The sequence below is a fragment of the Thermothelomyces thermophilus genome, chromosome 2 (assembly GCF_000226095.1).
Source record: "Thermothelomyces thermophilus ATCC 42464 chromosome 2, complete sequence".
Taxonomy (NCBI): Eukaryota; Fungi; Ascomycota; class Sordariomycetes; order Sordariales; family Chaetomiaceae; genus Thermothelomyces; species Thermothelomyces thermophilus.
Genome location: NC_016473.1, coordinates 2897356 through 3019251, shown reverse-complemented (window position 1 = coordinate 3019251; position 121896 = coordinate 2897356). Strand labels below are relative to the sequence as shown.

The window sequence follows — 121896 nt, the reverse complement described above, 5'->3', positions numbered from 1 at the left end:
TTATATAGGTAGTCTTCCGATCTTACGACCGTTTCGAAGAAGAGCTTTAGAAGGTTTTTAGCAATAAAGACAAGAAGATTTATATGTAAGAAAGACTTGCTAATCTCCGATAGACTAAGTTAATAGCCTCCTATACTATATAGTTTAGACAGGACATGCTCAAGTCTTAGCTTAATGACAAGGTATTAATATAACTATTTTATAATAGCTTAAAGGAAAAGGTTAAAGACAAGCTATATAAGTATAATCGGCCTAAGACCCTAGATAAATATATTATATAAGCCATTAGAATCGATGATCGACTCTATATACAAGAGTAGTAGAAACGGGGTCAAATGAACAGAACTATAGTTAAGGCTAACGATAAGAAAAAGCAAGCGTACGTTAGTACCTCGTATAGGACGTATCCTAGAGCTATAGATATAGACGTAGTGTAGAAGTAGGACTAGAAGAAGACGACTAAAGACAAGTCTAATGTTACCTACTATAACTATAGGAAGAAAGGGCACTATAAGCGAGAATGTTATAGCCCGAAGAAAGAGTAGAAAATAGTCCCTAGAAAGGAAATTACGGCTATCGACGAAACCACTAAGGACATTATCGAAGTAGTAGCTACAAGCTACGAAGATAGGGGCAGTGATATAGATAGTCTTAGATATGACGACAATGGTAAAGACGAACAAGTACCGTACTCTAAACTGGTCACTATAGACCTAGAGACAGGTCTTGCTAAATAGGATATAGTAGGAGAGTATATACCGCCAGTTTCGATTCTCCTAGCCTTAAGGTAGTAAGGTTTTATGGTCACGTAGAGGCAGGATAGATCGTAGACAACCGACACCTAAGGAATCGAAAGACCTAGACCTAATGTTCTATTCCTCTAGGAATAGATCGAATGGTATTGTAACGAAGTTTTTTGGCTTAATATAGAACTACACGAATGGGATGGACGCTTGATTTGACTTGCCTACTAGAGCGATAGAATGAGGGACGAAATAAGGGAACTCCGACGTATCGTAGAAACCATTAAAGGAGAACAGCCTGTGATATACGATAGGCCTGATAGCTACGCCAAGTATCTTGACAGCCAGTAACTTAGTAACGATATATAGAACCTAGAATACTAGTTTATATACGCAAACCACGGAAAAGACGAGCGTATATAGGAAAGCTACTAGAAGAAACACTCCTATGTTAGCACTAGAGTATCTACGGTCCATGTATAATGGGAAGGATTTGGGAAAGAATTCTAATACCTCCTAGGCGACACCACGCGACTATACCCTCGACATAAGGCATATACGTAAGTACCTTGGTTCTAGTGTATAGTATACGAATGCTAATACTACTTCTATAACAAATTCGAAAACAATCACTAGCCGACCTGACAAGGAAATGAGGACAGAAGCTTACGCCCTATAAAATGGGTCTACAATATAGGAAACAGAGCGGCCGAATTGCTCTAGAAGATCGAAGCCTACGATCTAGAAGGCATTACGATAGTTCTAAGACGAGCCTAGCCTAGGTACTGCGGAACCGGACAAGACACGTAGGACTCGTGCTGGAGCAACGATTGCCTCTATTACGTAGATGAAAAGAAATTGTAAATTTGGGAGCTTTAGACGAAGTTATAGCACGTACGATGGAAAGCAGAATGGACCTAATGGTAGGAAGCTGTAAGCACTCAATGGCTTACGGAAATGAGCATGATCGACAAAGCTGCTATTAGCTAAATAACCGAAGAGGTTAGCACTAACCTGGGAAACGGGTCAGGGCCCTTCAAGGGGCCCGGAAACCATTAATGCCTATGTAGTGGCGGGTAGTAGTGTAGTATAGGAAGGACTGGCGTAAGAGACTACTATGTCGAGACCTCCCGGCAGAAATATAGGAAATCGCTATAATCTTTAGACGATGGTAGCAAGATAAATGATTATAGATAATAGCATGATAGAAACAGCACGAAATGCTCGTACTAATGGACAGTAGAGCAGAGATGAACCTGATTTCGCCGGCACTTGTAAATTAGCTACAGATACCCTAGAGAATGAAGCGGAAGCATAGTATAGTTAAAGGGCCATTTCCGACGTAATAGGTACGTAGGGAGACCAAACTAATCGATATCACTATAGTAGGAAAGACTATAGTAGTTATATTTAGTATTATAGATATAGGTAATAATAAAGACATAATATTAGGGTTACTATAATATAAAGATTATAACCTAGACATTAGCTAGAAGAATAGTAGCTACCTGTAACCCCAAATAGAGTTGTATTTAACTAGCAAGATAAGGAGTATACAAGGATCGCGAGCAGACGATGCTTAAGGAAAGGCATATCCTACAGATCTACCATAAGAGATAGATAGTAGTAGGCAGACCACTATAGACTCTAGAAGAAGCAGCACAACGACATCGATATCACGATAGGAGGAACAAGCTAAACCGCCGATAGCTGTTCTCTCCGTTAACGAATATAGAGCACTGTAATTAGAGTAGTAGGATGAGATAGGAGAAATCGCTAGCATCGCTATAGACGGAACCAAGTTCGTATACTATTAGAAAACCGAGAGACGAGACGAGACTAGGGAAGTACCGAAGGAATACGAAGGACACCTAGCATTCGAACCGAAACATCTGGAAGGACTACTAGAACACGGCCTATAGGATTACGAGATTAAGCTTAAGGAAGGAGCACGATTAAAGTTCTTTAAGATTTACTATATGAGCTAGATATAGAATGAAGAACTTAAGCGATATTTGGAGGAGAACCTTTGAAGAGGATATATCTGCCTGTTGACATCGCTAGTAGGCTACCTAATCCTGTTTGTACCTAAGAAAGATAGAAAGCTATAGTTATATATTAACTATTGGTAACTTAACGAACAGACTGTAAAAAACCGATACCTGTTGCTGCTAATCTTATAGCTCTGAGATTAGTTAGCAGGAGCCTAATATTTTACGTGTCTTGACTTGCTATCGGCCTATAACTATATATAGATTAAAGAAGGCGACGAGTGGAAAACGGCCTTTAGGACACCCTATAGCCACTATAAGTACCTCGTCATGCTATTTAGACTTATAAACGTGCCGGCAACATTCTAAGCCTTAATTAATTAAGCTATCCGACCCTTTCTTAACAAATTTATAATATATTATCTCGACGATATACTTATCTTCTCTAAGACGATAGATAAACACCGGAAGTACGTAAAAGTAGTACTAGATGTGCTATATATATATAAGCTATTAGTTAACAAGGAAAAGAGCGAATTCTATATTAGGAAGATAGTCTTTTTAGGATATAAGATATCCCTAGGACAAATTCGGATAGAACCTTTAAAGGTTAAAGCTATTAAGAATTAGCTACGACCGACGTCAGTTACGGAAGTACAAAGCTTCATCGGATTTACAAACTTCTACCAGATGTTCATTAGGAACTTTAGAGCGATCGTACGACCTTTGTATGAACTTACTAAGAAGAATACTAAATTCCAATAGGAAGAATAATATAAGCAAGCATTTATATAGATTTGCGACGCCATTACCGAAGATCTAGTACTAGTACTACTAGACCCTAAGAAGCTATTCGAGGTAGAAACGGACGCCTTAGACTACGCTATCAGAGGACAATTAGGATAACGAGATAGATAAGGAAAGCTATATCCTATAGCCTTCTTTTTAAAGAAGCTCGATAGACTACATCTTAATTATCCGATTTATAACAAGGAACTACTTGCGATTGTTAAAGCCTTTAAGGAATAGCGACTATACCTTAGCGGTATAATTAAACTAGTATAAGTATATACAGATTATAAGAATTTGTGATACTTTATAGTGATAAAGGAGCTTAACGGACGACAAATACGATAGGTAGAATTCTTCACGGAATTTAACTTTGAGATCCGCTATAAGAAGGGCAAAGAGAACGTATAAGCGGACATCTTAAGTCGACGAACGGATTATATAGAAGGACGAACAGGAACGATACCACCGTTATTCAAGGAACAGATAGACGGAACGCTGTATCACGAAACGTAGACACCCGTGGAAGATGATCTACTTGACTTGTTCCTAGAATGTTATACAATCTTTCGAGAAGAAAGGATTAACGAGATATAGTATCAAGTAGTACCTAGACCACTGGTACCTAACAGAGTAGAAGAAAGAGACAGGAAACTCTAGTACTAAGGCAAAGCGTACATCTATAACAAAGATCAATAGCTGTAGATGATTCGAGAACTCTACAAGTCGAAACTTAGAGGATATAAAGGAGTTACAAAGACTGTTATATAAGTCAAGAAATACTATGACTTTCTATAGTTGACGGCACGAGTTAAGGAAGTTATACGGAACTACGATATCTATAATCGAAGCAAAACGGCACGATATAAGCCGTATAGGCTACTTTAGCTACTATTAATAGCTAACAAACCATAGAGTTTAGTTATGATAGACTTTATTACGAAGCTGCTAGAATCTAAGGATATAGCTATAGGAGTGACCTATAATAGTATTCTTACTATAGTAGATCACCTGACTAAGTAGGTATACTTCTTTCCCTATAAGGAGTCCTAGACAGCGGAACAGTTAGTAGACGTGATCTATTAGCAAGTTATATTAGTATATGCTTAGCCGTAAGAATGGATCACCGACAGAGACACGAAGTTCGCGTCAAAGTTCTAGCAAGCATTAATACAACGATTAGGCGTTAATAGTAAGCTATTAACGGCATATTACCTACAGACTGACGGACAAATAGAGCGACTAAACCAAGTTGTTAAGCAGTACCTCTGCTCTTACGTTAACTACTAGCAAAACGACTAGGTCATGCTGTTGCCAATAGTACAACTTGCTTATAATACGATACTAACGGAAACGACCAAAGCTATACCGTTCTTCGCGAACTACGGATACGAAGTAGACCTTAGGTAAGGACCAGAGGTTATAGTGCCGAGAGCAGCAGTCAAAGTAGAACAAATGCACGTACTATATGAAAAGCTTATAAAGGAACTCGAGTTTGTCAAGACTAGAATGAAGAACTACTACGACAAACATAGGCTCGAGGGACCTTGCCTAGAGAGGGGAGACAAAGTCTACCTAATCATACGAAACTTATAAACCAAACGACTAAGCACGAAGCTAGACTTTAAGAAGGTTAGACCCTTTATTATCAAAGAACGAATTTTAACATCTAACTACCGACTATTATTACCATTATCTATATAACTATAGATAAATATTTTTCATATTTCACTTCTTAAACTAGTACTAAAGAATGCTAAGGTTGCTATATACATCGAAGCAAAGGATAAAGAGGAAGAATAGGACGTCGAAGAAATTCTAGATTTATATATTATTAACGAGGAACTATAGTACCTAGTTAAATGGCTTGATTTCAGACTAGAAGATAACTTATAGGAACCTGTTAAGAATTTAAACTACCCTAAGAAACTAGAACAGTTCTATCGGCAGAACCCGGATCGGCCAAAGGCAAATCTAAGACAGAACCGAAAATAACGCCCTAGTTAATAACGTCGACGCCACCGTTAAGCTATATAACGGCCCCCGATTCCTACTATTCTACCGCCTCTAATTCGTCTAGATTCGACAAACCCCGTGTAATTATATCTGCCCCCTTCTCTACTAGGAACTCTCGTTATTTACGGACCTGAGTCAGACGGGCTAACGCCTCGGAAGCTTTACGTTAATATTCTCGTAATAAGGCTTTAGCCTCTTTCTCTTTAGCTTTTAAACGACGTTACTCGTGTATGATACGATTTACTATATTATAATTAGAGATATACTCTTACAAGGAAACGGGAACTTATAAGAAGAAATTGGAACACCGGAACTATCGTAAGCATAACCCTGACGCACGTAAGCCTCGTAGCGACGAGATTTTTCAATCATCTTATACACTTGGTTATACTCTGCGCAATGAGAATATGCCATTACTATAAACCTATAATTGGAAATAAACTAAGCTAAACGCTTACAACGAATAGATGCTAGAGATCTACGTACGTTAGATAGTATAATTGATAGTATAAAGGGTAATAAGAGGCTAAGGAGAAAAACATATACAAGGAACGTAAGGGATATTAGCGCTATTTGAGACGGCCTAAAGAGGGCTTTTAGGTCGAAAGCCTTAGAGGGAGGGCATCGTGTCATAGAAATATATATATAGATGCTGCCTAAGCCACTGGTACGAATAGGCTAATTAAGTCAAAGGAACGAAAGGACTAATTATAGCATGGGAAGCATAGTGATCACTACGCTCACCAGTGATCAGGGTGATCACTACCATACGATCACTCACGATCACCGTGATCAGGAATGATTACTAGGATTATATATACATGTAGATAGTCACTCGTTATAGTAGACTCTGGGAGTTTACCAGTAGTAACAATTACAATCACAGTACTTATACCAAGCATTGCTGATTACTGTAAGAGACAACTCTAAGTGTTATTATAAACCCTTTGGCTTCACCGAATCCCTTAGACGACCTGCCTGCTCGTCCCGCTTCACCTACCTCCGTCTGGACCCTTTCAGAAGAAGTCTGAGTTGGGTTCGTCACAAGTACTTATACCAAGCGTTGCTAATTACTGTGAGAGATAACTCTAAGTGTTGTTGTGAACCCTTTAGCTTTACTGAATCCTTTAGACGACCTGCTTGCTTGTCTTGCTTTACCTACCTTCGTCTGAACCCTTTTAGAAGAAGTCTGAGTTGGGTTTGTTACAATAAGGTAGGGTTAGAGCCGGTAACAGGCTAGATAATGTTACTATAGTAGGTAGGGATATTAGGGGCGGTAGTAATAGCGACTAGGGCAAAGTTATTATTAGAATGACAAAAAGAACTTACGGCCTGGATAAGGGCAAAGGTAGCCTATCTAGGCAAGTGGTTAGACTAGGCAGCCTCGAAGAGTATAGAGAACAAACGTATTAATATAGAGAACTTAAGCATTAAGATAGTATAATAAGCGCCTTAGTTAGTAGTCTTATAATAGGTAGGGGAGGCAAAGGTAATACTAGTATTATAATAACCTACGATTTTCTTAATACCTATATATAGGTAAGGGTTATTAGCCTAGAGCTATAGATTCTAAATATAGCTTTTATAGCTCTTATAGTATATTATATAGGAAGCACCCTAACCTTAGATATACTTGACCTTATTACCTCTTAGAAGTCAATTAATATATAATAAGTAGTACTACTACTTTTTAAGCTATAGTTTAAATTCCTTATTAGAAGAGTTATCTTTAATAATATATTTACTAAGGGAGAGGTTAGCATTCTTATACTATAAAATTAAAAGTTAGTCTATACCTTATATATATATATAATAGCTAAAAATCAATATAAAAAGAGGAAAACTTATATAGTAATCTTTATTCTTATTACTACTAAGGTAGTAACTACTACTACTACTACTACTAAGTAAACTAGTAACTATTAATATACTAGACAGATATTAATTAAAAAAAAAACTTAAAGGTACGATAAGGGTATAGGTAACAAGTATAATTATAGGAGGTAGGGGCGGTTAGAGAGTATAGAGGAGAAGGAAAGTTAGTTATAGGAGAGAGAATTAGGAGAGGAAGGGAAGTAGAGGGGGTATTTATAGGCATTAGAAGAAGGTAATAGGGGAGCACGCCAAACCTAGGCAAATTCCTTATTATATATATAACTTACTATTACGTATACAAGTCGTATTATTCTAATAACAAAGGGAAGGAGGTATAGGTTTTATCTAAACTTAAATAGCTACCTATTTATATATAATATACTATTATATATATAAGTTATATTATTATAATAATAAAAAGAGGAAGGTATAAAACCTACTTATATACCTATTATATATAATATATTATAAGGCAGGTCAGCCTAGTAACCATGAAAAAAAGAAAGGGAGGTATATTATAAGCCTAGGCTATACCTAGGCTAGACAATGCCTAGGCTTTACCTAGGTACAGAACGGACCTACCCTGCCCTACCTACCCTGCCCTACAAGTCCGTAGAGCGTTCGTTACTCGTTTATAACTCGTCCAATGGACATGCGGCCAAGGCCCGGTTAGCGCCCGACCTAGAGCCTAACCAGGCCTTACCTAGGTTATATATATATACATTAGTTAAAAGGCACTCCTTTGTATAACTCTTGTATTTTTCCTCTTTTTCCTCCCTAAGGTAGTCGAATAAAACATTGTACGCTTATCTACAGTTGCTATAAGGCTAGCACATTACAGGGTGTTCCGAATCTAGGGGGTCCGACTTATGTCGACAACTCTGAGGGCGAGAGCGAGACAGAGCGGAGGAGCAGTTATAGGCTTCCCTATAGTATGGAAGTTTAATCTATGGCAGAACCATGGTATCGGCCACTATGAAAGATTATACTGCGGATTCTGTTACATTGGTTAAGTCTTTAAAACTGCCGGTGGTAGAAATGGAATCAATTAATATAGCGAAACAGTCGCGATCGTCTTGGCACACTACTTATAGGCTGGGAGTAATTAAAGCACCTCATTTACATGGACATATATTACGCCTATTATAGGAAGCAGAATGTACATTAATTATATATATAAGTGCCCTAACTCCTTGCTCTTCGAAATTTCCGTTTCAGCGCTTCCAGTCATTCTTCTTCAGTGGCACCATCGTCAGAATCCGAAAAATCGCCACCATGTTGTTGTCCGGCGTTACTCTCTCGTCCGCACTTCTCCTGGCTGGCATTGTGTCGGCGCAGACGCCAGTTGGCTTTGAGCTCGAGGTCAAGGAGTGACTGGAGATCATATTCGGATCCAAAGTCGTGGAAACACCGGGGGCCGACTTTGCCGTCACGCGGGAGCAGGTCGGCCAGACGTTAGGGTTCGATCTGGCCGCATTTATCGAGAAGGTCGGCCTGGAGGCGCCCCCGGTGCGGGCGGGCTATTTCAACGTCACCGGGAGAGCGAGCGAAAGAGGGACACAGAAAGGAAGAAAAAGGGGGTGGCTTGTTGAGAGAACACGGCTAGCCTACAGATCGCTCTCCCTTCCGATCTAAGCAACAGAGAGACAGACCTAAGGTATTCATTGTTTACCTTGGTCCTAGTATGGTAGCATTTCCTTGGCTGCCGAGTTTGATGTAAACCTATAATTATACGACAGACTTAAGCCTGCCAAGTACTCGACTACACGTGGAGCTCTCTAGGTTAACAATACCAGTCGAGTGCCGCTGGTGAGATCGGATTGGCCGTCCGTGACTTCTCGCCATCCTCGTACCTTGCTCTCTGGACCCGGACAAGGCCACTTTTTTAGGTTCAGGTGTTGGAATGAATGTCTGTGGGACATGTTTCGATTGCTATGCTGAGACTAAGAAGCAGCAAACCAGGCCAGGTGCAGAGTCAGGCTGTCCGCCCTTTCTTCCTGCATAAGGGGAAAAAAATCTCTCCGCAATGCCCATGAAGCCACTGTATTCTTGAGAAGATGAATGTAAAGCCCGAATCTCGTGCTCGTTGTCCATCGTGGCACAGGCAGGTAAATGAAACCAATCAACTCGCGAAACCAGGGCCCAAAATGCGAGTGGATTGTGCACTCCACCCGAGCATAAACAGTTGTCGTCGGCTCCTCTAATACTCGTCGTCTGAGTCGGGGAACTGCGTCAACTGGTGGACTTTACGCCATAAGCGATTGGCATTATAGGTGTGATCGTACAGTGCCATGCAATGACAGCCCGGCTTCGGGCCGTCCCAAGGCCCGTGAAACTCGTAGTTCGTGCACATCTGCTCGAGCCACTCCCGAACGGAATCGCGCAAGATGGCGTATGACATGATCTTCTTGCGCTTGTAGGCGAGCCGTTCTTTGTCGGTGGCATCTGGCGCCGGGGCTGCGACGGTGTCGACGACAAAAGAGCGTAGATCGTACCAGTCAAGGTGAAGGAACAAGGTGAACTTCCACTCGGCATAGTTCTGATAGCCGCCATAGATGGAAACTCCGGGAGGTGTGTACTGGTCCTGGAATTTGGCCATTGTAACTTGCGTTCGCTTGTTGCGATGGTATCCGAGTTCGCTCCGCCGTTGGTTTTGTTTTGGCTGTTGCTTCTGTGGCTAGCTGTTTCACTTCCTGCGGCGGCTTCATCGACAGGGCACCCCGAAAAAGTCAGCAACAGTTTGGTCACAGTACTTTTGGCCACCAAGTCAAAGGAACTAAACGAAGAAAAAAAAGAAAGGAAGATACCTTACCTTTACGCTGACTGCAAAGCACCGTGCTCGATTCGGGTTGTGACTCTTTGGACTTAACGGCGCTCCGATTGTGTCGCCCAAGGTTGGGGGAAATATTGTTTCTACGAGTTCGAGAGTTGAAAGCTGAGCTGCGAAGAATGTCGGGTCATTCTTCGGCGGGTGGAAGCTAATTACACGTCAAGCGAGTCACCAATAGTTAACTGCCTGGTCTTTCTCAATCAGAATCATACCTATGATGGGATCAAAGCACCCGTGCCATGGGGAACTTCCCTCTTATTCTCTCATATTTTTGGAAAAAAGATCAAGCAAGTTCGTTCTAAACATCGATTTGTCCACATAACCTAGGTCAACGCCAGGCAGAATGCAGAGCCGCGACTCACCGAGGCATACCGAGGCTAATAAGCGCGCGCTGAAGATTCTCCCTTGAATGATTAATTTAGGTATATTATCTTGTCATAAGATGTATAGCGACAGTTGTTGGCCAGCAACCGGTGATTATCTCATCAGAAAGAATACAGTATCCCGAACGTCATAATCTCCAAATCACATCCCAAGAAATCTGATCACCTTCCTGCCGCTGTCGCCTCCCCGCGCGAAGGCTCTTCGGTCTTTTCGCCGACCGTCGCCATGGCGCCGTCGAGACGGTAGGCAAGCCGATCATCCAGGCCCGGAGGGCGGCGGCCGCGGGCCCGCTCCAGCTCGCCGCTCCAGGCCTCGGACTCGCCGGTCGTGGTCGCGCTCCCTCTGGGGTCGGAGGCGAACACCCGAGGACAGAAGCGGGCGAGCATGGGTTTGATGGTGGTGATGCAGGCGCAGACGACGGCCGTGTTGACCTCGAGCATGTTCAGGATGGCCACGATGACGGCGTTCCTGGTCATGTCGGCCAGGGTGTTGATGAAGCGGATGTTGAAGAGCTCGATTAACCGGACGATAGAGATGATGCACACGCTATTCGAACGTTGTCGATAATACGTCAGTGGTCCGACCCGAGACAGATTCCCGTACAAGAACACACACACACACACACACAATACACAAAGAAAAATAAAGAAGAGGATAAGAACATGGGGAGGCGAGGAAGAAAAAGAAGGGAAAAGAGGAAAAAAAAAAAGAAACATACCAAAAGGCGAGCAGAAAGACGCAGTAGAGGGCAATCTTCTGCCTTGGTGGGGCATGGATCCGGTGCAGGACGGCCAAGGGCAGCATGAAGATGAGAAAGTCGGTGGAAATGTTGATGCCGGAGTGGCTGTAGTAGACGCTCCCGGGATGACAGTACCGGTTCTCGTACTTGGTCTTGTCCCACAGAGCGGCCAGGGGGATGCAGCCGGTGAAGAGGGAGGCGATGATCCAGGCGTGCGTGACGGAGACGACGACGAGCAGCACCTGCGCCGCCCGGCGGACGCTGTCGTAGGTGAGGACCCGGATGTACAGGCATAGGATCGAGACCTTGACGAAGAGCAAACTCAGCGTGTAGATGACGTTGGTTGCGAACCCCGTCTGTTCGAGCCAGAACGTAATAATTAACGGCGGCGTCAGCCTCAGACTTTTGGGAGCTTGCTTCTTGGTGACTGTCCACCAACGCACCTTTAGGTTGTTGATCCGGGTCTCTTGGTCCAGAGCAGCATACTGCCGTCCGAGGCCATATTTGAGCGCTATTAGATCCATCGAAGCGGGGTACACAAGTTGGTACCGCCAGAGTCAGTCAGCCTGGTCCTTTCCCACGGTTCTGCGGTAACTAAACCCCGGCCAAGAAGAAACTGGATGAACAGCCTAACTTACCGACGGCAGAGCAGAGAGAGGTGGCGACCGCAAACAGCTGTGATAGTTAACAAGCAACAACCAACCAAAGTCAGCAAGCGGAGCCCGTTGATAAGGCGAGTTGCCCCGAAAATGGGATGCTGCGCATTGGGGGGTGTTGTTCTGGGGCCCGGGGGGGGGGGGGAGGGGGGGGGGAAGCAGGAAACCAACCCAAGCCAGGAAGATGAAGGCGTCCTCGAGAGCGACGGTGCGCAGTATCACCGCTCTCGACCAAAACCTCAGGCCGACGGACAGGGTTGACAAGGCGATCGTTAAGACGATGACGGGGACGATCGGCTGGCCGAAGTAGACGTCGGGATCCGGAGCCTGACCCGACCCGCTGGTTCGGTTCATGGCGTCGAGGACGCGGGACGGACGGGGCGGGAAGCGGGAACCTGGGACCCTATGCCGCGCCGCCCATGCTTAATTAGGTAGGTAGCGGGGCCGGCGCTAGGAGATTGGCTACGATAATTAAGTTGTCGTGAGCGAGCGGGCGCGAGAGTCGCGAGTAATAATTCGTTGTTAAGTTTGTGTCAACTCGAGAAGGGCGCTTGTCTGAATGTAACCTCGCTCACGATTTTACAGAGTAAGCTGAAACAGCCGTACCCAATTCCAATTTGCCAGTTCCGGAACTTGAGGTTTACCTCCAAACGGAGCCCACGCCGAAGCGTATGAACTTCTGAGGCACTAGCCACGAGCCAGCCACGCGCTGAGGCACGCTCGTTAAATGCTTTGACGATTTCCTCTGTCTATATATAGCGCTCGTTTTTCTTCTTTCTTAGGTAATAGTCGTAATAGTCTACAAGGCACTTTGTTGAACCTTCGATGCCACCGCTACACAGCCTTCTTCTGTTGTTCGAGTCTTCCAACTGCATTTGACACATGGCCTACGGAGTTGAAGGACACGACTGGAGTGCCAAGTCGCGATGAGTGTGCGGCTGAATGTGGTGCTGGGCCCGGAAACACATCAAAAAAGTGAACGAGATGAAAAGAATCAATTGAAAAGAAGGGAAGGGAAATGACCGTGACCCACAGCCACCCGACATGTATGTAATTAATTACTCACATCAGCATTCGACGAATATCGGTATTAATCATTGCAAATGTCGATCAAAGAACTGGTAAGAACGTATTGGGCACTTAGAGCGTCGGTTATCAGAGACGCGAGAATCAGCCATAATTATTAATTAAATGATTATTACAGAGTTAGACGGTCGGGGTCGGCAGGGCTAGGCGTGCTCCTCAACCTCCCATTATTACTGACTGGTCTTGGGAGCAATAGAGACGCAGCAAGCAGTACCATCAGATTTCGCGATCAAGCATGCCTACTAATGCTACGAAGTTATTATTTAGGCCCTTTAATACTTACCACTCGCAAATGCCCCCGTCGTAGACATGCCAAGCGCCTGGCCTCGGCTTCTCAACCCTTTCGACGTAATTAGACCATGGGCAGCTTGCCATTGTACACTTGCCCCTCCTTGAAGATGATGTCCAAGGACGCCTTGGCCCCCTGCTCGGGCATCAGGTCCGCCTGGTCACCGCCTCCTAGGTCGGTCTTGGTCCACTGATAATTATCCCCCCAGACAACACACGTCAGCATCTGATGAAGACTCGTTGGTAGGGGATGATGATGTAATAAAATAAAGAAATCACTTCAGAAAAGGGGAGGGGAGGGGGACATATACCGGGGCAGAGCGCAATGAAGGAAAAGCCCTCCCTCTCGTGGAAGTAGGTATTCTGACGGAATCCGAGTTGATTTTCTCTCCTTTCTCTTGCTCCTCTTTTTCGAATGAACTGTTTCAAGGACTGTAGTTCTTGGACACTCTATGTTCCCTTCTGCCAGGTCCTTCTGAAGCCATTTACCCAACCTTATAATTATACCCAATTTTAACGCCGCCAGCGCCGCCGGTGGGATCTGAATTTGTCAACCTGGCGAAATTATCGCCGCCGCCATTCCGAAGCCGACATAGTTGCCCTAGTCGAGGTACAATCGATGGAGAGAGCATCGCCTTTCTGCCTGTGTCTACACCCGACTTTAAATTTCGCCCGCCAGTGCCGATTGGCCGCGTAGCGAGGCCGGTGCCCGAAGCGGAGCCTTGGAGGATCAAGTCTTTGTCAGCAGGTGAAGGAACTCCGGTAGCTCGTCACCCTGTCTGAACCGAATGTTTCTGTTCAGGCTAACACCACCAGACAGGATTGGAATTAGGAGGATTTCCTAATCCTCCACCTTTTTTTTTTGGATCCTTTGCAGGCCAACAGCAGAGTGAGGGCCAGGTCCCGGGCGAGACCGACCGGGCCGCCGGGCGCCGGGGCGGAGTGTAAAACCGTGAGCCCCACAATTCGCGGCCGCCAAGCCGGTCGCCGAGGATCCCTCCAACCCAAAAAAATCCATCCTAAACCGGAATTCCCGATTTGGACGGAAGCGTGTGTTTTTCATTTAATTAATAATTTATTCGATTCTCTTTCCTCTAAAAAGAGAAATGGAGATGCCATAGGAACATATATCACGAGCTCTCTCCTCTAAGCTGCTCTACTCGGCGGCCTATTGGTCCCTCTTGGACGTCGCCACTCTCTTTCCGCAGTTTGTCTAAGACCTGCCGTCAGTCATCAAGCTGTTCGATCGAGCCGGTAGGGGTCGTTTGCCTGGGCCCTTCTTTCCACCTCATCTGTATCTGCCAGCTCGATCATGAGCTCACGCCGCGATAATGGCCACCAGGCAGCTGCGAAGGGGAAACAACCAGTCCGTACACCGCAACACCGGCCGGTGCAGCAGTCGCAAACCACTACCCAAGCCAAAACCAGTAGCACAGTTGTAACAGGGTTTGACGGCGAGCCGGCGCAAGTAATTGGTCCGGCTCCGGCGCTCCTCCCGAGTCTACATGCCGCATCCGCTAACAAAGCGTACCAGAGACGGAAGAGCATGTGACCAAGAAGACCGTATGGACTCGGATCCTGACCGGGGCGACGAATGCAGCGAAGCCGGCGTTGAAGCAGACGGGCAAGGCGCTCAAGTCGGCGGTCCCGCAACCCCGGATGACGGGCAAGGACGACCTGGGCTCCAACTTGAGTTACTACCGCAAGACCTTCTTCCTCCTCGACCAGCAGACCCGGTTCGATCTCTACATGGCCGGCCTCGCACCTAGAATGACCAAATCGGAGGCCCGGAGGTTCGACTCCCAAATTCCCACCCGTCGCGTCTGCCGCAGATTCAAGAAGGTTCCGGTCATGTACGCCACGCAGGAGCCGCCCAACGAACAGGCCGCCTCTCCCAGGAATCTCGCCAAAGGGGCCAAGGATGCTAAGGCTCACGCGGCCGTCGCCAGCAGCAGCAGCAGCAACACCAAGAACAGCAACAAGAACCACAAGACAAGGGTGGATAGGAAGGGGAAGGGGAAGACGGTGGGCGCCTCCTCAGACGATCCAGACGCCCTGCCTGCCCATCCGACGCCGGCAGCCTTTAATCGGATATCATACAGGGTGCAGATCAGGTCGAGGCCGGCCTCCAGCAGCGCCGGGATGCAGCAGCAGCAGCAGCACCAGCAGCAGCAACGGCCTGAGCAACACCACCGACAACAACAACATCGACCACAACCACGACCACAACAACAACCATACCTCCTCTATCCGCAAGCTCGTGTCTTCCAGGCCACCGGCCACTGCGGAAGCGTCCAGCCCCACGACCAGGGACAAGGGCCACCGGCGACAGTGAGGGCGCAGGCGCCGGAAAGGAGATCGTTCGGGCGGAGGATGGCCGGGCAGACCGTTGCTAGTATTTCGAGGGGCTAATGTTTTTTTTCTTCCTCTCTCTCCCTTTCTTTCTTTTCCTTTCCGAGTAGCTGGATAGTTGGCGGTGGGAGTAGGGGTGAAGGCTTGCTATTACCCCCTATCAGCACGTACAGAAGCCACAGCCAACATGTTCAGCGCGTAACTCAGAGGTGAGGATTGGGGTACCATGGCTGGATCAACCCTTGACTGTTCTGCTTGGTTTTCTTCTTCTCCAAGAGCCTTGCGCCAATCAACACTCCCTGGCTGCAGCACATCTCGAACCCATAGATCAGTGATTTCCCTTCTTGGTTGTTTTTGACACCTCCTCCCTTCCCTCCTCTCCCCCACGTCACTTCGCAGCTGGTAGTTCGACTGGCTGTTGATGATGCTTTGCCAGCACGTCGACTACCGTCTCCGCCGACAACTCCGGATACACATAGGTCCTGGGCGGGCCAACCATTGTCGTCGTCGTCACCGCCGCCGCTTGCGAATAATAGTCGTGGTACCCGTACGGGGGAAGTTGGGGCGCGTCCTGCGGTGCGTGGGGATGGCCGCCGCCGCCGCCGCCTCCGCCGCCTTGCTGCCTCAATTTGAGCAGCCTTCGGAGGAAGAGGTATCCCAAGACCAACAAGGCCACGAACCCCAGCGTCCCGCCGACGGCAGCACCCGCGATCAGCCCCGGTCCCGCCGTCGGCGCCAGCCCTGACGTCCCTTGGCTTTGCGAGTTTGTACCTGATGGGGGCGGCGTCGGCAGGGCGGTCCCGGCCGCGTGACCAGCGGTGTGCGAGGTGGAAGCTGCCTGCGCGATGGAGCTCGTCGCCGCGGCCGTTGATGGATTCGCGCTATTACGGATCGTACTGCTTTTAATCGCGGCTATGCTGGAGATTGACGAGGATGGGGAGGCAGAGGAGGAGGAGGACGACTGGTCGTCAAGGCCAGCCGCAGCCTTCTGGAGATCGCCGTACTGTATGTTGCAGCGCACAACTTCCTTGCTCGCGGGCGTGTCTATTACGCAGCTCGTCAGGCGCGGACAGCATGCCTCGGTGGTGCCTTCAGCGAGATACGTGCAGGGGACCGAGTTCTTCTCTTCGCAGACGGAGGGCTGGTCGACGTAGCAGTCGTCGGTTGGGTTGCTGTTTTGCGGGGAACGGTTTAATTAAGTGTTAGTTTCGGTAATTATTCAGTAGATAGGTATGTACCTAGGGTAGGTATGTATGTAGGTAATGCCGTCACGGGCTTAACAACAAGCGAACAGAAAATGTTGAGCTGGGGAAGTCAAAATCCACACTTTCCGATGCAGCACCAACCCTTGCCTAGGGATTGGTGACAGGCAGGATATTCTTGACCTCGTCGAACGCCTGGAGAGTGGGTTAGCGCGAGAGGCTTGGAACGCAACGGGGGCGCACTCTTGATTTCCTTACAGCAGAGGGTTCGGCTCGGACTGCAGATCTCATTACTTGCATCCGAACCAAAAACATCGGAGCACTGGTCTCTTCCGAACAGAAGGGAGAGCGAAGTATTCGCGTATTGCAAGCTGGAGCTTGGCGGCATCTCTCTTCGTGGTTCGCGGCAATAGAAAAGATGCTTGTTCGGGGAAGAAGGATGAAGATGAAAACACAACTTTGTTCTTGTGCAACAGCGTTTCTGTTGGTATTCCACAATAGATTATTGTCCTTGTAGCAATAGAGGAGGAAGAGATCTCAGCACCAGTGAGAGCAAAAACGGTGATGGCGACCAAAGAAATATCTTGAGGCCGCACCGCATGTTGAGCGTTGTGCCAGCACCCAGCACCGGAAACAGACAGGTCAAAGACGCAAAAATTACCAATTACAAACTGGCACTGTACAAAACGCGTGCTGTTGTTAAATGGATAATAATTAATGGAGACGAAGCCCGCTGAGCGGTTCCGGGCCTATGGTTCGGCGCGTACATACATACAGTCGAGTACTATGAAACCCCCCAACGCCAAGCCACTCGCCGGCTCAACCAATGATACCCGGAGGCTTGCCGCGCGCTCATAGAACTGCTATCCAGCAAATTCTGAGCGCGGGAGCTGTTACTTCAGCGCCGCGGCTTGTTGGTAGCAGGTCGGCATTGGCTTGCATAATATACTGTCAGGTTCCGCTCAGGAATGTGCGGGTGGTCGCGCAACACTCGTTTGGCTTCTTCCCAGGCTTCTTTGTTGTTTGCTGTGTGCCTCAGCCCTTCATCCCAATATTCTTTCCTCCTTCTATTCCCTAACTTCCTCATGCCTGGGGCTAAACATTAAATCAAACAATTGCTCCTTCCTCTCCCTCTCTCTTCTCCAGTCTTTACAACTGCACCCCTCACATGATGATGATGAGAGCCGAAATCAATTCAGAACCCCACGCCCCATTGTTTGCAATGAAGATACCGACATTGAACCACTTTCCTCGCCTCCCTCGATTTCGAGTCGGTGCCGATGCCGCCACATCGAAGAAGCACTATTATTACTCAGGGAAACGGATCCCGCTGATTCTAGTCCCGCTGGTTGTCCTGCTCACTCTCGCTTTTCAATTACACTGGCAATGGGGAGGCTGGTCCTCCTCTGTCAGGCAGCTGATCAAGAGACCCCCAGAAGTCGGGATTGTTATCGCAAGCCTCCGGAGCGAGGACACGTCTTGGGTGCATCGACATCTTCCCGACTGGTCGCGCAGCGTCTACGTGGTGGATGAGCCCACTGCAAAGCTCACGGTGCCCAAGAACAAAGGCCGCGAGGCCATGGTGTATCTGAGGTTCGTGCAGAATAATTAATTACCTGATGTTCTTATGAGACGAAGCACAGTTGAGAGTCCTGTCTGACCACCCAAAAATCGCGGCTGAAAATCCAGTCATATTATCGACAACTACGACAATCTCACGCCAGTCACGGTATTCATGCACGCCTCCCGCTTTGCCTGGCACAACGACGACCCGGATTACGATGCCCTCCCGACCCTCCGGAACCTCAACCTCAGCTACGTCCGCTCCTCGGGCTATGCCAACCTACGCTGCATCTGGATCCTGGGCTGTCCCGTCGAGATCGCGCCGCACGCCGACGCAGCCCCCGCCGGCCCGGGCGGCGGCGACAGCGACGGTGGCCGCAAGCTCACCACCAAGGAGATCTTCAAGCAGGCGTTCGAGGAGCTGATGCCCGGCGTTCAGGTCCCCGAGAAGGTCGGCGTCAGTTGCTGCTCGCAGTTTGCCGTCTCGCGCGAGGCCGTCCGTGCTCGGCCGAGGGAAGACTATGTCCGCTGGAGGGATTGGCTGCTGCAGACGCCGCTGGCCGATGACTTGTCGGGAAGGGTGTTTGAATACATGTGGCATAGTGAGTGCTCTGTATCGTTCCTGTTCTGGTTTCTCTTGCTCATCGACACATGGCACTATTAGTCATATTTGGCAAAGACGCTGTCTTTTGCCCGTCAGCCGCAGAGTGCTATTGCAACCTCTACGGGCTGTGCAACTTGAAGTGCCAGGAGAGCACGTGCGAGGGCCGATATGTCTTGCCCGAGTTTGCGACACTGCCCGACGGCTGGCCAAGAGTCGGCTGGTCTGGGGAGGAGAGAAACTTTACCGGTTCGGACTGAGCAATCATTATTACATCGTGATGCTGCTGTCTTATTACGCCCCAAGGGCTCGTTGCTGGCCGGTCTTGAGTTGACGCCTTTTCGATGCGCTTTCTTCGAGAGAAAGGAGCAGTCTGGAGATTAATTAATTAGTAGGAGCGCCCGGACAATCACCCCACAGCTCTGGCTGGACTTCAGAACTGACCATCTTCCGACAGGATAATAGGACTGCAGCGCACGGAGGCCTGACTGATTACGCGGTGCCGATTACTGGCGCCGCTATTATCCGGCCAATCTGCCCCAGACTAATTATCATTCCCACGAGGCATATGATGTGTGTACACGCGCGTTTTCCCGACGCTGGGCCCAAATGGCGGCCTCTCTTCGCCTCACTTGCGATGGCCCATATGTACGCCCCCTCCCCGGCACTGCCCTCGACGATGCCACCATCATGGCGTACGGCGAGGATTCAGGCTCCAGCGCCGGGGTTTGAGAACGGTGATTAGGTCAGGTCCAACTTTTCGGCGGTGGGCGGAACCCAGCGGGCAGCTTGGATGGGTCAATGGTGAGACCGGCCAGGTCAGTGCCGCACACGTCCCTGAACGCCGATAGTGATGCGGCGAGGGCATATAGTTGGCTTTCGACCTCTCGGAACTCGGCCGGGGCTGACTTTTGGCCCTGGGTGAAGGCGTTGGCGATGCGCAACGCGATCTTAGCCATCGCGACGGCATCGCCAAACGACACGGGCGAGACCATGTTCAACAAAAAAAAAGCAAGCAATGGCAGCTGCAATTGTTACAGGTCGAAGCGGGCTGGCAGTCAGGCTGTCGAGCTCACCCCCAAGGTCAAGGACAGAGGTAGATCAGCCGGGTGTGATAAAGAACGGATAGTAGGAGAGTGGAGGGACGACGAGGACGTGGCGGTGACGCGGGCTGCTCAGAATCTTCAACAGCTCAGCCTTGTCACCTTCCTCCTATGACCAGTGTCTCTCGACAGAAGATTGTTGACGTTGCAGCAAGGCGGTCTGATCTAATGAGTTGCCTGCATACCCCCTAACCCAAAACCTTCCTCTCATACCTTCCCCTCCCCAGTGGCGCAGCGATTGGTTGGTTGGTCACTGTGCGCTCCAGTGTCCGGCGGTGCAGCTGCAGTTCCTCTGGCGAGGCCTCGTTGGAACATTGCATCTCCTGATTACTTGCTAATAACGATACATACATGTGCCCAAGCCCAGGTTGGAGGCTCCCTCACTCCCCCTCCCTACCTAACCTTGGCGCACTTAACTTAGATTTAAGTAAACATCCCCAAATCCGCGTAGAAGCCTTCCATTCTCCTCTTCAACATAGATCAAGCTGCGACGTAGATCCTGTGCTCCTTCTACCAGAGAACCGGCATCCTCGAATCCGGGCTCAGGAAGGGACCACAAGAAGAAGAAGAAGGAAAAGAAGAAGTCTAGGAAGAACCGTCAGGCGCAAAGGGAGGAGGAGAGCTCGGAGGCGAATGTCAGGTCGACGGTAAGGTCCGGGACGAAGGACCACTCTCCTGTCAAGAGTCCTCGGTGGCTTCCATGGCAGTCGGATCACAAGTCAAAGAAGCGGACATGACCCGCAACGAAGGGCAATACGGGAGTTGTTTTAGAGCTGCTAGTACTGCTGACGGCGCCGGGTAGATAATAATAGTCAATGAATGACTGAGACTGCCCTTCAGCTGGAGTGGCGATAACGTTGGTGTTTGGCGGCGTTGTACGATAGCCGATTCATATTGATGATACTCCAAGTCCAGAGACGTAATTACCCGTCGACAAGCCTCTTGACATGCCGGCCCTCGTCTCTTCGGGTTGGACAAGCCTGCCGACTCACCCACTCACACAGCCACTCCCATCCCGTGCTCAGGCATGAATAGCCTGTTGCACATGCGGATAGACCTGCACCATCCGGTAGTACAGGTCCGGATGGTCGCGGATCATGACTTCCGGGTCCCAGGCGGCGGCGACAAAGATGGTGTCAATACCGCTGCTGATCGGGGTGGTGAAGACGTTGCAGATCTGCAGGCCGATCAGGAAGGCGAAGGCGACGACGACGGGCGTGAAGCCACCGCCCGCGTTGTAGGCCGGGTGCGTGAACACTATGTAGACGTACGCCAGCAGGGCGCAGGCGTAGCCGACAAAGGTCGCGCCCATGCCCAGGACGGGCCCGATCAGGCACTCGTTGATGAGCGCGTCGATGCCGCGGTCCTTGATCATTCTATTGGTGGGGGGGGGGGGGGAGGGAAAAGGGGTTAGCGTCAGTACATCAATTAGTCGACGGAAACCGAAAATGAAGATGAAAAAAAAAGGAAATACAACACACTGGCACTGGATAATTAGAGGGGATGAATACTTGCCTCCAGGTATCCTTGGCCGCGGGGATGTACGCCTTGCCGTACAGGGCGATATGGGCAAAGGCGTAACGGTTGAGAAACTGGACGGCCCAGTCGAGGATGGTGATCAGGCAGCCGAGGACGCACCAGAGGATGGTGGCCAGGATGTCGCCTTGCGAGGCAGCCTGTGACTGCGCGACCGAGGCCAGCTGCCGCAGGAAGTTGATGATGGCCACCGCCAGGCTGCCCAGGCTGATGCTGCCGAAGCTGTACGTCAACGAGCGCCGCAGCGCGCCGCGCGTGACCTTGGACGGGTAGTTGCGCGAATTGAAGTACCAGGACCCGTACGCGCCCGCGATGGTCGTGTGGATCGTATTCTTGAGCCACTCGGAGATCCAGTAGGCCGCGAAGGTGATGAAGACGATCAGGCCGACGACCTTGCCCGAGCCGCAGCCGCCGGCGCCCTGGCGGCAGGCAGGGTTGTTGGGACTCGGCTCGTACTTGACGTAGACGGCGACCAGGGTGACCGCGTACCACGCGGCGTAGGCAGCACCCAGCAGGCCGCCGACCGCGCTGACCAGGTAGACGTGGCCGTGGCGCTTGGCCACGTCCATGGCGGTCTGCAGCATGAGCACGCTGAAGGGGATGCGCTTGCGCCAGCTGAGAAAGGCAATAACCATGAAGATGGAGAAGAGCAGGAAGACGATGCCGCCCGAGTAGTAGCGCCGGCTGAGCATGTAGATGGCCGTCACGAAGCCGAAGACGATGTTGAGGATGCCCGTCAGCCAAACAAACTGCTTTGTGAACTTGCGGGCAAGCCACATGTAGCCATAGCTGAGCACGATAGCCGTGATCAGGACCCAGAGAAAGAGGTAGATGGTGTGAGTGGTGAGGCCGAACGTATTGAGCTGGCCATTGAGCCCACCAGAGTTCTCACGACGGGTCGCAGCTGGCGAAACGGTTGGTCAGTTAATTAATCACGGCTGGATGAAGCGAGCTAACTAATTAGCTAGCCCTCGCGAGAGAACGATAGATTCTTCACAAAACTCACCATAGCCCTGGATAGAAATGCCCGACACGACCACGAATCCAGCGCAGGTGGCGAGAAAGAGAAGACCAGCCCACACGTCGTTCCATTTGGGTTTTGGGATGGCAAACACCTCGTCGTATGACGGCGGCGGACCCTTGGGAACCGACTGCGTAGGAGGGTACGGAGGGGGCGCGTAGCTGCCGCCGGCCTGGCCCTGATGGTGGTTGCTGCCGTTGTAGTAGCCCTGCGGCTGCTGAGGTTGCATGTGGTACGTGTTGGGCGGAGGAGGCGCTTGTTGGTTGTAGTAACTTGCGGCCTCGCCGCCGTAATTGGCCATGGTATCCTAATTTCTCAGGAGAGCGTGCCTAGGCGCGTCTAACGTGTAATTATGGAATGTTTCTCTCTGATCTCCCCACGCTTCAACACGAACACTCTGGGTGGCTTGAAAGTTCCCTCACTTCAGTGGAAATTGTATTCTAAGCGTAAAAAGGTCGTTGAAGGGTGATGGTTTCGCCGATTTGGCTGGAAAGACCAGCCCAAAGCTCCGAATTGGCGAGCGGCCGGTTGGCGATAAAACGTAACGATGTGGGCAAGCTCACGGAATATGACAATGGTTGATGAGCTGTGCTGCTAAGGAATATCGACATGTACTCCGTACAGAATGTTCTGTCGAGCTGTTGTGGCCTGAATCTAGATGACGTCAGGTCGATCGAAAGTTCGATGAGCGGGCCGTGCCGGGGGTTACAAGCAAGTTTGTAGCAGTGTTTTTGATTTGCGGGCCCTGCTAATACGCCGCCAAGGTGCGTTGGCGTCTGGGCACGGCCCGCTCTAGCATGCCTGTTGGCAGTTCGGCACACCCAATCGCTCGGCTGCACCTTGGGACGGCATTTTTGTTGAAATTCAAAGTCTCCAATGTGATCGAAGTAATTTACGGGACAACTGGTGTTTGAGCGCATCCTATCCTCTTGGCCGCCTCAGCTTCGACATCTAATTCGCTCTCGGCCGTGTTTTCTCTGCTCTCAGTGCCACGATCTATTACCACAACGGGCACCGCATATTACACTAATGGCAAAAGAAGCATCAGTGCGCATGCCCTCCTAGTCTGTGCTTATCCGGCCACATCTCAAACCAGCGGCCGCATTGGTTGACCGCCATTGTCAGCCTCCGTGTTATGTACATCAAGACCGTGCCACCCAGGTCTCATTGAATAGTCGCGAAGCGGCTTAGCACATCAACAAACTCGCTGCGCACGGCTTCCCAGTTTGATCGTTAGCAGGGTACCCAACAAACGCTCACACTACGAGCACGCTTCACCTGATAGAATGGTGCATCCCATACTCGAGGTGTCATCGGCCGAAGGAGAGGGATATTGACTGGAATCGAGCCTTCTAGAAATGATTGCTTTCTAAAAGAGAGAGGTAAGGCCATCCCAGGGTTGGCGGACGATGCTGGCCCGATCGTCTCTCAATGGCCACCAAACAAGCGACACTTGGAGGGACAGGGGTATCAGAAGACCCCCGGGACTCAGGAGCCTCGCCGTCTAGCCGGACCTGGAATATTCCCGAATAGTGGCATCGTATCTGTCGACGATATCGTTCTTTAATTATCATGGTCAAAAATGTAACTAGGGCGTTCGGAGAATAGAAGTCGCTCAGAGTGGACGCCAAAGCCATCGATCATGGTTGAAATGAAGCAGCCTGTGTAAGAGCCGCCTTCAGAGCAAATGCTCAGCTCGATGAAGCAACCAACAAATAGTGCTTTAAGTTCTAGGAAAAGAAGCCAAGGCCATGGAAAAAAAAATAAGAGTAAGGGTGGGCAAAGCAGAGCAAAGCAAGGGCGTGTTGGACCAATAGCTAACCACCGAACATCGGGATTGCTCACCTTGTCGTGTTCTTATAGAGCCACGAAATATCATCAACCAACGTGTTCGTATTCGATCGTGCTATTGGTCCAAGACGAGCATGACAGAGTGCCCAATAGCTTTTTATCTTTGACCATGACTAGTCACGACTGGTCTATGCTTCGGGTAGTCTATTTCGGCCCCGTCTTGCCTGTCGGGATGCAGAAGAGTACCAGCCTCTTGCCCTTGGGACCCTCCTCGCCATCCTTCCAATCGTTCAGCCCCTTGTCGACGCGATAGTAGCCGCGCCTCTCGAGCTGAATGATGTCATCCTTCTTGAGCTGAGCCGCCGCCTCGTCGCACCACGCGTCCTCCATCGTCTCAGTCACGGGCGTCAAAAAGTCCTCCATGTTGTCTTCCTCCTGCAGGATGTCTTTGGTGATGAGGTAGTCAAAGTCCCACAGCTCAGCAGGCACCAATTTCTGACCCTGAGCAGCAAGCCAGGTGACCTTCTTCTCGGTCTTCTTGACATCGCCCTGCAGGTTCAGCTCACAGGTGAGGCTGGGAATGGGGTCGCCGCCGGCAATCTGGCGGACGAACGCATTGCCCCAGGACATAAGCGTGATCTCCTCGCCCTCCTTGAAGCTCTTCGCATCGGCTTGGTCGAGCAGGAGCTCGGAACTGAAGAAAACCTTCTTGGTCCCGACGTCCTTGTTCTTGGGGTGTTTAGGCCGATCGGCCGAGAAGGGCTCCGCCGGAGCCTCGGCGCCGGTGACCGTCACCTTGACCGCGTCCTTCTGGAGGACGGCGGTATGGCGAGGAGCGACTGGGTCGATCTCCTTCTTGTTGCTGGCCCAAAAGGTGGTCCAGTCCATGGTGACGACGTTCCTGCTGGGACCCTGCTTGATGATGAAGTCGCGTAGCGCAGGGATGGTCATACCCCGCCTACGGACGCCACGGATCGTCGGCATGCGCGGGTCGTCCCAGCCCCAGACCCTGCCAGTCTCGACGAGCTTGGCCAGCTTACGCTTGGAAAGGAAGGTCCGGATGAAGTTCATCCGTGCAAAGTCCCACATGTAGACCTGGCGCAGCTTAAGGGTGTCCAAGAACCACTGGTACTGAGGGTTGCGGTCGGTGTACTCGGTAGATCTCAGAGCGTGGGTCACGCCCTCATAGCTGTCGACGATGGGGCACGCAAAGTCGTACGTCGGGTACATCTTCCACTTGGTCCCGGTCCGGTGATGCGGCGTCTCGACGTTGCAACGGTAAATGACAGGGTCTCTTAAGGCCTTGTTCGGATTGTCGACCGACATCTTGGCACGCATACAGTGCCGCACGCCTTCCTCAGAGCCTTTCTTCATCTCCTCGAAGATGCGCAAGTTCTCCTCAACGGACCTATCGCGCCGCTTCGAGGCAATGCCCTTGAACCGCTCTTCCCGCATCGTCTCCTGGTCGGTGTCGTCGGCATAGGCATGGCCCTCCTTGATCAGCCGGACGCACATCTCGTACAGGTAGTCGAAGTAATCCGAGGTGTACGAGACGTAATCGGGCTTGATGCCCATCAAGGCGAGATCCTCAATGATCGCGTCCTGGTACTCCTGCTTCTCCTTCGAAGGGTTGGTGTCGTCAAGACGAAGGCGCAGCTTTCCATTATAAGCCTGGTGAGCGAAGTAGTCGCTGAGAAGGGCAGCTTTGGCATGCCCGATGTGCAGATATCCCCTTGATGTACGTTAGTCCAATGCACTTCCCTGGCGCAAAATTGCAGTGTAGCTCACGAGGGCTCGGGCAAAAATCTCGTCACGACGCCCTTATCAGCATTTTGCAGAGCCAGGGCGTAGTTTCCTCCAGCTTTACTCGCGGCGGCAATCTTTGCTCTTGCAGCGGCATCCTTGGCTTTGATGTCGGCCTGAATCTCGGGGTGGTTGTCCTCGATGAACTGAAACCAGCGGGTCAGATTGACGAGGCTACCACGCCTGATGAATGGCACGGCGGCACGGTTGCCGCGAAGCGCCTGCCAGATCTTGGTGTCGATCTCGCCAAGGGTGTATCCATCTAGATATGTGCGGAGGATCAAGTGCTTGTCGAGGGCCTGCAGGTGCGGCTCGATCTGTCGAAAATCCCCCGTGAGAAGGGCCTCGAGCGGCTTGAGCTCGTCCAATTTCATGGTGTGGGCGTAGTCGGTAAATGTACGTCGCGCGATAGATTGCAGTTGGACAAGGAAGTGATTGCAGCCCGTCTAATCTCGCCGCTCGAGTCAATGGTCGGGATTCTCGGGCAAAGGCAAACTTTTGGAGGGGCTGCCCCTCTGCCCAAGCAAGCGTGCGGCGGGGTAGCGCCCGTTTTGCCGGGCGGTGAACAGGAACGGAACCCAGGCCCCTTGCTCCTCAACCCCTTGCTGCTTGGCTTTTGCGCCTTAGAATTGAGGCGACGAGACTTTTGGATGCAGCTCGGACCCAGCTTTTTTCTGAACGCAAGTGCCGTTGATGAGCGTTCCGAGCCCGAGTTTCGCGACAGGCCAACAACAGCCTGGTGTGTTCAGCAGCGGCGCGGCACCATGGCTTCCCTCAATCATTGCCTTGCCTCTCTGGCAAGACTCAGTCTCACGTCACCGGCCAGGCCGACATTGACCTCGACAATACCGAAATTTCTGCTGCCAACCGCGACCGCGAGTCCGCTCGTTCGACATGCGTCCGGCGGCGGCGGCATGCGCAAGCGCCCGAAGAAGAAGAGGCAGCACAAAACCTTTCGCACCTACGATCTCTCTCAGATGCAGCAGTTCTCCCTCTGTGATGCCATGAGGTAATGCTCCCCGGCAATGTTATCCCGTTGCGACACCACATCGCTCACTCATGTTTCCAGGTACATCCGCGCCTTCGAAGTCGGGCACCCGCCGGCCAGCGTAAAGTACGAGCTGGCAGTCAAACTCAAGGCGACGAAGGGTGGTCCCGTGATTCGGAACCGCATCCGCCTGCCATTCCCTGTCAAGACCGACACGCGCATTGGTGTGATCTGCCCGGAGGACAGCCCCATGTTTACCGAGGCGCAGCAGCTCGGTGCCGTGGCAGTGGGAGAAGAGAGTCTCTTTGAGAGCATTCGGGAAGGCAATATTCCATTCAACAAGCTCATCTGCCACGTGGACAGCCAGGAGGCTCTGAAGAAAGCCAATCTCGGCAGGATCCTGGGTCCCAAGGGCCTCATGCCCAACCAAAAGACCAAGACGATCACGAGCGACATCAAGACGACAGTGAAGGAACTCATTGGCGCAGACGATTACAGGGAGCGTGATGGAGTTGTCAGGTTGGCGGTGGGCCAGCTTGGTTTCACGCCCCAGATGTTGTCCGACAACATCAAGGCACTTATGTCTCAGTTGAAGGAAGACATCGCCAACATCGACGAGAACCACATTAAGCAGCTCGACGAGGTTGTGTTAACCTCCACCAACGGGCCCGGCTTCAGCTTGGACGGTACCTTCTTCCCGAGAGACGAGAACCTCAAGCCGGAAGACCTGCAGTCCGTCATGTAACCTGTCTGTATCAACGATATATACCTTGTACAATAATTTCATTGAGGATAAGCGCGTCGAACTGCCTCGGCGTCTCCGAGGAACTGAGATGTGTGATGAGCCATTATTTCTCCTTCAGCACCTTGAGTGCCTCGGCTTGCGCGTCAAGGGTCCTGTATATGCCGAGATACTTGACAACTCGCTCCTGCCCCTTCGGCCCGGCTTTTCGGGCTTCTTTTAACGCTGTGCTCAAGTCGAGCAGTATTGTGTTCCGACAGCGGGCCATCCTGTCCTCCATCTTCTTCACAAACGGCAGATCCCTACCGAGCGAGTCTGCAATTTGCTCCGCGAGGACGTACTCCTCCGCTAAAGCATTCAGCTTCGACGGCCTGCTGCTGACGAAACCGGACTCTTCCTCTTCCTCTTCGCTCTCTTCCTCCTCGCTTCCCGCGAATTCAAAATCCTCTTCCCAGTCCTCACCCCCTTCACCATTGTCTTCTCCCTTCTTCCTCCCTCCTTCCCCGGCGGTCCCGACAGCCAACCGCCGCTCCAAGCCGCTCACCCTCTCATCTAACTCCAACATGCTCCGGCCCATCTCCACCGCCTCCTTCACGCCCTCTAGCTCGCCATTCACCCGTCCAACCTCCAGCCTCCTCTCTCGCACCCTACCTTGCAGCTCTTCTACGGCTCGCCGAAAGCCGAGTAACGCAACCCTCACATCCTCGACCTTCTCCTCACCGCCCTTCAGCTCGTCACCGAGCCCCAAGAAGGCGGTATAATTCGCGTTGACGAGCTCCAGAAGCTCGGCGCTGATGGCCGCGCTGCGGTCGCGCAATTCGGCGCGTAGGTCTTCGAGCGTCTGGTGGCGCGACGCCGGGCCACCCGTGTGTAGCGCCGAGAGGTAGCTGGCCGGGTCGAAGTCGGGGGCGAGGAAGTCTTCTCTGGAGAGCGCCGCGGGGAAAGGGAGAGGGCTGTTGTCGTCATCTGAATCTGAGGAGGCCGAGAAGATGTCGGAATGCGCATTGTAGGTTTGGTGGGAAGGCGCGTGCGAGTAGGAGGATGTCGGGCGGGAGGTTGGAGTTGGAAGGCCTAGTTGCGCCATGCTGGTGGTAGTAGGGCGATGGCGGCCGGCCGCCGGCGGATTGATAGGGTATCGAGTTCGTGTGCTGTATTTTTTTACTTCGGGCGCGGTAATGCCTTTGGCTTGGAAGGTACTATCGATGCTCCTCGCCGCGAAATCGCAAAGTGTTGACACTCATTCCAACGCTGGCAACAGCGGTTCTTGGCACCATGTGGTCTGTGCTCGCTTTTGAGGGCTGTTTGATGAATTCAGACTCGGGTACGAGAGTAATAGCCAAGATCGTGAGCAATGTCTAGCAAAGTGAGTTGATGAATATTGTGGAACTCCATTTCATCATAGAAATCGGAAAAATAGGTTGAAGCGTTTATCCTAAACCTGATTCTGTAGTTATGATTCTATAGAGCACTTAGTGGAGTCATTCGAGAGCCCCCCTGAGCCAGCGCCTTCCTGATTTTCGTAATTGGTAAGGTCATTATATATAAACTGCCAGTGATCAATCCATAATGGTACTCCATATCAGGGAAGCCCGGTACGAAACCAGACCAGACTGTAGCGTACAATTGCTATGTTAGACACGACCGTTCAACATCACCGTCGGACACATGGCCGTGTAGTCCGTACTGCGTCTAGACACCTCCGACATCGCTCCCTGGATGCGTCACCAAGATGTTTGCCAAGGATTAGAACGCTTCGCCTCCGCGGAAAGCTATTGTCCGAGATGATCAGATCTCGCCGGCGAATCCTGAGCCCTGTTTGCTTGCTCGCAAGAACGGAGCGAAACAAGCGTGGGCATGCTGCGAGGTCGCTGCAGGGTATCTGCATACGCCTAACCATTTCTGGAGTAGCGCATCAAAATTATCTTATCAATCAATCAGTGGTCCGATCAACGTCTCTCCATCTCTCCGCTGCCGAATCACGGGGCTCAGCCCACTTTCGTTCTGGCAACACATCCGGCGTCGCTGCCGGAGTTACCTCGCGCCGGTTGTCGGTCAGTCCAGGGGAAGGAGCAATTTTCTCCGTTCCACTTTGACGATATCTCAACGATTTTCACCATTGCCGCTTCCCAAATTTCTTGATCGCTCCCCCATTGCATTTGCAGTCATTTTATTAAACTCGACAACGCCTCGAGCAGAAAACGCTGTTTGTTGACCTCTGGTTTGAAGCCCATAGCACTGCGCTGTGCAAACCAGAATTTTTCGCGGGCTCGAGGTTCCGAAGTGCGGGGTCCTTTGCTTGCTCATCCTGAAAGCGTTTGCACCTGCGAGCCTCGGTTTCTCAGCCACCGTCGTCATCGCAAGACAGGTGCACTCCGGAACTCTCGCTTTCCGTTTATCATTGGGGAAGAAAGCCAGCGTTGCTTCAAACTCGTCCATTTCCGGCACGGAACGGCGCCGCTGACGGACGGACTCGGACAATTTTTGCGATCTCAGCCCTCCGTTGCCACGCACCACGGCTGGCGAGAACCTACCGGCATGGCAGCTATCGTTGCCAATACCCCCGGCTCGGCTATGAACTCCGGGAAGGCTGATGCAACGTCGTTGAGGACGCTGTCTGTCACGACTGCGGCCAGCCACGATCTTCCGAGTTCTGTGTCCAGCCCCGCTTCAGTCTCCACTCCTACATCTTCAACTTCATCAGTGCCTCCAATCGCCATCCGGCCGAACACATCAAGCAACCCTCCTCCGGTCAGGCCTTCAACAGCAATGCACAATCGGACGGGGCCTGGAATCATGACTCCAGGGTCAGCGCCGCAACCAAAGACTGTTAGCATGACCAGCAAGGAGTGGGTCATCCCTCCCCGGCCAAAACCAGGCCGCAAACCTGCTACCGACACCCCGCCAACCAAGCGCAAGGCCCAAAACCGGGCCGCCCAAAGAGCATTCAGGGAGCGCAGGGCGGCCCGTGTCGGGGAGCTGGAGGAACAGCTGGAGCAAGACAGGGTCAAGCACGAGCAGACGGTTCGCGAGTTACAGGCGCGGATCAGTCATCTTGAAATCGAGACGCAAACTCTCCAGTCAAGGTGCCAGTGGCTGGAATCGATGCTGGAGAGGGAACGGCAAGGTCGTGACAATTGCGCAGGAGATTGGGAGGCTCGGCAAGGTGGCTCGAGGAACAACAGCTCGATGTCAAGTCAGATACAAGGTCAGCTCGGACAATCACAGAGCATGCAGCCACTGCAGCCGGCACCATCGAAAACAGGCACAGCGCGCCCAGCTCCCATCATTGAGCCGCGACCTTTGGCTCAACCGTTCTCTATCTCTCAGATTGTCTCGCCGCCTGAGGAGTCTACACAAGTGAATAATGTGGGGTGTGGCAGCTGCGGGGCCAGTGGTTCTTGCGCCTGTGCAGAGGAAGTCCTGCGCAGCGCAGATATTCCCATTGGCTGCGGCAAATGCTCACTGGGCACGAGGTGCGAGTGCCTCGAAGAGACGATACGGGTATCCATTACCGGTGCCGACCTAAAGAGGCCACCGAGCGCGCCACCGTCAACGTCGCCGGAGGATAAGAGGCAGCGCTCTGATACCGGCACGGCCCTCGAGACAGACTTCACGGCCATTTTCGCCTCGCAGAACAGCAAGGAAGAGGCACAGGCGTTGTTACCTGCGCCGGCACGATCGCAAGCACTGGCATCCATAGAGCCGCGTGATCCATGTGGTTTCTGCAAGGATGGAACTTATTGTGTGTGCGCAGATTCAATGATGACTCCAACGTCGTTGGCGGCCCCTGTCAATCAGGCTACTGAGCAAACGCAGACGCACACGCCTCCTCCATCGGATAATGATGTTGTTCCCATGCCCTTGGAAGTCACTGCCACAGGCGCGATCAAACTTCCCGGGCTGAAGTCACTGCAAGAGAGGAAACCCGCCAAACTGCCCGCAAGAGCAGGGGGTTGCGGGCCTAATGGCCCCGGTACCTGCGCCCAATGCGTGGCCGACCCGAAGTCTGGCCTCTTCTGCCGCTCCCTGGCGGCCAACTTTGAGAAGAACAATGCGGGGGCCAGCACCGCCGCTGAAGGCGGCTGCTGCGGAAACGGTGGCCCAGGCGGGTGCTGCAAATCGGGCTCCTCGCAGTCGCAGCAAGCAGCGGAGACTACCTCTCTCCCTTCCATGGCCTCTAGCGCCGGAAGCAACGGTTCCAACGCCAGCGGTTTCGGTCTAAGCCTCTCCTGTGCCGACGCCTACAAGACGCTGGCCAGCCACCGGCACTTTGACGAAGCCGCCGACGATATCGGCTCCTGGCTACCTAAGCTCAAGGCGCTGCCGGTCCCGCGCCACCCCGGGCCGGTGGGCGGGGGCGGCCGTGGCCACCGCGATGCGCGGGCACCAATTGAGGTGGAGGCCGCGAGCATTATGAGTGTGCTCAAAGACTTTGATGTAAGGTTTGGCAGGGGTGAGTGATCGATATACATATGTAGGTCAGAAAACAAGGATGGAGACGATGTTGCAGTCGGGGAAGGGGCCCGGTGCAGGACAGCAGAGTCATGTGCTTTTCATGTTTGGGTTAGTAGACGGAGGGAAGAGAAGGGGGGGGTGTTGTCGACGGACAGGGAAGCGGTGGGCAGCAGTTTCCATGCGGCCGGTTCTGCGACCAGCCTAACACACTGTCCGGCTCCCATGCTCCTTTGCAATTGTCTCCCTGCCGTTGTCGAGTCCGGTCAGTCATCATCTGCATTTGCTCAGTGGGATTCTTTTTTTTTTTTTTTTTTTGTGTTCTTTTCCGGCGGCGTTGCGAGTTGTGTCGAAGGGGGGTTTGGGCGGATAGCGTGGGTATACGGATACATCTGTATGCACCTCTATTCTGGTCCAAACATAGCTGCGGATATGTATTTGTACATGCACACCTGGGACGAAGAAACGAGGAAGCGTGATCTTTCAAGGGTTTGCCTTCTCCAATGGCAAAAAAGCAACGAAAACAGGAAGCGAATGTTCTCAACTCTGCTGCGAATACGGAATACGAATGCTCACTTTCGCTTGCCGCGCATATGGCCTCGGTGCATGACGAGCTGCATATTATCCATAAAGGTTACGTGGTTTTGCATGTTATGAGTTATGACGCGGGAGTACCTATCCGCGACGGCTCGCGTAGCAGATGATATATGTGCCTGGCGGAACTGTACAAATCGTCGGCAAGGCGAAGGAAGGGTCAAGGGGGGCTCCCCAGAGCGCTTAACGCTCCTGCCGTGGACGTAGGTACGTATGTATGTACATACATACGTTAGGCCGGTTCTCGCTTCTTGCAAGGTCGCGGTGTCTTGAGCGCGCCAGCTGAGCGAGTATCTGTTGTTTTACAATGCCAGCTGAAGGTTCCGTTAAGGGCTAGAAATCTTCGTGCAGCGTATGTATGTATGTACAATACATATGTACATACATACAGTACATACATGCTCCATACAAAAGTGTGGAGCTGGGAATCTATTGCACCATCAGGCTGCGGGGTTTCGAGTGCTGACATCCAAGCCCTCGGTTCGGCTTCTCCGAAGTCTATTCTTCATCATACCAAGACACTCGGTGTTACCTTAGATGGTGAAACTGAGAGCGGGAGACGGTTACGCGCCGACAGCGAACCAAACTGGAGGGCAGCGGAACCGCTAGCCAATAGAGGAGCGCTGATCGTCTGATTCACACGCTCCGGAGCCGATTCTAAAGATGGATCCCGCCTGCAAGATTTCGGCTGTTGCAAAAGACTACGCAGTATTCCGGAGTTGGTCGTCCCCCCCCACAACCCGGGTCGAACGGCTACCTCGTTCATCTGTCTGGAGTTGACCGGATGAGATCACGCTTCTCGACTGCTCAGTGTAGCGCACTGCACGTCTTACCTGAGTCAGCATAAGAAAAACCGAAACCCTTCTGTAAGGTAGAAAAGAAAAAGATGGCCAGATTCCCCTCAGAGACCTACGGAACAGTCAGCGACACGCCGGGTCATTTCTGCTGGCAAGACGTGAGTGCCAGAGGCAAGGCATGGGTGGCGGCACTTGATTGGCGAGCAGTGGATGAGTTGGCATGCGGGACGTTGCGGCGGTTCGCCGGTGCGGGCAGGCTCCGTTTTTGGTAGTTTTAGGTCGTGTACGCCGCGGATTGGACGGGTGCCCGCATACCTGCCGCCAAAAGTTGGGGCCGTTGGCAAGCGAAAGGTGGGGCCACCTGCAAGGCCAACGCAGCGGGGGCTGTGGTCTGAGTCAACGCTACTTGTGCATGTATGTATGTATGTAGTCCGTACATACCTACATACTTCCCTCAACAACCGAATGGAGGCTCCTACGCGGTGAACAAACGCTTCGAACCCAGACCTGCAGACATCTGGAGGTTCACCTCCGGAACTGTCGACCGCGTCGAACCAAGACGGGCGAGACATAACTGGTGATTCAGGGGAAACTCATACAACTGTAGATGATGGCACTGCACGGTATTTCTTTTGGTAGAAATTAGGTCTGACACTTTAGGCGCCGAGCAAGGTCGTTTGCCCGAACCCGGCCTGGTGAGCTGGAAGCTTGCAGACCGCTTTGGGCCATTGACGGTTCAAGCATGAGTCCGTGGTTGGACCAGAGTTCAATGTTAAAGATTTCGGCTAAGAGCTGTAAGAGCTGAATGCCCGAGGGAGCACAAGGCAAGGCCGTATGAAGTCTCAAGCCGGTTAGTGCCTCCTCTTACCGAAGCAAAGGGAGAAATATAAAAATGGGAGGCTCGATGGGGCAGGAGACGCGTGATAGAAATCAGGCAATGGGAGTTCACCGGATGGCGGACGTGTCTGGCTTGACCCACAGAACGAGGTCGTGTCGGGCTTCCATCGGGCCTTCGAAAAGGGGCACGGTGCTGGATGACAACATGAATGGCGGGGCAACGGTCCCTTGGTGTGTCCCTGGAAACAGGGCAAGGAGAGGGAAAAAAACCGGGGCCTCCCAGAGTTTGACGGCAAAGAAGATGCGGTGCTGCGGCTCGCCGGCCAGCTCATAGATCGCCGTTTGTCCAGTCGCAAGGCCCTGGGGTGTGGGTTTGACGCATGATGATGGGTGGGCTGGTTCGTCGACTTGATCAAGAATCGGGCGTGGCAGATGAACAGCCCAGTGGCTTGTCCCACCAAGACCGCTGCGTGACCCCTTTCGGGACTAGCGGCCCTGTAGCCTGGCCTGCTGTAGGTACCTGACCTTAGTTACCTGGCAGTGGCTGGTCGTGCCTGCCCCACGCTTTCAAATGCTGGACATCGACCATGGAGAACTGGCAGGTCAAGCTTGGGGACACGGCGCGGAGCTGCAGGGAAACACGGTTCCCTCCTTTCCTCTGCTCGCTTTCCCTCGCCCCATCTTTTCGAGAGCCTCAGCGGCAGCTTGCAACGTCATCTTACTCTCCCAACAGCCTTCAGACAAACGCTTTACGACCACAGCCGCTCCTTTTCCCGACGATACAATGCCCATGTTCCTGCGGGACACCTGAGCCCAATCACCGTGGTCGCGAATCGGCCAGAGCCGAAAGCCTTCCATCGCCGCCCCGCGCAACCGTGAATGTTGAGCCAGAGCAACGAACGCGGCGCTGGTTCCCTGTTCTGTACTGCTTGCCTTCCCCGTGGGAGGCCCCCCGCCTGATCGGACAGATAATATAATAATATAAGCCTCTGCTTTCGAGTTCGGTTGCTTTTTCCTCACAACCCGCAGCTATCGGATCGGTCCCTTCCTGCTGGCAGCATATGGGCGATCGCAGTCGCCGCCTCGACTCCCCTCATGGGCCCATTATGATATCCATGCAGCGCACCCCTTCGTCGCCCGTCGCCATTCATCCGTCGCGTATGTTGGAAAGTCAGCACCGCCCTATGGACATCGCAGTGCTAACGTGTCCTGCTTCTGCCGCAGCCCGATCGGCCCCCGCTTCCACGACGTCCCGGTCGCCAACGCCATCTCCACCCGATAACCATGCCGCGGTCGCGCGTTCCCGACGGTTGCGCTCGAGGAGCCCGTCCCGCGCCAACCGGGACCCAATGAACGGCCCAGCGCGCCGCACCGATGACCTGCCCCGACACCCTTCCGTCCTCCACATGCCGAGCCCGTCCTCGGCTCGCAGCAAGCCCATCGTCGACCAGCCGAGCGCGCAGCTGACGACGCCCGCGCCAGGGGATTCGTCTGAGAGCCTTGAGACGGCAGGGTTCCCCGATTCCTTGCCGGATGACAAGCGCAGTAACATGAAGTTCTTGCGGCCACTGCTGACCGATGTGTCACTGTACACAAACCCCAACCTCGGTCCGGAGAATGAGGAGGGTACAACATTGGAGGAGCTGGCGCACCTTGTGCGACTTTCCAAGTACCAGGAGCGCAAGCGCGCAAACACCCGGATCCGACTTCAGAGAAGTTTGGTATCCACTGCCTTGTCCGCCCGTCTGATGCGATGTGGTGAGATGGCCCACCGCAATCTGGTCGATGGCTTCCGTGGAGATGACAAGAAGACATTTGGTGCCTTGTATAACGCCGTCATTGATGTTCGGAGAAGCTGCGACGAGACGCGCCGTTACGCGCTGCTCGAGCCAGAGATGGAACTTCTGCAGCCTCCCGGCGCCGCCTCGTCCGAGGGTTTGGATACGCCCACCGGGTCTGTCGCCGGGTCCAGCGCGCCTTTCAACTCCGTTACGCCCTTCCTAAACGAGATCTCTGCTTCGGCCCGGGAGACCTTTTTGCATTTTCTGAGCCAGATTAGGACAAACCCAGATTACTTGGCCACGCGCATCGCGTCCCTCAAGAACTCGGAACTAGCGGCTCTGACTAGCTTCCACCAGACGCTCGAGCCCATCGAGTCTGTCCTTCCCTACCACGGCCGGTCATCTAGTCGCAACCCTTCCGGAAGTACTTCCGGTGGAGCCGGGGGAGGAGCGGGCAAGGAACGCAGCGCTATTGAGCGGCTGCTCTCTTTTCAGCGCCATGACCCCATCTCAGCCCTCATCTTTACCTGCTTTGCTAATTCTGCAGGCCCCGACAGCGATGAAGACAAGCGTCGGACCGTGACGTGGGCCAATACATGCGCGCGCCTCATCTCCGCGCAGACGACGGGCAGTGAGCAGACCGTCATTTCGGTGCTCAATGTCTGGGTCTCAATGCGTGACTGGGCCGGAAGGTCCAACATGGAATGGTACCTGATGAAGATCCTCGAGGACGGAGCCTTCCTGCTCGACCGTGCCGAGGACCAGCACGGCACTCGCTTCAACCTCTCTGATTGGTCGTCCAAGGACCAGATCGCCGCCGACGAGTTCTACACCCGGGCGGTGGATGAGCTGTTCGAGGTCATTGACGACGAGGACGCCACAGGCATCCCGGAGGGCCTGCTGGAACTGGGAAACGAAATTCTCAAGCGCCTGGAAAGGAGATATGTCGAGAGCACCCGCAAATGGCTGATCGCAAAGTACATGTTCACCGTCTGGCTCCTTGGCGTCGTCATCCACCCGGAGGCCTACGGCATGATGGCCGAGTACCATATCACCGAGTATGGCCGCCAGAAGATCCTCAAAACCGTGGCCATGCACGCCCAGAAGTACGTTGTGGACATGCTCCAGAGCGTGACTCCGGTCTCAACTCCGCCCAAGATTAAAGGCCACATCGAGAGCATATACAGCCGCTTCAAGGATCCCTCCCAGGTTCGGAAGAAGCCCAGACTCTTGCCGGCACGGTCCATTACATCCCTTAGACAGACGGCCGAGGTCCGGCCGTTCTTGGTCATCAGCCCAGCGGATCTTGCTACCATGGTCAATGCCCTATTCCCTGAGCGCAGACCCCGGTCGGCACACTCGAGCGGCCTACGGTCTGGCGCGCCCTCCGTTTCCGGATTCTCTGCCATTTCGCAGCCCATGTCCATCAGGACGGCGCCAAGCACATTTGATAGCATGTCCGTCCTCAGCACGAGCGCAGAGTCTTCATTCAGCGACGCCACTACTTCCCGGGAGCCCCTCTTGGAAGAAGAATGTAGCCCGCGCCGCCATTCCCCGGCCGCGCAAGTAGCCGCCGCCGAGAAGCCAAACAACTACGAGGAAGACGGGTACCGCTTGCGGCTCGCAATGGACGAGATGACGCAGGTCCTGGGTCAGGAGGTCGTCAACGGCTCGTGCCACCCGTGCGCTGAGAGATGGTCCGTCCTGTTCATATCCAGCGATGGTAACAAGCTGTCGACCCACATGATGTTTGACCCAGACGATGACCTCGAGGACGAGGAGAACTCTTCAAGCACTAGTGACACCGAAGGTGAGGAGACGGATGAGGGGCGCCCGGAGCTCAACAAGGAATACCACCAATTGCGCGACTCTATCCTGAAGCTGGTTCAGGAATACGAAATCCCCCAGGAGCTGGAAAGCGGCGCCACCAAGCAGCAGACCTTCAGCAACCGTGCTTCGACCCTGAAGAAGTACCGCAGTAAAAACAACCGCGTCATCACCACTATGGGCAGCCGGAATCCTTACCGCCAAAGGGCCGCGAGCATCGCTAGTAGTCTCGCCGGGAGCCCTCCGAAGAGTGCCAAAGGAAAAGAAAACGAAGAGGACGGAGAGAACTCGTCTCCACTCATAACCATGTTAACCGCCGCCTGCTCGCAGTCCCGGGCTCAATCCGATTTTGTCAGCGCTCACCTTTATTGGAGGACGCTGCAGCAGCTGAATTCCTTGACGTCCGAGTCGTTGCGTCGCAACGGCTTTGCCGCGCTGCTCAACATCTTCTCCCGTGGCCCGCGCGACTCGATCCGGCGGTCCGCAGCCGCGATCGAAGAATACGACGCCTGGCTGGTCTGGCTCAAGCAGAGCCAGGAGCGGGCCGAAGGCTTAATTGAGAGCATGATGCGCCGCCTGCGGGCGTTGCGCGACAAGATGTGGTACGTTACGGACGTGCGCAACTCGGCGCCGTACGAGGACTCGAGAAACGTCGCAGTAGCATTGAAGACGATGGGCCAGCCGCGCCGGTGGTCTTCCTTCCAGCGCATCAAGAATCACATGCAGCGGGGCCCTGCCTCGAACTACATATTCAGGACGGAGTCCCAGGTCCTTGACCTCCTGGCAGCGCCAGAGGAACAGGGGGGGCCGAACAAACTTCGCGATGAGCAAGCCGAGAAGACCGCTCGGTGGTTGCAGCAATACGGGGTGGAGAACTTCTGTCAAGGCGAAGAGCGTATCCACCGTTTTTGCTGTGAAGTGGACAATTGTGTCAGCAAACTGGTCGGCGACAGCATCATCGACGGCCCGGTGCTGTGGTCGAGCGAACTCTATGCTCGGGACCGACGGGCGTTTGAGACAAGCAGCAAGGCCCAGCGAGACCGAGATCGTGACAATCAATCCGTATCATGGGACGACTCAATTAGCGTCGTCAGCGACCCCGACAGGAGGTTCGTGTCCGTCAGCCGGCCGGGCTCGATCAATAGCAGGGATTTGCGGACCATATCGGGGGGCAACATGAGCCAGATGTCCTTCGAGTCGAGCCGGTTCAGCTTCTCCCGCGCTAGCACGGCCATGTCCGAGGCCGCAGACGGGTCCGAGTACTTCGGCGCGTCCTCCCCGGTCCATCAAATCGATCCCAATGCGACCTTCTGGTCACCCTTTCAACACCGGGCTACGTCCCCAACTGCCACCTCCCGAGCGCATTCGCCGACAACCAGCATGACAAATCTCTCGGGCTCGTTTTATCCTCCGCATCACCAGACACTCCCGTCGCAGGCCCAATCAAGCATCCGCTCCGGCGCATCCGTGTCATCCAATGAGACGGTCTACCAACAGCGGCAGTCCGAAGAGAAAGCTCGCTTCCTCGCCGAACTGAGACAGACTTTGACCAGCCTCCTTCTCTCTGATCTAGGTAACCTTGTTTTTGCTCGCGGATCGGAAACGGACGCGTGGTTCGAGGGCCTAGGTCAAGAGTGCATCGACCGCCGAGAGGCAATCCAACGCCGTGCGCGTAAAGCGCAGGCCAAGGAGAAACGCAAGTCTGCCAAGTCGAGCCTGAAGCAGAGATTTCTCGAGCAGAACCGAAGCTTCGGTGACCTGCGCGGAACCGGTGGCAATGACGCCATGAGTGACAAGGCGCTCTCCGACACGCAGAGCCTGGGGCCGGAAGGGGCCGGCGGCAGTCAGCGTGGGAGCCAAAGGGGTAGCCATCGCGGCAGCATTCATGACAATGAGAGCACGGCGACAAGCGACACCATCTCGGCCCGGAAACACAACAACCACCAAGAATCGAAGAAGGAAGCCATGCCCGACTTTCCCTTTACCAAGGCGTATCAGCGCCTGCTCAAGATGTTTTGCGTCCATCCGAACCCTTACGTCAAACTCAATGCTCTCTGCGAGCTGGAACACCTGATCGTCGCGTCTCTCAGCTCCGGCTCCCGGCGGGCTCGGCTGGCGTGGGCTCGTTCCGAGCTGGGCTCGGCGTCCTCTGCCACCGAGGAACCCGGCGTCGGAGCCGCGGGAGGCCGGTCGCAACCTCTCGAGGAAACGATCGATAACGTCAAAGAGCGCCGTTCGCATACACTGATGCAAGCACCTCCCTTTGGCTCAAGCGGCCACGCTCAAACGGGCCGAGTCTCTGGCGGAGCAGGTAACAACGAGACCCGCTCCATTGCCTCTGCCTACCCGGCCAACACGGATGCGGTCGCCAACATCCTCCAAGCCCTCTTCCGCGATCCGTCGCTCCGCCCCAAGACCCTCTTCCGCGACCTGCAATTCATCTCGGCCTTCTGTTCCCCCTCCGTTCTCGACAAGACCGAGCGCGGCAAAGCTTTCTGGGATGCCGCAATCGCCGCCCTCAGCCTCAAGCAGGAGGTCTGCCGCACCATGGTCGAGGTCGCAGACGAGATTGTCAAGAACTACACTCAGTCTCGCAACAGCAGCACAGCCGCCAGCAACAGCAACATCAACAACAACACCAACAACAGCAATAATCACCACCGTGCGGGAAGCACCGCATCCGACTCGGCGGCAGCGACCCCCACAAACGAGTTTCCTCCGCACTCCCCCTCCCCTCCCCCATCGCCGCCCTCCCCCTTACCGCTCACTACACACTCGCTGGCCGACGCCGCGCGCATGTGGACCATCACCGCGAAAGAGGGCGATCCCACGGCGCAGCGCGAGCTTGCCATCTTCTACCTGTCCAACCCGGAGCTGGTGCAGCGCACCACGCTGCCGCTGTCGAAGCCGCGCGAGGTTTTTAAGCAGGCGGTCATGGAGAAATATGGCGGTAGCAGCGGAGGAAGATACGGACATGGGCATGGGCACGGACATCACCAGGGAGGAGGAGTTGGCGGCAGCAGTGGCAGTGGACAAGGCGGGAGCGGCGATGGTGTCGGCGGTGGGATGGACGAAGGTGGTGGCGCCGGGGCGGGCAGGTTAGGGGACGTAAGGAGCGATCCGGCGTTGATGTGCGTGGCTATTCACTGGATGGAGGCGGCGGAGAGAGGCGGAGATGAGTTGGCCCGGACGTTCATGGCCCAGAACGAGATGCGAGGGTGAGGGGTGTTTTGGAGGGGGGGTATAACGGTGTGGTCAATGACTGGATGGTTGTTGAAAGTGTTCTTGGTTTTTTTTTTTTTTTCTTATTTTTTGTTGGCTTGGATGTTGGCTTCTTTCTGGTTTATCTATGATACCTCGTGCATCTCCCCCCAACACACCTGTTTTTGTTGGCCTTTGTTTTGCTCATTTCGCTTTCTTTTCCTCTCCTTCCATCCGTCTGTTTACTCGCGTCGGTTACGGGCCGTTGCATGTCTGTGTCACCCTTGGTTGGATGGTGTGGGACAGTGTGCCGCGCGGGGGTCTGGACGCATCTGGAAAAGGTGTAGTCGTTCTGCGCGCCGGCTCTCGACACAAATTTGCAGTGGGTTCCCCTGGAAGCTTTGGGGAATTCCTGTTTTGGTTCATAGATTCGCGAGACATCCTGTATAGATCATGGGTATTTTGCAACCTCCCATGGTCTCCCGATGTTGTATACAGAGATACCCACAATGTAGTCGTTATTATACGCGATTGCACTCGACTTCACATCTACTGTCTACTAAATCTATCAAGGTGGTGTTGATTGCCTATGGAACCGCCTCTAGAATCTCCGAGAAGAACGCATGTCCGCTATTACTGATTTTCTCCGTGTTCCGTTTGCTGAAGTCCTAACATTAACCTTGAGCGGTGATCGGCCACACATATATTGCGAACTCGACCGACGCGTCTTTAACATGACCCAAATTTCATCGACGGGTTTTCCAATAACAGGCAACTCTGATATCCCCAGCAGCTGGACACAAATCAGCAACATCTGGTAGAAGGCTTTTTGAGCATGTTGGTTTGTTCCGTCTGAAAACATTCTTCTTCTCCATGTCGCTACTCCAGCAGCGATCACAGCGAAAAAAGGCAGACATCAAAAATTATGACCGGAACGGCCCCGAAGGACAATTCAGGATGACCGGCTCCGCGCTGTGCAATGCAGGCCTATCACCCTGGTACCCCTGCTTCTTGATCCAGGTGTACCCGATCAAGGTAAGTATGAGGAAAAAAAGACGAAGAAAACAAGTAAGAAGATGGCAGACCGCGAGGAAATTTATGCTTGTAGGTGATGGTCTGTGCGTGTTTTGTGCCCCACCAACCCAACTCGGAAAGGGCGGTCAAGCCTTTCTGGGTGGCAGAAAGAGTGCCCCGCAATTTGAGTCATCTTTCTGTGGGAGATTGGTTGATGGGGCTGCTTGGGCCGTACCAAAAGTTCACGATCCCAAAGCGGACTGCGGTTGGTGTGTACAAACTTCTTTAGGACCAGCCCCGACGCCAATTCGCCCGTGGATCCTCAATACCTGAAACAGCAAATCTAGAACCTCAACATGCCGACTATCACCGTCGACAAGTATGCTCTCTTCGAAGAGCTCGGCGAGCAGTAAGGTCCCCGGATAGTTAACTACCCCGCCATCGCTGCATCCCCGGCTCGCGGCAACCCTAAACTGACCCGACGGCATCTCGCAGGTTCACCGAGGAGGGCTTCGAACAACTATGCTTTGACTTTGGTATAGAGCTGGACAAGGATACCGAGAATGACCCCTCGCGCCCCAAAGATCAGCCCCCCGAGCTCGCAATCGAGGTCCCCGCTAACCGGTACGACATGCTGTGCTTCGAGGGTAGGATGGTCCCGGCGCAGTGATACTACCCAATATGAAGATGGCTGAAGCTTCCTTTAGGCATCGCGATACACCTAAACATCTTCAGGGGCAAACAACCGACGCCAAACTGGAGACTTGTCGATATCCCCGAGGACAAGATGCAGACCCTCACCATCTCGGAGAGCACGGCCCAGGTTCGCCCGTACGCTGCGGCTGCGATCCTCCGCAACATCACGTTCACGCAGGCCTCGTACGACTCTTTCATTAGTCTTCAGGACAAGCTTCACCAGAATTTGGCGAGGCAGCGTACCCTGGTCGCGTCAGTAGTCCAATCCTGGTGTCATTTCTTTGGAGGGGGGGCAAGCTAAGAGGCTGACAAAGGGATGGGCAGGATTGGGACACACGATCTCGACACCATCAAGGGACCGTTCACATACGAGGCCCTGCCCCCGAAGGACATCAATTTTGTCCCGCTCAATCAAACCAAGAAGATCAACGGCGAAGAGTTGATGAGCTTCTACGAGACCGACAGGCATCTTGGCAGATACCTCCACATCATCCGCGACAAGCCCGTGTACCCAGTAATTCTTGATGCGGACAGGAACGTCTGCTCGCTTCCACCCATTATCAACAGCGAGCGCTCCAAGATCACGCTGAACACCAAGAATGTCTTCATCGACATGACGGCGACGGACCAGACCAAACTCGACATTGTCTGCAACATCATGGTGACCATGTTCTCCAAGTACTGCGCCGAGCCCTTCACGATCGAGCCGGTCAAGGTCATTTCAGACCATAACGGCACTACCCGCATCACGCCTAGCTTAACTACACGGACGATGGATGTTGAGGCTGATTATCTCAATCAGCTTTGCGGACTCGAAGAGTCACCAGAGTCGATCTGCAAGCTCCTCAGCAAGATGGCGTACACGGCGAAGCCATCTCCAGACCCCAAGCTGATCAGCGTTGCGGTCCCACCGACAAGGGCGGATGTCCTGCACCCATGCGATGTGGTACGTCGAACTACGGATAGTCTCCAGCTTATTGTTTAGTGGGCCCACTGACATCACCTTGTCAGATGGAGGATCTCGCAATTGCGTACGGTTTCAATGATCTTCCGCGGACGTCGCCAAACAGGTCGGTCACCATTGGCAAGCCGTTGAAGATCAACAAGCTCAGTGATATCGTGCGTCACGAGTCCGCAATGGCTGGTTGGGCCGAGGTTATGCCCCTAGTTCTCTGCTCGCACGAGGAGAACTTCGAGTGGTTGAACCGCAAAGATGACGGGAAAACGGCAGTCAAACTTGCCAACCCGAAGACGGCGGAGTATCAAATCGCCCGCACGTCTCTGCTCCCTGGCCTGCTCAAAACCCTGGGAGAGAACAAGGCGATGCGCCTTCCGCTACAGATCTTCGAGGTGTCCGATGTCGTCTTCAAGGACGAGACTTCGGAACGACGGGCGAGGAACGAGCGCCACTGGGCGGCGGCCTACTATGGCAAGACCAGCGGCTTCGAGATCGTCCACGGCCTCCTAGACAGGGTCATGACAATGTTGCGGGTCGCATTTGTTACCCATGAGGAGGGCCTCGAGGGCAAGACCATTGACTTCAAGGTGAAAGAGAACCCGAGCGAGCGGGACGGATATTTCATTAAGGAGATCGATGAGCCCACCTTCTTCAATGGGCGTGCTGCCGCCATATACGTGCGGCTTGGGGGCAAGCTGCAACGTATCGGCGAACTCGGTGTCTTGCATCCTACCGTACTGGAGAAGTTCGATCTGAAGTAAGAAGACCGTTTTCTCCCAAAATTTCGATGGGCATCCTTGCTAACCGAACCAGATACCCGGTGAGCACACTAGAGCTCAACCTTGAGGTTTTCCTTTGATATAGCGCGGCAGCCTTGAAGAACTTAGATGCGGTCCCAGTAGCGAGTCGCCCAAAAAAAATAGAGCAAGATTCATTTATCCATGAACTTCCACCGGCGACGAAAGGAATTGTTTGATTTCACCGTCGTCGTCTGCTCACGATTTCGGTGTTCCCGTGCTCAACTGCTTATCTTCGCCACTGGTGTCTCAGCCAGACTACGTGTCAGCGAGCGAATATTGCTTCGTGCCACGGAAATGGATCCTGGATCATCCTTGCAGTAAGAAAGTCATTCTTCTGGGCCTCTCCGACCGTTAGTCCTATTCCCGAAAGGGATATCGGGATGTATCGCGTGGGTAGGACGAGATGAGACAATCCCCTGCTTGCTGACTGCGTTGCATGCAGGCATGTTTGTTTGGCCGAACTCAAGAAGGTTTCTGCATCCGTGCCATACGAAAGGATGCTATAATTACACTACTGCACTGATTCGCCTGCGCCTTGATCCGATCCGGGGTTGCTCCGAACTTGCAGGGTCAAGGCCACTACACTTCTTGGCCAGACATGTCACTTTGAATTACCGTTTGGGGCGGTAACTTCCGAGTTAATAATCAAGCACATCCGACCCTGAATGGGCCATTCGCTTACCAATCTTTCGCAGATGGGATGATCATCCCCGCTCTCCGACATTCACTTGAGAGTGTAGAGGTTTAGCCAACAGCAGCTAGCTTGATTCGCCGCATGGTGATTCCACGCCGACGGGTTCAACTTCGCTCGCCTCAGGGTACTGCTGCTCAAACACAGAATTTCTCGATGCATATAAGTGTCGTCACGATGAGTCCTGGATCTGCGGTGTGACTCCTCGATGATTTGGGTTGCGGAGTTAGCAAGGCGGCATTTGTAAACCGGACGGCGGAAAACCCATATCGCGACTTCTAGTAGATTCGAGCAAAGTTTGCAAAGCCGCACACTCGGGACTTACACGGAGACTTTCTTAGGCCCCAAAATGATGCAAAATTAACTAAACAGCCAATAGGGCACGTCTTGGCGCGTCTGCATGTGCCATTGCTTGAGGCTGATGCGGCTCCAATCGTCCCAGCACCACGGGCTGGGTTTGGTGCTGACACCCCTGACAAATCGAGAGATCCGACACGCATTCACGCCCGGACATGTCGTATAACGTCAGCGGTCTAAAGGGGCAAAGGAAGAAAACCCCCTTCGGGCGCATAGGACGTCCGAGCTCCGACAAGCCTGGTTGGTTTGGCCCAAACGCGCACTTCTGGAGCGGATCTATTCCATGGGACTGCTGGGGGAAAGTCGCCGAGGACCATGCCCCGGCTGGGAAGTACGCCGCACGGCCGGGTATCCGCTGGGATGGAAAGGCGAGTTTGTGTCACCGAATCTAGGCACCGATCGTTCAGCAGCTGGGGCATTGCTAGCCTGGCCGACTAGGTATTGTGTGTGTATGTAGAATGACGCTTGTTCATAGGCGCTACTGGAACGACAGATGGTCCGGTCAGATCCAAGATCCACCACCATGTACATTCCCGGATCCTCCTATCGGCGCCAGGACGCAGGCATATAAGGAAGGGCTGCGGACCCTCCCTACATGCCTTTCGACCGTCATCCAACGCCCCGCGGTTGTCTGGAACTCCGAGACGAGGCTTGTGTAAGCTCCGCGCAGTTTTTGGCTTCGGGGTGTCGTTTCAGAGCAAAGACACATCTAGGCCCAAGGCTCTTCCTCTCACGCTAAGTAGCGATGCCGTCACCAACCACGGCAGGACCCCCAAGGTCCGCCGAGATCACTGATGCGGACCACGGACGGCCAGGCACGAGCGAGGCACCGGCCTCGGGCGTCCCCCACGCACACAACCTTGCCGCCGGTCACGAAGGCTATTTCAGCAGTGATGACACCACCCGAGCCCCATCGACGGCAGGAGACGAGACCGAGAAGGCGTGGGAGGCGGCCACAGCAACCGGCGAGAATGAGAAGAAGGATGTCAGGGCGACCGGCGATAGCGTTCGGGACGAGCCCGTCGGGCAGGAGGACGGCGGGGAGGAGGAGATGGAGTATCCCACAGGGCTACCGTTCGTCTTCATCATCATTGCCTTGGTGCTCAGCATCTTCCTGGTTTCTCTTGACATGGTACGTTGTGTTGGGCAGAAGACATGAAAAAAAAAAAAAAACAAGGCAATGACTGACATTTTGAGGTTAGACAATCGTGGCGACGGCCATCCCCAAGATAACCGACGAGTTCCATGGCCTAGAAGACGTCGCCTGGTATAGTTCTGCCTTCTTCATGACGGTCGGCGGCTTCCAGTCGACATGGGGCAAGGTGTTTAAGTACTTCCCTCTCAAGATCAGCTTCTTCATCTCCATCTTTGTCTTCGAACTCGGGAGCCTGATCTGCGGCGTGGCGCCAAACTCGACGGCGCTGATCGTCGGACGCGCCATCGCCGGGGTTGGCGCTGCCGGCATCGGCTCCGGGGCCTATACGATCATCGCCTTCGTCGCACCGCCCAAGAAGCGGCCCGTCTACACCGGCATCGTGGGCACCTCGTACGGCATCGCCGCCGTGGTCGGACCCCTGATCGGCGGTGCCTTTTCCGACCACGTCACTTGGAGGTGGTGCTTCTACATCAACCTCCCCATCGGCGGCGTCTCCCTCGCCCTCATCTTCTTCTTCTTCACCACACCCAAGGGAGCCAAGCCGGTCGAGGCGAGCCTGAAGGAGAAGATTCTCCAGACGGACCCGCTCGGCACAGCGCTCGTCATGGGCGGCGTCATCTCGTACATCCTGGCGCTCCAATACGGCGGCCAGACGAAGGCTTGGGACAGCAGCACGGTCATTGGGCTGATCGTCGGCTGCGTCGTCATCTTCATCGTCTTCGGCTTCTGGGAGTTCTACAACGGCGAGCGTTCCATGATCGTCCCGCGCCTCTTCTTCCACCGCCAGATCTGGGTCTCGTCCGTCTTCGCCTTCTTCTTCGCCGGCTCCTACTTCATCATCATCTACTACCTGCCCATCTACTTCCAGAGCGTCGACAACGCGAGCCCGACCGAGTCGGGCGTGCGCAACCTGCCGCTGATCATAGCCGTCACCATCGCGACCGTGCTCTCGGGCGTGGCCATCACGGCCACGGGCATCGCCGCCCCGGTGGCCGTCGGCGGCTCGGCCGTCGGCACCGTCGCTGCCGGCCTGCTCTACACGCTCGACATCGGCACCGGCGCCGGCAAGTGGATCGGCTACCAGATCCTCGCCGGCCTCGCATGGGGTGCTGCCTTCCAGGTGCCCATCATCACCGGCCAAGCCTCGGCGGCGCCCCACGACATGTCGTCTGTCACCGCCATCATTCTATGTAAGCCTTTCCCCCCGCCCTCTCCTCTCCTCGTCTACCGACCAAAGTTCTTTACATAAGTGCCAGCGATAATTTACCCGCAGAGTTTTCTTTATTAAACTTTAACTGACGTTTCAAATATAATTAGTCTTCCAGATAGTCGGCGGCGCCTTCTTGGTCTCGGCCGCTCAGTCGGCCTTCGTCAACAAAATGGTCCACGAGCTGGCAACGTCGGCGCCCTCGCTCGACCCGCTCATCGTCCTGGGCACGGGGGCGACCCAGATCCGCGACGTGTTCCCCGCCGACGCGGTCCCGGGCATCGTGGTGGCCTACATGCAGGGCATCAAGACGGCCCTGGCGCTGGTTATCGGCACGACCGGAGTCGCTTTCTTGGTCAGCCTGTTCAGCAACTTCAAGAGGCTGAATACCGAAGCGCTCAAGACGGGCGGCGCGGCGGCGTAAAATCAATTCTGCTTCAGGGGCGGGGAGGGGGCGTAATTCATAGATATTAAATTATGTTCCAACGAACATTGTGGGAGATGGCGGGGTTAACGAATATCGGGTATTGATTTTCTTTCTTTCTTTTTTTTTTTTTTTTGGTTGACATCATATATCATCTTGCGTTGGGTGGGCGGGCATGAACACTCTCAACTCTTCCTGTGACATGGTATTGATGTGGGTTGACAAATTATACCATGGGGCCGGGTTAATTAGAGACAGTCCGATACCCTCATGAATGAAGCTCAAGGGAGCTTGTCGATGACTTACTTCTGCTCCTTGGATTCGAGTGCCGGGTTACGGTAATTACATGAGATAGTTCGCATGTAATTAATAATCAGCGATAATCACGTAAGTGGACTTTTCACTCTGGAGGCCTTTGATAGCTCATCGATGCTTGCTCATCTCTCTTAATCAAAAAAAAAAAAAGAAAAAAAAGAAAGAAAAGAAAAAAGAAATTAACATACTCGGGCGTGTAGAAGGTTGTCTACCGTGCTGCATACTCTGTAACTGCCTAGTAATTACCTCTGACAGCAGGAACTATTCTCGCGCATACCATGACGGAGTGAGCTTCTAAGTTGTTGCAGCGTATATGCGCCTCGAAACCACGGATGACGAAAGAAAGTGTTATCTGGACTGCAGGTAGAAAAGCCACAGCTCAGATACGAACGGACTAGGACCCCACGTTCAGCAGCGCTCCTCTCTCTTTCTCTCTCTCCACCACCCATTTCCTTCCCGCCTGCTCTCGTTCCTCGTCCCAGCCAGAGAATTCTGACGACCACTCGCACATCGTGATGCCAGGCTGGAAATATGCATTCTCTCTACCGAGCGACGCGGTCAAAGCCGCCACACCGCCCAGCACTATCCTGCTCACCGGTGAGAGAGATACCCCTTACCTCCCCCCCTTTTTTTTCTCCCCTTCCTTCCCCTATTTTATTCTTCCTTGTGTGTGTGTGTGTTGGTCATCAGCCGAGTTCCAGGCCGTCCATACTCATCGAGTCCCACGCAGAACACGACGCGGCTCATGCGCATCGAGACGGGCCGGAGGTCGTCGGCGTCGTCGGCGTCGTCCGCTTCCCCACGCCGACCGCCGACCCGGCGGACCCGTTGAACTGGCCGCGGTGGCAGAAGGCGGCCTGTATGGTCACCCTGTCCCTGTACGCCTTCGTGTCCAACTACATCTCGGCGTCCATCGCCCCGGCCCTGCCGAGATGGAACTACGAGTTCCCCCACGACCGCCGGCCTAACCAGGACCTGATGCAGTTTGTCGCGGTATGGTCTCCCCCCGGTCTCAATCTGGCTTTGCTATTATATTCTTGTACGCTAACCATGTTCTGGGGGGGAAACAACTATATTACAGGTCAATGTCCTGGTGCTCGGACTCGGCAGTATCTTTTGGGTTCCCCTTTCCAACATTTTTGGCCGTCGTCTGGTCCTGGTCCTGTCGACTCTGCTGCTCTTCAGCGTCACCTGTTGCGGGATCCCCTTCACCGGCTTCACGCCGACCTTGATCATCAGGATCTTTCAGGGGTTGGGCAGCTCTGCTTCCGAGACGGTCGTGCCGGCCGTGGTGGGAGACTTGTTCTTTGTCCACGAGCGTGGTAGTTGGATGGTTTGTTTCTCTTTGTTTCTCCCCTTCCTCCCCCCGGATATTTTTTTTGGGGCCCTGGGCCCTGAGCCCTCGGTCACCAACAAGCCCTAACAAACCCCGAATAATTAGGCGTTCTACACGGCATCTCTGGCCAGCGGATCCGTCGTCGGGGGCATCACGGGCGGGTACGTGGCGGCCGAGCTGGGCTGGGTCGGCCAGTTCTGGATCGGAACGGGCCTTAGCGGGTTGGCCTTCCTAGCCACGGTGCTGCTTGTGCCCGAGAGTATGTTTGACCGCGACCGCGACCGCGACCGTCAGACGGTCCCGATCCAGCGCACCCTCCCGCCGATATCCCGGCCCGGCCGGCCGCGGATTCGGTCGACGGCACCCAAGCTGAGCCTCATGACGCTCCCCTCGATGCGCTTCACACTCCCATCACGCTTTCGCTGGCGGCCACCGCCCGACGACGACGACGAGGCCGCCCTGACCTGGTACGACTCGTCCTCCTCGGTCGACCTGGCGTCTCCGTCCACCTCGGCGGATCATCATCAACAACGCCGCCACCACCACTATCATCACTACCACCCTCGCCACCCTTCCCACCAATACCACCCGTGCCATCCGAGTATCAGCAGCGGCAGCAGCAACAACAACAATAACAACAACAACAATCATAATTATAAAAATAATAATAATCATTATAATGATAATGATAACGACAATCATAGAATAATGACCGACAACTGCGCTCGCCTGGATAGCTCTATCTACGGCAACCTCATCGACCTCGGCCGCCTCCAGGCCAACAACAACAACAACCACAACGACGATCATGGCTGCGGCGGAAACACCAGCGGCGACGCCCCGTCCGAGCACCGGCCGTGGACGTACCTGCGCTCGCTGGCGATGGGGCGGTACCGGGGCCGGGCGGCGCGGCGGTTCGCTCAGCCGTGGTCGACCCTGCGGCTGCCGGCGACGTGGATCATCATGCTGCAGTACGGCGGCCTGGTCGGCGGCGTGGCCGTCATCTCGACGGTCGGACCCCAGGTCCTGGTCGCGGACCCCTACCGCTGGGGGGAGCGCCGCGCCGGCCTGCTCTTCGTCGGCGCCCTCGTCGGCATCCTCCTCGGCGGCGCGTGCACCGGCCTGGCCGCCGACCGCCGCGCTGCCGCCTCCGCTGCTGCTGCCGCTGCTGCCGCCGCCGCCGCCGCTAATGGCGCCCCTGCCCGTGCCCCTGCCCGTGCCCGCGCCCGTGCCTGTGCCGGCCTCGTCGAGCCCGAGGCTCGCGTCCCCCTCCTCCTGCCCGCCCTCCTCATCGGCACCTGCGGCCTCGCCATCTTTGGCGTCTGCGCCCAGCACCCCTCCCCGGCCGGCTGGGTCGGCCTCGAGTTCGCCTTTGGCATGGTCGCCTTTGCCCTGGCCCAGGTGCCCTCCATCTGGTTTGGATATGTAAGTTCTTTTTTTTTTTTGGCTTATTGTTTTAAAGTAACAAAGCTGACTAGTAATTATTATGCTGCAGCTTATCGACGCCTACGACCAGCTGGCGAGCGACTGCTTCGTCATGATCTGCATCCTCCGCGGCGCCATCCCCTTTGCTTGGACCTTCTTCGTCGCCCAGTGGATCCAGAGGGACGGCTTCCTCATCCCCTTTGGCGGCTTCACCGCCATCATGGGCGCTTTCTCTCTGCTCGTCATCCCCATCCTGTGCGGCGGCAAGCGGATGAGGATTGCCACGGCGCGATACGTGTCCGAAAACCAGTCATGAGATATGATACAGAGGAGGACTTTCTTTTTTAGAGATGACCTTTATAGATTAGATACTATTCCCCGTACATAAGTAATCCTAGATTAGCGGATAAATTATCTTGTATTATATTCCCTAGTAATCCTATAATATTTTCTTACTAAAATATATTTATTCCTTCTCCCTTATCTCTATTATATTCCTTTTCTTATTCTCTTTGTCTTTTCGTTATTAGCAAGCTTAATTATCTAGATTAATAATAGTATATTTTTAATTATACATCCCTTATCAGCTAGTATTACAAGTTAAAACTATCTATTATTCTCTAGTCCTCTGAAAGTTATTAACCATTTATTAGTACTAAACACTTTCCGTTCTAGATTTATCTGGCTTAGTACCTCGGGGAGTTTCCCTAGGCAATCTGCCCTGACCCGACATAGCTAGAATCCCGTCTTACGGCCCCAAGGCCAAAAAGGCGCCGAATCCTACCGGTAACTAATTATATCAGCTAGTTATAGCGAGCAATCAACTTACCGCCCTCTTATCTATTTCCCGTTCAGAAGTAATAGGGCCAGCCTAATTGTTTCTTTCTTTTTAGTTTCACATATATAAAATAAGCCAAAAGAAGAGGAAAAAAGGAGAACCAAAGTGTACATTAATCTGTCTTCCCTACCGACGTAATGAGCTGGTGCCAACTCTCTCTGGCACAGCTACGCGCCCCAAGAACCAAACCTCCGTCTGGTCAGATGGAGAGGAGCGGTGGCTCAAAGCATCTAGGGCGTCCGAGTACCCGCAGTTACAGCAGATAAGTCTAGTCCTCCGGACGACAACGACGATAGATACGAAGGCGACGATAGTGATGCCCCTCTGGGCAGACGTAAAGGAGTCTACTTGCGTGGGAAAAGATGCCTAAACTTACAAAAGAAAGAAGAACCACATCACAGTCACAAATCTATCAGAATAAACGAGTGTCCATCGCTGCTTGTTATTCCTTGTTCGTCCCTGTTGTTGTTTGGTGTCCCTAGATGGGTACCCCCTATTTACATCTATTGTATGTATATAACTGAGCTCCTCGGAGCCGGAAAAACAAAACTGTACTCCACGGCCCTCTAGTCACACCGGGAGCTTCTAGCCCTAGTCTAGTAATTAGATAGGTAATTCATTAGGCGTCATATAGCTCGCCTGACGGCCAGTTCTAGGCGCTCTCGTACGGCGGCGCGCTATATTAGCCCGGAAACAAGGCGGCGTATATATAGACAGGTAGGCAGCCTTGGCTAGCCCCCTTCTGATCGTACAGGGCCCTTACTAGGACCTGAAAATACCTTGTGAGTATTCTATAACTTCTATAATTAATAATTAGTTGTTATACTGTAGGCGGGCTTGGGCGCCCTTATAACCTACTATCCTGATCGTGGTTCCCTAACGGGAGCCGGTTCTCCGTTTTGGGTTCCGACATTTACCGATCCTTCCCCATCGTTAGAGCAGCTTTGTACTTAAAACTTCGCGATCTCCACAATAATTGTAAGACCACGTCCACCAGGCGATTACCTATATAATTCGGTGCATTTACCACCACCATTCCCAATCGGCAGGTGGCTCCCAGACCTGTTCCATGCTGCGCGTCTTTCGACGTCTGGTCCGCTTCTTCGCCGTCGCCGTGGCTGCGGCCCGGTATTTACCTCGCCGGGCCGCACGTAGAAACTCCGGATATAGAAAAGTGAGAGCCGGCGGCGCCTCCACGCCCTCCTCGTTCGTGGATTGGTTCTGGTCCCTATAGATGCTTATCATGAATGAGAAGTTTGTCGATAGCAGCGGTTAGGCGATTATTATTATTTCCGCGGGGGAGGAGCTCCTTATAGGAGGGGTTCCCCTCGGGGCGATGGGGCTACCGACCTCTGGGTGGCTTTTCTGCCTTTGTCCTCGATGTCGGTTTGTTGCGTTGCGTTCCGACCCTCTCGCTTCCCTAGTGCGCGAAGCTGGGCCGCATGCATGATTAGAAGCCGACACTCAGGGCAGATCCATTCGGTGCATTTGCAATCGTCGGCAGACTCTGCCATCTTGCTTTGATACTGTGAAGGTGAGGTGGTTTTGATAAAGAAAAGTTACTTGACGAATAGCGATTGTAGGCGAGGACGAGGTTCGCTGATGAAGTTTTCCCGCTAAGAACGGCGTTGTCTATTGTTTTCTGCCAAGAGAGTTAGGAGTTGACGGCTGACCAGCAGAAACTTAATAGGGTTGTCGAAGGCAAAAGAAAATACAATCGCCGTCGAACGTACGGGGAAAATATTTTGGACACAATTAGTTCAGATAAAAGGAGGGAGCAAGAGTCTAATTGGTCAATAACATGGGTGGTTTTGGAGGAGTCTCTCAAATCCAAATACCTCTCGGAGCTGAGAGGCAAGGAAGAGAGAGGAGAATCGTCAGGAGAAGATGCTGTAGGGTGATGGGGAACTGGTGGAAGCGGTGAAAGCGGATCGCGATACTCCTCTGGCGCCATGTTAGGCAGCGTAGCCGTCGCCATCGCTTCGTCGCCATCGCTTCGTCGCCGTCGCGCTCGCCGGAATCCCCGAGGCTACTCGTTCAAACCCCTCGGCAAACGCTACAAACTCATTGCCATAGTTAATTCTTACAGAGGCTCCAGCCCCAAGCAGCACCCTGACCGCCTCGAGTGAGGTAGGCACGCAAAGGCCCTCTACTCGTAAGGCCACTAGTAAGCAGCTAGCAAGGACAAGAAAGCAGCTAGCGAGTAAGGACAATAAGAAATCTAGCAAGTCTGCCGGTAAGCAGACATCAGAACAGTCGGATGTTATCCCCTTTTCCGGCCAGCCTGCATTCTTAAGTCCTGCCGCCCGAGTGATTGCTTCTCGAGCCTATTTCGGTAACGTTGGCGGCATCTACTAGTTTGCGTTCGAGAAGGAGGCGAGCGCGTTTTCCTATCTGCCTACCTCCTGGGCCAGGAAGGATAGGAAGACTCTCAGGAGCGAGATGCGCTGCTCCCCCGTTCCCCTCAAGAAACTACCTACCCGAGGTCATCCCGCGCTGTAAGCACCCCGCTGATCAGCCATCCTGAGAATGATGGGGAGAAAGAGAGAGGTTCGGCTAGCCTCGGATCGACTTCTCTCGATTGATTCCGAACCAGTTCAATCACATGGGCGATTTCGATTTCTCTTCAGGAACAACTGATTACAGCGCTAGAAATACTTGCAAACATGGCAATGCTAATAAGGCAAGGGTAGTAAGAGACGCTAGAGATGAGGCTGTGCCAATATTTAATTAGCAACTTGTTCGGATAATTACGGTCGCTCCGGGGTAGCGTCAAGCCATCTCTGAGAAATTGTTCGACCAAAACGTTATTGATTATTTAAGTAGGTAAATATGCAACAGCAGTGTATCGATCAGACACGGCAGGAATCTAGAGAGATATATGGCAGAGACAACCTCCCGCGCAAGCGCCAGCCATAACCTGAATCGCATCGCACGTCAACAACCACCAGCTGCCCTCCCCTCCTTTCTCCCTTCAAGATTAATCCTCTTGTCTCAAACATCCCCTTCCTCAAGCCTCGCCCTTGAACCCCCCCTCGGCGGCATGGGCCCCGCCACGCACCAAGAAGGGCACGGCCAGGATGAAGAGGCTCTGGAACGCAAAGGCGATCCACTGGAGCACCTGGAGGGTGGTGCCGCTCTTGATGAGGACCGAGGCGTGGGCCATGCCCTCGGATGCGGACTCGAGCGCGCCGGCGGCCTGGCCGGTCGCGACGGCGGCGGCGAAGGCGAGGGCGGCCGAGCCGCACAGGGCGCCGTAGGTGGCGCGCCGGATGGCGGCGCTGCGGCGCGGGTGGGCCGTCGCCGCCGCCGCAGCTTCCCAGCCTCCGGCGGTGCCGCCGCCGCGGCGCACGTCGCGCTGGAACAGCACGAGCGCGGCCAGGCCCAGGACGAAGAGCGCCGCCGCGCCGGCCAGGATGGGCGTGAAGGTGCGCGACTGCAGGTCCAGGCCGGTGGTCACCAGATCGGCAACGTCCTGGTTGATCTTGCTGTTGTTCAGCTTCCTTTTCGGGGTCTCAGAGGACTTGCCGGGGGTTTCGGTGTCGCTGCTGTTGTTGTTGTTGCCCCTGACTAGCTCCGGGAACAGGTCGGCCGCGAGGGTCTCGAGGGAACGGCCCGAGGCGGTCTGGCAGCGTGTTCCCTCGTCATCGATGCCGCAGATGCCAAAGTAGCCGATGCGGACTTGAAGCGGGGCGTCGGTTGCGTTGTTGGTGGAGTTGTTGCTGTTGGCGCACAGGGCGACGGCGTAGATGTTGGGAATCGCGGGTGAGGTCGACACACACCCTGCGAGGGACAGAGCTGGGAGGATTTGTATGTTAGTTTAAAATTCCAAGGAGAAAGAGAAGGAGATGAGGAGGAATATGGAGAGACTCACCATAAAATACGACGATCGGGATGATCAAGAGATAAGGTGCGAAACGCAGCAAGCTGTAAGCTGTTTAGAATCCGTCAGCACAGACTGAACACTTTTGATTGCTTTTGCTCGACCCGGGGTAGTGAATTAGGTAATTAGCTTGGCTCCATATTGGCAGATGACTTACGCTGGAAGTACATTTTTGCCAACTTAATGAAAAGCATCTTGTCGTAATGCTGTAGGAAAATGAGTGACCGCCGGGGGAAGGTACGTGTGGTATAATTAATTCAATCAGGCGACTCGAAGAGATAGATTGTGTTTAATAATAATTGTTGGCCAGCAACAAGGAAACAATGTGCACAATCGACCCGAACGCCGTCAACGAGATGAGCAATCACCAGAAGGAAACCAAACACAAAGGAATCAAAGCAGCCTCGAGCCGGCGAACAATCAGACAATGGGATGATAGAAGAGGGGGAGACAACAAGGAAAGAATGATGTAGGATACGGCGACTCTAAATAATCCATTGTCATCAGTCGGAGAATGTCTGGCGGCCCTCGATCGTCGAGAACGTTTACCTACGACTCGCGCGTTCTGGTGTATCGAATTGAACAGGGCGGTTGTGATGATGCCCCCGGCTCAATGAAGCGATTCGCCACGAGTAGCCGACGCAGTGTCGCACTGGTCAAAGGCGCCGTTTGACGAGCCGCCGGCCGTCGGGGCCGCCCATGGCCCCAGCGCGCCGGGCTACGACAGGAGCACGGCGAACGAGAGCCGATACCTCCGCGGCGGGGCGTCGGTTGCTGAAACGTGACCCGCCCGGGCGCCTATTAAATAACCAAACAAAAAGAACACAAAGATCGGGAGCCGCTGCGCATCGGCGGCCGCCAGTTGATCGCGATTCTGAGATGCCGCCAAGACATTTATTTTTGGTGCCGAGACAAACTTTGGCGCCACTCCCATTGCTACAGTAATTACTTGGGTTGCCCGAAAAAAGAACGTAAGTAGAAAATTGACCAATCTTGATGTCGTTCGAACGAGGGAACTGTCGACAAAATAATTAATGGACCAGCTCGACAGGAAAGAGCCTAGGGCTAATACTCTGCTGGCCGTTGGGGGAAGCAGTGCCATTTGAGGAACTGCGTGGAACGAGATAAGTTTGCACATACCGCGTTGATTACGATGGGCCGCAGCAGACCTTGTCGCTCAGAAACAGCATACGACCGGAGGATCTCATTGCCTAAGATTGTTTAGGGTATTAATTAATGCCGGTCAGATCCCGTAACTATTATCGACTCGGTCAGCAAAAGAGAGATGTCGGACAAGGAACCCGCTCCGTCTGCAGCTGGGCCATGGCATCATAAAATGCTGGTGACAGGTAACTAACGTGCCCACCAGACCTGACGGATGGATGATCATGGCCGGGCCGGAGAGACTGAGGGTGGGGGAGGGGCTTGGCACAAGATCATCGGGAACCTGTCTGTAATTACTCGTTACGGTGATTGATATTGTTGGTTGAGGCATGACGAGGAAGGAGAAGCCTCTCCTTAAACGATCCGGCCTCAACACTAATCTACCTGCAAATGGTGCGCCAGCAGAGTTGCTCCTCTCGCAGCCACCTCTGGTGTAATTAGTTATTCGGATAGCTCGCAACGGTCCGCAATGGTTCGCGCGCCATCGTGCGAACCATGGTGTACGTAAGGCGCTACCCCCCTGATGGTCGACCTAATTGCAAAAGGGAATTGTACAGTATATACAGTACATCAGGGTGATATTACAGAGAGAAGTATTGTACATACCTGATTGATTGGTCGATACCGCAGGTCGGTGAGCGCAGCCGAGAAAAGCCAAAATGTCGACAACAACACGGGGCATGATCACAGCTGGGAATGCCACGCAAGAGTATTACCCCTCTCTTTTGGGCCCGACAATGAGGCCTCCAACGATGGAGAGCCGGTTTGCTCACGCAGTGGTGACCAGACAAGGGAAAGCGGTGTGAAGACGGTCCCGCCAACGCAGAGTATGTAATTACAGTACATACCTACGTGCATACATACACAGTAATTACACGCAGGAAGGAAGAAGAACAGAGAGCAAAGACAAGGAGTATACACAGAACAGAGCGTTCGGAGGCTCCAACGCCACATGGCCTACAGGAAATACTATAGATCCTCCAGAGAGATTTCGAAACAACGGCAGGAAGGCATGTTGTTCATTTGTCTGAGTCCCCATCTGCCTGCAGACTTAATTACCACCTTTCCTAACCATACACTCTAATAGTGGTCGTCCATCGTCAATTCTAGGACTACAAGACGATGATAATCCGATTGCTAGAATAATTAGTTGGCCATTAGTTAATTCCTCCTCCAGCGATTCGTGACATCAAACTATTAGCTAATAATAGTGCTCATGAAACAGTCATCAGTTGCCCCAGTGGTGAACTAAGGTAATTAGTTCCCATCCCAAAGAAGAAGAAGAAGAAGAAGAAGAAGAAGAAGAAGAAGAAGAAGAAGAAGAAGAAGAAGAAGAAGAAGAAGAGACCCAGCCCATGAATAAGACCAAGGAATATCCAGGGAAGCTATTGCTGTTCCCCTGCAGCGGGCCCCGCAGAGCCGAGGCCGAGTTCTGTCCCATCCAACAAAGAATCTCAGCTCTCAGTGTGACTTCCAGGGCCGAACGGCCAATGTGCCACTTGGGCTCTCAGAGGGTCAAGCGCCAGCCTCGCTTGCCCCATCCGCCTCGAGACCGCCCCCTGTACCTTTCGTCTCAGGTTCCTCCCCCGCTGCTGCTGCTGCTGCTGCGGCGGCGGCTGCGGCCGCCTGTGCCAGTTGGCACCCTGCAACAGCTGCAACAGGGCCTCTTCCCCGTGCTTGTCCTTGATGTGCTCCCGCAGGTTGTCCCGCCGGGTTCGCGTGGCCTGGCAGAGCGGACACCGGTGTCGCTCGGAGGGTCCCTGTCCCGTCTTCATGCGGTGGCCCTCCGTCTTGATGTGCCTGCCCATCATGCGCCTCGGCTCGGCGCCCCTGGGAAAGTAATCGCAGGACTCGCAGTAGAGGGGATTATTGTCTCGCGCCTGCCCGTCGTCTCCTCTCCTCTTGCGGGCGACCGTCGGCGATGCTGCCGGCGCTGACGATACCGGGGTCGACACCGCGGTCGATGCCGGCGATTGCTCCTGCGGGACGCCGAACGAGCCCTCTCCCTGGTAGCTGGCAAATTCGAAGGTAGAAGAGGTTGGCGAGTCGTCAGCGCGGTTGTTGATAATCGTCTCTGCCGTCGAGTCGAACGAGTATTGCCGGCCCTGGGGGCCCAGTGGCTGCGGAGGCCCAAGCAGAGGTAGTGGAGGGAGTCCGTCCGGCTGAGCCATCGTTGCGCCCCTTTCCATCCCAGTTGTTTGGGGCGGATTCCCACCGTTGATGGTGAAGTCCGTCTCAGTCTCGGCGACGGTGGGTAATTCCCAAAACTGCTGAGGTATTACATCGCTAGCCATGGGATCGGTCCTCCGGGGCACGGCGGGTGTCAGGGGCCTTAAGCGCGGGGTATCACCCTCCAGCTCCGGCAGAGAACCGATGGTTTGCTCCGGAAGCCGAATCATGGCCATGTCTGGCACTAATAGGCCGACCGGGCTGCCCGAGAGCTCCGCCGCTATGCCCGACGGCCCCTGAAGAACTTGGTGCGGCATGGACGGATTCGTGTGCCAAGATGCGATGCCGCCGCTCTGCTCGGTAGGAGAAGCTGTAACATGGGCCGTAAACATGGGCTTTTCGGGGACAACGACCGAGGGCGAATCGGTAATGCTCGAGGAGTGGATGCTTGATATTGAGGACTGAGCGGACTGTGAGAAGGGTAAAGGTGTGAAAGGCGAAGGAGTGTTATGCCCGAGGGCCGCAAGGCATTGGCTTGGGTATTGCGCCTCGCTCTCCGCAAAACCAGGCCAAATTGGAGTGTTGTGCTCATGAAAACGAGCAATTTGGTCCCGGGGTTCTCCGAGATCCCCGCGATCCGTTGGGTTGCTGCCATAGAGCTCTGCGAGCGACGAATGGTCGGGCAACTCAGCGAGGGGACGTCTCACGTCGAGCTCGGCAATCCGAGCTGCGTGGCCCGCGGCGGGATGTGGAAGCTCGGCAACACGTTCGCCATGACCTGTGGACGGCATCCCGGCGGAGTGGTTTGACCTTTTTCGTGACCGCAGGGTCGAGGCTGGTTTTGAGAAACTGCCAAAGATGGATTTGGTCAGCCTGCTCCAGGTGCTGCGTCCACATCGGCATTGGGACCGCTCGAGATGAGCGACCGTAGCGCGGAGTTCGGCATAGCGCATGTCGCACAGAAGCCTGGAGTGGACGCACTCTTGGGGATCATGAGGCCTAACGTCCTCTTAGATCGAGAGTGTGGTCGGTCGGCCTCGGGAATACTCACTCATGTTCAGTGATTGACTGCGTGTATGAGTACGGTGACCATGGGGACTCGTATGTCGATGATGGGCTATGGGAGGGAACTTCCCAGTCCCAGTGATGCGGCTCTTGGGGCATATCGCCACCGGACCAAGGGGCAGTAGGATGGTGATTATTGAAGGGGAGCATATCGCGAGCTTCAGTTGCCAGTTGCTGTCGCAGTTTTCTTTTTCTTCTCTTGCTTTCCCCGATGTTGCCTGTGACGCGTTGCCTGTGACTGTATGAAGTAGAGTAATTAGAGGACAACCAACGGGTCGTGGCAGTGCCCCATGGCCCCTTTTTTTTTTTTTATAATACAGACACACAGACACAGGGGACGAACTTGACCCAATTAACCAACTGGTGCGCGACCATCGAACCGTGGATCGACCGTGACGTGTCCAGCGTAGGTCGAGGAGTGAGATCTGCTAAGGTAGGTCGCTCGGAGTCTACCTTCCTACTGTTAGAAATGCCACTTCCCCTGTTTGGTCAAAAATGACAACAAAAATTGCATGTATGCACCTACATGGGATTAAACCGCAACAGGCGGACTCCAAGATAACATGGTGCTGCCTTGCCATCGAGACATTTTGAAGGCGCCTCCTGGATCTTGCGGCATGAATGGCTCGGTAGAAGGACGGCGAGGTAACTAGGTCGGACAATGACGAGTAATTAGGTTCGGGTTGATCGAAGCCATTGGTCGCCACAAAGGCGGCAGGAAGAGCACACCGGCTTGGCAAGTGGAAGGCAAGTGGAATTTTCACCGACTGGGCGGACGTGCTTCCGAACCTAATCCCGAGGCGCCCAGCAATCTGGAGCATGGAGTTCGTTGTAAGGCAACCGGAGTGGGCCCAAGGCATCCGTACAAGTCGATGGAAGAACGCGTCGGCGGTGTGGATGTGCCGCCCGGGGGGGTACCGGGTGCGTTCGAGTGAGGGCTTCTGGACCGATCATTGTGGCGGCAGGGACCTGTTGCTGGAAACAGAAATACGGCAGGAGCAGAAAAGGTCCGGGACGTATGTAAGGGACTTACCGAGAGAAGCAGCCGGGGCGTGCCGTGCGCTGGGAGCATGAGCCGCCACCCAAACCGATGACCGGGCGGAAAAAGGCCAAACGCAACACCATCGTTGATCAAGATCAATCAGTATAAACCTGGGAGGTGTTGTTGGGATGGCAAGTCAAGATTATATGCCAGCAACCCTTTGCCAGCCCTCTCTTTATTGCGAGGCTGTGTTCGGGCTCATCATGGCAATGCAAGAGGAGTATATTCAGCTGAGCTGCCTATCTATCCAATCAACCTGTAGTACCCTAGCCTTGCGGGCTAATGAACGTCATCCAACTGCTGTGGCGCCCTTTGACTCGGAACAAAAAAGGGGCTAGGCTGGGCGGCAGTAGGGTTTGTTGGCGGGCGGGCGGGTTCTTCTTGTATTGTTATGCCGCACCCTGGAACACTCTCAAGCGTCCTGGTTCAGGTATCTTTAGTTTGTAGTTATTTAAATACCAGATTACAATACAGCATGACTAATTATGTGCTACAATAAGTTACAGGTGAGCCAAGATTGGGCAAGCAAGATCCTACGAATCGAACAATATCTGACTTGGCACCGGCTTGATTCCTGCAAGGAAGCATGAGAGGATTGCTCCTTCGAACCAAGACATACATCGACTGTGCCGTCTGCAATTCTACGGCCCCTTACTGGTTGCTCTGCGCAATTTTTGGGCCACTTTAGCGTGACTGATTGGTGCTTGGGTGAATTGGCACTAATGTAGGTCGAGCGCCTGTTGTTGCCTTCTGCGCGGAAATGGACAGCGGAACTTGGGTCTGCATTACGCCCGATTGATGAGGATAGATGCCAGCTTCCTAGCACAGTCGAGACTCAGAGGCTACAAATGTGTTCTGCTCTTCAAGCCATTAGCATCATTTCATTCCACGCCTTTCTTACTGTGGCGTGTTCAAATGATCCAGATTGGCCGGGAATGTTGCCAGGGTTGTGGTGTTCTCTGATTAGATTTCCACGATTAAAAATCTCACGGGAACCCAGAGGTTCAGTAGCTTCGAGTTCAGCAACGCAAGTGTTGGTGTGGCGCTCTTCAACTGTGTCATCCGAAATCCTGCGTGATGCTGATGAGAGTGCTCTGGCTGGACGGTCCCTACTTGCAAGGCCATGATTAGGAGATGCGTCCGCGCGTTCAAAACACAGCGGTCTGGTCGCGCTCGCGTCAGAAAGTGAACGAATGAGCTCAGGCCTCTAGGTCAGCTTGCATTAATAGTGCAAGCGAGATGCGTCACCTTAATTACCATAGAAAAATCGATGTTTAGCGTACCCCGCTGGTAAAACATATAGACACAGACTGATACCTCGTTCTCTCTTCCTTCCAGGACGACCTTGCTTAGACAGCTCATGAGGTCTTACCGGCCGATACTTAGAAATCAAAACGCGCTGTTCCACTCCCATTGCGGTTCTTGCCAAAGAAAAGCTCAGGTCAATCATACCCATCAGCCAACCCGCGTTGAGTCGGCGCCAAAAATGTGCGAAATGACCAAATATCTACAATTTGCAATTCTTCTTCCTGGTTCTTCTCACGAAGGCGTTTGTTGATGGTTTAGGTAAACCGTGTCGTCTTCCCAACCTTTGGCGTGTTGGCAACTCCTGATCGTGCTGCAATGCGTTTGAGTCTGAGAGGGGCATGGAAGCATCGCAGCCCCCGCCGCAACCAAGCTGAGCCGGCTGCTAAACCTTTCTCAACCAGCTAGTGAGATCGAGAAGGAGCGGCTGACAGCATAGCCTCACCCGGTGCAGAAAGAAGAACAACAGCAAGGGCCGACAGATTCATGAAATTTTGCTGGCCTGAGGTAACCTCCAAACACCGCACCGGCTAACTGTCCAACTTCATTGATGTACCGCAACCGACTTTGGCAGCCTCTAACGTTATCGCCGCAAGACGCCTCGTGTGGTGGCAAGAGCGAGCGTTCAAAGCTCCTCATCTTGCGCCGCCGCTCCAGTGAGATATCAGCTCATCTGGTCCTTCTCGCGCGGGTCATCCGTTCCAATCGACGCGCGGCTTCGCGCCGAATGCCCAGGCAGCAAGCCCGCCCAACCCACCGCGCAATTGACCAACGGCAGGCCTCAACTCACACCTTTGCAGCCTCCTCCTAGCCAACCAGATGGCCAACCTGGAACGTCCCCTCAATGCATGGAACATATGCCACCCTTCCTGTTCCCAATTGCGACCCTGTCCAGCCTTGTGGACCCAAGATGCGGTTGCCTGTTGCCCCCCCCCCACCCCCCCCCTCTCCTTGTGCGCCAATCCCTCCTCAGATCACTCGCAGAGTTAAATGGGCCGACATCTTCCTTTCCGTGGTTCATCATCATTCATCACCTTTTGGAAACTGATCGGCGCATTAAGTCTTTTTCTCATTGCTCCTCGCCGGTTGAACGCTCATCATCGAGCTAATCCGCATCATGTCCCGCACTCACGACAGATGGAGGCGTTCTGCACGGGGTCGGGACCATGCCGACGACAGTGACTCCGAAAGCATATCCGCCAGTTCCAGCCTGTCGTCCGATGACCATTCAGGCCGAGACGCACCGGGTCGCGCTCGCGGGTTGTGAGTATTTGCCCGACCTCGGGCAGTTGCTGGCAACGGGCGCTAACCGATTGTTAGTCTTCTCGAGGACGGAGAGCAAGGCAAAGCCGTCTACGAAGCGTGGGACTTGATTTACGAACCGGGAATGCAGAAGCTCTCGGGCGGTTTTAAAGCCGCGCTCGGGATCAAGATTAAGAAATACGAAGAGGTCGAAAGTAGAGTGTACTGGAGATCGCGACTTGCATCGCAATCAGAGCTGGCAGGCATGCACTCGCAGGCTATCGAAGCATTCCTGGCGAAGCACAAGCGATCGTGGGCTGCGCGACCCTTCCACGGTGCCGAGAAGACGTACGAACAGGATCTCGACGAAAGATGCAGAAAGATGCCAGGCGATGTCAAGACTCTCCTGACCGCCATCCTCTCGGATCGGGACAAAGCGACATCGACCCGTTACCGAACGCGGACCTGGACCGTTGTAGCTTTGCGAGAGCAGCTGATGGATCGGTTTGTTAAGACCGAGTGTCCGGATGTGAGGCGGCACAAGTTCCGGCGCTGGAAGAATCCCAAACTCCAAGAGCCCCTAATGTATACGGTGGTCATCCGAGGAGCCGAGACCAAGGTGGTCCCTGCCGGCGAGAAGGGGCAATACAGATCCTTCCCGTCGTGCAATCCCTGGGAGCGGTTCGACCGCATTGAAGCACGTCGCAGGGAGCGCGAAAAGCGCGAGCGGCAGCGTGTTCTTCATCAGAAGAGACGCTCGTTGTCCCGCGCGTCCTTTACCGAGTCGCCGTCATCCCGTAGTCGATCGTCCTCGTCTTACGGAACCAGAGCACGCTCTGCCTCCCCCCCCTCGTATCGCAGCTCGCAGAGCCGATATGGCTCGCCGCCGCCTCCGTCGGTTCTGCGCTCTCGCAGCGACTCCCCACCCCCTTACCGACGCTCCGTGAGAAGTGGATCCTCAGCCGATAGCCGCTCCCCCCGTGTCGGCTTCCGAGTCGCCCCGCGCCACTACCCCCCGACCAACTTCGACAACGACGCCATCTTCCCGCCAGCCCCTCCCGAGAGTTTCACTCCTCCACCCCCCGACACCTCGGCCTACTACCGCCCCAGCTGTCCCGGCATGGGCCTTCCCGACCCGGCGCCGCCGCCCTTCCATCCGCGCCCGCCTTTTTCAGTCCCGGGGATGCAACCCCCCGGCGGCGGCGGCGCCAGCAGCATCGGCGGACCCTTTGCGCCGCACATTGCCGACCCGCACTTCCCACCGACCCCGACGGCCTGCCCGGCCTGCAGCGCCACCCGCGCCCTGCCCTGCGCCCACTACCCGTGCCACTCGCCGTGCTCCCGGCCCATGTACTGGCACGCCGGGATGCTCTACCACCCGCCGTGTACCCGGCGTCTGGAGGAGGAGGAGGAGGAGGAGCACAGCCTGCAGCCGCCGCCCTCCGTCCCGGCGCGCGACGACTCGCCAATCGGACAGTTCGCACCGTATCACCACCATCCCCACCATCCCCACTCCCAACATCAACAAGATCAATTCGGCGGGTTCGGTCCGGCGCCGCCGCAGCCCGCGAGCTGGTCGTCGTCGGCATCGTCGGTGGGCCCGATCCCGCCGGCGCCGAACCCGTTCTCGCCGCTCTCAACGCCGCCGCTGACCAGCATTGGCGGGTCGAGCGTGGGCGGGTCGAGCCCGGTCATGGAGCGGGTGAGCACCTCCGCGGGCGGGGGAGAGGCCGGGGCGGAGGCAGGCTGCTCATAACCGCGGTGAGAGGGCCGAAAGGTCTCCGGCTCCGTCGCTGAGGGGGGCTAATGGTGGGTGTAAGGGGGACGAGCAGGAGTAAGCTTGTTTACTTGTCACTTCATCCGGGGTCGCTGGCGTGCCGCTACTGGTTCGATGTATGATGGGTGATGACTCGTTGATGCGGCCCGCTCACGTCGTGTCGTTTGTCGTTTGATTCTTCGCCATGGTGTTATTTTCAGTTGCCTTTCTAGCAGTTTTTTTTTTATCGCATCATGGTCACCTCTAGAATGAATGATTCGGTGAACATGCTGAACCGAGGAAAGCGTTCTGGGGGCCGAGGATACTCTATTTCAGATCAGATACGACTACGGCTACAGATGAATTACGGATTGCGTTACGGAGTAATTACCTCCAGATAGGAAGAGCATGTGGGCCCCACCCCAAAAGCGAGCCACTCGCCTGGACTCACGGCCCCACTAGTTATGCCAAGAAGGTGGAGCGTCTCTCCATTGGCAAAGAAATTTCCAGGACAGAAACCGTTCGATTCGACCACCATCACCACCACAACAAACCATATCACCACCAACCTCTCGACGGCATCTCCCACCCGCAAATATGCATCTCATGTATCTTCCTGAGGCTAACGGCTCCGGCCGGCGCTACACCCTGAAGAAAGTCATGGACGGGAAGGTGACCAAGTCGGCGCACCCTGCGCGTTTCTCGCCCGATGACAAGTGGTCGCGGCACCGGATTGCTATTTGCAAGAGGTTCGCGGTGCTCCTGGCTCAGAAGAGTATGCTGTTCCCCTATTCATACTTGCCGCTGTTACTTGTGAAGATGCGGGAAGCTAACGTCAGGTAGAATGAATACATGATGTCCTCGCTTAGCGTTCAGGACAAGGAGCGTCGACAAGCTCGCCCAACTTTAACGGCACATATCAATCGACATCCTCTGTCCGATTTAGAATCCGAAATGGAGTAGCAGCAAATGGCTCGAAAGCAAGCCATCATTGTTGATGGGGTAAAGACGATTTTCCTGTGGCGACTTGCATGCGACAGCGCTTGGAATGCCCTCGGCCGTGGACGGATGATGGTGGAAACATAAACAGGTGGTGACCTGCATCTTTGCGCTGCGGCGCGGGTGTAACAGGACCGGCTGGCGTTGGTTGGATGATTACACTCATGGCGTTACTAGGTTTTGATATCCTTCTGTATCACAAGTCGAAATGCAGACATGATGCCGCGACAATGATTTGTTTTTATTCTCGCCCGCCCAAAATTCCCCGTGTTCCTTTTCTTGCCCACAATACGCTACCGTCACCTCCTCTTTTTCGCGTTGACATTGCGACCTGCGCCGACTCTGATCCTTCCTCCTCCCGAAGTTCTGTTGCCGCTCAGGATGCTGGGCAGGTAGTCCTGGTCCATGAGATCGCGAGTTTTCATACGGCGCTCCTCTTCCAGCTTCTTCTTGTACTCCTTCTGATCCTCAGCTAGAATCAGCTCCCTCCCCCACCCGTTCTTACCGCCGCCCTTGATATGGGTTCCTTTCCCGCTTGCGGAGCCGTGCGTGGGCTTGGGGATGCTGTACACATTGCCCCGGTTGTTGTACTGGAAGTTCTTCTTGAGGTAGAGAGTGAAGTTTCCGTTAGCGTCGGTGCTGCACGAGACACGCGTCAAGGTGGGTTGGCCGCAGGACGGGCAAAATTGCTTTGACGTGTCCTTGCAGACCTTAAAGCACCCATGACAGCGAAGAACCCAGGTTTTGAGGTAAGTGATGCGAGAGAAGCCTGAATCGAGAAGGCTGGGACCGTCAGCGTAACAATCCACTTTCCCAGAACGCAGACGTACTTTAGGTTTATCCTCAGAGCCACGTTCCGCATAGCCATATCGCCTGTGATCAGCGCGGCCTGAAGCACACTCTGTAACGGCTGGGGCTCAATTTGGGCGTTTTCCCGAGCCTGGTACTTCTTGATGTTACTCGGGGCTGCGCCATCCTACCGTTAGCAATTGTCCATGACAACGACCAGGTGGCGAACGAACTAATCCATTCCCCCTCTCCATCGTCCTCTTCCTCTGTCAAGTCCTCTTCTTCGACGACGTTTTCCTCGGTCGCCGGCTTGTTCAAGCTGAGATTTTGGAGTTGCTCAGCAACTGACTCGTTTATTCCTGGGTTGACCTGAGCATCCCCCTCCACGGCGCTTGGCAAAGTCTCTACTGGCTCCTTAGCCACTTCGCAAGCGGTGGCCGGGGAGTCGGCGCTGCCCTTTTCTTCTGCCTCGGTCTTGGAATCCTTATCGACTTCATCTCCAGATTTTGCCGGTGGCTTCCCATTTACGCCTTGCTGGTTAGGGTCTCGCCTGAGCCGCCACTGGGTCCGGAGCGTTAGCAATGAGCAGCATAAACCGTTTTGCGCATGACAACATACGTCACCGCCATTTCTCTCCACCTCCAATTCGTATGTAAGGGCGAGAAGCTGAATATCGGGCTTTGACAGAACCTGGAGATCGCCAGTTTTTCGCGCAAAACTGGTGATGAACTGGACTGATTCCGGTCGGGGGCTCCGAAGCTTGAGGAATGGGGACAGAGTTGTTTGAAAGCGAGATCTTGTTGCCTCATCACGGACTAGGGAGATAGGTTAGCGAGGTAGCATTGAAGCTGGCGATGTCCTAGGCGCACTCTCTGAGACCACAGCAGGGATAGTATAAAGCTGCTCGGCTTGAGCAAGCAATGTGGAGACAGTTGGGTCGTTTCTAATGATTGCATTCGCGTCTATGACGAGTGAATGGACCGGCTTGGAAGACGTTGTGGTGTGCGTTGATGCTGGTGTCGGCGCGGTCTCGGAAGGACTGGCCGTGGCGGGGGCGGGGTTCTGGGTCGGGCTCGGGCCTGGGCTCTCGCTTTGCGCCTGCGCTACAGATTCGCTCGCTTGTTGATCCATGCTTGCAGAGAGATACGACTGTCTTCCGGGGGCAGGCACTGGTCGGTTAGAGCTGCTGTAGAGTGGGGGCGACTTTTCACTGTTTGAACCGTGCCATCACGGTTGGGCTTGAGAAACAATGACCCTTTGGAATTTCCCAAAATTTCAGGTGGGGTGGCCGGCAAAATCAGTGGCCCTGGCTAGGCGGTGAAGTTTCTTGCATTCGAGATCGAGCGAAGACCGAGACCTCACATGGCCCACTTTCCCTATTGATGCGCAAGCTCGTCCATATTCGAGAATAGATCACAAATGTTATCAGGAGCAGGTTGATGCACATTCCCCAATAGGAAATGATATAGTTGCAATTGGCTTAGGCTTAGCGCACAGTCTAAGTATTGAATATGCACGCCCGGTTCGGAATTGCCCGATAATAGTCGACAGCGTACATCGTGGGGGTGCGAGCGGCTGACACGAAGCGGCCAAGTGAAAACAGCCATCTTTTCTGGTCTGCTCAAATTTAACACTCCCTAACCTCTCTCCCTGTTAGTCCCAGGTCGGTCGAAATTTGAAGTCTGTACTGAAACCATGGCTGTTTCGTATTACCAGTAATTACACGCCGCTCACACATGACGACGAGATCAGGCTCTTGCACCTAGAGCCGGGAACGACTGGAGATGTTCATTTCACCCTTCATCTTGTCAGACTGAGCGAGAACCATCCTACGAAGCAATATCTTACCACTGGGGTGACCAGAATGACACACGGGTCGTGTACTGCGAGGGCAAGCCGCTGCGTGTCACCGTCAGTCTCTACACTGGCCTCAAAAGGCTCCGGCGGCAAGATATCGTCAGGGTCTTCTGGGCAGATGCAGTGTGTATCAACCAGAAGGACACACTGGAGAAGAACGCGCAGCTCCCGCTGGTGAGCCGCATCTACTCCCAACCGAGCCGTGTTCTCGTCTTGTTGGGCGAGAACACTTCCGGTATCGAGGGGCTCGAGGAGTGCATCAAGGGGGCAATGGATATCCTTCCACCAGAACATTACGAATTTGAGACAATATACCCAATATCTGAAAAGAATATTTCTCGAATCTTTTGTGAGTTCTCATAAACCACCAACCAGAAGCAACGGACGCGGAAAGCACCGGCTGATCGTACCGATGGAGGGCAGCGGCTGCGAGCAGAAGGGAAGCCAAACGTTCTTGATTATAACTGGCGTCGCATGAACAGTCTTCTCTGTCGGCCATGGTTTGACAGAAGGTGGATCATTCAAGAGGTAACGCTCGCAGACGACACGGTGCCCCGACTCGCCATTTGCGGGCATGTCGAATTCTCGTGGAACGACCTGGCTTCCGTGGCCTGCAGGATTGCAGCTTACGGAATTCCTCCCCTGCTCGCTGGGTTGTCGACCAGTACGTGAGAGCATTCAGAAGTCGTCTGGCACAGGTACGAGCGGAGGCAGGGGAGGGCGATCTGTTTGTCTGCATCGCGGGGGCCGAGGTTCCCTACCTGCTGCGGCCCGTTGCTGGGAGGCCAGGGATTTATACACTGGTCGGCGACGCCTTCCTCTTAGGAGTGATGCAGGGCGAAGCCTGGTCGGATGCACGGTATGAGACGGTCGACATCACGATCGGGTGGTCAGAACGGAAGACTGAGGTGGCACTGGCCCCTGCAGCATCCGAGAGAGCATCTCTCAAGTCCCTAATTAAGTTGCGCTATAAGTGCGCCACCTTGCCCATGACTACGGATTACTTCCCAACCGAAATTAAATAAAGCCTTGCCGACAAAGCGCCGACGGAATTGAAGAACAGGCTGTTTTCTTGGTTCTCCGGCCGACCGTCTTACCTTGGGCGCGTCATTCTACGTTGCGCGGCGCATGCTTTTAAGTTTTCGCAATAGCCCCGCTCGACTCGATAGCTGCTTAATGCATCTGGGATCACTTATCTACTAACGAATATACAACTAATTACCCAGACCTGCCTGAGCCTAAACGAATCGAAGACTGTTTGCCTGCCCAATGTGCAACGTTCAAGAGAGACAGCGTATGTGAGCTTACGGCTAATCATTCATCCCCCTGCTTCGTCCACAATGATCCGGCCAATTCGTCCACTGCTTGTTCCACAGCTCAACCGCCCAGTCACCCTCTGTGGATGGATGGATGCGGAAATCAATGATCTTCGTATGACTGCTATGGTGGTGATGATGGAGGAAGAAGGAAGAGGCTGACCAGAGCCATCCTGTAGGAAGATGTGGGTGGCTGCAACCCTGGTAGGGCCGGGAACCCTAGTGGGGCCCTCTCGATTGCTGTCCCTGACAAACACACGGCATCCTTGACCGAGTCACTTCCATCGTCGCTTGCGGGCTTCGGCTTTCCTGTTTACCAAGATTTCCGACTGCCTCCGCTGCACAACGCCCAAGCACGCAGCAGCGCCTTGAGAATCAGAATCGTGTGCAAACTAGTGCGCCAAGGTCTTCAGCTCCGCACCGATTTCTCGTCCCCAAGGCTGAAGGACACCCGCATCGCGCCAAGCTCAGATGTTCTTTGGAGCTCTTTTTGAGGTCCTTTGCGACGCCTCATGGTCCACAAGAATACCTGCAGCCGAATCATCCGCGAAAGGCAATCAAAGCGGAAAAGAAAAAAGAAGAGTGGCTCCTAAGCGCGGTGACATGAACATGTCAATTACTGATTGCTCTGACCATACGCTACGCCATAATACGACTGTTCTAATTGAGTTGGCATCGGACGCCGCTAGTCCACCAATCCGCATCCAAACGGCCCAGCCCAGCCCTGGGGAGGATAAGCTTTGCGGCCTACTTGTCTGCAAATTCTACATCCACAAGAAGAGGTCACAATAGAGTGCATACCAACATTAGTCATCGGCGGAGTGCGGTTGGGTCTCACCACTAACTGATACCACAAGCAAAGCAACCAGCGATTCCCAAATTGATGGACGGCTCCACACAAATCAAAGGAAGACCAGATTGGGCTGCTGTTAATACTCGCCTTGGCCACTCGAATGGAAGCGAGCAGGGTGGCTTTCTCCCTCAGGCAACCCTCAACATCGACATTGAAGGCTGTTTGGGCAAGTGGAGCGAGGCTGGATCGCGCGTCAGCTGACTTTGTACAGTACTACGGGAACTTTGGCCGCCCAGGGTGTAACGACGTATGCCAAGACAGAGTGTCGGTTGCTCGTGGCTGTCGTGGTTGCATATACGAGAAACCTCGTGGTTTACGCATGTTGGCGGCTCTACCGAACCGTGGTTCCGGCAAACTCACCCGCAGACCGCCGGCTCAAACGCCGGGGTCAGACGGCGAAAAAAAAGCTCCGTAGTCCTCGGAAACGGTGGGCCGTGATGGCATCTCGTCAGCTCACAGCACGAGTTCCCGGAACGGTCAAGAAGACACTGTCCGGTCCCGCGGTCGCGAAACTCGGCTCTCTCGGGTCACTCGGCTCCGTAGACAGGTGATCGACTATTAATGATGTATGGTATGATAGGCGCGGGGAAAAAAAAGCCAGATTGTTGGGTTCTTTCCGAGTCTCGCCTCAGCATCAGCCCCGCTGCGGCCCATCTTCGCTCAGCCCTAGGGAGAGAGGGGGCTGCAGCCTGTTGTTCGGTCCCTTGCAGTCTGCTGGCAGACTACTGTGTACTTGGTAGTGTAATCCGTGCGGAGGAGTTGACGGATTACCCTATCTGGGGTTGAGCAAGCGCTCAAAGTAGTTAGGATCGACGATTCCCACCTCATCGTGCCGAAATCTCGTGTCAGCTCGAGCCATCACAGCAGGACCCTGCAGCAATGCAACCGGACAAGGCAAGCTACACTACCTTACTACTATGTAGTAGTAGCTGTCCACACCCCAGGACTGCGCCCGTCCCCCTGCACCCTGGGGTCCCAAAAGCGTGGAACTGCGTTACGATACTCCGTAGTTATTGTTGGATTGAATCAACCGCTCGGCGCCACAATGACAGTGGCCAGATGCCGGCATGTTGCCGGGCACGAATAACCTTTGCCGGCCTCTCAACGCCCGGGCCAACGCCCCGCAGGATCGGGCGACATTGGGCAGGAGGAGACAGAGAATTGCTAGTTAGGTGGGATCCGCGCTCCCGCTCTCGTATTTGCTTAGCTCTCTCTGACTCGGTGAGGCGTGGCTGCTTGAAGGGGACAGGATCGTGGACCAACACGAACGTCACAACTCGGCTCCGCGCTTCTATTTTGGGTTGCATTGGAGCAAACAACAGACTTGAAAGGTGCCTTGGCCCATGAGATGCCTCCTATGCTGGGCTCCGAGTGTTGTTCAACTGGGTCCTCTCGGTCTATATAAGACCGCCCATCCCATTCCCGGGTCTTGCTTGAGAACCAGCATCCTTCAACACTCGGAACAAACAGAGTCTCGAGAAGACACCGGGTTCGACGCACACTTTCCGCCGAACACACGAACAACCTACTTACCGAAACCGTGCCAACAAGTCCTACCCAAGACCAACTAAGCACCATGCTCGCCAAGCTCTCCGTTCTCGCCCTCGCGGCTGCCGCTCCCCTGGCTGCGGCCGTCGGCAAGGCCCGCGTCGTCAACAAGTGCGACAACGACGTGCACCTCTGGGCCGTCGGCGCCAACGTCGACGGCCCTCACAAGCTGTCCAAGGGCGGCGTGTACGAGGAGGCCTTCACCAAGGACCCCGTCACGGGCGGCCGGGCGCTCAAGATCACCATCCCCGAGGACGGCCTCTACTCGGGCGCCCCGCAGACCATCTACGCCTACAACCTCGACGGCCCGAGGGTCTGGTACGACCTCAGCGACGTCTTCGGCGACGCCTTCGCCGGCAAGAAGCTCGTCGTCGCCAGCGACGAGCCCTCCTGCCCGTCCATCATCTGGCCCACCGGCGTCCCGCCCGCCGGCAGCCAGGTCAAGACCTGCACTTCCGAGAAGAGCGTCACGCTCACCCTCTGCGCCCCGTAAAGAGGCGGAGGATTTGGGGAAGAGAGTGACGGGCTTGATATTGGGAGCATCATTAGGGGCGGTTTGGGACCGTTAATTAAAAAAGAAATAAACATCCAAGTCCATCCCGCTATTTCGGGCGAGGGATGATACTGCTTCCACCGGTCCTTGGGCCTGATGGAAAACTGAATGAATATACCCAACCGTTAAATAATGACAAAACTTTAACGCTTGTTCAGCCATCTAGCCATGCCCTGTGAGCACTTGTGTCAGCACTGAGAAAAACCAACAACCGTGCGAACTGGGTGGTGGCACATCTGTCCAAGGCATCCTTCACGAATGTGTGTGTGTGTGTGTGTGCGCTGCAACCCAAAATGCGTGCAGTGTAGCATGTATTTAAAGCACATATTGACCAATCATCTCTTTGATCTCACCCCGTTCACCTCTAGTAATACAACCGCAACTTATTCCTCGGAGAATTACTAGAAATAGGTATTTTAAAGAACGAAGACAGGATTGGAGCAAACGCGGCCAGGGAAGAAGGAGTGAATACTAAGAGGTCTAATATCGCCGCCCACTCCCTTCACTAGCATTTGATCCCTTTTGCAACCGTTCCCATTTTCGTTTTCTCCTTTCCCTTCTTTATAAGAAGTCTGCATCAATCACCGACTCTGCTCACTGGATCGAGGTGGATCTAGGACGGAGAGGAGGACCGGCCATTCCATCATCACAGTTTCCGTCACAGGGTCGCGTCGATTTGTGTGTTATTACAGGAATTGACCTTGCGAGTTGCAATTTGTAGGTTTTGCGGGAGGAGAAGAGAAGGAGGTTCGCTTTCACAAAAGGAAACCAAGACGTAATGCTATAATTAGTAATTAATAATTAAGCATGTCGAGAAGATGTTTGGATGATAGAAACCTGAAATGAGGGGGGAATGTTCTGCATCAAGTGGGATAACAATTATATAATTAATTATTAGGTAATTTGCGTTTCTGAAAGCGTGTTAGGAGCTCTCTGTCTAGCTACAATTATGGGCAGACGACAGAGAGCGAAGATGAAGTCTGGAAGAGCCTAAAGAACCTCGCTGCCGGGACAAGTATAAGCATCTCCCGCCTCACCCGTCTTTCGAGCAGCAAGAAACTTTCAAGCAAGCAACACGCAGAGAACTTACGAACGCAGACACGCACTCGAGCACTTGGGCACCCAAGCAATCGCGCACCCATCCGCACATCAAGAGAACCCCACACAACCAAGCATCCAGAATGAAGTTCGCTGTCTTCCTCTAAACGACAGGGGATCAAGCTGCTCTCCGCAGAGCCCAAATCCCGGGCGTGGAGACTGACGGACGTAACATGCTGGGGAAGACATTGTTGATGCCGTTCTTCTCAGGCGAGGTCTACCGCACTCAGCTGTACAATATTCGCGGCTTGTTTGTCTGGGATCGTGGAAAGTATGAGACTTGACCACCTCGGTCTGTCGTTAACATGTAGCTTGAGGTGTCGAATCAAGAGGTTTTTTTTCTCTAGTCCGAGACTTTATCGACACTGTGGTGGGCTTGGTGTGGCCCCAGGCCCCAGAAGGCTGTGGCCCAGAGCGAGCTAAATCGGTTTTAATTAAACAAGTAGCACCACTGTTTCTTGCGGGGTATGATTGCCAAGCCAACCCCAGATTTTGGGGAAATATTGTTCCCATTTTCCTTGGGCGACCGGTGGCCCGAAGCTTGACCTGATAAGCTCAGATCTTACCATATTCGCACGGGAGGCGGATCCTTCATACCCGAGGAGCAGGGAACAGGCCGCTTCCTTTGTCTTGGGCGTCCTTGGCATCGCCTTCTCTGCAGGGAATTCATCTGTGCAATGTGCCACTGAAACCCCTTTGTTGACATGTAGGAGCGTAATTAGTGTAACCTGGGGGATATCTGACGCCTTCTGGCCGTTCCCATTGAACGGACGAAACGCCCGAGTTTGAAAGGTGCGCACAGGCTGCGGATGGCCCTTCTACACAAGGGGGCTGCTTGCTAACTCGTAAGCTAATTAGAGAGAGACTAGCCAAATATTACTACCCTTGCGATTCTACACCCCGTATAGAATAGCTCGCACAGTCACAAGAGGTACATACATACGGTCCGTACATGTCTTACGCACAACTCCCCACATCGTCCGTCGGGGGCGCGAACTTGTTCGCTTCTCCACAAAATGCGATTGGTCGTGTCATGTCCATCCACCCTGCGCTCGGTTGATTAGTCGCGTTCTACACCGTATGGGGATATCCCATCGACCATTGGCGGGCAGCACAAGCACCTAAAGCCTCATAAACCCTCTTTGGCCGCTAGCAGCGAAGTGCACGCGGTCAAAAATTACCTGTGCTTCATTGGTCGCCTATTCCTTTTCTACTGTTTACTTCCTATCCTTCCTATGTTTCTCTTTCCTGAATTTCCAGGACAAGGTCGGTCGCCCCCATGGCACAACTGAGCATAGTACCATATGCTGTCGCCGTCGCACGCCGTCGGCCATCCTCATCGTTTTCGCCGTGATCTAGGAGGTTTTCTCCTCGGTTCCCTCCTCCATCACCAGCGGCTGGGCGCCACTCCATGCGAGATCCCGGAATATAGGGTATAACTGCCATGGAAACCGTTTCGGAAACCGTTTCGGACCCCGTCTACTTCGAGTTGAGCTGGTCCATCCTCAGCACTATCGGGGTCGCCAACGTCCTCTTTGGCGCCTTCGTCGTCAGCATCACCAACTTTTCCCCGATCGCCGCCGTCCCCATCGTCACCTCGATTGCCGGCGCCGTCGCAAATGGCCTCTGCTACTACGCCTTTTACAGGACATCCCAGCCCCTCACCAACCAGGCTGTGGCCTCTGCGTTTGCCGACATACTATGGATGGTAAGTCCGCCTAATGAATCAATAGGCCAACCCTCTCCTTCTCCGGGGACTAATTAATTATTATATAGGTGCAAGAAGCAGGGCTGTCCTTCTACAGTTACGTCCTCCTGAGCCGCATTCTCTCCGGCAGGCCGTGGTACATCTTCGTTGTCTCGTTCTGGACCGCCATGCTGGGCATCTTGACGGTGCGCGTTCTGATCGCCGTCACCCGCGTGCGCTACATCGCCGGCGGCGGCCGCGACAACGGACTCCAGAACACGGTCAACCACCTGCATATGGCTTACTTCCCCCTGCTCGCCCTGCTCGAGTGCCTGAGCGCCTACTACCTGCTCACCACTTTTGCCGAGGCAAGGAGCAGCTCCCTCCGCCGCGCCAGCGGCACCGACCTGTTCCACTACCTCATGCGAAGCACCGAGATCCGCATGGCCCTCCTGGCCGTCATCGGCATCATGCGCGCCGTCACCTACTCGTACCAGTCCACCGCCCAGAGCGCCACCAACGTCGCCGGCCAGATCGACCGCTTTGCCTACACCATGGAGTGCATTTTTCCCATCATGATGTAGTACGTTATTAATTCGGAAACCCCCTCCCCCCGCCCGTTTCCTTTCTTCATTCCACCTCGCAACCGTCAGACCAGACCAGACCAGCATCACCTCACCTGACCGACCCTCGGCAGCATCGACATGCTCTCGACCAAGGTCGTGCACGGCCGGAGCCACGCCTATGACATTTCCCTGCACAGCCAGAACGACCCGACCCAGAATCGCACCCGGACCCGGGCCCGGGCCCGACCACGGATCTGGAACCGAGCCAAACAGGGGAAGGAGACCCGGATCCCGCGGACGCGGCGCTTCGTCACGAGCACCAAGCACAACACCACCACTACCACCAACAACGCAGACGACGATGCCGGTCGTGGCGGCAGCGGCGGTAGCGGTGCGGATCAGATCTTCGTCGGGGCCCAGCCCGACCACGAGCAGGCTATCGAGATCACAGGCGGCAGATCCTCGTCCTCGCCGTCGCCGTCGGCGTCCCCGTCCCCATGGGGCCGGAGGAGTGCGACGGGCTCGCGGGAGCGCATCGTCGATCGCCACCGCCGTGGAGGCAGCGGTGACGACGGCGGCGGCGGCGGCAGGAACGGCAGCCGCGCCTCGCTGGACGGCCAGGGCGGTGCCGGTGGTGGCGGTGGTCTGGCGCCGCCCTCCTGGGGTGTCGGGCTCGAGCCGGCTATTATTACCCCGAGATCGAACCCGGACAACCCGAGCCCGGACTCGAACCGGCCGGAGGGCGGCGGGATCCAGAGGACGGTCGAGTTTGGCATCCGGTTCAGCCACCCAAGACTGGGGGACGAGTCCGCCATTGGTGGGGGCGGATGAGGGAGAGAGCTCGACTTGGTGCTGGGGGTTGATAAAGAAGAAGAAAAAAAAAAAAAAGAAACACCGCGCCAGTGATGAGATGGCATCCTAACTTTCCTCCAGGGCTCTTCTGTCATGAACCTGGTTGTTGAGCGCATATTTCGTGCTCGTTTCGTTTGGTGGCTGAAACCCAGCCGGCGGAATAGTTGACTTTGGGGCTGCTCCTTGATGCATACTATCTGATGATGAATCTCCCGAATGCTTTCAAGTCAGCTTCCGCCTCAAAGACGCCGCCACCGGCATATACCCAGCTAGGAATGAAGGACGGTACGGTGCTCCCTGCTCGGCCCGCGAAAGCCAAAGTCAATCAATATAATCCGATCGCTTCCGTCCTTCATGATGTTGCTGGGAGTCACATCCCCATGGCAGAATCCCGCCGAGTGGAGCTGCAGAAGAACGGTATGAATGTCGTGCCGTCGAGAACGTAGCTCGCATGGTTTAACCTTGGTTCGGCGATCTTGTTAGGAGGTCTCAGCAAGGTCACGCAGGTCCATGACAGAAAAGCAGCGTCACTTAATCAATAATACCTGTCAACAACCAGTGTCGATAAGCAGGTGTGCACTTGCAGCATCAGCAGGGCACAGGGAACAGCTGCCGTTCCATTCCAAGCAACATCTAAGCACTAATTAATTACTTCCGACTGCCTGAGGGAGTAACTAATTAACACACATAATTATCCCTCTCGCCCCTCTCTGCCTCGGGTTGGGAGCCCAAACACCTCCAGGACAACAACAAGAAGAAGAAGATGAAGAAGCCTAGTTGCAGGCGGTCTGAGTGACCGTCACCACCCCGGTCCCCGTGGTCGTGGCGTACGCGATCCGCGTGACCGGAAACTCCTGCGTGTTGATGTCCACGATCGCCGTCCCCGTCAGCGTGTAGACCGAGTTGGTAATCACCGTCACCGTCGTGTACACGACCGTGCGCACCTCGACCGGCGTGCCGGCGTCTCTCGCCTCGACCACGTCGTATTCGTCGTCGTCATCATCATCACCATCACCACGACGACGACGACGGCCTGACCTCGCCCCGGGAGCCCGAGTAGTAGTGGTAGGAGCACAGCCGGGGCCGCCGGTGACCGTCTTGGTCGTGGTGGACTGCTGCCGGGTGACGGTGATGGTGGTGGTGGTGGTCGGGCGCGGGTTGCGGTCGTCGCAGATGGTGACGGTGGTGGTCTGGTCGGGCGCGGCGTCGACGGTGGTGTCGGTCGCGATGGCGACCGTGTTCTTGGTCACGAGCGTCACGCCCGGCTCGCCCGAGAAGTACTCCCAGTCCTCCAGCGGGGGCACGGGCGGCGTCGGCAGCAGCGTGTCCAGGCCCGGCAGCGTGGTCGAGCGCGTCGAGGTGGTCAGGCACAGGCCCGTCGTCGTCGCCACGTTCTGCCAGTGGGTCCAGGTCCAGGTGAGGTACTCCCAGTCGGCGTACTGCACCACCATCGTGTTGGTGCAGTGGTACGAGACGTAGGTCGCCGTCGGCGTCGTCACCGTCACCGTGGGCAGGTGGAAGTAGAAGTGCGTCTGGGGCGGCAGGTCCGTGTCCGTCACCGTGACGGTGCTCTGTTCCGTCACCGTCCTCGTCACCACCGTTGTCGTCGTTTCGCTGCCCGGCGGGAAGCTGTAGTTGTAGCTGATGCACCCCGACGTGATGGTGCTGATGAAGGGTGGCGGGGCGACCGTGGACGTCCATCCCGCCTCCCTCGTGATGGTCGGGTCTAGCGGGTTGACCGTGACGGTGGTGGGGGCTACCGTGACGGTTGTTGTCTTTGTCTCCGTGACGTCCCGTCGAGCGACCACGTTGCCCTGCACGGGGCTTGCCGTGATCGACCCGGCAAGCTGGATCAAGCAGGCTCCCCAGGCGAGCCATAGCCTTTGGTTTGTCCGCGCCATCATTGCTGACAAGTGAGAGAGAGGAAAACGTCTCCGTAATTGATTAATCTCTGGCTAAGGACAGTCCGGGACGGACGTTCTCCTCCAGGATGATGGCCGCGACGGCGGACTTGGGGTGGGCATATTATATATAGTTACATCTAAGGCAGGTAGGTGATAACTCCGCTCTAAAGGTTCCAAAAGTCACCGGACCAAGTCGTTGCTTAGTTGTGCCATGTCGCATTCACAACCGCGATTGCTTACCTTTGGATGAGTAAACATCGCTTCTAGCGGTGCGTGGCACAGCACTTATTGGCCGATACTACATCCACTGCATGGAATTTTCCATAAAAAGTTGGTCAAAGCTGTCTTGAGCTCTTGACGAGAAGCACCGTTACCTTAGAAGAGAGCGGAGTTCACCTCTCCGCTGCCCTCTTGCGTACAGAAAGAGAGCAACGGGCCTCGCGTGATGTCGCCTGTTAGGTATTAGGTAGACACAGACGGAAGAACACCCCATATGTCGGTATTAGGAGATATCTATGTCGTATGTTAACAGCCTCGGAAAATCACCAAAAGAGACGAATATTAAGCTGGGACATTCCAGATATGAAAGTATCGAGCTTCATAGGTAAGCTCTGGTTATTAGATTATTAATTACCACACTAGACAAATAATCCTCAGTCTCGAGGCACGGCTTTCAACCTCTCAGTCTCTCTTTACTCCGGATGTTTCAGGGTTTGTCGCCTTGGGCCTCGTCCTGCACGCGGTGATTGCAGGTTGGCATGGTCGTATAGAAACCCCATTCACAAATGGGGGACGGGAACGCTCCATCGAGACTATTGAGACATGACCGAGTTATGCGTGATTTGTCATGGCCAACTCCCAATCGCCAAGGGCCCTCTCATTGGCGGGCTCGTAACTATTGCTTGCCGCTTGATCCCCCGCTCCGTCTATAATAACCAGCACAAGCCAAGTGAACGGTGGATCATGGCATAGACAAGGCAACACATTCGCCATTGAGTCTCTCCTCACTGCTGTTGATGATCATGAGTTTGACTATCATTAATGTCGGTTACTGGAGGAGCGAAATAGCGGACAATCTGCTCTGCATGGTTTGGTAATTAATAGTCCCTGCTCAGTCGCAGACGTCCACTAATAATAATTAATTAGCACTTGTCGAGCGGAGAGAGAAAATGCCGCCTACCTGCAAAACTGGTCATTCGCGTACCTGTCGTTTCTGATACGCGACCTGACATCTTGGAGCACTCCACCAGTCGGACTCGCACGGACTGTAGGCGTATTAACTGGCGGCATTGTCGCGCCCCCGCGGCGATGAGCATTAAAGTAATTGAGCGCCACCACAACCAACGGCAAGTAAAACATCTCGAGATGTTCCTCGGCCGCTATACAGATCGAAAACAAGTCGAAGTATTGGGGAAAACGTACTAGAAAGTTTTGATTCTGGCGGCGGTACAGAGGCCAGTTCCGAGATTAAAAGAATTTGGAATCCAACCGCCGACCGATGTTTCCGGCGAGCTCAGGCCTCGAACAAGAGAAAGATGACACGATTCTTTGCGGGTCCTCTTTTTGAACGATCATTCGGCCTAAAACACCCTGATTTCAATGTCGTTTATTTACTCTCCGTGTTGAACAATCTCAATCGAAGACGCCAGAAGGACTCGAGAGTTGGGAGGTAGCAAATCTGGGGCAGCAAGTGATAACTACGACGTAATTAGCCGGCGAGGCAGGGCACAAAGCGCTCCAGATCTATTACTTCGAGCCGTTTTTGCCTCAGGCTCTAACGCTACTGATGTCTAATTTAATTAACGGAAGTAGAAGCAGGTGCTACCTCAAGAGAGCAATGAACCGCATCCTGTCACCACTCCACTGGTGAAGTTTTACGATAGTCGAGCGAGGTGCTGTGTTCTAAGGTTAGTACCGGTTAATTAAAAATTTGTCAGAAGGTATAAACAAAGAAGGCGAACTATTTAATTGCTTATTTGGCGTTTTGGCTTCAGTTCATTCCTTTCCTTTATTAATGGTCCTCATTCTCCAAACATTACCTCCTCCAAACAGCACAAGGATCTCCACCGCCTAGTCAGTCGTGCTTCTCTATTAAGAACGTGTTGGAAGCTCAGCGAGAAACATGCGGGCAGGCTAGGGATGCTGACAATGCAAACTTGATTTTCACGGCGGCAATACGATATCTAATTTGAGCAAGTCACCGCACACTTGAGCAGTTTACCAAAGTACGTTTGGTAGTCCTCCCAGATTGACTACAGAGTCCGAAAAAATGTCTAAATAGCAGAGTAAAAAAAGGTACCGAAGCTTGGTTGCTTCAGGTTGGTCGGCTCAAACACTCCCGAGCGGAAGATCAGAAACCCGGGCATGTTGTGAGTTGCGGATCAAGGTTGACAAGGACGAGGGGAAAAGACACGAGTAAAATACCCAGGGGCACGGAAATGTTTCAGAGAGTAATCCGTATGAATGGCAGCGTCCAACCCCCAACTCTGGTCATTTGTTCTTCTCTAGCCCCTTGCCCGAGGGTCAGGTATCGCTTCACACGTAATTATGGGGCTCGTGTAATTAACCCCTCACATGAGGTTTGCGCACTTGACTAACGTACGCAACAGACCTCGACGAGTTTTGTATTTGAGAAGGTTGACGAATCCCTAGTTTGGTCGAAACAGAATGAAATCCTGGGCTCTATTTATTTTAAGATTGGGATAGTAAAACGCTTTGCAATAACACAGGTCAAAGAAACTTTACCAAATCATGGATGCAAAAGTAATGTCATGTGGCACGGACCTTTGTAAGCAGATGCTGATGGTTACAGCAAGCACACGATGGCAAAATGCGGGACCACACCGATGCAGGCCGACTGCCACCGACCATAACCGAGGAAACGGGGCCAAAGCCGGTGCGAAAACACAACTATGCAATGCCTCAGCCCATACAACGACCTGGGTGCATCTTTGCTGCGCCGTTCTCATCTGAACACTTATTATTGTCTGCCTCGAATTTTGAATCTTCTAAAACACCGTCCCGTCACTGTCAATGAGAATGGGCGGTTCCTTGGTGTTCGGCCGGCTGACTTCGGCAATCTCTCTTCCTCCCTAGAGCCGTTGTCAGCAGGTGAACTCCCCGAGGGTGACATGGGCAGGGTGAATGGGGTTACAAACCTTCCAGCTCCCTGCCTCCAATACCTGCGCTAAAGTCAACTCGTTCCCGGCCAGCTCGTTCTTCAACGCCTTGTTGACCTCGGCGGTCAACATGTCGAGGAATCCCACTGTGACTCCGCGCCATTCGACAATGACATCGTCGCCAGGCTCGAACATGGGTGCTACCTCGACCTCTTTGGTTCCAGTACGCTGGCAGTACTCCGCGTAGTGCTGGAGACCGCGCTCTTGGTCCTCAGGCTTGAGGGTCAAGACACCGAGGTCGACAAACAGGCCGCCGTTCCGGTACTCTGGTAAACCGGTAAGCAGCTCCTGGCCAGCAAACTGGATTTTCATAATACTCTGCATGGGTTGCATGAGCGAGTATGTGAGCCATTGTGTGAGCTTATGGAAGGGAAGAATGCATTCCCACGGCGCGACGCCATTGGACTGGCCTGTTGTGTTGGGAAAGGGCGAAAATGTCGGGCTGCTTGGCGACTGTGCGGGCTGCGGCATCGAGTTGCAAGGCCAAGCGTCGCCGAGCGGGACACCGTTGATTGCTGTTCGGGATGGAGGCCAGACCGGGTCGAGACCGTTCATAAGAACATTCCAGAGTACCGGCATCGGGACGGTGATTACACTAGAGGCCTGGGTTGCCGGGTGGGAGAGAATGTAATCTGAATCTGTTGTCAGCATCGACACCTCTCAAGGAGAGATAAAACAAAAAAAAAAAAAAAAAAAAGATGGACCCGAGGGAGCCTTACCAAGCATATTGCCTGGTCGGCCATCCTCGCCGAAGAATTCCTTGTTCTCCAATGCCACCCCAAGGCGGATCAAGAGCTGGGCCCGGCCTTCAAGGCCGGCCATCTCGTTCCCAGGTTTCGACTGTAAGCCCTGGGCAAGTCTCTCCACGGTCAATTGTCGCAAACCCTCCTTGTCGACCTGGTACTTGTTGCTGCTGTTGCCAGAGAAGAGTCCCTGTGACGGATGTCAGGTTATCTTGAACACAAACCTGCAGGGAGGGTCGACATACCGTCTTGAACATTTCTAGAGTCGCAATGGCGATGCCTTCAGAGCGTCTGTAGACTCGCCCATTCTCGGAGCTCTTGTAGCTCCATTGCGTGCCAGCGCCAGCATCCAGCAGCACGCTAACCAGGAAGAGGTCTATCAGGCGCTTGCACTTCTCCGTATTGTCGACCTCCTCCGCCCAAGTCGCCAAGAGATGAGCGATCCTGTCGCGCCCGCCGACACCGAAATGCTGATACCGGCCATGCCCAGGGATGTTTGTGAATGGCGCATCGTAATCTCGCTGTATTGGGGCGGTTAGTTTACTGGGCGAGAAGTCCGCCGAGGACCGAAGAAGAAAGAAACAACTTGTAGGAGAACCTTGCAAGTCGCAGGGCTGCGGGACTTGCCTTGATGATATTGGCAACGAACGATACAACATCCGGGAATTTTTGCATGTCAACATTGAAATGCAGCAACTCATTCTTGCACGCTTTCGCCGTCACGATCTTGCATCGTTCGCGGACGGCGCCCAAGCTGCGCAGATAGCCGGCGGGGTCAAGCTGCGGGTCTGGTGACCTGAGCATTCCGACACCAGCTCCGGGCGTTGGGCCGGGAGAGAAGGGAGTGAGCGGGGTGCCGGGGCCGCCGGTGCTCGTGGTCCCAGCCGATGTGCGGTTCATGACGCGGGAGGTTGTGTTAATGGGAGTGATAATGCTAGAGGAGCCCGATCCGAGAGATGTTTTTGATTGCGAGCTTGGAAGTTCAGGCTGGGGTTCGGCCGCCGCTTTCGGCACCCGGTCCCTCCTCGAAAACAGGCCCATGTCAGCTGTGCTGGTTCTCCCAGTGGACGGGTAGTGGCGCTCGATCGGCAAAGCAGCTGCAGTCTGCAGGTGGCCGTGTTGGGTACCGATAGTTGGGTTCAAGAAGCTCTCGTGACGCAGTGGGGGTGGAAGCAGGCGTGGCCGGGGGCGGTTGTGATTGGATGACAGCCGCTGAAGCTTGATAACCAAGTCTATCGGTGGCAAGGTAACCGGTTTGGACTGGCTCAAGTCTGCGCTACCAGTGCAGGCGAGCGTCGTTCGATCGCAAGATGCGGTAAATTGGGGGGAAAGACTGGTGTCGGGAGGGTTGCTGTTTTGTTTTGTGGTTCGGCACGCAAACGATGGTGCAGAGCGACGGAAACGGGGGTTTCTGCACCGCAGGGGTCAGCGGGAACGCTGGGCAATATGTTTTGACGTCGGAGAACGGCTGGACCCAACAAACTGAGAGCGAGTGAGCAAGCCCTTGCCCTTGAGCTCTTCACATGGACCCGGTCCCGAACGGCGGGAACCTGCCAAGGTGACCCTGGGAGCTCGGCGGATGAAGAGGGGTAAGGTGGGGTCTCGCAGGACAAGCACTGGCACCTGGTGCCTTCTTCAAAAGCTCTCGGGGGGGGGGGGGGGGGGAGGTCCTGCCACCCTTGCTCAGGCACACACACACTAGGGGAAATTGGAGGGGAAATGCATCGGCCCTGGTTTCCCATGGTAGCAGCTGCACCACCAGGGCATCACTTGCAGTGGTTCGAGCAAAGGAAAAAGCGCGCTCATACCGGATTGGCTTGCCCCTCAAAAAAAAAAAAAAAAAAGAAAAGGGTCGGTTAAGTTTCGTCAAGCGCGTCGCAAGACTCCGCGCGCCACAAGCTCGGCGATCCGGTCGCTTCTACCCGTTATCCCGCCCGTTTATCCCTCGTTCCTTTCGCAAAGTGGCTCTGATTCTTTGGTGCCCGTCCCTGACTTTTCTCTTTTCAAGCAAAGAGACCGTTACTTTGACCGAGCAATGGCCAGATCGAGCGATAATAACGCTTTCAGGAATAGTCTGGGTCACCTCGCGGAGAACAGGGGGGCGAGTGAGGGATCTTTTTCCAAGGAAGCGTAGGTCGGGCAATTTGGCCACGGAACTTGCAAAAAAATGGACCGAACATCGGGTATCAAGAAAGGAGGATTACAAGAAGGACACCGTCCCCATTTTAATGAAGCAGGTGCCGCGCGATGCCCTGCACAAGCCCTCGAGTTCAAGTCCCGGAGGTGAGGTGACCGTGATTTCACGACTCGGTCCACTTTACCGCACTAGATCGTTCACTGCGCGAGTTAGTGTAAAAGTACATACATAGTGTATTCCGTATACACTACTGCGTAATACATCTCTGATTAGACTAGGGTAGTGTTCACTAGCGTAGCCCGTTGCTTCAGGCGATGATTCGTGACGCCATGGAAGCTTTTCCGCCAGTCGAGAACCGCTGTGTTGCTCCCCACCAATACCCGACTTTGTGGGCAGGAGGGCGACACCCCTGCACGCTACCGCCGGGAGGCATTCCAGTTGGGCCTCCCAAAAATGGCGCTACGGCCGGGCTAACAAACATGATCAGGGCCCCCTGTCTGAGACCGTGGTTCGTCTGCAGGTACGGCGCAACGTCAGCCCACCATTACGGCTCGGCCTGGCTCTCTGATCCGAGCCCACCTGCGAAATCCGTCAGACCGAGCCGTGTGCTTTGCCTAGTGTACACCAGGAAGTTGCTATGAGGTGTGCTGTACGCACATCCAAACATACTGTGTACACCGCATATACATACATATATGTAATTTATCCAGCTCGTTAGCTTTCGTCGTTTGATGGCTAGTGTAGGGTTCAATTCACAATACCAGAGTCGTTTCCGATGGGTCACCACCATCCATTGTCGCAAGATGTAACAACGTACATACATACATACACCTATAATCCGTACTTATTACGTCCAATCGTTTGTCGCAGTTGTGCCAGCCCTGGAACAAGCACCATCTGGAGAAGAGCCCATTCATACCCAGCAGGCGGACGCTCAACATCAAGGTTGACCTTTGCAGATCGCCAAGCTAACTGCACGCCAAGGGTCTTTGCACGCTGAAGATCCTGGAGCTGGCCAATCGAAATATTAGCAGAGGAGATGCTCGGTCTCGTATCCATACTATAGTGTATAAGATAGAACAACCGAGAGGGCACCTGGAGACGCTGGCGCCCTCATGGGCAGTAGTGGATTACTTGCCATACACTAGTATAGCGCGCGCAACGCAATTCCTCTCCTGGGCCGGCACTAACTAAAGCGCGCTTAGCGTTAAGAAGCCGGCGCGAGCCCAGAGGCATGGAACATCGACGCCTTGTGCCGCCCCAGCCTGAGGACCAAGCCCTGCTTCGAACAAACATAAGTGAGCTAGGAAGAATCCAGAAAATATGCATGGAGATTTGTCCGTCGGTCCTAGTTGCCCCCTTCTTCCATACACTACTGCTGCATCGTCCAGGTGCGCCCGGACGAGATCCCAAGCCCTCTCCTGCCTTCCAAATTGGAGGCGTCTGGAGCTTAACTAGTTATTGGGTTTCGAATTTCGGGGCCCCGCCCGCCCCGACGAAAAAGCTCATGTTTCTGCACGAAACCTAATCTGGAGCCGTCGCGCCGCCATGTGAGCGCAACCTGGAATTCCACGACTTTGTGGCATCAGTTACTCTGGTATGTACTATACATACATACATACAGTGCATAACAGAATAGTACCTACGAGCCTACGCCCGACCATACTCCGTACACACACACCCAACCACACACACACACAGCGGAGTGGGCCAGAGCATTGCCGACGGATCGACAAGATCTGCTAGCGCGCCCCAATATTGTGGCTGGCGAGCCGGGCACAAAAATCGGTCTAACTACGGAGTGCCAATGATGGGAAGTCCCCTTTCTCCCCCTCTCCTCTCCACGGCCACGAATCTCATCTAGGGATCGATGCGACTTTTCCTATTGCGTCTCGCCCCAAGATCACCTGCACCCAAGGCGGTCTCTACACTACACAATGGAACGGTCATGTGGAGGCGGCCTTTGATGGTCTGGCAACTGCATGGATAAAGGCTCGGTTAGGGTGTGGGGTGAAGACGCAATACACTCGCGTTTACACAGCACGTTTCCTCAAAATCATTTTCTCCTTTGTATGCACACTGGGACAAGGGAAACTGCAGTTGGGTTTAGTTAAGATAGACATCCCCTCCAAGCGCGCAGGCGCAAGGGGCACCTCTACCGAGCACACTACACTACGCAATACACTTCCAACGAGAAAGATCTGCCTGCTGGAATGGTCCGTTGTTTCCAGGGATCGTCCTCAGTGGCGGTCCACCAATTCCATACAAGGATCCTAAAAGATGATTCGGGATAAGGTCGAGGGTTGCCACAGGGCGCCTGGGATCAGCACAGACGCCCGTTCTTTCGTCAAACCAGCGTCTTTTCGTTCATGAAGAAGTAGTTAATCGAGAGCGGGGTACACCAAGTTCGTTATGTGCATAAATTTCCGTGGCTGTTTTGCATCCAGTCTGCTGCTGCCCCGATCGCTTGGTTTCGGCTCGCAGCCTCCGAGTACACACATCTTGTATTCCGCACCATTCCGCACCACAAACACCACCGAAGCCAGGAGGTATGTATGTACCTCAAGTAGGTATGTGGTGTATGTACTGTACGTACACACATGCGCAACTTTGCGTGTGTACGAAATACAGCACCACGTCCAGGCGGCGGACTCCCAGAAGATGCCTTACGGTATGCCCAAGTTAATCAGTTGTGAGGTAGGTACCGTATTTAAGGTACCTTAGGTACATACATACCTTATGTACCTTATGTATGTACAGCATATACATCCCATGTATGGACGTTCTAAAACACACACACATGCCTGTCAGGTCCCTGCATGTGCACATTCTTGGGATGCAGTGTACCGCAAGCTGTCTGGGCGGACCCGAGCGAGCGGGTGGTGCCACATGTCATATGCACAGGGTACAATACTCTCTCTACGGAGTACACTATACCCCACACCCAAGAAGAGGAGACATGAATCGCTAACGGCCGATCACACCACGCAAACCTTCAGAATAATCGCGAGTCAAGGGATGCTGGATATGCAGGCCAATGCCGGTGAACCTTCCATATTGCTTGTTATTCCGGCGAAGCAAGTGCCCTCGAGACATTGGAATTACTCAACTCTCTTGCAAACACCCCAATTCCACTGGTGTAATCCGTAGTGCTTAGGGAGAGCGAGTCTCTAATGAGAGCAACGCCACCATGCCTGCCTCCATCCTCAGCCCCCTTTTTAACCGTTCATGGCAACATTGGCTGGTCGCAAGTAATAGAATACAATAGTACTGTACATACAAAGATAGCATCGGGATATCAATGACGCTGCGGTAATATCCGTTCCAGAGCAATCCTGCCTCTTTTAGAAAGACCCTTACTTTTCGGCTTGGAAAAAGCAACGATCTTTAAACGCCAGCAAACGCCCTCGACCAGCCATCAGCCCACACAAACCGTCCGCAATGCACCGCTCTAAAGAACAAACCCACCACTCCAAGTGTCCCGTCACCGCGCAAGAATCCCAACTGGAGACATCCGCCCTCAAGCACCGCGCCGCTGGTTCGGTGGAGCATGGACGCCTTAGGAAAAGCCTTCCAAATCCGACTAAGATTCCTTCCTTGCATCCATCCACGACGCCGCCTGGTCGCGCTCCTCCAAGACCTCCGCCGCATTTGACGGATGTTGCTGCTGATCGGAAACGCCACTGCCCTTTTTCCGCTGGTGATGCTGGTCCCCATCCTCATCGTCGTCCTGATTGACTAACTCCACAAACATGCTGTCGTCTCCATCCCCTTCGTTCCCAACGCCAATGCCAATGGGGTCGTTGTCTCGTGCCCCGCTGGGCCCGTCACGGTTGCGATCGCCCCACACGTCAGGACCAAAGATCTCTTCCGCACGGCGCCGGCCGGTGTCGGTGCGCGACAGGATCTCGAGAACCCTGGCCTTGCCTTGTTCGGTCGACAGATGCGCGTTGAGCTCGTCGTCGTCGAAAGTGCCGCGCAGAAGGCGCTCCTCAAGGTCGTGTGTCGATTCGGCCGAAATGAGCAGTTGCGGACCGGGTCCGGTGCCATCGCGGAGGAAAAGGGTCGGATGAGCCGAGGATGAATCAATGTTCATCGAATCGGCGCGCAGTCCGCCTTGGCTCTGCTGATTCCGCGAAGACGACGAATCAGCCCCGCCCGAGTGCGAACTGCTTGGGAGACCTGGCGCTGGGGGCTGCGCGGATGAGTTTCGCGGGAACAAAGAATGATGAGACAGTGGATATTCGGGACTACTCACCATCATGATCGAGCCGGAAGGAGCCGATGCCGCGGCGGCCGCGGCCTCTGCATTCAGAGCCTTGCGTTTCAGGCTGTTAGCCTTGCCCTTGACGTGCTCTGGCAAGTCATCGGGATCATCGACGCCGTATTGGGCGAGCAGCTTTTGCAGCTTTGTCGGCCTCGGTTTGCGAGTGCTCTTGGAAACCTCCAGGACGGGGGGCGGTTCAGGCGCTACCGGACTCCACTTGTGCAACTCCTGTCTGAAGAAGTTGGTCTCGTAGGCCAAGAGGATCTCAGCGCCCTCGATCTTGCGGAGGTAAAACCTCTGTGTCTCTGCCTCGGAAGCCGTGGCCATGATGGGGTTGCAGTACACGCTGATGTGGTTACGGAACTCCGTCGCATTGTCAATGATCTTCTTGAGCACTTCCTCCTCTTCCGGTTGAAAGGGCAAGCTAGGGATCTCCTCCTGCCAGGCCACAAGATCCTCGAGCTTTGGCCGCGCGGCATCGCGGGGAATCTTTACGCGCCAATCACAGATTGGGCACGTGTACTTGTCGTCTTCTTTGACTTTGCCGCGGGCGATTTTGAGGCACTTTCCATGGTACCACTCATGGCACAGCTCGCACTCAATCATCATACCAGCCTCGGTGCGTCGGCATATGCAGAACACCTCGCGGAACTTCGGATCCTCCCAGCGATTGCCCTTATCTTTGTCGGGTGTCGGCTCCCGCGACGCAGGCTCTGCGGGCACTCGAGGCTTGTCGTGAACAATGTCGAAGCAGTCAAGGTTGCGATCAAGAACGTACTCCATGTGGCTCTTGAGGATGTGGAGCGGCGCATTAGTCTTTCCAAAGAGCTTCTTCCCCTTGCGCATCCAGTCTTCGTGCCTTTTTTGCTCCTTTTCGAGCTCGTGCGTCCCGGTCGGCTTGGCCTGAAGTTCCTCGATCTTCTTCATGACCTCGGCAACTTCGGCATACTTTGGCCTCTTCCTGTAATCAGGATTCTGGGACCGTTCATTCAGGTCCATGATCTGCCGGTGAGCTTCGCGCTGCTTATGCAGAATTTGATCTACGGCGGCCATGGTTTCCGGACACACTGGCCAACCGTTCGCCACTACCTGGTCGGCTAGCGCTTGTAGTTGCGGATAATGGATCGAGTCGGCGCTGATCAGTTCCCTGACTTTCTTATCCCACATGTGGCCCGACGTCAGCTGGTCCGTGTAGAAAGCAAGGTGGTCGTTGTAAACCGGCACGTTGAGACGGTGCCCTTCGTCAATGAGCTCCCTGACGTCGTCCAACGTCATGTACGTGTGTCTGCTGCTGCTGGCCTTTTCGTTCCATTGGAGCTGATCGAGAAGACGCGTTAGCTGCTCAAGCTCTGGAATGTCGACATTGAAACTCTGTCCTTCCTCCAGTAGCTTCTCAACCGTGCCGATGGAGCGGGTTTGGCGGTGTTCGAGCATTTTCCTTGCGTCCTCTTGGAACGTCTTGATGGCATCCGCGCGTTCTTGCAGCTGGGGAATCTCCGGGCAGTCGAAACCAATTTGCTTGGCTTCGTCTAGGAGGCGGTAAATGTTTGACACGCTCCGCATCTCTCGTTCTTTCTGGTCCTGCTGTCCGTTCCCAATTGACTTGCGGGCCCCCGTCTGCCACACCTTTTCGTTCTTTCGACGATTCTGCTGTTTCCGGACCGTGTAGTAGGTCGCTTCCTCAACCCAGTGATTGCATCGATCAACAAATGCCCTTAGCACCGGGAGCGACGGGAGTTCATATGGTATTTTTTCGCCTTCACTGAGGAGATTGCGCAGCGTCTTGAGCGATGGCGTCGCCTCCTCCTCAAGAAGCCTTTCATACTTCTCTTCCCAAGCCTCCGGCACGCGAGCCTTGTCCGCCACCTTCTGGCGTGTGGCGGTAATCTCTTCGTCCGACTTCCGGTAGTAGAGAGCATGCTCGTTTCCAAGGTATCTGTCGGATTCCTGGAGATCGCAGCAGGGATGGCTTCCGGCGTGCAACAGACACAGGACCTTGCCGGTCTTGAGGCAGATAAACCTGGACAGGTAAGTGAAAGCTTTGCAGTAGAAGCAACCGTACTCCTCCTCGGGAACGTCGGTATCGTCAATCTTGAATGTCATGGGGCACTCGTCCTCGCCTTCCCCACCGAATACACAGCGATGTTGCTGCGCCGGATGCTTGGCATCGAGGTGCTTCGCGATGAATTCGTGTTTGGCGATGAACTCGCGTCTCTGTGCAAGTTCCCGTTTCTCGACCTTCTCTAGCGCGGGTGCTAACCACTTGGCAGTTTGGATGGTGAGCCCGCCGCTGGTGTGGCCCTCGGCCGCTGTCCACAGCAGCTCATCGTGCGAGAAGCATGGCTGTCGGCGGAATTGTTGGAGTCTCTCAACACCCGCAAGACCGTAGGGTTCCCAGTCGCACGGTGCGAAATTGACCGCTTCGTTGAAATTGAAACCATGGTTGAACCCGGCATGGTAAGCCTGTGGAAATGTAATGACAAATTGCCCTGCCCGCTGATCAAGGGCGTAGACACGAACGCCAGCTTTTCGCAGCTGCTCGGGGGTGAGAAGAGTGACCAGTTGGAAAAGCAGGTCCGGCTGTGTCTCGAATAACTCGGGGACCGCTTCCCGCATGGCGTTTTCAAACTTCTCGGCGTCATCGCCGGGGATGCCATACCAGGTTTTGGTAGCGCCGAAGTGCTGATAATTCGCCGAATACGAATAATGATCCTCGTTGTGCCAGCAAAATGTCGAGAAAGTCATGCCGACATAGACCCAAGGAACAGTCATACCCGAGATATCGGACTTGATGTGCCTGAACAGGCTTTCCGGGTGCAGTGGGAGCAAGTTGAGATTCCAGGGGTCGGTTGAGTAAGGGTTGTCGGGGAACTTCTCAATGGTCGGAAACCCGGAGCCGTGGGTGGTGCAGTGAATGTCAGCCCCATACTCCACCGTGACGGTTTCCTCGATGTCGGCCACCAGCCGCCAGAACTCATGCTCCACGTCGTCTTCTGTGACTGGTCGATGGCAATTGAGGACAGGGTCAAAGGGCATCTTGTTTGCGAAGTACTGCTGCTTGAACTCGGCGGCCTTCTCCTGGAATTGTTTGAGCGAGTATAAGCCGCCCTCCTCAAACCCAAATTGGCCGTCGCCGACCAGGCACCGTGGACAGTTCCATTCGGTTTCGGGCTTCACTTTAAGGGGCGGATCAAGGCAAGTGCCATGATAGCGATGATCGCATGATTCGCAGGTAAGAAGGAAGCTGCCCTCTTCGTTGCCTTTGCCGCATTGCTCGCATCTCTGTGTTGCTGTTAGCATTGAACTTGTTAAATGCCAATAGAGCTAGCTGCGTACTTCTCCAGGTATTCCAGATTCATCCCGAGGTATTCTAGGGGGGGCAGAGCGGAAGAGAGACATGTGCGAGCCGGCAACGGTTGGAACCGTATCTGTGTATATTCGCGTCAGTAACAAGTCCGCAAACAACGGCTGGCTAGTGCGTAGAGGTGAAAAATAGTTGCAACAATGTCTCACTTTTCTTGAGTCGTTTGCTTCTGCGGCTCCCGGATTCACCATCCTCACCGTCGGCCGGATCCTTCTTGGCCAAATCCGAGCTATCGTCGCTCATTTGCCGCTTGAGGTTTGAAGAACCTGGTGCCGACGAGCGGAACTCTGGAGTATTTTTCGTCGACGAAGCGGGCGTGCCGTTGGGTCTGGGTGTTGCAGAACCCTTGCCATCAGAAGGGGCAGCTATCGGTCGATTCACGCTCGTAAAGCCCGAATTCACCGAGGTGAAGCCGCCTAAGTTTACGGGAGTGAAGCCGGCCGTTGACTTGGGGGTGCCTAGCGCTGGAGCATCCGACATTGAGGTGTCCGCATCGGCATTGTTCGTCTGTCCGTCAATGGATGCCCGTAGCGTATTTGTCGCATGCTTCGCGGGAGAGTCTGATCCAGCGGTAGCAGGCGTGGGCACGTTGGAACGCTTCATTGGGCTCGGAGCGGGGCTCGGAGTAAGGGGGCCGCCGTATTCGAGCTCGAGCTGTTGGTGAACCCCTGGTTTGGCAATCCGCAGATACTCCTCGTAGGGGCAGAGCCACTTCTGATACGAGTTCTTTAACGACGTCGACAAGGAGGACATGATCTTGCCGCTATAGCCCAGATCCCGGCCGATCTCGGCCCATTTCTTGAGCTTGCAGACCTTTTCAAAGCCTCCCCGGGCCTCAACCGCCTTCTTCAGGCGGTAAAGATCGAGAGGCTTCTTATCAACATAAGGCCATCGGGTCATGTTCGTGCCTTGCTGCTTATGAAACTTTGCAAGGGCGTCGAGATAGGACAGGTTCGCGCGCGTGCCTAAACCATCGGTTTCAGCAGTGCGTTTCGGACAAGGGGATCGTGAGCCCCAGGGTAGGGTCGCCTTACTGCCTTCGACAGAGTTTAATTCTTGTTTGCGCGTTCGAAAATGGAACCTCTGCAGACATCCCGTTGTCAGTATCGGCAATGTCATCACGTCTTATGGACTCCCGTAAGAGTCGCTTACCTCAGTATCAATGGCAAAATCCGGGTTCCAAGACTCCGGGGGGATGATCTTGCAGATGCCATATTGCCGCGCCTCGGGCGCAATTTTCCTGATGTACTGGAATGGCTCCTTCCACTCCTCCTCAGTCGGACGATAAGTGGGTGCTTCCTGGAGGCCATGGGGCCGGTTCTTTTTCTTGACAGGTTCGGGACACGCTGTTGGCTGACCGCGTCGCTCAACCGAAGATAAATCGAGAGGTGGACTCTTGAGCGAGCTGAGTGGGGTGGGCGTTTTCGTTGACTGGGTGCCGTTCGAGTTCGATTGCGAATGTTTCTGCTTCCCGCTGCTGCCGGACGTCGCCGGCGCGGCTCTGGACGGGGATGCTCTCATGTTTGCATTTGCAATTGAGCTCCCGTCTTGTTTAACCCGTTCGACCGGTCGCCGGCTGAAGGAGCAGAGATCATGCCCCGTGAACAATCTCGTGGGAAGTTCCAGTATCAGTGGCAGCTACCTTTTTCGGTACAAAATCTCGTGATGATATTCGCAGAAAAGGGGGGGGGGCGGGAATATCGGCTGGAGTGCTGATCAAAGGACTGTTGGGCGCATCGTAAGAGAGAAATCTGCAGGGGCGAGCCGATGGCAGATATTAGAAGATGTGCAAGGCTGCGAGGCTCGGTGCCAACAAACGAGAGGAAAGAGGCCTGTCATGTGAATTGCGGCTTGAATGTAGAGTGCACATACCTCTTTAGAGGCGACAAACCTCGGGACCTGAAGTTACAGATCGGCTTCCCTCCCCTGGAGTATAGGCAGAGCGAATGGGTGCAGTCACCCAGTCGTCCCACTCGCGAGCACAGGGAATACGCTACAGACACGCCAAGCCGTAGTTAAGATTCGAGGTCCAGGGTTCGTCAGGGTCGATGACACGACACTGAAAAAAGAATCGAGTCGGCAGAGGGCAGGACGGCGTGGGCGAGTGAAGGAAAAGGAAGGCGGAGCACGCGGGTGTGCGGATGTGAGTGGGTTGTGCGTGGTGTAAGATGGAGACATGAGACCGATCAGAGACGGCAGAGAGGTTCCTCAGAATGGCGAGGGAAGCGGCAGCGGCAGTGGCCGGAACGAATTTGGGAGGCGCAAAACGTGCACTATTCCGGTAAAAGAGTGGGTCTGTGGGGGGCTCACTACGTCGCATGTCAAGTTTGCGCCGACACCTCATCTTATCATCGTTCACTTTGCCAACGGGTAGTCGACCTCGAATCGAATCTACGACCTGTAAAGTTTAAAGGAGTATTTTTTTTTGATAACTTGTATACTTCTACTTCTAAGACTTAGATACTCTATTACCTTACCTATCACCATATAGCACCGGTGTTCTCAGCAGAGACGGGAGAGAGACGAACGAATAATGCAACGGACCCTGTCAAAGGAAGATCCTTGCAACTACGCTACATCACACAAAGAAATGACCATGGAATTACAGTCCGGGAGCAAAATAATAGAGCCGTTCAAATACTGTACTGCGAACAAAAACAGTAAGGGTTAGTTTGCCCGCCGGCGGGTGCTTTTTCTGCACAAGGCCTTCGCCTCCACGCATCCTCCGCAGTCAAGCGTAAGCGTCACTACGACCCAGTCGCCGCCAAGACCGCCGTAGAAGCACAGGGGCGGGAAAGGGGAGGGGTGCACGCTGGTAATACTTGCCATGCTCGTTTCTATGCACGTTTCTGGACAGGATCACGAAAGGACGGGAAAAAAAAGAAAAAAAGACTAAAAGCAACAGGGTGGGCACGCGGAGCAATAGCAATTTTCTAAGGCCTAACTTGAAATCATCGAGGTGGAAGAACATTACCAGAACGAAGTCACTGGACATTTGGGTTGGCCGTGGCTAACAAGTTAATGTGTTTGCTGTAACCTGCCCAAAAGGACGAAGTTCAGATCTGATATTGCGGGGGGTGCTGCACAAGAGGATCCCGGTCAGCCAACCCTCCAATCAGAGATGACTTGACGTTGGAACAATGTGCCGAGCGGCGGAGCCAGGCTGACTGATAGCGGGTGCAACATCAGACGCCAGGCCGTGCTTGACCTCCGCAATTTGCTGATTATTCAGCTGGAATTGAGAAACTGCCGTCGCTGCTTAAACCACGCTATCTGGGTATATCAGAGACCCCTCCTTGCTCAAACGTCGAGCCAAAAGAAGGCCGGGAGCGTGCCTGAATCTCCAACTCTGGCCATCGTATATGAATGAACCTGCTGTTGCATCATTGCTTGGTGGCTGTCGCAGCAGCACGCCTGCGCCTGCTCCTGTGCTTGAGCAGCTTTTCCACCTCTTTTTGGCCCCGGACTCTCAGTGTCAGCTCCTTCATCATATCGCCCCAATGCACCTCTCCCATGCACTTGGGACACTGACCCTGGACGGGCAGGATACTGTCTGGCTCGTCTCTTTCCAGCAGATGGCGGCCCCAACAGGAGAGGTGTCCCACTCCGTCGCATGCACCGTTTGTGCATACGGCATATAGTCCTTTTTGGGGCTGCATCTCGCCTTGACAGATGATGCACAGCCCCTGACGTTCAAACTCAAATATCTCATGTCCCTTGGCGACCTGCTCCTTGATCGGCTCGTAGTCCAGCGGTAGATTATATATTCCCCTTGGCACGGCTGGCGGTTCCCCATTGCCATTTGCAGGCGCAGCCTCCTCTTCACCTCCAAAATCCGTCACAACACCCAAGCTACTTCTTAGGCCCTCGCTTGCCGTACCGCACCATTTCTCCCAGGCGGCAAAGACCCGCCGGTTGAAGAAATGCACCTTCAACGGCCAGCGCGCAAAGCTCGGCACGCGAAGCAGCAAGTGCAAGTTGGACACGATCGACGCCATGCTCTTGGGCGGCCTCATCGGCTGCCCGTTGGTCTTGGTCCGGGACGAGACAGTGAGGCGCGACGAGGTGGGTATGTGCACCGAGATGTGGGGGTTGTTGAGCGCCCATCTACAAGCACACACGCTTAGCATCCTTAGGCCGAGAAAGTGGAAGGGGAATGGGAATAAAGCGGAGAGTAGGCTAAGGCATACTCAAACTTTAGCGCTGCCGTCATGCTCGGAAATCCAGACACTAACGCCACCATCTCCCACGGGCGCAAGTCCTTCCGCGAGGTGCGCGCAGCACCGCCGGGAACCAGGCCGTTGTGTTGGCTTAGCCTGCGCGGCGGGTTGGGGGTGGAGCCGATGTAAAATGATGCATGACGGACGGTTGAGCGCAGTACGTAAACGGTGTACAGTGCTGGAATCGGCTTGTGTTTGGCTGTCATGTTCAAGGTTCTTCAGATTATGGCGCTGCGTGCGGCGAGTCGTCACATCGTTGAATATGTTCGCGAATTAGGGCGAATACGGTTGCGTTATTCCGGAGTTGTGGTGTGACCCATCCAGGAATTGTACTTGAAGGGGGAACTAGACTTATTTAAATTCGCGGCCTTTCGAATTGCAAATTGCTTTCGCTATAGGAGAAGCGCGGGTCGTTTTTGTTTACCTTCTGTCAGTGTTGGTTCGCAACTTAATTACGGAGGTTGGTGCTGGGGGTCACGAATAAAAGTAACTAACGCCCCGCTTGCCCCGCGTCACGGCAGCAAAAGTGGGGGGTTTGCAGCAGCCCGAGTTTGCACAATCCATAGTGTAAGGCTGGCTGTGGGGCATTACTGGCGCGACTCGTCCTTGAAGGTACGGAGGTACCTTGGTTGGTAGGTCCGATCAACTGAGAGTCCCTTTCCACTGCTGAACTTAACGCACGCACTGCAATCCTGATAACAACGTCGCTGGGTATCGGCAAAACAAGCTACTTGTAATACTGTACAGTACAACGCTCATAGTCGCAAATACAGCGCCAGTTCCCCTCGTCCCAAGTCTCAACGCTTACAACAACCCCTGCTTCTGCAGATCGAGATACACCTTTTCGGGCATCACATTACCCTCGGCGTCCTCCATCTGAACCACGGCTCCGTCATCTATCTGATTCTTGGCCTTGTCTCGCTGTATCTTCTCCCAGAGCCTCACGGCCTCTTCTATCGATGTGATGTCCCGGAACAAATATGTATCGGTGATTCCAAGTCGTTTGAGGTTGGTGATGTGGTTCGTCTCGTTGAAATGTTTGTCGAACGCTCGCCGGCCTCGGTAGACAAAATTGCCACAAATCTCACAAGGGAACTCCTGGCCCAAACCATGGAGCCTGTACAGCCAGAATGGGATCGGCTTGCCGTCCCAGGCCAGCGGTAGCTTGAGGGGGTTGTAGAGCTTGTCCTCGCCACCGTCTTTATCTTCCTCTTCATCCTTGTTTTGCGCCCCGCTAGTCATGTTGTAAAGGTTCTCCAGCTCCTGCGCCCGTTCTCGCTCCGTCATCCCCAACCTGCGTTCCACGTTCACTCGCGTGTCGTCTTTTTCGATCTTCATGGCCCCGGTAAACTTCTTGATGCGAAACTCCCTTTCGGCGACCGCTCGCTCCTTAAGACGCTGCGCTGTCGTTACCTGTGTGCCGCTCCCCGTACCGTCGCGGCCGTTTTCCGCTTGGGAAAGGACTTCCGCTGCCTTGATGTGTTTTCGACCGTTGAGGTGGCCCTTATAGACATTCGCGTTCTTGAACTCCTTCTCGCATGCCTCGCACCACACTGCGTCGGGAGTGCTGAGTGTCCTTTCGGTAGCGGCTTTCCCGGACTTGTCCGTCTGACACCCGGGAACCTCGCCTTTCTCCCACGCCGTCTCGAATTCCCGCTGCCAGCCTTCGAGCACCTGATCAATGTTCTCTAAGGGACGCGTCCGCCGCATAAAGGACTCCAGATATCCCATCAGTTCGCCGAGGTATTTGAAGTACGGGTCCGTCAACTTGTCCGCCCGTTTGACTCCGCCCTGGCCTGGCTGAAAGTTGTCAAAGACCTCAAGGTATTGCAGGTAGCTCAGTCGCTTCACATTCGGCAGATTCAGGTAAGAGTCGTGGCAGTTGTGCAAGTCGAAGAATCGCCCGTACGCCTCCTCGCCCGAAAACATGCTCTCGACGATGTATGGCTGGTCGTCCCCACCCTTCCTCGGTCGATACCATTGCTCTGGGTTCTCGGCTTGTTCGTTAGGATACCTCGCATGATGTTCTTTGATTTTAGACACCTGTCGGTAGAACTCTTCGAATGGGTCGCCGGTGCTGATCTGAAGAATCTCCTTGGACCTAAGCGCTGACTTGTCTTCGTACAGGGGTAATAGTTCGGCCGATTGTTTTTGTATTTGGTCAAGAAGCTGCGCGACTTCGTGGTCTCGATTTAATCGATCGCGAATCTTGTTCAATCGTCAGCACCTCAGCATAACGGTAATCAACTGGGCCAGAGATTGCGCAGCGTCACGTACGTGCTTGGGCTCATCGCGCATGCGATCGGCGATGCCCTGTTCGAGACGTTCGAGGTCCTCGTGGATGAACCGCTGATCTTCCAGCAGAAACATCTTGAACTGATACCACCAGATTTCGAAACCCTGGGAACCTGTGGCTTTTCCACGAAGATGCGCAAGTGGTGGCGTTGAAGTACCGAGTTCTTCACTTGGCGCTCGAATTGTCTGCACCAAAGCTCTCACGCGTCCGGGGCCGTGCACTCCCACCGAAGTTCAACCGGCTTGCACTGGGCCAAAAAGATGAGAGACCCACTCCTGATCGAAGCTGGACTTGCCCCAGCAATCCCACCCTCGACACATTTCGCAGGACAGAATCCGCATCGCCTTTGCGCCACAACAAGCGAATCAAGGACAGAATTTGTCGAAACCAAAGAAATCTACTACAATGGCCGACGGAGTGGGTATTGACCGCAAGGCGGATGAGAAGATACAATTTTCGACCTCGAAAGAGGTCACGGTCCACCCGACTTTCGAATCCATGTCGCTGAAAGGTGCGTCGCAGAACAAGTGGCACTGCAAAGCATTCTGCGCTAACATGTTTCCGTATCCAGAGAGCCTCCTTCGTGGTATCTACGCGTATGGATACGAGTCGCCGTCTGCGGTCCAGTCCCGGGCCATCGTCCAGATTTGCAAGGGTCGTGATACCATCGCACAGGCGCAGTCGGGAACGGGTAAAACGGCCACGTTCGCCATCAGCATGCTCCAAGTCATCGACACTGCCGTGCGCGAGACCCAGGCTCTAGTGCTCTCCCCAACTCGAGAACTTGCGACACAGATTCAGAGTGTTGTCATGGCCCTAGGCGACTACATGAACGTTCAGTGCCACGCCTGCATTGGAGGCACCAATGTGGGCGAGGACATCCGCAAGCTTGACTACGGCCAGCACATTGTTTCGGGAACACCAGGTCGTGTTGCCGACATGATTCGCCGCCGCCACTTGCGCACCCGCCACATCAAGATGCTTGTTCTTGACGAAGCCGATGAGCTCCTCAACCAGGGCTTCCGGGAGCAGATCTACGATGTGTACCGGTACCTCCCCCCGGCGACCCAGGTGGTTGTTGTGTCGGCTACACTTCCTTACGATGTGCTCGACATGACCACCAAATTCATGACCGACCCTGTCCGCATCCTCGTCAAGCGCGATGAGTTGACGCTTGAGGGATTGAAGCAATACTTTATCGCCGTCGAGAAGGAGGACTGGAAGTTCGATACGCTCTGCGACCTCTATGATACCCTCACCATCACCCAAGCCGTCATTTTCTGCAACACGCGACGCAAGGTCGACTGGCTTACGGACAAGATGAGGGAGGCCAACTTCACAGTCAGCAGCATGCACGGCGATATGCCACAGAAGGAGCGGGACAGCATCATGCAAGATTTCAGGCAGGGAAATAGCAGAGTCCTAATCTCGACTGACGTCTGGGCGCGCGGTATTGACGTCCAACAAGTCAGTTTGGTCATCAACTACGACCTGCCGAGCAATCGTGAAAACTACATCCACCGTATCGGTCGTTCAGGGAGATTTGGACGCAAGGGTGTGGCCATCAATTTCGTTACTAGCGAGGATGTGCGCATTCTGCGGGATATCGAGTGTAAGCCTCTCCCGTCTTTGGAACAGCCTGGATTCAGCTAACTCCATGCAGTGTACTACTCAACCCAGATCGACGAGATGCCCATGAATGTTGCCGACCTCATCTCTTAACGGACGCGATTTGAGGATGGTGATTCTAGAAGGTCATTCCAGTAATGAAATTATGAAAACGAAGTTACTGGGACTCTGGCTATGCATCAGGTTCTGCCGTACAGGCTAAAATAAGTGGGAGGAAAGGGGGCCCAATCATTGAAGGTAAGCCGCTTACTCTCAGCTCTATTTGCCTCCCATTCCTGTGAGCTCACAGCGTTTCCGCAGGCCGAGTCAAGATTGTACGACATACAGCTGAAGCTCGCTCGGAAGTGCTTCAGGGGCAATAAAGCGGAATGGGGAAAAGGCGACTGCGGGGTCAGAGCCGCCTTGGGGAAGATGGATGCGGAGATTTTGTTCTGGCTATGCGGGTTTCTCGAACCAACAACCCACGGATTGTCCACTCATCGAACCACCTCCGAGGGGACCCATCGTTTGAGATGATGCGAAATGAAGCTATCTCTGTCGATTATGATAATGTCGGCTTCTCTCCTGCTGTGTTCTGAGAGCGAATCTTCCGCCTTTCTACGCACATACATATGCCCCACACCCTTACCGGAGAGTCCCCGCCGAGTGACACTGGCATAACTACCCGGTGGTTAGTTGCTGACTAATTAGTTCAGGACTACCACCTGTCTCCCGACAGGTGGGGCCAAAACCCCCGGACATGCCAATATAGCCAGACACATCGCTACCAAATTTCCCATACATTCACGTCTTTATAAAAGGTACTATCAAGTTCAATTTAAGTTCAATTACCCTTGTAATAACAGCCTTAAATAGTTATAAATAGTTTAATTTTAAACTAGGCTCTAAAAAGCTTAAAAATATGGTTTTTTTTTTCAATTTAAGTTCAATTACCCTTGTAATAACAGCCTTAAATAGTTATAAATAGTTTAATTTTAAACTAGGCTCTAAAAAGCTTAAAAATATGGTTTTTTTTCAATTTAAGTTCAATTACCCTTGTAATAACAGCCTTAAATAGTTATAAATAGTTTAATTTTAAACTAGGCTCTAAAAAGCTTAAAAATATGGTAAAATTTAATTCTACCTAGTTATAACTAGTTAAATAATAGGTTATATAACTTGCCTTTGTCTTTTTCTCCCTCTATATTATACCCCCTATCCCTATTACTCTTAATACTCCTAATTATAGTAGTACCTTCTCTTTTAGCCTCCTAGTAATAGTTATTATCTTCTATCCCTAGTATTACTACTATAGACTTATAGGTATGTTACTTTTTAAACCTCCTAATATCTTTAATAATAGCTATATATAGAGACTCCTTCTTACCCCTAGATAGAGATAGTGACTTAATATCCTCTTCCTACCTATTTTTACTATCTATAAAGTCAAATCTATTATTATTACTATTGTTAATTAATATTATAGTTATACCGCTAATCTATATCCTAGGATGTTTAGGGGATAAGAGTTTGACTTCTAATAACGGCTTCTTAGCTAACTAAGGGATTAGGATTTCTTTTCTATCTCTAAAGTCGAAAAATGCTAATAGCTAATGCTCCTTTAGTAGAACTTAGAGAGAATCCTTATTATTAAGAAGAAGATAGTCGTTCTTAGTAGTCTTTTCTAAGAATTTAATAAAGGTTACTATATAAAGGTAATACTTATTAGTATTAGGAATCTTATTTTCTAGGTACCTTTTCTAGACTTTATATTCCTCTTTATACTCTTATTTAATCTATTTAATAATAATATAGGTAGCTTTTTAGCTAGTATCTCGAATTGCTTTAGCACTCTTCTAAGCTTAGATCTCCTAAAACTATCGAATCTACTAGATAGTTATACTTATTATAACCTTTCTTATTAGCTTAATAAGTTAGCCTTATATTTTCTTAGTAAATAGTATAGCTAGATAGGCTCTTTTATCTTTAGTAAAGTTATTTAGATATTTATATATTAGCTAACCTTTATTAACTATTAATATAATATCTTAAAAGTATTCTTATATTAGTAAACTCAAAAGCTTAAGATATTATTTTTAAATATAATTAATACCTTTTTTATATATATCCATTACTTATTATTAGGAATTATTATGGGATATCTAATACTTATATTAGATAATACTTTCTCCTTAATCTAGTCTATTATAATATATTAGTTTAGTAGAAAAAGACTAGTCTTTTCGAATCCTACTATAATATTTTAGCATTTGAAACTAATATCCTAGATTTCCTAGAATCCTTTAATAAAGTCTACCTAGATAAATATAAGATTATTATTTTAAATTACCTATTAGAGATATTATTAATATACTTCCTTAGGATAATAAAAGACTTTTATATCTATTAACTAAATAAAGTATATTAAATAAGGAAGGAGGAAAATAATAATAATATTAAATAAAAGATAGTATTTATAAAGCTTAAGGTTATAATATTCTATAAAGTTATCTAGGATAAGTAGATAATATATATTATTATTATTAGTTCTATGCCATTATGCTAATAAGCATACCAGAGCCTCTCTAATTATATACAAAGGAAACCGTATCTAATAGGCCAGATAAAAACCTCTGTCCCTCCTTTAACGCCTGATCTAGAATACTAATACACTACAAAGAAAAGGAGAAGTGGCTAGAATAGCCCTAAAGAGGCCTTCCTTCCCGGTCTAGCCTTCCTACAAGGCAGTATTCCGGGAGCCTCCCTAGGTCTATTAGCCACCGTAGAACCCTCCTTGCCAAACGATGGTTACAGGCCCCTATACCCCGTAAAACGAGGTCAAGGTCCCTTTGCGACCGTATTTCCTAGGATTCCTATGTTCGGCTTCTTGGTAGGTTCGGGTACTATACGACTAGGTGCTCTATAGTTTCCCTCCCCTAGCTATAGGTATAGTAGGGGGTACTAACCCCTAGAACTTGAACCTTAAAAAGGAAGTTATAGAGGCTAATAGCCCCTATATAGGCCTGTATTAGTAGGGAGCTCTAGGCCTTTATCAGGCCCTAGTGCCTTTGTAGGCCTTCCCTTGTAAAAACTAAGCATGGAGGGTCCTTGTCTAACACGCGCTATATCCTCCTGCCGGCTTGGTCGGCCCTCTAACGGTTGCTCTAGCTGGCTAACACGGCTAGTTCTGTCGCCTATAGCCTTCTTTATAGGATCTATAGGGGGGGTCGACCCCCTCTATAGCCCTCCTAAACCTACTGCCAGACCGTCGACCTTGCTACCTCTAGGGCTATAGGCTTTGGCTCCCGGCCCCTTGCCCTGGCCCTTTTCTTCTAGAACCTCTAGCTAAGCCTATTATAGGCCTATTAGATAAGAGCTCTCGTAGGGACCCGGGCAGCCCCTAGACCTGCCCTAGTCTATAAGAGTGGTTAGTCGAGTTTGGCTTCGAAGTCGGCTAGCCTCTTATTAAGATAGAGGTCGAGGGGTAGCACCTAGGCTTCTGTTTTAAGGCACTAGATAGGGGTAGCCTTATAGGCCCTAATAACCACTCGAAGGGCCTTATATTAGGCCTTCGATAGTTCCCTAACAGGGCCTTCTGGCTTACTCTTTAGCTTGGTAGGCTTATAGAAGTTCGAGGCTCTATAGGCTAAGGCGCTATAGATACACTTGGTATAGACCTTATAGGCCTGTAAGAGGCCAGGGCCCTAGGTCTTCGTAGCAAGCCTAGTTAGGGTAAACTCCTAGGTTTCTAGCTTCTTAGCTACCTTTATATAGTAGGGGCCCTATTATAGCCTCTAGTCTAGCCAGACCCCGAGGAATCTAGCCGACTTCGAAGGGGCTATAGTAATAGTACCCCTTCCGGGCCGTAGGAGCTCTAGTGGTCGTGACTACTATTTCCGGCCCCTGTTAAAGTAAATAAGCTTGTACTTTTCCGGGGCAAAAGCTATACCCTAGGTCCTTGCCTATTAGAGGTAGGCCTTTTAGGCCCTCTATAGCTAACCGTTATAGGCCTCCTCGGCCCTCCTAAAGGCTAGGAGGTTAGTATCGTTAGTAAAGCCTATTAAACTGACTATAGGGCTGGCCTAGTAAATGGCCTAGTAGAGGGAGGCTATATAGAGGATAAATAGTATAGGGGAGAGGGGTAACCCCTATAGGACCCTAGCCCTTACTGCTATATTCTCTGTTTCCTAGCTATCGAAGTAAAGGATAGCTACCTTATCCTATAGCTATTCCCTAACCTAGATTACTAACTACTTTAGGAAGCCCTGGCTCTATAAAGTGGCTAGTAGCTAGGTATGGTTAATAGTGTCAAAAGCCTCTAAGATATTAAGCTATAGGAGGGAGGCAGCCGCCTTATACCTCTAAGCCTCCTAAACCTAGGCTATAATAAGCCGAATGGCTAATTCTATAGACCTATATTCCCGGTTGCCTATCTACTTAGCTAAGAGAAGCCTATAGGCCTTTATAACGGCTATTACCTTCTAGGTAACTATAGCCTCTAGTACCTTACCTACTGTTAGTAGGAGCGCTATAGGCCTATAGCTACCTAGGGTAAAGTAGGCCTGTAGGGATTTACTAGGCTTATAGAGGACTACTATCTTAGCCCTTTTAAACCAGGCCGGGAAATAGCCGAGCCGTAGGCTCTCCGAGGCTAGTTTAGCTAGTATCTGGTAAAGCGGCTGCCTATAGGCCTTTAATAGGCCTATAGGGAGGAGGTCCTCCCCTAGGGCTTTCCATAGGGCCGCCTTAGCTAGTACTACCTTGACTTTACCTACTATAACCTCCTAGCTTATTTCGAACTTCGGCTCCTAGTGGTCATTTAGATCTAGGTCGTTAATATCTGATAGGTTTACTTCTAGGTTTGGAAAGAACTTATTGGCTAGTGCTTTAGCCTTCTATTAGTAGGTTATAAGCCCTCCTTTAAAGGCCGGGAGCTTTAGGGGGTCGACCGGTAGGTAGCTTTATAGCCTTACCTATCTCTCTAGCCTCTATAGTAGGTCCGGCCGGTTAGTTACCTCCCATAACGTAGCTCTCTAGCTCTTGGTCTTTACGGCTATAATGGTCTTAGCCTGGTCCTATAGGGCCTGCCAAAGTGCCTCTTACGTATAGGGGTTTAGGGTACCCCTATAGGCCCTCTCTACCTCCTTGGCCCTCTTCTAGGCCTCCCGAACCTCCTTTGTCTACTATTGAGCTCGTTTGCCGCCCGTACTGGCCTTCTTTGCCAGGGCCAAGACTGTAGCTATCTCCTTAAGGGCCTCTATAAGCCTATTTAAGGCCTATAGGAGCTCCTCTAGGCCCTAGAAAATAGGCCTGGCCGGGGCTAATACCTACCTACCAAGCTAGAGTAAAAGGTAGGCCGCCTTGGCCCGCGTAATCTCTTCGTCTAGGCTCTTCTAGTCCTACCCTTTATTAGCCGGTATAGGCCCTTTGGTCCTTTAGAGGGAGACGTTTAGGGCCTATAGGTAGTAATCGGACTTCCTATATTCTACGATATCCCTATAGGTCGCTTCTGGCCCTACCGAGGCCTAGAATAGGTCTATTGTAGAAGGCTAGCTATATTAGTCCCCTTAAGGTGCCCTAGTGACCTAGCTATAGGGCGTATATAGGTTAAGGTCCTACTGGTCTATGAGGCTAAGGAGGTCCCTAGCCCCTAGGCTAAGCCTATTAAATGGGTCTTAGACTAGGTAGTAGAGGTTAAAGTTACCTATAAGAACTAGGGGGTAGGTTGGCCGAGGTAAGGTTAGCAGGTCCTATAAAAGAGCCTACTCTCCCTTATTGTTATAGACTGACTAGAGCTTGAACCTCCTCTCTCTTAGGGCTAGGAAGGTTACCCTATACTAGTTCTCCTCTGCCGAATAGTCCTATTAGCCGACCGGGAATCGTTTGGCTACTAGGATAGCTACTTTGCCCTTAGGCTTGTAGACTAGGTAGTATTTCGAAGCCTAGGGGTAGTATATTAACCTTATAAACCGGTTAATCTATAGTTCCTAGATAGCTAGTAGGTCGTATTTAGCCTCCTTTAGTAGGACCTTAAGGGCCTGTTTATTACCTTAGGTATTCTACTAAAGGACCTTAATTTGTATTTAAGGTAGCTAGAGCAGAGGATAGGGGCATGGTAGTAGTAGGCTTTATAGCTATCGCCCCTTCGGCCGGTTATAAGAGGGAGGGGGCTCTAGGCTATAGAAAGGAGATATAGGTCTGTCGGGCATTGAACAAGGCACTCCTAGCCGCCTATTAGGCTAGGGTAGGCCTCTTATAGGGGTGTTTAGCCCCTGTATAGTAGTAGTCGTCGTCCTCTGGCTGGCTGCTAAACTCGAAGGCTACCTTCTAGTATAGTTGCTCTAGTGGTTAGAAGGTCCGGGGTCTATACTAGTAGGCCTCTTTAGCTCTTTCCTGGGCCTCGACTTTCTTCGGGCAGCCCCTATACCAAGCTATATAGGGGCCTCTACAGGCCGTATACCTATAAGGGAGTTGGTTAGAGTAGGTAGGGTACTAGGCCTCTCTAGCCTTCCCCCCTTCCCCATAGGCCTTTGCGCTATAATGGCTATAACGGGCCGGCTGCTAGTAGTACTGCTAGGTATAGCTAAAGCTCTAATACCTATAGTACTACTTTGGCTCTAGAGTATCCTAGTAGGGCTCGTAGTCTAGTACCTAGGTATTCTAGACTACGCCTTCGTTATAGGCCTTCTAGGCCTCTTCGAGGTCCTATAGGCCTAGAAGTACTGTAGCCTACTTTCTCTATAGGCTCTTTGGCAGCCGGAACTTGACCGTTTTAATTAAGTGCAAGCCTATAGCCCCTTTAAAGTCTTGTTTGCTAACCCCCTATAGCTCCTCCTTCTGGACTCCTTTAGCTAGGACTATATAGGCCCTACCAACCTCCCTAGCCTCCTTTCCAAAGGCTATAGCCACCTATCGCTTATTAACCGAATACTAATCCTTAGTAGCCTTATCCTTGAAGACTACTACTATATCCCTACTTAGGAGCTTCCTAGCTATAACGGCTCCCTAGTGGCTAGAAGCCCTGTTAACTACTTAGACTATCTCGGCCGGGGTTCGGGCTTTAAGGTCCTCCTATAGGCTTATATTCCGTATCGTGACCTCCTACGAGGCTCGTAACGGTACCGCCTTAGCCGACGGTAGGCCTCCCTAGGGGTCTGTTGCCCCCTGTTACGAGCCTGCGGCCACCTATGCCTAGGTAGGGCGGGGGGTAGCCTTAAGGGCTTCTTTAAGCCTCTTTTTGACCTCCTCGGCTATAAGTTCCTATAGGTTTGGAACCAGGCCTATAATAATGGTCGTAAGGCCCTATAAGAGCCTATCGGCGAGGTCCTATGCCTTGCCCTGTTTAGGGCTTGGTATAAGGTCGACTAGTTACGTAACAAGACCCCTTAGCTCCTTAATATCTAGGGTAGGTGTCACAAGCCAACTATATACCGCGACCCGGTGGGGTGTAGCAGGCTAAATGAGCCACTAATTAAGAAAGGCACAAAGCAAGGCTAATACAGGATCGCTAGGGAGCGCAGGCTACTATAGGCAAACAATTACCAAAAAGGGAAAGATAGCAGAGGATAGCTAGCTACCGAAGGCAATCTAAAGACAGGATAGAAGGAGACTATAAGCGATCGACAGAAGTATATATACATATAAATAATCACTCGTTATAGTAGACTCTAGGAGTTTACTAGTAATAGTAACTTACAATTATAGTACTTATACTAAGCATTATTAACTACTATAAGAGACAACTCTAGTATTATTATAAACCCTTTAGCTTTACCAAATCCCTTAGACGACCTGCCTACTTGTCCCGCTTAATCTACCTTTATCTGAACCCTTTTAGAAGAAGTCTAAGTTAGGTTCGTTATATGTTGCTATCACTCCCTTTGTTTTATTATGGTTTAGAACGGAGGTGATTTTGACCTCGACATTAATATAGCTACTAACGTTACGGCCAAATAGCTGCTTACCTAGCTTAGTTAACTCTATTAGCGAATCTAGGAGTTAGACTAGAGAGATAAGGCTACTTAAGCTCGAATCAAGGAACTCGAGAACGGCAAAAAGCACTTGTAGAAACTAGTTAACGAGGCCTATACCAAAATTAAGGCACTTAAGGGTGCTAAAGTAAGCTATATTAAGATCGAACTACCTAGCAAATATAGAGGAACTAAGGAGGATCTTATAAGATTCTTAATAAACCTCTGATCTTACTTCTGGCTTAATAATAACAAGTTTCCGGATAATAAAGCTAAAGTCCTCTATATAGCTATAAGACTAGAGGGTAAAGCACTTAGATAATTTAGGCCTATATGGAATAACTATCTTATTAAGGAAGATAAAAATAACTAAGACGCGTTTATATAAGTAGTCTTTCGATCTTATAACCGTTTCGAAGAAGAGCTTCGAAAGGTTTTTAGCAATAAAGATAAGAAGATTTATATATAAGAAAGACTTACTAATTTCTAATGGACTAAGTTAATAGCCTCTTACACTATATAGTTTAGATAAGATATACTTAAGTCTTAGCTTAATAACGAGGTATTAATATAACTATTCTATAATAGCTTAAAGGAAAAGGTTAAAGATAAGCTATATAAGTATAATTAGCCTAAGACTCTAGACAAATATATTATATAGGCTATTAGAATTAATAATCGACTTTATATACGAGAGTAATAGAAACAAGGCCAAATAAATAAAACTATAGTTAAAGCTGATGATAAGAAAAAGTAAGCGTATATTAATACCTCGTATAGGATATACTCTAGAGCTATAGATATAGATGTAATGTAGAAGCAAGACCGGAAGAAGACGACTAAAGACAAGTCTAATATTACCTATTATAACTATAGAAAGAAAGGGCACTATAAGCAAGAATGTCAAAGCCCGAAGAAAGAGTAAAAGATAGTCCCTAGAAAGGAAATTACGGTTATCGACGAAACTACTAAGGACGTTATCGAAGTAGCGGCTATAAGCTATAAAGACAGGGGTAGTGACACGGACAGTCTCGGACACGACAGTAATAGTAAAGATAAATAAGTACTATACCCTGAACTAGTTACTATAGACCTAGGGATAGGTCTTGCTAAATAGGATATGGTAGGAGAGTATATACCGCTAATTTCGATTCTCCTAGCCTTAAGGCAGTAGGGTTTTATAGTTATATAGAGGTAGGATAGATTATAGATGACCGATACCTAAGGAATCGAAAGACCTAGACCTAATATTCTATTCCTTTAGGAATAAATCGAATAGTACTATAATAAAGTTTTCTAGCTTAATACGGAACTATACAAATGGGATAGACGTATGATTCGACTTGTCTAGTAGAGTAATAAGATAAGGGACGAGACAAGGGAACTCTAATATATTATAGAAACTATTAAAGGAAAACAGCCTATTATATATAATAGGCTTAATAGCTATACCAAGTACCTTAATGACTAGCAACTTAGTAACGACGTATAGAACCTAGAATACTAGTTTACGCACGTAAACCGCGGAAAAGACGAGCATATATAGGAAAGCTACTAGAAGAAACATTCCTACCTTAGCATTAGGGTACCTATAGTCTATATATAATAGGAAGGATTTGGGAAAGAATTCTAGTACCTCCTAGGCAACGCTACGCGACTATATCCTTGACACGAGGTATATACGCAAGTGCCCTAGTTCTAGTATATAGTATACGAATACCGATACTACTTCTATGACAAATTCGAAAATAATTACTAGCCGACCTAACAAGAAAATGAGAACAGAAGCTTACGCCCTATAGAATAGGTCTACAATATAGGAAACAAAGCGGCCGAATTACTCTAGAAGATCAAAGCCTACGATCTAAAAGGTATTACGATAGTTCTAAGACGAGCCTAGCCTAGGCACTACGGAATAGGACAAGACATATAGGACTCGTGCTAGAGTAACGATTGCCTCTATTACGCGGATAAAAAGAAATCGCAAATTCGGGAGCTTTAGATAAAGCTATAGCATATATAACAGAAAGTAGAACAGACTTAATAGTAGAAAGTTACAAGTACTTAATAGCTTATAGAAATAAGTATAATTGACGAAGCTGCTATTAGCCGAATAACCGAAGAGGTTAGCACTAACCTAGGAAACAGGTCAGGGCCCTTTGAGGGGCCTAGAAACTATTAACGCCTATATAGCGGCGGGTAGTAATATAGTATAAGAGGAACTAGCGTAAGAGATTACTATATTAGGACCTCCTAATAGAAATATAGGAAATTGCTATAATCTTTAGACAATAGCGGTAAGACAAGCGACTATAGATAATAGCATAATAGAAATAGCATAAAATGCTTATATTAGTAAATAGTAGAGCAAAGATAAACCTAATTTCGCCAATACTTATAAATTAGCTATAGATACCCTAGAGAATAAAGCAGAAGTATAGCATAGTCAAAGGGCTATTTCTAATATAATAGGTATATAAAGAGACTAAACCGATTAACATCACTATAGTAGGGAAGACTATAGTAGTTATATTTAGTATTATGGATATAGGTAATGATAAAGATATAATATTAAGGTTACTATAGTATAAAAATTATAACCTAGACATTAGCTAGAGGAATAGTAGCTACCTATAACCCCAAATGGAGTCATATTCGACTAGCAAGATAGAAAACATATAAGGATCGCAAACAGACGATGCTTAGGGGAAGGTATATCCTATAGATCTACCATAAGAGATAGATAGTAGTAGGCAGACCACTATAGACTCTAGAAGAAGCGGTATAACGATACTAATATTATAATAGGAGGAACAAGCTAAACCGCCGATAGCTATTCTCTCTATTAACGAATATGGAGCACTGTAATTAGAGTAGTAGGTTAAGATAGAAGAAATCGCTAGCATCGCTATAGACGGAACCAAGTTCGTATACTATTAGAAAACCAAGAGACGAGACAAGACTAGGGAAGTACCAAAGGAATATAAAGGATACCTAGCATTTAAACCGAAATATCTAGAAGGACTACTAGAACACGGCCTATAGGATTATAAGATCAAGCTTAAGGAAGGAGTATGACTAAAGTTCTTTAAGATTTATTATATAAGCTGGACTTAGAACGAAGAACTTAAGCAATATTTAGAGAAGAACCTTCGAAGAGGATATATCTGCCCATCGATATCGCTAGTAGGCTACCTAATCCTATTTATACCCAAAAAAGATAGAAAGCTATAGTTATATATCGACTATTAGTAACTTAACGAATAGACTATAAAAAACCGATACCTGTTACCGCTAGTCTTACAGCTCCGAGATTAGTTAGTAAGGGCCTAATATTTTATATATTTTAATTTGCTATTAGCCTATAACTATATATAGATCAAAGAAGGCGACGAGTGGAAAATAGCCTTTAGGATACCCTATAGCTACTATAAGTACCTTGTCATGCCATTTAGACTTATAAACGCGCTAGCAATGTTCTAAGCCCTAATTAATCAAGCTATCCGACCCTTTCTTGACAAATTTATAGTATATTATCTCGACGATATATTTATCTTCTCTAAGATAATAGACGAATACCGGAAGTATATAAAAGCAGTACTAGACGCGCTATATGTATATAAACCATTAGTTAACAAGAAAAAGAGCGAATTCCATGTTAGAAAGACGGTATTTTTAGGATATAAGATATCCTTAGGACAAATTCGGATAGAACCTTTAAAGGTTAAAGCTATTAAGAATTAGCTACGACTAACGTTAGTTATAGAAGTACAAAGCTTTATCGGATTTATAAACTTCTATTAGATGTTCATTAGGAATTTTGGAGCGATTGTATAACCTTTATATAAACTTACTAGGAAGAATGCTAAATTCTAATAGGAAAAATGGTACGAGTAAGCATTTATATAGATCTACGACGCTATTACCAAAGGTCTAGTACTAGTATTACCAAATCCTAAGAAGCTATTTAAGGTAGAAACGGACGCTTTAGACTATACTATTAGAGGATAATTAGGATAACGATACAAATAAAGAAAGCTATATCCTATAGCCTTCTTTTTAAGGAAGCTTGATAGACTATGTCTTAATTATCCGATCTATAATAAGGAACTACTTGCGATTGTCAAAGCTTTTAAGGAATAGCGACTATACCTTAGCGGTATAATTAAACCGGTATAAGTATATATAGATTACAAGAATTTATAATACTTTATAATAATAAAGGAGCTTAATAGACGATAAATATAATAGGTAGAATTTCTTATAGAATTTACCTTTGAGATATACTATAAGAAGGGCAAAGAGAACGTACAAGCGGATATCTTAAGCTAACAAACGGATTATATAGAAGGACGAACGGAAACGATACTACCGTTATTTAAGGAACAGACAGATAGAACGCTACATCACGAAACGTAGATACCTATAGAAAATAATCTACTTGACTCGTTCCTAGAGTGTTACGTAATCTTTTAAGAAGAAAGGATTAACGAGGTATAGTATTAAGCAGCACCTAGACTACTAGTACCTAATAGAGTAGAAGAAAGAGATAGGAAACTCTAGTACTAAGGCAAAGTATATATCTATAACGGGGATCAATAGCTACGAATGATTTAAGAACTCTACGAGTCGAAACTCGGAGGATACGAAAGAGTTATAAAGACTGTTGTATAAGTTAGGAAACATTACGACTTTCTATAGTTAATGGTACAAGTTAAGGAAGTTATATAGAACTATAACATTTGTAATCGAAGTAAAATGGTATAATATAAGCCATATAGGCTACTTTAGTTACTACTAATAGCTAATAAATTATAGAGTTTAATTATAATAGACTTTATTATAAAGCTACTAGAATCTAAGGATATAGCTATAGGAGTAATCTATAATAGTATTCTTACTATAGTAGATTACCTAACTAAATAGGTATACTTCTTTCCCTATAAGGAGTCCTAGATAGCAGAACAGTTAGTAGATATAATCTATCGGCAAGTTATATTAGTATATACTTAGCTATAAGAATAGATTACCAATAGAGATACTAAGTTCGTATTAAAGTTCTAGCAAGCATTAATATAACGATTAGGCATTAATAACAAGCTATTAATAGCATATTACCCGTAGACTAATAGACAAATAGAGTAACTAAACCAAGTTATCGAGCAGTATCTCCGTTCTTATATTAACTACTAGTAAGACGACTAAGTCATACTATTACTAATAGTACAACTCGCTTATAATACGACACTAATAGAAACGACTAAAGTCACACCGTTCTTCGCGAACTACAGATATAAAGTAGACCTTAGGCAAGGACTAGAGGTCATAGTGCCAAGAGTAGCAGTCAAAGCGGAACAAATGTATATACTATATAAAAAGCTTAAAAAGGAACTCGAGTTTGTCAAGACCAGAATAAAGAACTACTATAACAAATATAGGCTTAAGGGACCTTGCCTAGAGAGGGGAGACAAAGTCTACCTGATCGTATGAAACTTATAAACTAAATGACTAAGTACGAAGCTAGACTTTAAGAAGGTCAGACCCTTTGTTATTAAAGAACGAATTTCGACATCTAACTATCGACTATCGTTACTATTATCTATATAACTATAGACAGATGTTTTTTATATTTTACTTCTTAAACTAGTACTAAAGAACGCTAAGGTTGCTACGTATATCGAAGCAGAGGATAAAGAGGAAGAATAGGACGTCGAAGAAATTCTGGATTTATATATTATTAATAGAAAACTATAGTACCTAGTTAAATGGCTTGATTTCGGACTAGAAGATAACTTATAGAAACCTATTAAGAACCTAAATTGCCCTGAGAAACTGAAGTAGTTCTACTGGTAGAATCCTAACTAGCTATAAGAACTAGCTCTAAAGCCTATTCCCTAATGGAAAAAGAGGGGAACTTATTAGAATTAGGACTAGGATCTAACCTAATCGACTCCTAATTAAGCACGTCAAAAGCACCTAATGCCTAAGCCTAACTTACAAGGGTCTGTATCTCTGACATTGGCGTTAGAGTATCTAGCTCTTCCTCCTCCTCTAGACGAGCTATGCTATAATGAAAAACTTCGGCACTACGATTACGTAGGGATTGCTATAAATGATATAATCGACTTAAACGGCTTAGCGTCTAAGCAAGTAACGCCTTAGTTGTGACGAACCTAACTTAGATTTCTTCTAAAAGGGTTTAGACAAAGGTAGATTAAGTAGGATAAGTAGGCAGGTCGTCTAAGGGATTTGGTAAAGCCAAAGGGTTTATAATAACACTAGAGTTGTCTCTTATAGTAATTAGCAATGCTTAGTATAAGTACTGTAATTATAGGTTACTATTACTAGTGAACTCTTAGAGTCTACTATAACGAGTGACTATCTATATATATATATAATCCTAGGATTACTAGTAGTCATAGTGATCTTCTATACTAGCTTACCTAGCTTATATCGTAAGCTAGTAATCCTTTGCTAAGATCATTTCTTGCTAAGTGTAATCCTATCCTAATTAGTCTATCATTCCTTTGGCTTGATTAGCCCGTTTATACTAGTGGCTTAGGCGGTATCTATATATATATTTCCGTAACATAATGCCCTCCCTCCGAGGCTTTCGACCTAAAAGCCCTCTTTTAGGCCGTTTTAAATAGCGCTAATATTCTTTTCTATATATACCTTGTAATTTTTCCCTTTTTCTATATTACTAGTAGCTAATAAGATGGCAGATCGTATCTCTAAGCGCCGATCTTCGAAATCCTAATAGTATACTATACTTGCTTCTTTTATTGATTCTTCTAGTGTAGACGTCATACTATGTTTGTAGTGTTTTAAGCAGAACTTGGCTTATCGTATAGCGTTAGGCTCTTCTTGCTATAGCGAGTACGTATGTCGGGGTCGTTCTTACGATAGTTCCGACGTAGCGTCTACTTGTTCGTGACCTAGTTTGTTACCTTAATGTTTGTAGCTAACCTTTTATAGTAATAAAGATTATATCTAAACAAAAACGTGTAAAATAAGAAGAGGCCGATACTAAAGAGGCCCTTTTTGTTCTTTAGACTCAACTTTAGATAGCTATCGGCTGATTAGCTCGTCTTTGTCGCCAGAAACGTTTCTTAAAGGAGCAGGGTTCCGAGCTATTTCGTCGAGGTATACAGTCTCTAGAGGAAATAGAAGCAGAAGAACAGAGGGTACAGGATTCCGAGGCACGCGTTATTAGTAACGTACGGTCCTAGGGTGCTAACGTCCCGTTTGACTAGTCTTCTTTAGGCCTAGATTTGTCGGAGGCCGACTTGGCTATTTTGTCCGAGCTAGTGCCTATAGTCGATCTAGGTTCTGCCGATGGAATTATTCTAGTTTCTTAAGGCAGTTTAAATTCTTAACTAGTTTCTATAAGTTATCTTCTAATCTAAAATTAAGCCATTTGACTAGATACTATAGTTCCCTATTAATAATACGTAAATCTAGAATTTCTTTAACGTCCTATTTTTCCTCTTTATTCTCTACTTCGATATATATAATAACCTTAGCGTTCTTTAGTACTAGTTCGAGAAGTGAAATATAAAAAACATCTATCTATAGTCGTATAGATAATAGTAATGATAGTTGGTAGTTAGATATCGAAATTCGTTCTTTGATAATAAAGGGTCTAACCTTTTTAAAGTCTAGCTTCGTGCTTAGTCGTTTAGTTTATAAGTTTTATACGATTAGATAGACTTTGTCTCCCTTCTCTAGGTAAGGTCCCTCGAGCCTATATTTATTGTAGTAGTTCTTTATTCTAATCTTGATAAACTCGAGTTCCTTTTTAAGCTTTTTATATAGTATGTACATTTGTTCTACTTTGACTGCTGCTCTTAGCATTATAACCTTTAGTGCTTACCTAAGGTCTGCTTTATATCCGTAGTTCGCGAAGAACGGTATAACTTTGGTCGTTTCTATTGGTGTTGTATTATAAGCGAGTTATACTATTAGCAATAGTATGACCTAGTTGTCTTACTAGTAGTTAATATAAGAGTAGAGGTATTACTTAATAACTTGGTTTAGTCGCTCTATTTATCTATTAGTCTATAGATAATATGCCGTTAATAGCTTACTATTAACGCCTAATCATTATATTAACGCTTGCTAGAACTTTGATACGAACTTAGTATCCCTATCGGTGATCTATTCTTACGGCCAAGTATATACTAATGTAACTTGGCGATAAATTATGTCTGCTAGCTATTTAGCTATCTAGGACTCCTTATAAGGAAAGAAGTATACCTATTTAATTAGGTAATCTACTATAGTAAGAATACTATTATAGATTACTCCTATAGCTATATCCTTAGATTCTAATGGCTTTATAATAAAGTCTATCGTAATTAAACTCTATAGTTTATTAGCTATTAGCAATAGCTAAAGTAGCCTATATAGCTTATATCGTGCCGTTTCGTTTCGATTGCAAATATTGTAGTTCCATACGACTTCCTTAACTTATACTATTAACTATAGAAAATTATAGTATTTCCTAACTTATACGACAGTCTTTATAACTCCTTTATATCCTCCGAGTTTCGACTTATAGAGTTCTCGAATTATTTATAGCTATTAGTCCCCGTCGTAGATATATACTTTGCCTTAGTACTAGAGTTTCCTATCTCTTTCTTCCACTCCGTTAGATACTACTAGTCTAGGTGCTACTTAATACTATGTCTTGTTAATCCTTTCTTCTCAAAAGATTACGTAATATTCTGGGAACGAGTCAAGTAGATTATCTTCTACAGGTATCTACGTTTTATAATACAGCGTTCCGTCTGTTCGTTCCTTAAATAACGGTGGTATTGTTTCCGTTCGTCCTTCTATATAATCCGTTCGTCGGCTTAAGATATCTGCTTGTACGTTTTTATTGCCCTTCTTATAGCAGATCTCAAAGTTAAATTCCGCGAGGAATTCTACCTATTGTATTTATCGTCTATTAAGCTCCTTTGTCGTTATAAAGTATTATAAATTCTTATAATCCGTATATACTTGTATTAATTTAATTATACTCTTAAGGTATAGTTACTATTCCTTAAAAGCTTTGACAATCGCAAGTAGTTCCTTGTTATAGATTAGATAATTAAGACGTGGTCTATCGAGCTTCTTTGAAAAGAAGGCTATAGGATATAGCTTTCCTTGTTTATCTCGTTATCCTAATTGTCCTCTAATGGTATAGTCTAAAGCGTCCGTTTCTACCTTAAATAGCTTCTTAGGGTCTAGTAGTACTAGTCCTAGATCTTTAGTAATGGCATTATAAATCTATATAAATGCTTACTTATACTGTTCTTCCTATTAGAATTTAGTATTCTTCTTGGTAAGTTTATATAAAGGTTGTATGATTGCTCTAAAGTTCCTAATGAACATTTAGTAGAAGTTTGTAAATCCGATAAAGCTTTGTATTTCTATAACTAACGTTAGTTGTAGCCAATTCTTAATAGCTTTAACCTTTAAAGGTTCTATCTAGATTTGTTCTAAGGATATTTTGTATTCTAAAAATACCGTCTTCCTTATATAGAATTCGCTCTTTTCTTTGTTAACTAATAGTTTATATATATATAGTATATCTAGCACTACTTTAATATACTTCTAGTATTTATTCATCGTCTTAGAAAAGATAAGTATATTATCGAGATAACATACCGTAAATTTATTAAGAAAGGGTCGGATAGCTTGATTAATCAGGGCTTAGAATATTGCCGGCACGTTCGTAAGTCCGAATGGCATAACGAGGTACTTATAGTAGCTATAGGGTGTCCTAAAGGCTATTTTTTACTCGTCGCCTTCTTTGATCTATATATAGTTATAGGCCGATAGCAAGTCAAGATATATAAAATATTAGGCTCTTACTAACTAATTTCGGAGCCGTAAGATTAGCGGTAATAGGTATTGGTTTTTTATGGTCTATTTGTTAAGTTGCTAATAGTCGATATATGACCATAGCTTTCCGTCTTTCTTAAGTACAAATAGAATTAGGTAGCCTATTAGCAATATCGATAGGTAGATATATCCTCTTCGAAGGTTCTCCTCTAAATATCGCTTAAGTTCTTCGTTCTATATCTAGCTCGTATAGTAAATCTTAAAGAACTTTAGTCGTGCTTCTTCCTTAAGCTTGATCTTATAATCCTATAGGCCGTATTCTAGTAATCCTTTAAGATACTTCGGTTCAAATACTAGGTGTCCTCTATATTTTTTTGGTACTTCCCTAGTCTTGTCTCGTCTCTCGGTTTTCTAATAGTATACAAACTTGGTTCTATCTATAGCAATACTAGCGATTTCTTTTGTCTTAACCTATTACTCTAATTATAGTGCTCTACATTTGTTAATAGAGAGAATAGCTATTAGCGGTTTAGCTTGTTCCTCCTATTATAATATCGATATCGTTATACCGCCTCTTCTAAAGTCTGTAGTGGTCTGTCTACCACTGTCTCTCTCTTACGGTGGATCTATAGGACATGCCTTCCTCTAAGCATCGTCTGCTTACGATCCTTATACGCTCCCTATCTTGCTAGTCAAATACGACTCCGTTTAGAGTTATAGGTAGCTACTATTCTTCTAGCTAATGTCTAGGTTGTAATCTTCATACTATAGTAACCCTAATATTATATCTTTATTATTACGTATATCTATGATGTTAAATATAACTACTATAGTCTTCCTTACTATAATAATATTAATTAGTTCGGTCTCTTTATATACCTATTACGTCGGAAATAGCCCTTTAACTATACTATGCTTCTACTTTATTCTCTAGGGTATTTATAGCTAATTTATAAGTATCGGCGAAATTAGGTTTATCTCTACTTGTCACGGAAATATACATATAGATGCCGCCTAAGCCACTAGCACAAATGGGCTAATCAAGTCAAAGGAACAAAAGGATTAATTATAACATAGGAAGCATAGTAATTATTACGCTTACTAGTAATTAGGGTAATTACTACCATGCGATCACTTACGATCACCGTGATTAGGAATAATCACTAGGATTATATATATATATAGATAGTCACTCGTTAGGTAGACTCTAAAAGTTTACTAGTAATAGCAACCTATCCTATAATTACAGTACTTATACCAAGTATTGCTAATTACTATAAAAGATAACTCTAGTATTATTATAAACCCTTTAGCTTCACCAAATCCCTTAGACGACCTGCCTACTTGTCCCACTTAATCTACCTTCGTCTAAACCCCTTTAGAAGAAGTCTAAGTTAGGTTTGTCACATGTTGCTATCACTCCTTTTATTCTATTATAGTTTAGAATAAAGGTAACTTTGACCTCGATATCGATATAGCTACTAATGTTATAGCTAAATAGCTACTTACCTAGCTTAGTTAACTCTATTAGCAAATCTAAGAGTTAGACTAGAGAGACAAGGCTGCTTAAGCTCAAATTAAGGAACTCGAGAACAGCGAAAAGCACTTGTAGAAACTAGTTAACAAGGCCTACGCCAAAATCAAGGCACTCGAGGGTACTAAAGCAAGCCATATTAAGATCGAACTACCTAGTAAATATGGAGGAACTAAGGAAGATCTTGTAGGATTCCTAACAAACCTCTAATCCTACTTCCGGCTTAATGATAATAAGTTTCCGGACGATAAAGCTAAAGTCCTTTACGTAGTTATAAGACTAGAAGGTAAG

At 51.3% G+C, this 121896-nt stretch overlaps 29 protein-coding genes across 29 annotated transcripts; 15 read left to right on the top strand and 14 right to left on the bottom strand.

The window, feature by feature from the left end:
- Positions 1 to 9327: 9327 nt before the first annotated feature.
- On the bottom strand, positions 9328 to 10096 carry MYCTH_2301605 (uncharacterized protein). Its single transcript, XM_003661734.1, has 2 exons — positions 9700 to 10096; positions 9328 to 9628 (listed from the first exon to the last, which is right to left on the bottom strand). Exons 1-2 carry the CDS (start codon positions 10011 to 10013, stop codon positions 9358 to 9360), a joined length of 585 nt encoding a protein of 194 aa, XP_003661782.1. The 5' UTR covers positions 10014 to 10096; the 3' UTR covers positions 9328 to 9357.
- A 552-nt stretch (positions 10097 to 10648) lies between these two features.
- MYCTH_2301604 (uncharacterized protein) lies at positions 10649 to 11916 on the bottom strand. Its single transcript, XM_003661733.1, has 3 exons — positions 11811 to 11916; positions 11347 to 11723; positions 10649 to 11174 (listed from the first exon to the last, which is right to left on the bottom strand). Exons 1-3 carry the CDS (start codon positions 11889 to 11891, stop codon positions 10790 to 10792), a joined length of 843 nt encoding a protein of 280 aa, XP_003661781.1. The 5' UTR covers positions 11892 to 11916; the 3' UTR covers positions 10649 to 10789.
- Positions 11917 to 14709: 2793 nt separating this feature from the next.
- Positions 14710 to 15809, top strand: MYCTH_2125509 (uncharacterized protein; the record flags this gene model as incomplete). The annotated part of the gene is made up of 2 exons (XM_003661732.1): positions 14710 to 14872; positions 14932 to 15809. The coding sequence occupies 2 exons, from the start codon at positions 14710 to 14712 to the stop codon at positions 15807 to 15809; spliced, it is 1041 nt and encodes a 346-aa protein (XP_003661780.1).
- A 164-nt stretch (positions 15810 to 15973) lies between these two features.
- On the bottom strand, positions 15974 to 17597 carry MYCTH_2301600 (uncharacterized protein). Its single transcript, XM_003661731.1, has 3 exons — positions 17210 to 17597; positions 17077 to 17146; positions 15974 to 16921 (listed from the first exon to the last, which is right to left on the bottom strand). Exons 1-3 carry the CDS (start codon positions 17337 to 17339, stop codon positions 16138 to 16140), a joined length of 984 nt encoding a protein of 327 aa, XP_003661779.1. The 5' UTR covers positions 17340 to 17597; the 3' UTR covers positions 15974 to 16137.
- Positions 17598 to 18608: 1011 nt separating this feature from the next.
- On the top strand, positions 18609 to 19518 carry MYCTH_2301598 (uncharacterized protein). Its single transcript, XM_003661730.1, has 2 exons — positions 18609 to 19116; positions 19179 to 19518. The coding sequence occupies exons 1-2, from the start codon at positions 18687 to 18689 to the stop codon at positions 19373 to 19375; spliced, it is 627 nt and encodes a 208-aa protein (XP_003661778.1). The 5' UTR covers positions 18609 to 18686; the 3' UTR covers positions 19376 to 19518.
- Positions 19519 to 19566: 48 nt separating this feature from the next.
- Positions 19567 to 20451, bottom strand: MYCTH_2301597 (uncharacterized protein). The gene has a single exon (XM_003661729.1). It carries the CDS (start codon positions 20108 to 20110, stop codon positions 19862 to 19864), a length of 249 nt encoding a protein of 82 aa, XP_003661777.1. The 5' UTR covers positions 20111 to 20451; the 3' UTR covers positions 19567 to 19861.
- A 603-nt stretch (positions 20452 to 21054) lies between these two features.
- MYCTH_2301595 (uncharacterized protein) lies at positions 21055 to 23230 on the bottom strand. Its single transcript, XM_003661728.1, has 3 exons — positions 22761 to 23230; positions 21734 to 22658; positions 21055 to 21594 (listed from the first exon to the last, which is right to left on the bottom strand). Exons 1-3 carry the CDS (start codon positions 23074 to 23076, stop codon positions 21240 to 21242), a joined length of 1596 nt encoding a protein of 531 aa, XP_003661776.1. The 5' UTR covers positions 23077 to 23230; the 3' UTR covers positions 21055 to 21239.
- Positions 23231 to 24532: 1302 nt separating this feature from the next.
- On the bottom strand, positions 24533 to 26868 carry MYCTH_2301594 (uncharacterized protein). The gene is made up of 2 exons (XM_003661727.1): positions 26355 to 26868; positions 24533 to 26298 (listed from the first exon to the last, which is right to left on the bottom strand). The coding sequence occupies exons 1-2, from the start codon at positions 26741 to 26743 to the stop codon at positions 24771 to 24773; spliced, it is 1917 nt and encodes a 638-aa protein (XP_003661775.1). The 5' UTR covers positions 26744 to 26868; the 3' UTR covers positions 24533 to 24770.
- A 218-nt stretch (positions 26869 to 27086) lies between these two features.
- Positions 27087 to 29481, top strand: MYCTH_2078031 (uncharacterized protein). The gene is made up of 2 exons (XM_003661726.1): positions 27087 to 27378; positions 27439 to 29481. The coding sequence occupies exons 1-2, from the start codon at positions 27134 to 27136 to the stop codon at positions 28100 to 28102; spliced, it is 909 nt and encodes a 302-aa protein (XP_003661774.1). The 5' UTR covers positions 27087 to 27133; the 3' UTR covers positions 28103 to 29481.
- Positions 29482 to 30473: 992 nt separating this feature from the next.
- Positions 30474 to 32668, top strand: MYCTH_2301590 (uncharacterized protein; the record flags this gene model as incomplete). Its single annotated transcript, XM_003661725.1, has 1 exon — positions 30474 to 32668. A coding segment is annotated over exon 1 (1922 nt), but the record flags the coding sequence as incomplete, so codon positions are not given.
- A 3081-nt stretch (positions 32669 to 35749) lies between these two features.
- Positions 35750 to 41726, top strand: MYCTH_2301588 (uncharacterized protein). Its single transcript, XM_003661724.1, has one exon. The coding sequence runs from the start codon at positions 36129 to 36131 to the stop codon at positions 41607 to 41609; it is 5481 nt and encodes a 1826-aa protein (XP_003661772.1). The 5' UTR covers positions 35750 to 36128; the 3' UTR covers positions 41610 to 41726.
- Positions 41727 to 42830: 1104 nt separating this feature from the next.
- Positions 42831 to 45250, top strand: MYCTH_2301585 (uncharacterized protein). The gene is made up of 6 exons (XM_003661723.1): positions 42831 to 43011; positions 43098 to 43249; positions 43310 to 43550; positions 43623 to 44244; positions 44310 to 45013; positions 45070 to 45250. The coding sequence occupies exons 1-6, from the start codon at positions 42959 to 42961 to the stop codon at positions 45113 to 45115; spliced, it is 1818 nt and encodes a 605-aa protein (XP_003661771.1). The 5' UTR covers positions 42831 to 42958; the 3' UTR covers positions 45116 to 45250.
- Positions 45251 to 46849: 1599 nt separating this feature from the next.
- MYCTH_2059428 (uncharacterized protein) lies at positions 46850 to 48891 on the top strand (the record flags this gene model as incomplete). The annotated part of the gene is made up of 3 exons (XM_003661722.1): positions 46850 to 47236; positions 47307 to 48450; positions 48578 to 48891. 3 exons carry the CDS (start codon positions 46850 to 46852, stop codon positions 48889 to 48891), a joined length of 1845 nt encoding a protein of 614 aa, XP_003661770.1.
- Positions 48892 to 49721: 830 nt separating this feature from the next.
- On the top strand, positions 49722 to 52283 carry MYCTH_2109027 (uncharacterized protein; the record flags this gene model as incomplete). The annotated part of the gene is made up of 6 exons (XM_003661721.1): positions 49722 to 49803; positions 49937 to 50199; positions 50288 to 50539; positions 50648 to 51045; positions 51247 to 51967; positions 52038 to 52283. The coding sequence occupies 6 exons, from the start codon at positions 49722 to 49724 to the stop codon at positions 52281 to 52283; spliced, it is 1962 nt and encodes a 653-aa protein (XP_003661769.1).
- A 3315-nt stretch (positions 52284 to 55598) lies between these two features.
- On the bottom strand, positions 55599 to 57199 carry MYCTH_2301578 (uncharacterized protein). The gene is made up of 3 exons (XM_003661720.1): positions 56846 to 57199; positions 56680 to 56739; positions 55599 to 56603 (listed from the first exon to the last, which is right to left on the bottom strand). The coding sequence occupies exons 1-3, from the start codon at positions 56856 to 56858 to the stop codon at positions 55816 to 55818; spliced, it is 861 nt and encodes a 286-aa protein (XP_003661768.1). The 5' UTR covers positions 56859 to 57199; the 3' UTR covers positions 55599 to 55815.
- A 1968-nt stretch (positions 57200 to 59167) lies between these two features.
- On the bottom strand, positions 59168 to 61600 carry MYCTH_2301577 (uncharacterized protein). Its single transcript, XM_003661719.1, has one exon. The coding sequence runs from the start codon at positions 60972 to 60974 to the stop codon at positions 59307 to 59309; it is 1668 nt and encodes a 555-aa protein (XP_003661767.1). The 5' UTR covers positions 60975 to 61600; the 3' UTR covers positions 59168 to 59306.
- A 2219-nt stretch (positions 61601 to 63819) lies between these two features.
- On the top strand, positions 63820 to 66860 carry MYCTH_2301575 (uncharacterized protein). Its single transcript, XM_003661718.1, has 2 exons — positions 63820 to 64696; positions 64754 to 66860. The coding sequence occupies exons 1-2, from the start codon at positions 64551 to 64553 to the stop codon at positions 66429 to 66431; spliced, it is 1824 nt and encodes a 607-aa protein (XP_003661766.1). The 5' UTR covers positions 63820 to 64550; the 3' UTR covers positions 66432 to 66860.
- Positions 66861 to 66993: 133 nt separating this feature from the next.
- On the top strand, positions 66994 to 67341 carry MYCTH_115052 (uncharacterized protein; the record flags this gene model as incomplete). The annotated part of the gene is made up of 2 exons (XM_003661717.1): positions 66994 to 67206; positions 67301 to 67341. Exons 1-2 carry the CDS (start codon positions 67029 to 67031, stop codon positions 67339 to 67341), a joined length of 219 nt encoding a protein of 72 aa, XP_003661765.1. The 5' UTR covers positions 66994 to 67028.
- A 291-nt stretch (positions 67342 to 67632) lies between these two features.
- MYCTH_2301572 (uncharacterized protein) lies at positions 67633 to 69488 on the bottom strand. Its single transcript, XM_003661716.1, has 5 exons — positions 69089 to 69488; positions 68838 to 69034; positions 68453 to 68780; positions 68261 to 68396; positions 67633 to 68213 (listed from the first exon to the last, which is right to left on the bottom strand). The coding sequence occupies exons 1-5, from the start codon at positions 69348 to 69350 to the stop codon at positions 67730 to 67732; spliced, it is 1407 nt and encodes a 468-aa protein (XP_003661764.1). The 5' UTR covers positions 69351 to 69488; the 3' UTR covers positions 67633 to 67729.
- A 558-nt stretch (positions 69489 to 70046) lies between these two features.
- On the top strand, positions 70047 to 70748 carry MYCTH_2058464 (uncharacterized protein; the record flags this gene model as incomplete). Its single annotated transcript, XM_003661715.1, has 2 exons — positions 70047 to 70311; positions 70471 to 70748. Coding segments are annotated over 2 exons (543 nt in total), but the record flags the coding sequence as incomplete, so codon positions are not given.
- A 2643-nt stretch (positions 70749 to 73391) lies between these two features.
- MYCTH_2301567 (uncharacterized protein) lies at positions 73392 to 74524 on the top strand. The gene is made up of 3 exons (XM_003661714.1): positions 73392 to 73417; positions 73495 to 73734; positions 73797 to 74524. The coding sequence occupies exon 3, from the start codon at positions 73822 to 73824 to the stop codon at positions 74284 to 74286; it is 465 nt and encodes a 154-aa protein (XP_003661762.1). The 5' UTR covers positions 73392 to 73417; positions 73495 to 73734; positions 73797 to 73821; the 3' UTR covers positions 74287 to 74524.
- A 2364-nt stretch (positions 74525 to 76888) lies between these two features.
- MYCTH_92805 (uncharacterized protein) lies at positions 76889 to 78528 on the top strand (the record flags this gene model as incomplete). Its single annotated transcript, XM_003661713.1, has 3 exons — positions 76889 to 77152; positions 77221 to 77714; positions 77829 to 78528. 3 exons carry the CDS (start codon positions 76889 to 76891, stop codon positions 78526 to 78528), a joined length of 1458 nt encoding a protein of 485 aa, XP_003661761.1.
- A 794-nt stretch (positions 78529 to 79322) lies between these two features.
- On the bottom strand, positions 79323 to 80450 carry MYCTH_100608 (uncharacterized protein; the record flags this gene model as incomplete). Its single annotated transcript, XM_003661712.1, has 1 exon — positions 79323 to 80450. The coding sequence occupies one exon, from the start codon at positions 80448 to 80450 to the stop codon at positions 79323 to 79325; it is 1128 nt and encodes a 375-aa protein (XP_003661760.1).
- Positions 80451 to 83443: 2993 nt separating this feature from the next.
- Positions 83444 to 85528, bottom strand: MYCTH_2301561 (uncharacterized protein). Its single transcript, XM_003661711.1, has 5 exons — positions 85003 to 85528; positions 84621 to 84896; positions 84352 to 84565; positions 83612 to 84264; positions 83444 to 83545 (listed from the first exon to the last, which is right to left on the bottom strand). The coding sequence occupies exons 1-5, from the start codon at positions 85414 to 85416 to the stop codon at positions 83462 to 83464; spliced, it is 1641 nt and encodes a 546-aa protein (XP_003661759.1). The 5' UTR covers positions 85417 to 85528; the 3' UTR covers positions 83444 to 83461.
- A 4354-nt stretch (positions 85529 to 89882) lies between these two features.
- MYCTH_2301553 (uncharacterized protein) lies at positions 89883 to 95821 on the bottom strand. The gene is made up of 5 exons (XM_003661710.1): positions 95296 to 95821; positions 95178 to 95226; positions 94293 to 95108; positions 94116 to 94207; positions 89883 to 94061 (listed from the first exon to the last, which is right to left on the bottom strand). The coding sequence occupies exons 1-5, from the start codon at positions 95662 to 95664 to the stop codon at positions 90096 to 90098; spliced, it is 5292 nt and encodes a 1763-aa protein (XP_003661758.1). The 5' UTR covers positions 95665 to 95821; the 3' UTR covers positions 89883 to 90095.
- A 1469-nt stretch (positions 95822 to 97290) lies between these two features.
- On the bottom strand, positions 97291 to 98799 carry MYCTH_2301552 (uncharacterized protein). Its single transcript, XM_003661709.1, has 2 exons — positions 98334 to 98799; positions 97291 to 98250 (listed from the first exon to the last, which is right to left on the bottom strand). Exons 1-2 carry the CDS (start codon positions 98567 to 98569, stop codon positions 97527 to 97529), a joined length of 960 nt encoding a protein of 319 aa, XP_003661757.1. The 5' UTR covers positions 98570 to 98799; the 3' UTR covers positions 97291 to 97526.
- Positions 98800 to 99010: 211 nt separating this feature from the next.
- Positions 99011 to 100845, bottom strand: MYCTH_2301550 (uncharacterized protein). Its single transcript, XM_003661708.1, has 2 exons — positions 100641 to 100845; positions 99011 to 100571 (listed from the first exon to the last, which is right to left on the bottom strand). Exons 1-2 carry the CDS (start codon positions 100731 to 100733, stop codon positions 99168 to 99170), a joined length of 1497 nt encoding a protein of 498 aa, XP_003661756.1. The 5' UTR covers positions 100734 to 100845; the 3' UTR covers positions 99011 to 99167.
- Positions 100846 to 101034: 189 nt separating this feature from the next.
- Positions 101035 to 102891, top strand: MYCTH_2314668 (uncharacterized protein). The gene is made up of 4 exons (XM_003661707.1): positions 101035 to 101170; positions 101231 to 102271; positions 102323 to 102525; positions 102589 to 102891. The coding sequence occupies exons 1-3, from the start codon at positions 101065 to 101067 to the stop codon at positions 102379 to 102381; spliced, it is 1206 nt and encodes a 401-aa protein (XP_003661755.1). The 5' UTR covers positions 101035 to 101064; the 3' UTR covers positions 102382 to 102525; positions 102589 to 102891.
- A 10871-nt stretch (positions 102892 to 113762) lies between these two features.
- On the top strand, positions 113763 to 113981 carry MYCTH_46612 (uncharacterized protein; the record flags this gene model as incomplete). The annotated part of the gene is made up of 1 exon (XM_003661706.1): positions 113763 to 113981. A coding segment is annotated over one exon (219 nt), but the record flags the coding sequence as incomplete, so codon positions are not given.
- Between the last annotated feature and the right edge of the window lie 7915 nt (positions 113982 to 121896).

What these genes read in the sequence shown, in the direction of transcription:
- MYCTH_2301595 (XM_003661728.1), bottom strand. Translation starts at nt 23,076, where the DNA reads ATGGCCAATTACGGCGGCGAGGCCGCAAGTTACTACAACCAACAAGCG. An exon ending in CATTTCTATCCAGGGCTATG is followed by an intron (nt 22,659 to 22,760) that starts GTGAGTTTTGTG and finishes CCGTTTCGCCAG; the next exon opens with CTGCGACCCGTCGTGAGAAC. An exon ending in GCGGCCAAGGATACCTGGAG is followed by an intron (nt 21,595 to 21,733) that starts GCAAGTATTCAT and finishes CCCCACCAATAG; the next exon opens with AATGATCAAGGACCGCGGCA.
- MYCTH_2301572 (XM_003661716.1), bottom strand. Translation starts at nt 69,350, where the DNA reads ATGGATCAACAAGCGAGCGAATCTGTAGCGCAGGCGCAAAGCGAGAGC. An exon ending in CCCTGCTGTGGTCTCAGAGA is followed by an intron (nt 69,035 to 69,088) that starts GTGCGCCTAGGA and finishes CTATCTCCCTAG; the next exon opens with TCCGTGATGAGGCAACAAGA. An exon ending in TGGAGAGGGGGAATGGATTA is followed by an intron (nt 68,397 to 68,452) that starts GTTCGTTCGCCA and finishes AGGATGGCGCAG; the next exon opens with CCCCGAGTAACATCAAGAAG.
- MYCTH_2301577 (XM_003661719.1), bottom strand. Translation starts at nt 60,974, where the DNA reads ATGCGCTATGCCGAACTCCGCGCTACGGTCGCTCATCTCGAGCGGTCC.
- MYCTH_2314668 (XM_003661707.1), top strand. Translation starts at nt 101,065, where the DNA reads ATGGCCGACGGAGTGGGTATTGACCGCAAGGCGGATGAGAAGATACAA. An exon ending in CGAATCCATGTCGCTGAAAG is followed by an intron (nt 101,171 to 101,230) that starts GTGCGTCGCAGA and finishes TTCCGTATCCAG; the next exon opens with AGAGCCTCCTTCGTGGTATC. An exon ending in CATTCTGCGGGATATCGAGT is followed by an intron (nt 102,272 to 102,322) that starts GTAAGCCTCTCC and finishes AACTCCATGCAG; the next exon opens with TGTACTACTCAACCCAGATC.
- MYCTH_2301553 (XM_003661710.1), bottom strand. Translation starts at nt 95,664, where the DNA reads ATGAGAGCATCCCCGTCCAGAGCCGCGCCGGCGACGTCCGGCAGCAGC. An exon ending in AAGCAAACGACTCAAGAAAA is followed by an intron (nt 94,208 to 94,292) that starts GTGAGACATTGT and finishes GAATATACACAG; the next exon opens with ATACGGTTCCAACCGTTGCC. An exon ending in AATCTGGAATACCTGGAGAA is followed by an intron (nt 94,062 to 94,115) that starts GTACGCAGCTAG and finishes ACAGCAACACAG; the next exon opens with AGATGCGAGCAATGCGGCAA.
- MYCTH_2301585 (XM_003661723.1), top strand. Translation starts at nt 42,959, where the DNA reads ATGCCGACTATCACCGTCGACAAGTATGCTCTCTTCGAAGAGCTCGGC. An exon ending in TTCGAAGAGCTCGGCGAGCA is followed by an intron (nt 43,012 to 43,097) that starts GTAAGGTCCCCG and finishes GGCATCTCGCAG; the next exon opens with GTTCACCGAGGAGGGCTTCG. An exon ending in TCCTGCACCCATGCGATGTG is followed by an intron (nt 44,245 to 44,309) that starts GTACGTCGAACT and finishes TCACCTTGTCAG; the next exon opens with ATGGAGGATCTCGCAATTGC.
- MYCTH_2301552 (XM_003661709.1), bottom strand. Translation starts at nt 98,569, where the DNA reads ATGACAGCCAAACACAAGCCGATTCCAGCACTGTACACCGTTTACGTA. An exon ending in ACGGCAGCGCTAAAGTTTGA is followed by an intron (nt 98,251 to 98,333) that starts GTATGCCTTAGC and finishes GTGTGCTTGTAG; the next exon opens with ATGGGCGCTCAACAACCCCC.
- MYCTH_2301561 (XM_003661711.1), bottom strand. Translation starts at nt 85,416, where the DNA reads ATGGGCCTGTTTTCGAGGAGGGACCGGGTGCCGAAAGCGGCGGCCGAA. An exon ending in CCGACCAGGCAATATGCTTG is followed by an intron (nt 84,265 to 84,351) that starts GTAAGGCTCCCT and finishes CAACAGATTCAG; the next exon opens with ATTACATTCTCTCCCACCCG. An exon ending in TGGAGGCAGGGAGCTGGAAG is followed by an intron (nt 83,546 to 83,611) that starts GTTTGTAACCCC and finishes CAACGGCTCTAG; the next exon opens with GGAGGAAGAGAGATTGCCGA.
- MYCTH_2301575 (XM_003661718.1), top strand. Translation starts at nt 64,551, where the DNA reads ATGTCCCGCACTCACGACAGATGGAGGCGTTCTGCACGGGGTCGGGAC. An exon ending in CCGGGTCGCGCTCGCGGGTT is followed by an intron (nt 64,697 to 64,753) that starts GTGAGTATTTGC and finishes ACCGATTGTTAG; the next exon opens with TCTTCTCGAGGACGGAGAGC.
- MYCTH_2301567 (XM_003661714.1), top strand. Translation starts at nt 73,822, where the DNA reads ATGCTCGCCAAGCTCTCCGTTCTCGCCCTCGCGGCTGCCGCTCCCCTG.
- MYCTH_2301550 (XM_003661708.1), bottom strand. Translation starts at nt 100,733, where the DNA reads ATGTTTCTGCTGGAAGATCAGCGGTTCATCCACGAGGACCTCGAACGT. An exon ending in TGCGCGATGAGCCCAAGCAC is followed by an intron (nt 100,572 to 100,640) that starts GTACGTGACGCT and finishes CGATTGAACAAG; the next exon opens with ATTCGCGATCGATTAAATCG.
- MYCTH_2301605 (XM_003661734.1), bottom strand. Translation starts at nt 10,013, where the DNA reads ATGGCCAAATTCCAGGACCAGTACACACCTCCCGGAGTTTCCATCTAT. An exon ending in GGCTGTCATTGCATGGCACT is followed by an intron (nt 9,629 to 9,699) that starts GTACGATCACAC and finishes TCCCCGACTCAG; the next exon opens with ACGACGAGTATTAGAGGAGC.
- MYCTH_2301598 (XM_003661730.1), top strand. Translation starts at nt 18,687, where the DNA reads ATGCACGCCTCCCGCTTTGCCTGGCACAACGACGACCCGGATTACGAT. An exon ending in GTTTGAATACATGTGGCATA is followed by an intron (nt 19,117 to 19,178) that starts GTGAGTGCTCTG and finishes TGGCACTATTAG; the next exon opens with TCATATTTGGCAAAGACGCT.
- MYCTH_2301597 (XM_003661729.1), bottom strand. Translation starts at nt 20,110, where the DNA reads ATGGTCTCGCCCGTGTCGTTTGGCGATGCCGTCGCGATGGCTAAGATC.
- MYCTH_2301578 (XM_003661720.1), bottom strand. An exon ending in CCCGATCGTCGTATTTTATG is followed by an intron (nt 56,604 to 56,679) that starts GTGAGTCTCTCC and finishes AAATCCTCCCAG; the next exon opens with CTCTGTCCCTCGCAGGGTGT.
- MYCTH_2301588 (XM_003661724.1), top strand. Translation starts at nt 36,129, where the DNA reads ATGAACGGCCCAGCGCGCCGCACCGATGACCTGCCCCGACACCCTTCC.
- MYCTH_2078031 (XM_003661726.1), top strand. Translation starts at nt 27,134, where the DNA reads ATGGCTTCCCTCAATCATTGCCTTGCCTCTCTGGCAAGACTCAGTCTC. An exon ending in TCCCTCTGTGATGCCATGAG is followed by an intron (nt 27,379 to 27,438) that starts GTAATGCTCCCC and finishes TCATGTTTCCAG; the next exon opens with GTACATCCGCGCCTTCGAAG.
- MYCTH_2301594 (XM_003661727.1), bottom strand. Translation starts at nt 26,743, where the DNA reads ATGAAATTGGACGAGCTCAAGCCGCTCGAGGCCCTTCTCACGGGGGAT. An exon ending in AGATTTTTGCCCGAGCCCTC is followed by an intron (nt 26,299 to 26,354) that starts GTGAGCTACACT and finishes ACGTACATCAAG; the next exon opens with GGGATATCTGCACATCGGGC.
- MYCTH_2301604 (XM_003661733.1), bottom strand. Translation starts at nt 11,891, where the DNA reads ATGGATCTAATAGCGCTCAAATATGGCCTCGGACGGCAGTATGCTGCT. An exon ending in CCCGGATCAACAACCTAAAG is followed by an intron (nt 11,724 to 11,810) that starts GTGCGTTGGTGG and finishes TGGCTCGAACAG; the next exon opens with ACGGGGTTCGCAACCAACGT. An exon ending in GTCTTTCTGCTCGCCTTTTG is followed by an intron (nt 11,175 to 11,346) that starts GTATGTTTCTTT and finishes ACGTTCGAATAG; the next exon opens with CGTGTGCATCATCTCTATCG.
- MYCTH_2301600 (XM_003661731.1), bottom strand. Translation starts at nt 17,339, where the DNA reads ATGCCGCCAAGCTCCAGCTTGCAATACGCGAATACTTCGCTCTCCCTT. An exon ending in TCCGAGCCGAACCCTCTGCT is followed by an intron (nt 17,147 to 17,209) that starts GTAAGGAAATCA and finishes CCCACTCTCCAG; the next exon opens with GCGTTCGACGAGGTCAAGAA. An exon ending in GGTTGGTGCTGCATCGGAAA is followed by an intron (nt 16,922 to 17,076) that starts GTGTGGATTTTG and finishes CCCGCAAAACAG; the next exon opens with CAACCCAACCGACGACTGCT.